The 144,179-nt window shown below is 39.6% G+C and overlaps 2 protein-coding genes and 3 pseudogenes across 3 annotated transcripts in view; 3 read left to right on the top strand and 2 right to left on the bottom strand.

The window, feature by feature from the left end:
• The window catches only part of LOC119816242 (aldo-keto reductase family 1 member C13-like), a 13,500-nt gene extending 5,676 nt beyond the window's left edge, over window positions 1–7,824 (bottom strand). The window contains exons 1-4 of one of the 2 annotated variants that reach the window (XM_038332708.2): window positions 7,589–7,820; window positions 4,428–4,595; window positions 3,925–4,041; window positions 56–133 (exon numbers count right to left, since the gene is read on the bottom strand). In XM_038332708.2, the coding sequence (XP_038188636.1) occupies window positions 56–133; window positions 3,925–4,041; window positions 4,428–4,595; window positions 7,589–7,672 (447 nt within the window). In that variant the 5' untranslated portion in view covers window positions 7,673–7,820. Of the gene's footprint in view, window positions 1–55; window positions 134–3,924; window positions 4,042–4,427; window positions 4,596–7,588 lie in introns of both variants that reach the window. The other variant, XM_038332709.2, reaches the window with a different exon arrangement.
• A 15,338-nt stretch (window positions 7,825–23,162) lies between these two features.
• Window positions 23,163–25,113, top strand: LOC119816244 (annotated as a pseudogene).
• Window positions 25,114–33,898: 8,785 nt separating this feature from the next.
• Window positions 33,899–62,329, top strand: LOC119816245 (annotated as a pseudogene).
• Window positions 62,330–85,055: 22,726 nt separating this feature from the next.
• Window positions 85,056–100,118, top strand: LOC119816243 (aldo-keto reductase family 1 member C15). Its single transcript, XM_038332710.1, has 8 exons — window positions 85,056–85,192; window positions 88,699–88,866; window positions 90,390–90,506; window positions 91,294–91,371; window positions 92,395–92,517; window positions 95,231–95,340; window positions 97,880–98,045; window positions 100,020–100,118. The coding sequence occupies exons 1-8, from the start codon at window positions 85,106–85,108 to the stop codon at window positions 100,104–100,106; spliced, it is 936 nt and encodes a 311-aa protein (XP_038188638.1). The 5' UTR covers window positions 85,056–85,105; the 3' UTR covers window positions 100,107–100,118.
• A 3,015-nt stretch (window positions 100,119–103,133) lies between these two features.
• On the bottom strand, window positions 103,134–133,941 carry LOC119816239 (annotated as a pseudogene).
• Between the last annotated feature and the right edge of the window lie 10,238 nt (window positions 133,942–144,179).

The raw sequence follows: 144,179 nt of genomic DNA, 5'->3' as shown, positions 1-144,179 counted from the left end.
TGAGCTGATTTTCCCTCCCTCTGATTGATTTATTTTTCTTTTGAAAAGTACTCACCGCCCACGTGGCACAGAAATCCACTGTGTCCAATAATAATTTCCCGTGTTCATCTACTGGAAAATCATTATCCCCTGGCTGGAAGAGAAGTGTTTTTAGATAAATCTCACAAAACATGTGTCTCACCTATAGTAATGCTTTTAAGAATATCTTGAAGGACCTACAGAGATAGATCAGTAATTAAGCAATGGCTTCTTGTTGTAGAATGTTATTTTAAAGTGTGTTACATTTGCATGTCCTGTGGAAATTTTTTTGCTGATGTAAAGATGTGTTACTTTTTTATGCTACATCTCTTTAACTCTGTGAAGCTATAATTCTTTGCCTATCTAAAACACCTGGTGGTCTAATAAATAGCTGAATGACCAATAGTGAAGCAGGAGAAAGGATAGGCAGGTCTGTCAGGCAGAGTATTAATAGAAGGAGCAAGGGTGAAGGGAGCAAGACAGAACAAGGATAGGAGGACGGTAGGGGTCTGGCACATAGCCACCCAGCCAGTCACGGTGGAGGATTGAAAGTAAGATTATAGAAATAAGAATGGGAAAAAACCAGGGGGAAAAGGTGGGGTGGGGAGAAAAGGCAGTTAAAAGCTGGCTAGAAACAAGCCACAGTAAGGCCGGGAATTCATATGTAATAATAAGGCTCCATGTGTGTGATTTACTTGGGAGCTAGGTGGCAGGTCCCCCAAAAGAGCCCCAAGAGTCAAAGAGTAAAAAAAAACCACCACCACAATAACAATAACAGCTTCTCTTTCAAAGGACCTGGGTTCAATTCCCAGCACCTACATGATGGTCACAATTATTTGTAACTAAGTCTCATGTGGCCCAATGCCCTATTCTGCCCTCCACAAACACTAGTACACAGACATACAAGCAAAATAGCAATACACATTAAATAAATATTTTTTTAAAAATGTAAAGAACAACTTGGAAATAAGAGAGTAAGCAGCCATAAAGTGAGGCATGATCCTATACAGTGTGCTTACAAAGTGATACACATGTAGAGTTGTAAAAATTATCTTTACGAGCCTAGTTTTGCATTGTTCTCTTATGTCAATTATATGAATAAGTAAATATTTTCTTATAATAATTTTACTTTTGAAATCAAAATATAATCACGTCAATTCCCTCCTTCTCTTTCCTCACTCCAGTGCCTCCCATGTATGCCCTTGTTGTCTTTCAAATTCATGACCTCTTTTGCTTTAATTGTTGCCACACACATATACATGTATACAGACACATGCACACACACACATGTACATATAATTCCTGCACCTAGATAATATTTCCAGACACCAAACTGAGCTCTCCTAGCCGACTTGTATTCTTTTATCTACTCCTTTTTTTGTAAAAGAGGAAAATGTTTCATATTCACTGGGAAGTCTGGTCATTGCATGACCTTGAACACCAGCAAGAATTTTTATAAATCCTTTCTCAGGATAAATAATAAATGTGAATGCATGAGGATTCAAGGGCAGGCATATGAGCCAAGAATGGCCAATCAGGACTTTGTGCAAGATTGACTGTGATAAGAAAAGATGCGGCAGGACAGAACTAATGGGAGACCACCAAGTCCACTTGGAATGGGACTGATGGAACATGCGACCAATTCGGACTCTCTGAGGGTGGCTGATGGTGGAGGCTGACCGAGGAGCCAAGGACAATGGCGATGGGCTTGGTCTCTACGACATGGACGGGCTCTGTGTGAGCCTTGTCAGTTCGGTTGCTCACCTTCCTGGACCTGGGGGGAGTTGGGAGGACCTTGGACTCAACATAGTGTAGAGAACCCTGATGGCTGTTTGGCCTCAAGAGGGAGGGAGTGGGGGTGTGGGTGAAGGGGAGGGGAGGGAAGGGGGAGGAGGAGGGGAGGAGATGGCAATTTTTAATAAAAAAATAATAAACTGGAAAAAGAAAAGAAAAGAAAAGAAAAGAAAAGAAAAGATGCGGAACCACTTTGGAAAGCAGTGTGGAGGTTTCTCGGGAAATTCGGGATCAACCTACCCCAGGACCCAGCAATACCACTCTTGGGAATATACCCAAGAGATGCCCTATCATATTACAAAAGCATTTGTTCAACTATGTTCATAGCAGCATTATTTGTAATAGCCAGAACCTGGAAACAACCTAGATGCCCTTCAGTGGAAGAATGGATAAAGAAAGTGTGGAATATATACATATTAGAGTACTATTTAGCGGTAAAAAACAATGACATCTTGAATTTTGCATGCAAATGGATGGAAATAGAAAACACTATCCTGAGTGAGATAACCCAGACCCAAAAAGATGAACATGGGATGTACTCACTCATAACTGGTTTCTAGCCATAAATAAAGGACATTGAGCCTATAATTTGTGATCCTAGAAACGCTAAATAAGAAGGTGAACACAAAGAAAAACATATAGTTATCCTCCTGGATATTAGAAGTAGACAAGATTGCCGGGCAAAAATTGGGAACTTGGGGGTGGGGTGGAATGGGGGTAAGGTGAGATGGGGAGAGAAAAGTGAGAAGGGGATGATGGGGAGAGATTGGGGGAATGGGATGGTTGAAATGGAGGAAGGGTAAATATGGGAGCAGGGAAGTATATATCTTAATTAAGGGAGCCATTTTAGGTTTGACAAGAGACTTGACTCTAGAGGGATTCCCAGGTGTCCCGGGGAGATGTCCCCAGCTAGTTCCTTGGACAGCTGAGGAGAGGGAGCCTGAAATGGCCCAATCCTATAGCCATACTGATGAATATCTTGCATATCACCATAGAACTTTCATCTGGCGAAGGATGGAGATAGAGACAGAGACCCACATTGGAGTGCTGGACTGAGCTCCCAAGGTCCAAATGAGGAGCAAAAGGAGGAGAACATGAGCAAGGAAGTCAGGACCGCAAAGGGTGCACCCACCCACTGAGACGGTGGGGCTAATCTAATGAGAGCTCACCAAGGCCAGCTGGATTGGAACTGGAAAAGCATGGGATAAAACCGGACTCTCTGAACATGGCGGACAATGAGGGCTGCTGAAAAGCCAAGAACAATGGCACTGGGTTTTGATCCTACTGCATGTACTGGCTTTGTGGGAGCCTAGCCTGTTTGGATGCTCACCTTCCTAGACCTGGATGGAGGGGGGAGGACCTTGGACTTTCCACAGGGCAGGGAACCCTGACTGCTCTTGGGACTAGAGAGGGAGGGAAAGGGAAGTGTGGGGAGGGGGAAGGAAATGGGAAGCGGGGAGAAGGTGGAAATTTTTTAATAATAATAAAAAATAAAATTAAAAAAAGAATATATTCTATGATTTGAAATCTGCATATTTTGCAATCTATACTTTCACTATTGTTCTGAAAGGAAGCAGGATATTAATTCAGTTTCTTCTTTAAATTAACTAACTATACTTTTAATTTGCTTTGGCTGTAGAAAAATTGTATTTTGCTTTCAGTGAGTAGTGGCACTGGAAATGAACTCAGTGTTTTCAGCAAGCAATTATGTTTTATCATTGAGTCACACTTCTAATAAAGACATAAAAATTAACTTTAAAAGAAAAGATGCGGAGAAGCCATGAAATGCCAATGACCCTGAAGCTGAAACTCTCTTGGGGCAATCCTTACCACCACGGGAGAAATAGGGACAAAACTTGGGCAAACATCCAGTAATAAAATTAAATTTAATGATGTGTAAATACAAGATTTTCTGGAAGTTGTTTCTAATCTCTGACTCTGAAAATTTCTTTGACACCTCATTTCATAATCTTATAAACCCTTTGTGGAACCTTTTCAGAAGTTTAATAAAATAAATTTGTATGAAATTGTAATAGAAACATCTCAACCATCCATAAAAATGATATCAATGTCTCCATAAAAATGTGTATATTTGACAATATAATCACCTACCTGCAATGGTACTGGGTAATGTATAAGGTAAAGGTCAACATAGTCCAGTCGAAGTCTTTTTAGTGACTTTTCCAAACTAGGCTGGACCAGCTCTGGCCGAAAGCAAGTACACCAAAGCTAGAGAAGTTGAAGATTAGAAGTTGTGAACAATTAATAGATTGCCCAAATATGCATACTTATTTATCCTAATACTACAATATTTTTTGTACTTTATAATCATTCCGTTTAATCCAGGATTTACTTAACTCATACTTAACAATGTGAACTCCCGTATATATTCTTTGTAATTGTTAACTCATTGAACAATGAAAGAAAATTACTCAAGAAATAAAACACATACCACTAACAACATTCAAAAACTAAATTATAGAGATTATAATCTAACTAATTTCTCTCACCCATTTATACAGCTGACACCTTTGGCCAACTTCTGATCAAGTAATATAATTTTCACTTCCTTAAATTTCACTAATTTGCACACTTGGATGCTATAAAAACGCTACCTTTGTAGTGATGAACAAGTCTTCTCTCTTTACAACGCCAGCTTTAATCTTGCTTTGAATGGCCTGCCCTACCTCCTCTTCCACGTGATATACAAAAGCAGTATCAATATGGCGGAACCCAGCACCTATAGCTAGGTTGGCAGCCTCCAGTGACTTGCTTATGGGAACCTAGAAGAACAACCCAAAGAGGTATTTAGAGATGCACATTCTGAGATGTCGCTCAGAGTGAGCCTAGATGGGAGTTTACTAGACCAGAAAGAGTTTGGTATTTCAAAGTCACCCTCGGACCACTAGGCAAGGGCCTAGTCCCCTGATCCTTGAATTCTCACTTTTATTCTATAAAGCATAAGGGATTCTACAGAAATATTGTAGATGTCACAGAAAACTAAGACTCTCCACAGACTCATTGTCTGCCTATATTTGTCCCACATTTGAGACAATGAGCCAAAATCTACTTTCTTGGGGTCTTTCCTGATTAATAGCAGGACTTTCACATCCAAAAAAAAAAAAAACCTTTTTATATCCATGTAGTCCTAGTTATGTACTGGCTCTCATAAATGCCAAGCTCACACTGGGTTCAAATGTTTGCTTGGAAGTCACACTCAATTTACATAGTGGGGTTACTAAGCAAAATAAACAAAATTACATAGACACTCTTCTTTGACCCCAGCTAGGACACAAAAGCCTGTGACAGCAAAGATCTCAGATACCACACAACACCAAGTTAGTAATTAGGGATTTGAACAGGTTAGGGATTTGAACAGAGAACAGTATCTTATGTTAGTCTTTGTGCATATCCATTTACTTTGTCTGCTTGGACAAAGCACAATTACACAGACAATGTTTCTTGTCCTCAGCTAAGACACTGTCACAAAAACATGAGACAGCAAAGGTCTCAAATACCACAAAACACCAAGTTAGTAATAGGGATTTGAACAAAGAACAGTATCTTATGTTAGTCTTTGTGCATATCCATTTTCTATGAGAGAACTAAATACAGGCAGAGAAAAATAACCTTACCCTAGGAATATATCCTCCTTAAAACAAATTGCGAACATCCTATTGGAGATTATTCATTTGGGGTCTCAGCCCTTTCAACCAAAGATGACTTGCTGAACAAAGATATGATTGAAATTAAATCTAAAAGTACTGCATTGACTGTGAGATTTGGATAAAGATATGACAGTTCTTTATTAAAGAATTTAAGGTGTGGACTGGGAAGATGTCTCAACCAATAAAGTGTTTGCTAATAAGACTCAGGATCTTAGTTCAGACCCCAGCCCTCACATAAAAGCAGAGTATGGCATGGTGGCACACACGTGTAAACCCAGTGCTTGAAGAAACAAAGTCAGGGTGATCCGTGGAGTTTACTGGACTGCAAGTCAAGCTGAATCCCTGAGTTCCAGATACAGTAGGACACCCTACCTCACAAAAAATAAACAGTTTAGTCAGACTTTTACCTCTGGCATAAACACACATGTGCACAAAAGCGCAAACACATATACAGTCATACAATACATACAAAAAGGTTAAGAAGAAAAAACCCTACTTTTTTATTATTTAGCAATTATCTTTCACAATAAACCACAGTGACTGAAATTCTGCCTGGTACCGCCTTCTCTGGATACCAGCTCTGACATAGTTAAAAGTAAAGTCACTCTGGCAGGCTCTTCCTGTCCTTTCTTGGAGTGTGCATACGTGTCTCTCTGTCTCTCTGTCTCTCTCTGTCTCTCTCTCTCTCTCTCTCTCTCTCTCTCTCTCTCTCTCTCTCTCTCTCTCTCTCTCTCTCTCTCTCTGTAATAAATGTCCAGTTCTGTCTATGCCTGCAAAAAAAAGTCACTCTGGCAGTTACCAACACTAAAGTTTTTAGCAGGACCCTTGACCTGTTGCTGCCTTTCTTTTTTATCGCCACCTTGATAAGTAACTAATACTGTATTTATCTCCAGATTTCTCTATGCAGATATGCATAAATCTAATAGGAAGGAAATGTGCACATTTGAAGTTAAGGGAAGTGGTTCTTTGTCACAGAATTTAAAAGATTCAGAAAGTTTATAAACAAGAAAGTCCCTTCAGATTAAGAAACAGTAGAGCTTGAAGTTTTCCATTCTAGAAAACTTCATGCTCTAAACCCAACATTCATTAATGAAGACCAGTATGGTACCAGGTCCTCCTTCCCCCAATCATAAGGATATATTATAAATTCCAGTAAGTTTCCTACAGTCCAGAGTTTGTTATGGGGGAATTTATTTAGCTCTAGTGCAGCATTTGCTGTGTGGTGTAGAAGGCTACCTTAAAACAAAACTGAAGTAGTCCTCAAACACTTGTATCATGCATTACTGCGGCGAGACACCTTGAGTGACCACACTGATTTCCATGGATCTTGCCTTCTTGAAAGGAAATATGCTGTGGATTGTAGACATACACAGAGAAGTCCCTCTCACTGCAACTAAGAGTGCTGATAGGAAATATGGTGACTTTCTTCTCTTCTATTAAGTTGAGAGACATAGACATAGGAGAACCATAGTGCCCAGAATTGTTAAGTCATGGATTTGTCCCTTTAAACTTGGAGCTCACAGCCAGAAGATTCATTTCAAGTTCACTCTTGGAGCTGGCAGACCCCAAACCAGAACAGTGAACTCACAAGCAAGTCTTGGCCAGAAGAGAAAATCCAAGAAAAAAGATTTGGCCACATTCTGCTAAGACCAGAGAGACTAGTCTCCAGCAAGAATAACCAGGGAACATTAACAATCTCCCTATCCCTGAAGTCCAAGACTGAGTTATAGTAAATGTCCCCATGCCTCTGAGGCATGTGCCTGTAGCTCCATTATACACAACACTAACACCCATGCTCAGAGAAAATGTTTGAAGAGTTAAACATTCCCTTTGTTCTACATAAAGCCAGCATCACTGCTGGCTTACCAGAAGCAGTGCAAGCATGAATAAGACCCTATTCTGACAATTCTGACTCAGCCTATCTAGGGAAACAGATTAGTCTCCTACCCACAGCCACCAATTCCAGCCACTGCTGTAACCTCTACTTAACAGAAATAATAAACAAGTGTGGTCTCAATAAAACCCTGATGTAGGCCAAGCCTAACTATCTGCCTTCTTGTACATGGACTCGCTCTGGCCTGGAAATACGTGGAATCTTATATCCTTACCTCTTGAGGTTTATAAGTGCCAAAACCCAGGGCAGGAATGAAGTGGCCATCATTTAGTTTGACAAACTGCTGTTTGGAACTCATGGCCTGTCACTCCTCTGCCTAAGAATGTCTTGAATCTTCTTATGCCTTGAAGGGGAAGTTGGCAATCTTCATTATATCAGATTCCTATCTATAGGCTAACAAGTGGCACTCCCATTCTTCTGGTTAACCATTCTTACTTGGGGGCTAGTGTTTAACTCTTTCTATACCCTAGTTAATGATTAATTAGTGCTACTGTCTGGCTAATGGTTAAACAATATTGCTCAATGCCTATTGTGTAATACAAGTATTGCCTGTCTAATGTTCAGTCAACAGAAAGGATGCAGTAAAGTTAAATCATTATATCACATGTAAGAAGGGAAGCTACTCATCTTCATATAAGGATGAATTTTAAACAAATTACTATATACTGATAAAGTATTTGTTTCTTATAATGTTCTCTTTATTATTGCATGTATTATATATGATATATTATTGCATATATTATATATTTGAGGAGAAGAGATTGATTAAATAACTATAATACTTCAGACATTTATTGTCATTTGATCATTATGAAGCCTCTACTTGGCCTTTTATCCTTGGAAATAACGAGCTAGCACTTAACATAGAAACATATTCAAAGAACAAAGAAGCCACAATTGGACATTTCAAAAATTTTGATACTCCATAATTAAATTTATTCAATAATTAAAATTAAAGGGTTAGTCTTTTTAAATTTTTTCCTGTATTTTTCCATTGTCATTGTCCCAAGTACAATCCTGAAATACATAAAGGGGACAACACAGAACAGTGCTTAGTGACTGATAAATCATTGACAACTACTGGGTGTTATTTTATAACAAGCAAAGGGACTTAGCTATTACTACAGAACTCATTTATTAGATAATTTTGAAATATTTGTGTATATGTGCTAGGAATGTGTTGTCAGATACTGTTTGTTAATGCTCATCTGCTCTGACCCAAAATAATCTCACAGAAATCCTATTATTTGCATTAGAAATATTTCTTAAGACCAGTCTCTGTTCTGAAACAAATAATTTCAATCAGACCAAATCAAACTGAATAAAAGATGCCCATGTTTAATTACTGCAATGATCCCAGGTGGCCCAGGAAAGCATGGTTAGGGGAAGAGAGAGACAGGGGAGACCATGAGAAACCTGGAGACCACCTGCTCCTTTTCTGGGCAGAAGCCTAATAGTCTGTGAGAGTGGTCCTGACCCTCCCCAGGAGAGATCAGCACTTGGCAGACTTTCCCAGAGTTGAAGTCTGGAACAAGGCAACTCCCAGGAGAGGGGGCTTGAAATGGAGTTTCCTGCTCCATTCCTGCTCCATTGGCACTCCAAGGATGGGCATATACTCACAGGGTAGTCCATCCTATCACAAAGACCCTTCTTCAAATATATTCATTGTGACTTTAATCATAATAACCGATAATGTGGAAACAACCTAGATTTCGCTGAAGTAAAGAATGGATTAACACAAATGTACTACATTTTCACAGTGGAGCATTACTCAGCTGTTTAAAAAAAAGACATGAAATTTGCAGGTAATGGATGGGAACTAGAGAAAAGAACCTTCCTGATTAGGTAACCCAGACCCAGAAAGATAATTATTGCATGTATACACTTATAAGTAGACAATAGCTGTTAAGTAAATAATAACCAAGCTACAACTTGGAGACCCAGAGAGGTTAGGTAAAGAGGAGGGCTTTGGGGGGGGGGGGGGGACACATGGATCTCACTGGAAAGTGGAAATAGAATAGATTTTTCAGGTGGACTGGGTGCCGATGGGAACTGGAGCAGAAGCAATCATGTGTGCGGAGGAGATGGGATGGAGGAAGGGAATGTGGGGAGAGAAGGCTGGATATTCTTCTCTGTGTATTATGGTAGAATCATTCAATCAAACTAATGAACATATCCAACACTTCACCGTTTTTGTTTTCCTCAAAGGAAGAAGAAAAACTCTGATTCTGGGCCTACTTAGGAATTTAAGAGGGAGAAGAAAAAGGTAGTTGTGGAGGTGGGATCTAGTGTTAGGGTGGGATCTTTGGTAGTGAACTCTAAAATCAAATTACATCTTTGGTCCACAGCTTTCTTTAGATTTTCATCTGGTGATGGAATCTCTGCATATGATTCTCCCATGCTGAGCCATCAGGCGTGTGGTTCTAATCAGATCTCTGTCCTGTTATTATCATGTCCTTCAGCCTCCCCAAACTCTAAACTAAATAAAATTAGAGAAAGTGTTTTACACTGTTCTACAGAAAGTACTTCTAGAACAATTTGTTAAATGGAATATGAGAAAGTTCTTATGCTCTCTTACAAAATAAATACATAGCAATTCAAAAAGTAGTCGGCATCTTCTGAACAATCATTGTCACAGGAAGAACTTTGGAGGGAGATAGAAATATTGTGTGCCTTGATTGTGTTGTATCGCAGGTAATCTGTGGGAAAGTGGTGCATGTTGGGATCTGTAGTCTGTGCCTACCTTGGCACAGTTTGAGGCTGGTGAGAAACTCTTCCCAGGGCCTAAGAGTGAGCTGTTGTTGCCAGATCCAAAAGACCCATTAAGGAATTGTAGTGATGATGTCCTGCTCTGCTCACTGTACTTAGCTACTTGCATTTTTCAGACATTTGGCTCCCTGTCCCCTGTGGGCTGTGAAATTCCCCAGAATCCCCTCCTTGAGCTGCTGCCCCACTAGGTAGCTGAATTGACACCTGCTCAGGCTTCTATTCTACTGTGTTGCAACCCTCACATACTCTCAGCTCAAGGCTACATGCTCACAGCTGCAGCTATCCTCAGCCAGGTTGTGCACCACCTGTGTTCTTCAGTTAGACATGCTATGCAGCCTTATGCTCTGTGGTCATCATCAGAAGATTTGGTGGGACAATTGGAAACTCTTAAAGGGAGAAATTAGTTTAAAAAGACAAAAGAGAAGTTATTTCCCACATTAAAAAAAATGGGAACCACTATTACAAAGGAGAGAATTACATCTCTGTGTGATTATACAATAGATGGCTTAAAATTGAAACAATTAAATGAAAGGATAATCAATCTAACTGGCATTGACGTAATGTTAATTATCACTTTGATAATCTTTATTGTTGGTTTGATAATTCTTGGCTTATCCTTTAAAAAGTTGGTGGCCGGGCGGTGGTGGCGCACGCCTTTAATCCCAGCACTCGGGAGGCAGAGGCAGGCGGATCTCTGAGTTCAAGGCCAGCCTGGTCTACAAGAGCTAGTTCCAGGACAGGCTCTAGAAACTACAGGGAAACCCTGTCTCAAAAAAACAAAAAAAAACAAAAAAAAAAAAAAAAAAAGTCGTTGGTATGAGTGTCAAGATACAGCACTTAGAAAAAATTATTAAAACAGATCATGGAAATATTCAGATCTAGACAGAGGAATCTGAAAGGGAACCCATCTCAGCATTGTACTCTAAGGTTAGAGGAGAATAACCTAAAGTTGTCAAAAAGCAAACTTTAATTTATTCAGTCACTTTACAGAAACAACTGCCAGATGATAGATATTCTCAAAGCTGTGAAAGAGATGAATGGATTTCTGTGGACATTATAGATTTAAGGAGATCCAAGGAAGCAATAGTCTCATATAGAAGCATTCACTTTTTGTGAAGCAGGTGTTAAATTCATGATCAACTTGTAATCGAATTATCCCTCAAGACTTGAGAGACTTGATTACAGCAATCTTGGAGTCTGGTCCTCAGTTACAATGGAGGACCTGATGGAAATATGAGGCTATGACCATAGAACAATGAAGTAGGGCTAGAGATATGGAAATTTCCCAATATCAACTTCTTGTAGAGGGAGATTATGCTAATATACAAAGGCAATCTGTTTATGATGACCACACCATGGCCTTATGCCATTCAGCAGTTTTGAATGTTTGTGACAGAATTGTAGAAAGATTTACTACAGCAGTAATAGAATGATACCAAAATCAGAAGCTAGACAATAATTAAAACTCTGAATTTTAAAAATGCTAATGTACAATGCAAATGAATAATTACATCATGAAAGGCAACATCAGCAACCATGGAGGAATGGATCTGAGATACAATCAATATTGAATTTCATGACCATGATGATGCTTGGATAGGAGAGGTGATTTCCTGAGGTTTGAAGAAAATTTGAAATATAAAGTGTTTTAATCTCTGTAAGAAAGGTGTGTGGGTTTCCTTTGTGCCATGTATAACTTTAATAAATCACTCAATTCTACAAATTTCTTTATTTCTGTGTTGACCCATTTTTTATTCATAAAGAGATGTTTATTGTTTAAACTCTTTCCATGAGTTTGTAAGCTTTCTGTTGCTTCTGTTGTTGATATCCATCTTTAATCTGTGCTGATCTGATAGGATGCAGGAAGTTATTTCAATGAAACTTGCTGTGTGAGTGTGTGTGACAGACTTTGGAGAAAGTTCCATAAAGTGTACAGAAGAATGCCTATACTTTTGTGTTTGGGTGAAATGTTCTATAGATATCTGTTAAGTACACTTGGTTTATTACATTTGATAGCTCCAGTATTTCCCTATTTAGGTTTTGTTTAGATAACCTGTCTCCCACCATCAGTGTGTGAAGTTCAATATTTTGATTTAACTTTTAAACTGTGGTATTTTTTTTAACTGACTTGGGTGCCCTTGCATATGGGGCCTAAATGTTAAGAATTGACATGTCATCTTGGTGAATTTTTCCTTGCAGTATATACTGTCTTTCTGATTACTTTTGGCTTGGTCTATTTAGTTAGATACTAAAATGAATATACCACGAGCTTGTTTCCTGAGTTCACTTGTTTAAAATATCATTTTTTCCAATCCTTTATGCTGACAGAATGTCTATTTTGATGTTGAGATGTGTTTCTTTGATGCAGCAAAAAGATGCATCATGGGTTTTGTTTTGTTTTTGTATCTATTCGGTTATTCTGTTTTATTTAATTGGGGAATGAAGACAATGATACTTACAGATAGAGATATCAATGACCAGTGGTTATTAATTCCTGTTATTTTTTATGTTGTTGAATGTGATTTGTATGTATGTATATGCATGCACATGTATTTGCATGTGGTATGTGTTTCTCTTCCTTTAACTGTGATTATTTATCCCCTGTGTTTTCATGGGTGTAGTTAACCTCCATAGGTTGGAGATTCTCTCCTAGCGCCATCTGTAGATCTGCATTTGTAGATAAATAATGCTTAAATTTGGTTTTATCATGGAATATCATCTCCATCTATGGTGATTAAGGGTTTTGCTAGGAATAGTCATCTGGGCTGGCATCTGTGGTCTCTTAGGATCTCTAGTACATCTGTCCAGGACTTTATGAGTTTTAGGGTCTCCATTGAGAATCCAGATGTAATTCTGATATGTCTGCATTTATGTATTACTTGGTCTTTTTCCCTTGTAATTTTTAATATTTTTTGTTCTGTATGATTAGTGTTTTGATCACTGTGTGGCAAGAGGGACTTCCTTTTTTGGTGCAATCTATTCAGTGTTCTGTATGCTTCCTGTACATTTTTAGGCATCTCCTTCTTTAGGTTAGGAATATTTTATTCAATGATTTTGTTGAAGAGATTTTCTGGGCCTTTGATCTGTGTTTCTTCTTTCTCTATTCCTATTATTCCTAGATTTGGTCTATTCATAGTTTCCTTGATTTTCTGGATATTTTGTGTCAGAAAATTTTTGAATTTAACATTTTCTGTAAACAATATATCTATTTTTTTCTATCGTATCTTCAACACCCAAGATTCTGTCTTCCATCTCTTGTATTTTGTTGGTTAAAGTTGCTTCTGTAGTTCTTATTCAAATTCCCAAATTTTTGGTTTCCAGCATTTCATCAGGTTGGGTTTCTTCATTGATCCTATCTCCATCTTTAAGTCAGGAACAGTTTTATTTCATTGAAGGTGCGTGGTTGATCGGCAGTTATGATTCACCAGACAAGCTTTAATATATATATAAGTCAGTTTTAATAAAGGAAAGGAAAAGGAACTTACAAATCCAAGGTTCCAGCGAGGAGGGCAGGAAAACAAAGAGCAGGCAGGCCGCAGGCCCGCAAGATTTTATAAGTCAATATTAGCCTAAGGGGGACACGCCTAAGAGGGACACGCCTAAGAGGGACACGCCTTTAGACCAAGGGGGACACGCCTTTAAACCAAGGGGGACACGCCTTACAAAACAAGGTTTTGGGCTAGGCTTCCCCTTCATCTCCCCCTTTTGTCTAAATAAGACAGAACCAAACCAAATACAACTATATTCAATAGGAACAAATAATAAATATAAAATTACAAACAATATTAAGAAGAAACATATAACAAAAGTTTTACTAAGCATTCTATTTCAAGGAGTCTAAATAATGTAGAGGGTAACTACAATTATCTAATCTTCAACCCCATCAAAGATCTGAGAAGGGAAGTAATATTACTTAAGCAACCAGGAAGTACAAACAAGAAACTTCCAAAATGTGCAACAAATGACAGAGACAACTAACTACCTGGGCAGTCACCCAAAGTTTCGTTTTGCAATGTTGAGGCAACCAACTTTGGCTAAGGCCTAACACAACTGACATAACATTTTTCAAAGGCAAGGAACTTTTTGTAGAACTGTCCAACCCTGTCTTGGCAAGATAAGACAATCCTGTTTTTATCCATTTACGGATACTCTGAAACTCTGTCAGTGGTCGAGGTATGGGCTTTTTCTTTGCCTAAAAGCCACTTCTGCCAAGAAGAAGACAAGCTCCCAGTGGAGTGTCTTTGGTGCTCAACATTCTCTCGGGAGTAGAGTGGTGTTGCCAGGAGTGATTGTGTCTCATAAGTACCAAACTCTAGGTTATATTAAAGGCCAGGTTCTACAGCTCTTCAAAGAGGTCGAAGATTATACTATCTATACTAAATATAATTTCTATGTATCTAAAAAACCTGAAAAACAACTGTGCAATAAATGAGGACAATATCCCCAAACGTAAACAATGTCATTATACAAATAATATCAGAGGTAGAAATGTAGATTGCAATATGATAAATATCTCAATATAACAATTGTTTTAAACAGAGGTAGAAGCATACTCTCATACAATAGAGGTAGAAGCATACTCACATACAATGTTCAATATACAAGAATCAACACCAATGCAATTTTCTAATAACAATAATTCACAAATACTAATCATCCCATCAAACCAGGTAATCCCCCTCCCCTTTTTTTTTCATAAACACCCCTGAGTCCATATAATACCTCCCCCATCCCCTCAACCCTATACCATCTACTAAATGATGTCCCTAAACCAGAGGGCAAACTCTGTTGGGAGAGGGGGCGTCGTCCTCTAAGATTGCTTCTAGCTGACATGGGGGCGACGTTCTTCTCAGGGGGTTCCATGAAAGCAAATGATGGTAAAATTCCCAGAATAACATTTGGTCGAGGAAATTGTAACTAGCCTCTGAGTGTTTTGAGGAGGTCCGGCCAGAGTGTTGTCAAAATTGTACACCATTTGAAACTGTCTTGTGTAGTTGGTACCAAAAAAAAAAAAACCAAAAAAAGGTCTAATTTTAGCGCTATTAAAAACATGACGTCATAGTAACCAGGTGAAATTGATGTTGTGGGGCCCCATCTTCATCCTGGAAACTTCAAAGATTACTGAAGGAAAATTTGTTGTTTGTTACAGGAAAGGTAAACATTATCTACAAAGACATATACAGACATATATATTCGATGAAAGGTATAATAAAGACAGACAGATATGAGGAAAGGCAAAGAAAGTTTATCAAGTATCATCATCATCATCATCATCATCATTATCATTATTATTATTATTATTATTATTATTATTATTACTATTATTATTCTGTCCCATTTCATGGCTCCTGACCTGAGACAGAAACTCTGAGATATCCCTTATAAACAGGCTTGGAATTGAAGAAGGACTGAGCCATAGTCCAACTCCAAAACCAGCTCTATATACATATAAATAAAGGCACAGTATATATGTAAAAAAAATGTTTTATACTTACTAAACATATTCGGGTTCTGTGTTGATCCATATTAGGTTGTAACTAGTGTCCATGCATCAGTATTTAAATATCCAGGGTCCCTTAAGTTCTTTGAAGATGAGTGGTTTCCTGTGGAGATAAGAAAAGAACCCTGCCCCCAACCTATATGCTTTTCTTACCATCAGTATGATCATCATCCTTGTGAATGAATTATTTTTCTTTTCCAAGGGGCTTCTTCTCTTCAAACCGAACCTTTATTAATTTTGACGGTATCCACAATTTTTCCTCTCCTGTGGAGACAAGAGCAAAACCCCTTCCCCAACGCAGCACATCTCCTGGCTTCCACTGCGAGGTCAGCACATCCTTGAAATAAACTGGTTGATTTAATTCAGCAGACTTTTCCATTATCCAATGTCTTTCTGCAGCCGTTGTCCCCTTCTCATTAGCGTTGAGAAAATTCAAGGTTAATAAAGCACTATGTAACCTATTTCTAGGGGTATTTTCCACCCCTTTCTGTTTGTTTAACATATCCTTTATAGTTCTATTTGATCTTTCTATGACTGCTTGACCTGTAGGATTGTATGGTATACCTGTAACATGCTTAATATTGTAATAAGCAAAAAACTGTTTCATTTTCCTAGAGACATAAGCTGGACCATTATCTGTCTTTATTTGTGTAGGTATACCCATGATGGCCATAACTTCTAATAAATGAGTGATTACTGAATCAGCTTTTTCTGAGCTTAAAGCAGTTGCCCATTGAAAACCTGAATAAGTGTCAATGGTGTGGTGTACATATTTTAATTTGCCAAATTCTGCAAAGTGAAACACATCCATCTGCCAGATTTCATTCCTTTGAGTGCCCTTTGGATTAGCCCCTGCAGGCAGTGGTGTTTGGTTATAAAAAGAGCAAGTAGGGCATTTCTTTACAATTTCCTTAGCTTGTTGCCATGTAATAGAAAATTCTTTCTTCAAGCCTTTGCTATTGACATGATGTTTTTTATGAAATTCAGAGGCCTGCAGCACACTACCAATCAGCAATTGATCAATTTCTGCATTACCTTTTGCTAGAGGACCTGGCAGACCCGTATGAGATCGGATGTGTGTTATATACATAGGGCAAAGCCTGTTCCTGATCATGTCTTGTACCTGGATAAACAATGAGGTTAGTTCTGTATCATCAGGTATAAATTCAGCAGTTTCAATATGTAAGATTACTCTTTCTGCATATTGTGAATCAGTAACTATATTAAGCGGTTCTTTAAAATCCCTTACCACCATAAGAATGGCATATAATTCTGCCTTCTGGACAGAATCATAAGGGCTTTGTTCCACCTTACTCAAATCTTCTGATTTGTAACCTGCTTTCCCTGATTTATTAGCATCAGTATAAAATGTACGTGCTCCAGTTATCGGAGCATCACGGATGATTCGAGGGAGAATCCAAGAAGTTCTCTTTATAAAGTTAAGCCTCTTGCTTTTCGGATAGTTGTTATTGATTTCTCCCAAAAAATTAGCGCAAGCTCTTTGCCATGGTTCGTTATCTTCCCACAACTTTTTTAGTTCATCAGCAGTGAAAGGCACTATAATTTCTGCTGGGTCTATGCCTGCTAGTTGACGAAGTCTCAATTTGCCTTTTATAATTAATTCAGAGACTTTTTCCACATAAGTTTTTATTTTCTTACTTGGTTTATGTGGTAAAAAGATCCATTCTAAGATAATATCATCTCTCTGCATTAAAATTCCTGTAGGAGAAATTTTGGAAGGCAATATGACGAGAATACAACTGAGCTCTGGATTCACCCTGTCCACATGTGTCTCTTGTAATTTCTCTTCAATCATTCTCAGCTCCTTTTCTGCTTCAGCTGTTAATTCTCTGGGACTGTTTAAGTCTTTTTCACCATCCAAGGTTTTATTTAAATGAATTATCATATCAGGTGTTATGCCAACAGCTGGTCGTAAGCTGGAAATGTCTCCTAACAACCTTTGAAAGTCATTGAGAGTCCGTAACCGATCTCTCCTAATTTGTGCTTTTTGTGTCTTAATTTTTTGTAAACCTATTTTATAACCTAGATAATTAACAGAATCTCCTCTCTGAATTTTTTCAGGAGCAATCTGCAATCCCCATTTAGGTAAAAGTATTTTTACTTCTTCAAACAGTCTTTCTAAAGTAGCCATGTTTGAATCAGATAACAGAATATCATCCATGTAATGATAAATTATAGAGTTGGGAAATTGCTTGCGTATTATTTGCAATGGTTGATTTACAAAATATTGGCACAGGGTGGGAGAGTTCAACATGCCCTGTGGGAGGACGGTCCACTGGTATCTCCTTGTAGGTTGAGAGTTATTATAAGTAGGCACTGTGAAGGCAAACTTTTCTCTGTCTTTTTCTTGTAAAGGTATAGTGAAGAAACAATCCTTTAAATCAATTACTATGAGAGGCCATCCTTTTGGTAATAAAGATGGCAGAGGAATTCCAGATTGCAGAGAGCCCATAGGTTGAATAACCTTATTGATAGCCCTGAGATCTGTCACCATTCTCCACTTACCAGATTTTTTCTTAACAACAAATACAGGAGAATTCCAAGGGCTGGTAGATTCTTCTATATGTCGAGCATCTAATTGCTCTTGTACCAGCTGTTCTAAAGCCTGCAACTTTTCCTCAGCTAATGGCCATTGCTTTGTCCATATTGGTTTCTCAGTCAACCATTTTAGAGGCAGTGCTGTTCGTATCTCTGAAGGGCCATCAATTGCTTTGCATTCTTGTACAGCCCGAACAGCCGGTTTCCGCCTTCTGTAATATCTTTTAATATTTCCCTCGGTGATAGAGGCTCTAGAAGCAGCAGGAATGTTAATTTGGGTATTCCATTGCTGCAACAGGTCACGGCCCCATAAATTCACTGCAATATTGGCTACATATGGCCTTAATTTTCCTATTTGTCCTTCTGGCCCTATGCATTCAACCCATCTCGTGCTCTGCCTTACTTGAGATAGGGTTCCAATTCCCAGGAACTGAACATTTACATCCTGAAGAGGCCAATACGGATGCCAAGATTCTGGAGTAATGATACTTACATCCGCACCTGTGTCCAGTAGGCCAGTAATAAAAATGCCATTTACACATACTCTTAACTTTGGTCTTTGTTCATTTATAAAAGTCTGCCAAAATACACGTAACTCATCTTTCAGGCCATTTTTGCTTTTAACAGCAGGCATTGGGCTTTCTAATTTTCTTGACGAGGCATGTTCTCGGCAGTAACTGGAAATGACTGGACCACATTCGCCATGGGGGCCTGCGAGAGGCCCCCCATTGAGTTTCCCAGTGGCAACAGGTTGCCTTGTCTATCTCTTGTTGACCTGCACTCATTTGTCCAGTGTCTGCCTTTTCCACATCTCCTACATATACCTGAAGGCTGAGTCCTCCTACGTCTGTTATTTCTAGAAGAGGCATTATTATTATTATTGTTATTATTATTATTATTATTATTGTTGTTGTTGTTATTATTATTATTATTATTTCTGAAAATCCGTTGTCTGCAATTCCTTTTAATATGTCCCATCTTGCCACAATTAAAACATTTGGTAACTTGATGCCTCCTTTTTGCATTAGAAATTGCTTCTTCGACCCATGCTTCAGTGCCATAGTCAAATGATTCAACATTCATTGTATGTAAGACCCATTCGTCCAAGGGCGCTGATCTCATCTTTAAAGGCCCCAGGATCCTTTTACACTCCACATTGGCATTCTCATAAGCCAAAGATTCAATTATTATACGTCTTGCTTCTGGGTCAGATATCCCTATCTGTACAGCTTTAGTTAGCCTTTGTAAAAAATCACTAAAGGGTTCTCTCTGACCCTGTTTAACTCTGATATATGATTCCAGTCTCTGTCCTGGGTCTTGAACCCTGTCCCAAGCCTTTAAAGCTGCTGTAGTACATATGGATAGGGTGTGTTCATCATAATTCGCTTGTTCCAGAGGATCGGAGAAAAGTCCTTCACCTAGAATTTGATCTAGGGAGATCTCAATTCCCTTTGCTCTTTCCTGCTGTTCTAAAAGTTTAGCCTCTTGTCTGAACATGCATTTCCAATTTAATTGTGACCCACTCTCTAGAACAGCTGATACTAATTGTACCCAATCATGGGGCGTTGCCTTATTGCTTATAGACCAAGTTTTGAGCATCTCTCTAACAAAGGACGAATGTAGCCCAAAGTTCATAATAGCTTGTTTAATTTCTTTGAGATCATTCATACGGACGGGTTCCCATGTATATTCCTTGATGACTTTAGGGTTTTTGGAACCAGTCACCTTTTCTGACGTTACTATTGGAAAGGCAGGTAGAACTTTATGGAAATTATCCCGGAGAGTTTTACTCATTGACGGAGTTAAATTTCGCCTTTGTACCGTTTGCTCCTGTTCTATAATTTCCTCAATCTTTTCTAATCTGCTTACTATTGCCTTCTGTAAGGCCTGGATCTCCTGTCCAGAATTATGCTCCAAGGCCTTCATGGAGGATTCCAAAACATGAAGTTTGTCCAGTAGAGTTAGTATCTCATCCTTGGATAGAATTTTCATGGCATGAATTGTGCCTTCTTGTATTGACAATCTGTCAGCCAATCTGTCATATCCTTTAGACAAAATCCGATTTTCACATTCAGCAGTTTTAATTCTCTCTGATAATGTTTCAGACAGGGACTGAAGTTTACGATCCAAATCAGCTGTTCTCTCCTCCACAGCAATGAGTCTCTCCTTAATATCAGACTGTAGTTTTTCTAAATTTTGCTCATTTGACCGAGTCATATCAGACAAAGCCCTATTCCCTTCCTTGAGACCTTCAAACTCTTTCTTGGTGTCAGTCTGAATTGTTTTTGCAAATACCTCGACCGACTTAAAGTTGTCACTCAAAACAGTTGTGCCCTTTCTTAAGCATTCAACCTCTGTCCTAAGAATCCTGGTTTCATTCTGTAAGGACTTTATCATTTTTCTATTTTCAAACCATGTAAGGGAGAAACCAAATACGAGAAAAATTGCAAGCCCTATAAACATCCAAGTTATGGGAATATCATATGTATCCTGTAATATTTCTACCATAGTATAATTAAATAGATTGCAGAAGCTTTCAACGGTGATATGGTCAGACATTTTTTTTTTTTTTTAATCAAAAGAAATTTTACCTGAAATGACCGTTCCCTGCCAGTAGGTCGCTAGGGCAATAACCGCTCGGCCAAACCGAGTCTGCAGTACCAGCGGAGCTCGATGTTGGGACTCCGGCAGTAACCGCTAGTCTCCGGCAGGTCAGGGCCCAGGCCGAACTCAGCCGGGACTGGTGCTGCCTGAGGGGTTAGCGAGCTCGGACTGAGTCACCCGCGCACACACACACACGTCCTTTGCTCCGTACAAGCGGGGCTGGGACAGGCTAGTCTGGGAAACTGCTCTGAAGCAATCAAGAGCCCAAGGCCGAATCCCTGCCACGCAGTGTGGGAACTGGAGCTGAAGGCTCCCAAATGCCCTAGTTGGACGCCAAATGAAGGTGTGTGGTTGATCGGCAGTTATGATTCACCAGACAAGCTTTAATATATATATAAGTCAGTTTTAATAAAGGAAAGGAAAAGGAACTTACAAATCCAAGGTTCCAGCGAGGAGGGCAGGAAAACAAAGAGCAGGCAGGCCGCAGGCCCGCAAGATTTTATAAGTCAATATTAGCCTAAGGGGGACACGCCTAAGAGGGACACGCCTAAGAGGGACACGCCTTTAGACCAAGGGGGACACGCCTTTAAACCAAGGGGGACACGCCTTACAAAACAAGGTTTTGGGCTAGGCTTCCCCTTCATTTCATCTCCTTGCACAATTCATGTCTTCCTGGAATTCTTTACGGAGTTTATTTGATTTCATCACACTGTTTGCTTCTATTTTCCTAGAGACTCATTTATTTCCTCCTTAAGGGCCTCTTTCGTTTCACACAGGCTATTTTCAGGTCCTTTTCATGGGTTCCGCTATGTTGGAATATTCAGTGCCTGCTGTGGTAAGGTTGCTGGGCTCCAGGGTAGACATTGTCCTGGTCGTTATTAAGTGTGTTTTTATACTGATGGGATTGGAGGCCTGCGTGATGGTATCTGGCTTTGTCTTTGTTGGGTGAATGTTTTGTATCTTGGCTTCTGCTTTCTGCCTGGGACTTATGAGAGTGTGTTGACTATGTTCTGCCTGGTAGGAAATTTCTGTGGACCTGTTTCCCTGCTGCGGTGTTTCCTGAGAATGTCTGCTGGTGTTGGGATGCTGGGATCATGGAATAAGTTGGAAGGAGGAAAATTAGAGAACATCTTTGCTGCTGAGGATGGGTTCAGAGGAGAAAAGGAGAACATGGTAGATTTTCTGCTACAGAGCTGGAAATGAGATTGGGAGACTGGATCTGCAGTAGCTGCAGGAAAGCTGTGGTTCTGCAGTCAGCCTAATTATTACCCTGCCAGGAATGGTCCTTGTCTTAGCAGGAAGTGCCTGCTGGAATTGGGGACTAGAAGGAAGCAAGGAGTAGGCTGAGGGACATTAGAAGAGGAAGATCTTTGGAATCCACAGGAGATGGGAACAGTGGGCCAGGGAAGGTTACCACAGGTGTTCTTTCTGCTGAAACGCTGAGCATGATACTAGGGGATTGCTTCTGTGGAAGAGAGGGAGAAGAGGACATCTGCAGGCAGCCTACCTGGTTTTCTGGCTGACACTGGCTGTGGGTTATTAGGGGGTGACTGCTGCAGTTGGGGGGTTGGATGAAATGACAAGTCGGGGGAGGAAGGTCAGGAGGGAATGGTCTGTGGGATCCACAGATGTGGGCAGGCAAGGGTGGAGAAGGAAGACTGCTCTGTTACAGATCTAGGAATGAGATTGTTGGGGCTGGCAGTGGAAAAGTTTTATGGACGGGAGGAGAGAGTAGTGAACATCTTCATTTAGCTTGTTACCCTGGCCTGCTAGGCAGCTGTGTTCCCAGGGAATGCCTGCTGGTGTTGGAGGCTGGGGTCAGGGGATGAGTTGGGGAAAGGAAGACTGGAGAAGAAAATCTTTGCGATCTGTTGGGGATAGGATCAGAGAGGAAATGGAGACAGCACAGGTGTTCTGCTACAGAGCAGGATATGAGACGGGGAGGGATTGGATCTGGAGGAGCAGAAGGAGAAGTGTGGACCTACTGTCAGCCAACCTGCCCTGCTCTGTCACTCTTTGGTAGTTTCCCACTTGAATACAAAATATTCAGATAGTATCCATCTCATAATCTCTTCTCCAACTCCTCTGAGAACCCCACACCCTATTATTTTATGAACGCTATGTCTTTTTCCATCTATCATGTGGGTTTCTGGGCTCAAACTCAGATCATCAGAGTGGATGGCAAGTTTCTTTCCCTGCTGAGCCATCTACTGGCTGGTTCTCTAGCTCTAATAAACTGGCAAGGTGAACAGTCTTCAGTATTCCTGTTACAACTGCCATCTGAAAAGCAAATACCTCCTTATCTGCTGTTGAGTAAGCCCAGCAGTTGGACCTTGGGATGGAGTTCAGTTGGTAGAATGCTTACCCAGCATGCGTGAAGCCCTGAATTCAGTCTCCAGAACCATATAAACCTGGCGTGGTGGTGCTGGCCATCTGCACTCCCAGCACTTGGGTGGTGAATGCAGGATGATCGGGAGCTCATGGTTATTCTCGGCTACAGAGGGATTTTGAGGACAGCTTGGAGTGTATGTGAGTCTCTCTGAAGACCAACCAACAAACCCATCCTCATAAAACCCCACAAGACAAACACTGAGTAGTTATCTTCCCATGTAAGGGCCCTGGCTTATGTGAAAGGTGTTGCCGTTGAGCTGAGTCACAGCAGGTTCCTCTCTTCTGTGTTAGATGACAGGTCCTGGAGGGCAGTCAGCACACAGCACTTTACAGTTTTAGAGAGCCCCAGAGAGAAACAAGATCAATGAAGCTCTGCTTCGCCCACAGCCTTCCCTGTCAACCTGAGAAGCAACAAGGCAGTTAGAGGTGGAAGATGTTCTGGTTATCTCCACAGTCACTGACTGGGCGACCTTGGACAAAACACCTGACTTTGGGTGCTTTGGCCTTCCTGTCTGTGAACCAGGCTGGTGGGAGTAAGGGTTCTCTAAATTTTGAAACCATCAAAATTTTGTACTGCTGTAATATTGAATCAAACCACAGGAAGGGAGTATTTACTCAGATACACTGAGAGGCAGTAAAAAATACAAGTACTTCAACTCCTTAGTCAGCACCATTTTGTGTTGAAATCAAAAGTTCAATCCGTGGAAACCATGTAAGGTGGTAGGAAAGGACAGATGCCATAGAATTGTCTTTTGATTTCCACATTGTATACACACACACACACACACACACACACACACTCAATTAGAAGTCAAAATTTAAATAAGACGAGCCATTTCAATTAAATGTTTTCCTTTATAAGAGTTGTGGTCATGATGTCTTTTCACGGCAACAGAAATCCTAACTAAGATAGAAGTTGGTTTCAGGGACCAGAGTACTATTGTGATAGGTTGGACCATGTATTTGTTTGGAGGAATTTGAATTTTGATCCTTTGTGTTATGAAAGCAGTAGAATATTTTAAGCACTGCTTAGTGGACCATACCCATAGGTACATGAAAGCGAGGTGTGATAAGGGTTATTTAACTCTTGGGGGCTCAGTCAAGCAGTTTCAGAGGAGAAGAACTTTAGCATGTTGCCTAGAGATCTTCGTGTGACATTTTGGTGAGAAAGTGGCTGGCTGCCTTTTGTTCTTGTCCAAAGAGTTTGCTTGAGACTAAAGTGAAGTGTTTTGCATTAATTCCCTTGGCAGAAGAAATCTCAAAACAGCCTTGAATAGGTTCTATAGTATGGTTGTTAGTGGTAACTCTAATGATGATTTATTAGCAGAGGTCGCTGAGCAGAGTAATTTACAACAAAACAAAGAGCATGTGGAACTGAAATGGAGGATGTCCTGTTCTAGGAGATAAGAAATGGAATAAAGGGCCCTCTTTCCTTTCTGCCACCGCCATGCCATCCAGACTGAGGAAAACCCGGAAACTCCGGGGCCACGTGAGCCAAGGCCATGGCCGCATCGGTAAACGTCGCAAGCATCCAGGAGGACGCAGGAACGCTGGAGGCATGCATCATCACAGGATCAACTGCGACAAATATCATCCAGGTTATTTCGGGAAAGTTGGTATGAAGCATTACCACTTAAAGAGAAACCAGAGCTTCTGCCTGACTGTCAACCTGGATAAACTGTGGACGCTGGTCAGTAAGCAGACACGGGTTAAGACGAGTTGCTCCCATCACTGATGTCGTGCGATCGAGCGACTCCAAAGTTCTGGGGAAGGGAAAGCTCCCTAAGCAGCCTGTCATCGTGAAAGCCAAATTTTTCAGCAGAAGAGCTGAAGAGAAGATAAAGGGTGTTGGAGGAGCCTGTGTTCTGGTGGCTTGAAGCCACTCAGGGAGGCCAATTAAAAGCTAACATTTTCAAAAAAAAGAAAGAAAGAAGGGAGGGAGGGAGGGAGGGAGGGAGGGAGGGAGGGAGGGAGGGAGGGAAGGAAGAAAGAGAAAGAAAGAAAGAAAGAGAGAGAGAGAGAGAGAGAAGGAAGGAAGGAAGGAAGGAAGGAAGGAAGGAAGGAAGGAAGAAATGGAATAAATGGAGAGGTGATTTCAATCAGTTTCCCATTGCTGAAAGATTTAGGACTCTCAGCTCCTACTCTAGCACCATGTCTGCCTCATTGATGCCACGATATTGGACTGAGTTTATTATTTTCCTTTATAAGAGTTGCCATGGTCATGGAAACCCTAAGTAAGGATACCCCCATCCCTAACCCAAAAGCTATCTTCAATTGATAGCTACTTGAAAATGAAAAACTAGTTTTCTCCAAGGGAGTCTCATTAAGGGGAACAAATCACTCATAATAGTAGGCAGCAGATAGCCAACAATCACAACAAAACTCAGTGGCATCTTTGGAGGTTCTTTGACTCAGGATGCCGAGTCAAGGAATGTTTTTCCCCAAATTCCAAGCCCTTTGCATTTGTATTATGGCTTCCACTCTTGGGTTTTTATAGGATTGTTGTATGTGTGAATGTGTGTGTCTCTTCAACTATGTGTTTCTTGTGTTTTTTCTTTGGCTCTTTTTCTTGTTTGGTTGTTTTGTCATGATTCACTTTGGTTGTCTTTATTATATTTTGTTATTATTCCATAGATTACTGTGGTTTTTTTAATGAGAGACAGGAAGTGTCGATGCAGTTGTGATAGGAAATGGGGATGGCCTGGAAGGAGTAGGAGGAGTGGAAACTAATCAAAATATATCGTGTGAAAAATATCAACTTTCAGTAAAAGAAAAAAGAGAATAACATATTGGGAAATAGTAAATATTCATTATGACCCCAATCTAGAGTGTAATAAAGAAAGAGTTATCGCCAAAATAGATCACAGTGAGCTGCAAAGTGATTTCTCGGCAGTTTGCATTAGAGTGAAAAAGGTGATATAGTTTTCTCCCAAGGCATTAAGTACATAGAAGAACTAAATAGGAACTGGCTTGTTTGGAAGGATAGCTTTAATTTTCTAAGGTAGTGCAGAGGTAAGATCAAGCATACATGTGGAAGCATTTTCTTCAAATGATGAGAGGACAGGGGAAAAGGATAAGACAATTTTATTATGTTATCAATATTTGCCAGTGTCACTTTACCTCTTTACCAATGGTAGAGGAAGTATGAGTATTCTGATTTTCTCTAAATTATATAGAAGACAGCCATTGCTATATTATTAAAAACATTGTTCTTCTGGAAAATCAAAGAAGGAAAATATGGTGCCAAATATACAAATTTATCATGATCATAGCTTAGAAGACTATGAAGCGTAAGTGGTAAGTGAGCATACTGGGGCTCCAGATTTCTGTTTTGAAGATTGAGACTATAAACCATGAACACACGGGACATACTATATGCCGGAGCTAAAGACATATTAGATGAACCCAGTTGTATATGCAGCTAACACCAGCTGCTCTGAAATCTCTCAGTCTAAAGGAAACACTTAATTTGCCATCACAAAAGTATGGTGTGGGGGGGATGTCAATGGAGTCCAGAAAAGGGCTTTGGGACCTCTGGAGTTGCAACTATGAGCAATTGTGATCCACCCAATTAGGCTGCTCGGAACCAAACTCAGATCTGAAGAATAAAAAATGCTCTTAGCCCTAACTATCCTGGCAAGTTTCTAAAGAGGACACATAACCCACTTCAGCACACAGGTCGAGAAGGCTCCCGCAGATTCAGTTTGGACTATTACTAGTTAAATTTATTCACATTGCTAACAGGACAGCAGTCTCTGAGCCTAGGCAGAGACTGTAATGCAAATAGGGCATGGCATTTAAAGGGGAAACCACAAAGAGTTCTTGAGTAGCTACATATGCAAACCAAGAGCTGTTTTGTGCTGGCAGGATTAGGTAGTTAGGCAGACCTGAACATAGTCCTGGAATTTCTGCTTAAGCAAGTTACAGAACCCAAAAAAGAAACAGTTATAACGTTACAAAGTAGATGGTGCAGATGTCTATTTCTGGATGAAGTCCGAGTCAGGGTTACTGAGAACTTGTCTTCCATAGACTAGAGTCAGAGACAAACTGCTAATGGGTACAATGAAAGATTTCTAAGATAATACGGAGGGATTATATGTGTGTGTGTGTGTGTGTGTGTGTGTGTGTACATATATACATATATGACCTGCAACATAGGAGTGTTTGTTGGATAAGAATACTGAATGGTGTTCCAGATGATCCAGATTCAAATCCAAATCCAAGCACCCATGATGTAGCTCACAACCATCTGACCTTTAGTTCTAGGGATCCAAGGTCCTTTTCTGGTTTCTGTAGGCACTAGGCAAGAAATTGTTTCACAGACATACATACAGACTAATTACCTACACATGAAAGGATGCGTTTCCTGCATTTGCACAAACAGTAATGTGTTCCTACCAACACAGTTATAACAATGCAGATCATGGGGGCTGTAATAGTCTGTCCTGTCCCTTTAAGAGACAAGCCCACTCACTCCCTCCTCCATCTGCTGAGGCAGGCAGATCTTCCTTCCTGCTCACAGCAGGAGTCTCTTCCTTTCCTTCTCTCTCCCAAAGAGTCAGCTTCTGTCTCACTCCCTTCTCCCCACTCTTCCCCCATTTCTCTCTATGCTCTTCCCCCTTCTCCTCTTACCCTTTCTCTTCCCCTCCATAACCCACGAAATAAATATCCAACCTCACTCTGCATGGCATGCCTATCTGTCTGTCTCTCACCCACCAGGGCTATGACTCCTCATGGTGCTGGCTGTTCTGTGTCGGCCTCTCATCTGCCACAGGGCTCTCTGCCTGGGACTAGCTGCCCTTTGTGGCCCACAGTGGTCTCAGGATCTGCTGTCCACTGCAGCCACTCAGGGAACAGTGTCATTTTATTTTTACCATTACAGGAGCAGCTCCTGCAGGCTTTTCTGCTTTTATACATACAGCTCCTTCTATTTGGAATCCATTCTTTCAATAGTTAATTTTTATTTTTCTCTTAACTCCAGTTACCCTGTACATCCTCAATTCTTCATGTCAGACTTCAATATGTCTCTCTTGGTACTCTTGTAGCCAGGATTCAACGAATACTGTAGGCAGAGGTTTTTGTCAGGATCACTGGTTCCTCAATACCCACACAGATAATTGTTATTCATTATAAATGATCAGCTGGTAGTTTAGGCTTATTAATAACTAGCTCTTACAACATAAATTAATTCATATTCCTTGTCTACACTCTATTATGTGATGGTACCTTTCTTCAGGCAGGCATGTTTATCCTTCTTCCCTGTGCATTTCCTGGCAACTTCCCTCCTTCTTTGCTGTTCTCTCTTTTTGTTTGCAAGTTCTGCCCAACTTCTACTTCCTAGATATTGATCATTAAGTTCTTTATTAGACCAATGAAGCAACAGATATTCACAGTGAATGAAGACCGTTCCACAGCAGAAAACCTTAGCTGTTTATATATCCATGTATGTTTTTGTGTGTATATACATGTATACTTACACATGTGTACACATTTATGGGTATACACATGCATATATGCATCTAGCCCTTAGAAAAGTTGTTATAATATTATTAGTGTTAATGAATTGGTGGTAATATTGTTAATTGAGATCTTTTGGAAAGTAAATGATGTAGAATGATGGTGATTACGCATTTAGACAAGGAGGTAGGTAGCAAAGAAGGATGTCTCTCAGGATCACTCTAGTGATGGAGAGAGAAGGTAGAGACATTTCAGAACAAGATGGTATGTTCTGTATTTCCAGTTTTAGAAATACTTTGTTATATAGGAAAATGTGCTGCATTGAGAATTCAGAAATTCGGAGAGTTAGTTCTGGTTGTTTTACCTTTTAGATTGTGTTGAGAAAGTCATTTTAACATCCTAGCCTGATACCAATTATGCTAATCAATACCAACAAGATAGCATTTAAACAATCTCAAGATTACTGAAGTGCATAAAGAATGCTGGACATAATTTTATTCTTTTCCATTCCCATAATGACTATAACAAGGCCAATTTTATTATTGCATATAATCCTAATGAACTACCTATAGCATGGAATTTAATAGTATTTTATCTATGTTTCATCTGTAAACTGTGGATTTTATAATAAATGCCTTTCTCTAGCTTCTTTTCAACACTTGGGATTTACAACATGGTCCATCTGGAATTTTTATAATTCATTTGTCTTTTCCTGTAGAACAACAGAGGAAAATTATCATGAGTTTATCTTGGACTTCCTGTTATTTCATTGTTTACAATTGGCTAAGTCATTATCTTGAAAAATATTCAGACCTGATGCCCAGAACCTATGGTAGTAACTTAGGGAGTTTAAAGATGTGATTTCAATTAAGGGTCATAAGATGGGGAAAACATTGTGTTTTATCTCGGTATTTCCTGAGTGTAACCACAGTGTCCTTTAAAGCAGGCTGAAGATTTGTCAAAGCAAATAAAGACTCAGGAAGAAATCTGAGGGTTTCAGTTACAATTGAAAGAAAGCATAGAGCTACCAGGAACCAGAACAAATGAAGAAATGTTCTCTGCTTGAACCTGAGGGAGGGTAGCCCTGGTAATACCCATGTCAGGATGTAAAATTTCTGGCCACAGAATTTCTATGAGCCATTAATCTTATAAATGTGATAACAACAAAATCAACCTAAGCATCTTATGTCAATTATTCAATAATTGCATATGAATTATGAAATAAAAGCACAGGAGAAGCTGCACAACACAAAGATGGAAGCTGATAATGTTGTAAAATATCCTCCTTTTATCATGCAAATCTGAAGGAACTAGGGACCACAGGAAGAAAAACCAAAGTTGTTGCTAAAGTTATCAATTTCAGGATGTTACAGCTGGAATGTGAGACTGGGAGCTGGGGCGTCAGGACCTAAATGTACTTCTGCTCTGTTCTGGCTGACAGACTCTGGGAAAGTGTGGATGGAGCTCTGCACCTCCTTTCCACTTCCTCCCTCCTGAAAAACTGGGCTGAGGATGATGATTATCCTTCCCTAGGGATCTCTGAGGTCATGGGTGGTTTTCAGGCTGAGAGACACGTAACTCTACTCTAGGGTGTGTGTGCGTGCATGTGCGCACGTGTTTGTGCTTGTAACCTCTATCTTGATTTCTTTTTTTAAATTTATTTATTTATTAAAAATTTCCACCTCCTCCCCTCCTCCTATTTTCCTCTTACTATACCCTCCCCCTCCCCCCTCCAGTCCTAAGAGAAGTCAGGATGCCCTGCCCTGTGGGAAGTCCAAGGCCCTCCCCCTTCCATCCAGGTCTAGGAAGGTGAGCATCCAAGCAAACTAGCCTCCCAAAAAGCCAGTACATGCAACATGCATGCAGTAGAATCAAAACCCACTGCCATTATCATTGACTTCTCAGTCAGCCCTCACTGTCAGCCACATTCAGACAGTCCAGTTTGATCATGTGCTCGTTCAGTCCCAGTCCAGCTAGCCTTGGTGAGCTCCCATTAGATCAGTCCCACTGTCTCCATGGGTGGACACACCCTTCGCGGTCCTGACTTCCTTGCTCATGTTCTTCCTCTTTCTGTTCTTCACCTGGACCTTGGGAGCTCAGTCCAGTGCTCCAATGTGGGTCTCTGTCTCTATCTCCATCCATCACCAGATGAAAGTTCTATGGTGATATGCAAGATATTCATCAGTGTGGCTATGGGAAAAGGCCAGTTCATGCACCCTCCCCTCTGCTGCTCAAGGACCTAGCTGGGGACATCTCCTTGGACACCTGGGAACCCCTCTAGAGCCAAGTCTCTTGCCAACCCTAAAATGGCTCCCTTAATTAAGATATCTTCTTCCCTGCTTCCATATTGACCCTTCCTCCATCTCAACCATCCCATTCTCCCAAGCTCTCCCTTATCCTCCCCTTCTCCCTTGTCTTTCCCCATCTTCCGTTCCCCCCACTTAAGGTCATGCTCAACTTCCTTAGAGATCAGAGAAATGCAAATCAAAACAACCTTGAGATACTATCTTACACTTGTCAGAATGGCTAAAATCAAAAACACCAATGATAGCCTCTGCTGGAGAGGATGTGGAATAGGGGGAAGACTCATTCATTTTTGGTGGGAATGCAAACTTGTGCAACCACTTTGGAAATCAGTGTGGCAGTTTCTCAGGAAACTGGGAGTCAACCCACCTCAGGATCCAACAATTCCACTCTTCGGAATATACCCAAGAGATGCCCAATCATACGACAAGAGCATTTGTTCAACTATGTTCACAGCAGCCCTATTTGTAATAGCCAGAACCTGGAAACAACCTAGGAGCCCCTCAATAGAAGAATGGATAAAGAAGGTGTGGCACATATACACTTTAGAGTTCTACTCAGTGGTAAAAAAAACAATGACATCTTGAATTTTGCATGCAAATGGATAGAAATAGAAAACACTTTACTGAGTGAGATAACCCAGACCCAAAAAGAGGAATATGGTATGTACTCACTCATAAGTGGATTCTAGCCATAAAAAAGGACATTGGGCCTATAGTTAGTGATCCTAGAGAAGCTGAATAAGAAGGTGAACCCAAAGAAAAACATATAGTTATCCTCCTGGATATTGGAAGTAGACAAGATCGCCGGGCAAAAGTTGGGTGCACAGGGGTTGGAGGTGGGGAGGAAGGAGAAATGGGGAGAGAGAAGGGAGAAGGGGAGGACTGGGGAGAGCTTGAGGGAATGGGATGGTTGAGATGGAGGAAGGTTGGATATGGGAGCAGGAAAGAAGATATCTTAATTAAGGGAGCCATTTTAAGGTTGCCAAGAGACTTGGTTCTAGAGGAGTTCCCAGGTGTCCAAGGGGATTTCCCCAACTAGATCCTTGGGCAGCAAAGGAAAGAGTGCATGAACTGGACTTCTCCCATAGCCACACTGATGAATATCTTGCATATCACCATAGAACCTTCATCTGGCAATAGATGGAGATAGAGACAAAGAACCATATTGGAGGACTGGACTGTGCTCCCAAGGCCCAGATGAAGAGCAGAATGAGGGAGAACATGAGCAAGGAAGTCAGGTCCATGAGGGGTGTGTCCACCCACGTAGACGGTGGGACTGATCTAATGGGAGCTCACCAAGGCCAGCTGGACTGGGTCTGAACGAACATGTGATCAAACTGGACTGTCTGAATGTGGCTGACAATGAGGGCAGACTACGAAGCCAATGATAATGACACCGGGTTTTGATTCTACTGCATGTACTGGCTTTTTGGGAGCCAGTCACACCTTCCTAGACCTGGATGGAAGGGGGAAGGCGTTGGACTTCCACAGGGCAGGGCAACCTGATGTCTCTTAGGACTGAAGAGGGAGGGGAAGGGAGAGTGGGGGTAGTGGGAGGAAAATGGGGGGATGGGAGGAGGTGGAAATGTTTAATAAATAAAAAAAGAAAAAGAAAAAAAGGGTGGAACACAGGGTCATTGAATAAACCTTTCTCTTAATAGTTCCAAAAAAAAAAAACAAGTTTTATCTGTTTTTTTTTTTTTTTTTTTTTTTTTGGTTTTTCGAGACAGGGTTTCCCTGTAGTTTCTAGATCCTGTCCTGGAACTAGCTCTTGTAGACCAGGCTGGCCTCGAACTCAGAGATCCGCCTGCCTCTGCCTCCCTAGTGCTGGGATTAAAGGCGTGCGCCACCACTGCCCGGCAAGTTTTATCTGTTATGTATACAGTGTTCTGCCTGTATGTCTGCCTGATGGCCAGAAGAGGGCAGCAGGCCTCCATATTGATGATTGTGAGCCACCATTTGATTGGTGGGTATTGAACTCAGAACCTCTGGAAAAGCCACCAGTGCTGTTAACCACTGTGCCATCTCTCCAGCCCAGGGCACAACCGTAACCCACACGAGGTAAAATCAAACTTTGATAGTGTAGATTATTCAATATTCAATATCTGGGATTTATTTCTGGACCTTGTTTTTAGGACAAGACAGGAACTATCACACAAAAATCTATCCTCATATAAATATCTTGGAGACCTGTTGTTTTCTTTTTTGTAGGCTCACCTCATGTGGTGATCACTTTAAATTATATGATGGTGAAGTCATATGGTATCCATCTTCTCCAACCCTAGCAAAGATGGTGACCAGCCATGTGGCTACCTAGAGATGGCAGCAAGCCATGTGCTGCTTATATGTCAGAGTGGGATTGTGGCACATGGTCTCTTTGAGATTACCTATGTATAGATTTTTAACTACCAACTATGTGTTACTAGTTTTAAGTTAAACTTTTTGAAGAAATAGTTTACCAGATTTTAAACCAAATCCTATAAAATGAACTTAAAATCTTGAGGTGTAGAATGTTTATACAAATCAAGTTTAATTTCTTGGCTGTTCTACTTTGCTTTCTGTGCCAGGAGACATAACCTGGCACAGGGCATAGAAGGAACTTTTAAACATGGTTGAATCTAGAGAATGGGAGATGTAGACCCCAATTCTAGAAAACAGCTTTTAAATAAAATAAAACACCAAAAAGAAATCTAAATTTTTGCTGAACACGCCAGAACAAAAAACCCTACAAACTTTCTAATGATTTATCTGAAATGGTCTATCCTGTCCCTTTAAGAGAAAAGCCCAACCACTCCTCCCCTTCTGCCAGGGCAAGGGGATCTTCCTTTGGCTTCCAGCCTGTGCTCTCCCTCTGCTCCATCTCTCTTTGGAAGAGGTGGCTACAACCTCTCCTCTTCCCCATTTCTCCCTCCCTCCCTCCCCCCCTCTCTCCTTTCCCTTTCCTTCCCTTTTACTAAATAAATTATATCCAAGCTCTCTCTGCATGGTGTGCCTATCTGTCTCTGTCTTTCACCTACTTGTCATGGGACTGGCTGCACAGGTGACCCACCAAGGTCTCTTATCTGCCTCTGACCCACCTGGGATCCCACAGAGGCCTTGGGTGGTGAGACCTGCTGCTCCTCGTTGGACCACCACCCCTCATTGGACCAGTCTCCCACCCTTATATCTTTCAAAAACAATAACATTGATATGTGACTCTGCCAGGCTCTCTCTACATTCCCTCCCACCTGGGGGCAGGCCAGCTGAAGACAGGTGAAACCCTGGGCTCGGGAACAAAGTATCTACCTGCTTCTGAACACCAACCTCTACGGACACCAGTGGCTTCAGTGGTGAGTTTTCCCCTTCAAGTCAGCTTAACCATTTCTCACACTCCCGGAAATCCTCTGGTATTCTTAGAAATGGGGTGATCGCCTCCATGGCTATGGTTGACATTCATCTCTGGTTGTTTCCCATAGCTAAAATTGTGATGGACCACCCAGAGTAGTTGTCCCACGCTAGCACTGCACAGGCTAAGGGGTGCATTTGCTTTGGGACCAGGGTCCCTTGATTTTTTTTTTCTTTTTCTTTTTGTTGTTGTTGTTTTGTTTTTCTTTCTGTTTTCTTTTGAACCACTTGTAAGTGGACCCCCACTGTGAGAGACCATCAGGGTGGCCACCAGCATCTGACTTTCAGTCGCCTGGACCTGGACCAGTCGACTTCATTAGCACCCGGCCTATAGAGAGAAGACATTCTTCTACAGGCCTTGCAGTGTTTGTTCGCTGTTTTTGTGTTTTCAGCTATGGGATAGAAACCCTCAAACTATCAGCCCCTGACCTGTAAACGCTCTGCCGGTGTCCTGTCGACTCTTCTTTTCCTTTTGCTGGGCAGCCCCTTCCCCACCCATGTGAAAATGCTCTCTTCCTCTTTCTCCCATTCCTTCTATTCTATCCCTGCCACCACTAATGCTGGTCCTGCAGAAACTGACAATTAATTAAAGATTAATCAGATCCATGAAACAGCTGTTTTCAGTTCCGGCCTTTGCTTCCTGCTGTGGCTTGTGGCATGGCAGTGTGGCAACAGGGTGGATCATGCCTCTAGGTCTCTCTTGTTATTATACTTAAAACCCCCGCAGCTCAAAAGCATGGCTTCTCCATACAGCACATGACTGCCACCATTTTGACTGAGGTCAGGTGACCTTGTGACCTTACTGCCATGTTGACTGAGGGCCAGGTCAGGTGACCAAGTTCTGCCATCTTTACTGAGGTGGTCCCTTCCTGGTTCCCCAGTGCTGATTCTGTTATATGTGTGTTTTGTACTGTGGCATGTCTTTGGTGGAGCCCATCAAAAGCATCTCCTTTGTTCAATTCCTGTTCATATTGCGTGTGTGTGTCTGTGTGTGTGTATGTGTGTGTATATACATGTAACTTAAATGCATCGATGTTTACTGTTAAATGTTATAATTGTCTATCCATTATATCTCATTCTAGACTAACAAAGCAATAATTCTCATATTTTAAATTTGTCTAAGAGACAACAGATATTTCCATACTACAAACACTGGACAAGAACAAAGAGACCAGGTACCCCAGAATGTGAACAGCACCCAGCTTTCTCAGGTTTTCCCCTCACAAGATGATGCCCACAAATAAGCAGGAAGCAGTCTTGAGAATCCAGCATCCCAATTCCTTTAACCTGTTGTGCCTAACTTCCCTCCTTTTTATTATAAGAAAGAGATGGGAATGTTATGGCCTGCTACTGACTTGTACAGTCCCTTAAGAGATAAACCCCGCCTACTCCCCCTTCTGCTGAGGCAAGCAGATCTTCCTTCTCTCTCTGCCCAGTCTCTCTTGTCTCTCTATGGAAGAGTTGGCTGTAGGTTCCTCTCCTCTAGTTTTTCTCTCCCTCTCTCTCTCCCCTCCTCCTCCCACCTCTCTCTCTCCATCTCTCTCCTTCTCTACCCTTCTCTCTCCCTCTCTCCCTATTCCCTTTTCTTCCACAACCCGGTAAATATACTATACCCACTTTCTCTGCATGGCTTCTATCTGTCCTTCACCCACTGCAGCTCCAGCTCCTCGTGGTACCAGCTGCCCCAATGACGCTCCGCGGTTTCTCACTCATCACCTCCCACCCACCTGGGACCCAAAGAGGTGATGGGACCTGGCTCTCCCTCTGGGAACTGCACCATTTTATGTAAACCATTACAACATCTTTCTTGAGAAGTAGACAAACAGAAGTTTCCCATGGGAAAGACATGTTGTTAAGAATCATATAGCTTTTAAACCATGCCTGATAGTCAATTTATAATTCCTGAGATAGGAGTTAACAGTATAATTGTTAGATATAGAAAAAAATTTTAAGTAGGTCCTTTAGACTTTCACAGACAAAATTGTAGCTCCTGGGGAAGGGGAGGGCAATGACAGCATTGGGAAAAGCATAGAACCTGAGTTCAATCTGTGACTGAGTGTGAACAACTGAGATAACTCATTACCTCTGGACCTATCTGGCCTCCTTAGCCCCTGGATCCAGCAGGCACTGCTGCCAGGAAATGTTTGTGTGCATGCTGCAAGGGCAGCAGCTGTAGATATTGCAGGGAGGGCCAGGCACCTCTCCATTCCTGACTCCCATGTTGTAACAAATGAAGGGAGAGATTTATATAGTTTAGGAAGAGAGAGTAGAGAGAAATAAGCAGGTTTTGAAGCAAAATAAAAGCGTCAAAAGCAGAGAATTCCTTTTCATTTTTTGATTGCTCAGACCCGTGCCTCAGCAGTAGCCACCAGTGACCCTATAACTTAGGCCACAGCAGCTGCTATGTGGTCCCACCCCTTGTACTGTTTGTTGGCAGCAACACAGCCTTTGCAGCACATGGCAGGGAGACAGGCTCTTCCCTAGCCCACACGATAGACAAAGGCTTTGCCCTGCATGCATCCAAGCAAGCACAGCTGGGACAGGCTGTATCTACAACATTGTGAACATCATGCTTTAGCTGGAGAGAGACAGAATTCACCATGAGAGAATCAAAAGCAAATCAGAGGGAGGACAAAAAGAAACTTGCAGGACCTTTGAGGGATGGCCAGGCAAAAAATACCATTACCCCCACTGGTGATGTCAGGGAGAATACCCACAAGCCCCAAGAATCCTGGAGAGTCCTGTTCACAGGTAACAGCTACGGGTCTCCTTCTTCAGGGATCATTGGCCATAGGTCCCCAAGGTGGAAGGAGCAGAAGTTGGCAACAGTACCTGGGGAATTACTGATTAAACAGCAGACTCCTGTAGTAGCTGGGTTAGTGGCAGCACCAGCCTATGAAAATAGCTAGAGCATGTTACTTAATTACCATATGATCAGCAGAGGAAGGACATTTACAGGGAACTACATCAAGGGTTGTGGAGGCCCAAAAATGTGAACCTAGTCCACTTTGTCTGAAGGTCAGAGAGTTTCAGCTTGCTCAAAGTTGTTGAAAGCAGCTGCGGCTATACACCTGACCTAGGGTGTGGTTACTTGGTGTTTTCCACATGAAGATGGTCGATGGAGGTAGATCCACTCCTCCCTCACCAAAGGTCAAAGAATTCAAGCATAGTTCTGCTCATTCTTCTGAATTACGAGGTTTAACTGAGGGAGTGGCTGCCTTCAAGATACTTGGACTAGGCTGGGTTCACTGCCTAAACAGAATGCATTTCTCATGAATTAATGGTTTGATGTCTCAAAGTACTGAAACAAATAACTGTTCTAGTTGTTCTTTGTGTCATGTTAAAGCAGTGTGTTGCCTTCTTCTCCCCTTTTGCATTGGGGTATAAAAGTGTATGGAAAATTAAACATGGCAAACTCAGTATCCAGAACTCAGTATGTAGGAGAGACTGAGCAGCCCTCAGATGCTATCCTATGTCTCTGAGTCTTTCTTATCTTTGTTCCTCCTACTTAACATTCTAATCCTCATGCCCCCTACCCTTCAATGTGTCACCTGCAGCAGCTGGGATTGTGGCAGAAGTCACCACAAAAAGGTGCCTCTGACAAAGGGTCATCCTTGAAATGAGTCAGGCATGGAGTCTAGAGACATCCTCCAAATAAGGGCATGTAAAGAGCAAGAATCCTCTCTAGGTAGGGCGTCCTTCCTGTTGCTGAGTTGAGAGAAAACTGCAAGACCATGGTAGACTGTAACCTCTGACCAGCAGGGCCTCCCAACAGCTCCCTGCTTCTGCTGCCATCAGGGACTCTAACCCTCTTTAACTGTAAGCTAAAAAAAAAAAAAAAAAAAAAAAAACCTCTTTCTTATATTTGTTTCCTTTATTAGGGTGTTTTTATCACAATAATAGAAAAGTAAGTAACTCATATACCAAGGAGCAAAAAACAAGACAGGGCATAGCAAAACAAAACAAAACAAGCCCTGTGCAGCAAGCAAGTAAAAGTGGACTTCAGAATTTTACCTTCCTTTCTTTATAGTCTTTCTGGATGAAAACTTGTGTTTGTGCGTCCTTCCTCAGCCAATTGTATATGTATGTAGATCTTCTCACACAAAGAATTAGAAGACTGGAAGTAGAGTTTAGTAACTGATCCCTCCCTGGCCTACCATGTTGGGTTCAATTCCCTGCACTTCCTAATACAACAAAATAGAAACTAATACAACAACAGATAATAATAATAAAAAAAGCTAGCCCCAATGGCAGAATAATTACAACCCAGGGTTATTTTCTTTAGGGTGTGAGAGCTGCTAAGCCTTTCATAAGGGTTTCTAGTTCCCTGCCTGTCTTGCCCTGAGCTGTAACTGCTTCTATCCTGTATTTGCTGCTTTCCCAGAGCTGTTGGTTTTCTTTCAGATGAAGGTAATTAAAGAGCAAATGACCAGAAAATTGAGATGTAACCTCTGAAATACTGTATCAGAAACAGATTTGGTGGAGTCTCGTGTGCAGAGCAGTTGTCATTTATCCTGACAATACCCGTGTGGACTGTAACTGAAGGAATAAAGGGGTCGGTGTCTTTCTTGTCTTGTGATTTTGGAATCACTTTTGTCATTTACTTATGTGTGCATCAGTGCATGAATGTGGTCCTGACACGAGGAGCTTTCAGATTTAGCTGTCCTCTTCCACTATGTAAATCCCAGCGACAGAATTCAGGACCCTGGAGTGCCTACAAGCACCTATAAGTGCAGAACCAACATGCCAGGCCCTGTAATTTTTTCTTTTTAATGAAAATAGATGTTTTCCATACAAAATATCCTGGTTGTGATTTTCCTTCCCTCTATTCCTTCCAGTTCCTCTCCGCATCCCCTTCTGCTAAGCTGGAAGACAGTGAGCTCTAGCAAGTCTGTCTCTGCCCCCTACGGACATTGATTTACAGGACACATGACTAGTTTTATGAGTGCTGGGATCTAATCTCTGGTCCACACGATTGTGCAACAATGCTCCTAATTGATGAGGTCTATTTAGTCTGACTTTCTTTTCCTCCCTCCTTCCCTCCCTCCCTCCCTCCCTCCCTCCCTCCATCCCTCCCTCCTTCCCTCCCTCCGTCCCTCTCTCTCTCTCTCTCCCTTTCTTCCTTCCTTTCTGTTTCTTTTGTTGTTTTGAGACAAGAGAGACCAAGCTTGAAGCTTGGGGTGATGATCCTCCTTCAATCCTTGACTTCTGGGATTATAGGCTTGTGTCACCACACCTGACAAAGGACTTTTTGCTTGACCTATGAATCTGATTTTTCTGAACAACCCTCAAAGTAAGGTGAAACCAACTATAATTGAAACAGAGAAAAAGTTACTAGTACAGTACTTATTTGTGAGTTTGGATTCTATTCTATTGTAGCCATTTTCTCACTCCTTTTTAGATAACATATTCAAGGGTCCATCTTTAAAAATGTCATCTTTGCTTCATAGACAGCATATGAGTTTAAAAATACTTATCATCATTGTACAAAACCATCCCTTTTTCTTTCTGAAGATTTTCTAGAAAGAAAGGATAAAGCAGATTAAATAGAAAATACATTGTTATAATGGTTATGGTATTGTTATACCTACAATTCCAGCACTCAGGCTGATGAGGCAATAGGATCATGAATTCAAGAACAGACTGGCTACTGTGTCAAGACTCTGTATACAACCAAACAAAATGAGAAGAAAGCACCTGTGCAAACACTCCTAGCTCAGCAGTTAAGAGACCTGGCTGCTCTTACAGAGGACATTGGTTCAATTCCCAGCACCCTCATATTTCATCTGTAACTCCAGGACAATGTGTCTAATACCCTCTTCTGGACTTCTCAGGTACCAGCATGCATGTGGTACTCAGACATACAATATTGACAAAACACCCATATACAGAAAATAAAAATAGTACTAATTAAAAATAACCAACAATTTTCAGCAACAACTGTGTGATAAACAGCACCTTGAGCATCTGTGATCAGCAGGAAGTTCTATTCAATAGCTTCTAGGGTTCAGAAGGTCAGTTCTAGGGTCCTGACACCCAGGAATGACATGAACCTTCTCAGAGACACAGGGGAATTAAAAATGTTTTCTTCTATGCATCTTAAATTTGCTGTGGGCCTGGAAATTTGGCAGAATAAAAGAGAGCTTACCAGGAGACAAATGAAGAACAAGCAGTTCCTTAACACGTGTTTCAGTGAGGACACAAATCCAGCCTCTTGGCCAAGGTTTGTCTGTTGACCCCAGAGGCAGTAGCCTACAACTGGCAATAGGACAATTGTAGAAAATAGGACAAAATGAATAGACTTAGAATATGAAGATTATTTGTAGGGTCAAGTACCTGTGGAATCTTGATTTCTGTGAGGCAATTAAGAGTCCATACAGAACCTGAAAGAAGGTTTTAACACATTCAGGAATGTGTGTGAGAGTCTGTTCTCTTCTTATCTCTAGTTAGTTAACTGATTATCCCACTCCGAATTCCATCCTCCATCATCACTCTCTCCCATCCGTTAGGATAATGGTTTACTCACAGCATTATTCTTACCCATAACCCAAGACAAGGGCAAACCCCGGCTGTGGGATATCCAAAGCCTACCACAATTCATCAGTGAAAGATTAATTATAGCACAAAGCAAAGGATGTAGATTTACTAACTATAGTCACACTGGGGAGAGCAATAGATAAAGCAGTCTAGTGACCCCAAATCTGGCTTCTGGGTACTGACATAAGTTTTAGTTTTAACCAGAGGAAGAGCTGGGGCTGTTGGTCAGAGGTAGATGTTTTAAGCAGTCTTGATCAAAGTGTGGTTGTTTGATTATTACATTAGTTTGGGTTCAGCAAGGCTTTTGAAGGAATCATCATTGCTATCACCTGTTGAATGCTGTTCATTGTGGCTATTCCTGATCTACAGTGAGATACCAGCACAGATTACTGCCCTCATTTGTAGGAAGACAATTCAGGGAGGCTTGCTATTACTTGTTGTTGGGTTTACCTCTTTGTCATAAAGGTGTTTACTCACAGATTACAAGGTGACTACAGGTTTAGGTCAATGACCAGAGACCTTTAGGTGGTTTGGGGAATCTGATGAGATTTTAAGAGCTGACAATAACATAGCTTTGTCACTGGTATCCTTAGCACTATGGAAACGGAGCACATTTTTGTAGGCTCTTGATTTATTGATGAAAGAATCTATGCGGCCTCAAGAAGGAGAATCTGAAGATGGTTTTATTAAGGTTAGATTAAACAACAGGGTTAGTGGACTGGATAATTAGGCACCTGTTAGGAGAATGGAGAAGGAAAGAGGAAAGAGAAGGGGGACAGCAAAGAATACTTTCAATAGAATCTATAGGTAAAAGACACCCCTTACAGTACAAGGTAGACAGATTGAGCAAAGAAAGAACTGGATACTCAGGGTTTTTCTTATGTAAGGGAAAGCTGTTTCTCTTAGTCTATTTGGTTTTAAACTATTTTTCACTACGTTGAGCTCTTCAGCAAGCGTGTATTTTATATTGAGACTCTTTCCACAAACTCCCTTTCTCCTTGTTTCCATTGCTCTTTCTCTCATAAGTCTCCTTAGGCTTCCTGAATGTTTTACTTCAAGATCATTCCACAGATAGATATAGACACATATGGAAATGGTTTAATATAGAATGTAATCATCAATGAAAGAAAGCATTCAGTATTTGTCTCTGAGATTATTAAGTGTAGCAATGGAATATTATGAAACTATTTCTTACAGTCTAAGAGAGTGGAAATTTTTCTGGACCTCATTTGGTTAATTTGTTATTTAACTTTGGTTAATAACAAATCTTGAGGTCTCATAAGACTTAATGACTGTTAGCCCTGTACACTTACACTGCTTGCTTATCCTTCTTCCTCTTTGGTGTCCATGTTGGCTTTCTGTTTTCCCACTCGGGGCCACCCTAGAGTGCAGATGTCCAATTAAACCTGGACATGTTTTAATTTGGTTTGATTTGGTCTGATTGGGATTATTTGCATCAGTGGAGAGGCATGTCTTTAAGGAATACTCCTAAGAGGGATAATATACAATAAAAGGATTAATAAAATCAGGCAAAATTCTGATCCTGTGAAGAGATAAGGATGGACTGTAAATTACAATATAAATTATAGTGCTATTGGAATACCAGTTGTAGTACTCAAATGAGGAAATGTGACAGATCTGTGATAGTGAGAAACGTGCTACTTGGGGTTTTCTGATTCTAACTGACTTTCTGAATTAATTTAGAGTATAATTTGCCAACACATTTATTGAGCTGCATTAATAGAAATTAGAACAATGTAAGGTGACACAGGAGAGCACGATGAATTTTATCTAATGAGACTGTAGGAGTCATGAAGAACCCGAGACTCAAACACATAAGCAGATTTCCTAAGGTTGGTAGTGACTGAGCTGGAGGAGAACAGGCTTTTGTAGAAGTAAACAGCTGTTTAAACAAAGGCAACATTCCAGAGATTAATTTGTGATGTAAATCTAGGTTTTCTTGAATAGAACTTATTAAAGAAGCAAAATAGAGAGAATCTGAATTTTGAGTGAAACCTAAACATATGGAAGAAGGAAATTAGATAACTAAATTGAAGGTAATATTCCAAAGGAATTTTGCAGTCTGTGTGCTTGGGCACAGATATCAAGCGTTGTTTCAGAAAATTTATAAAGTATTTTTGTTAAGTTTTATAAAACAAATACAGGGTGAGGAAATTAACTAAGTTTCTATATCAGAATTCATGTTTAGAAATGAACACCCTGACGATAGTTTTGCATCATATAAAGTAAGTTTGATGTAATTATCAGGGGCAGAATGTCACAACTAGCTTTTCTGTTTAGGAGCTGAAAATCCAATGTCTTTTAATATATAAGGTTTCTGGGTGTGTTTGCTGTAGAGACATGAAGGGATTATAAGAAAGCCCATGGACTCAGTCCAACCTTGGAGCTTTTACAATCTTGGCCCCTCCTTTCTTGACAGAATTAAATAGTGCTGGAGCCTTGCCTTTCGTTTGGCTCGGGTTACCGAGGAAGAAGAGACAAGAGTCAGACTTGTTGGGCTGTGGACACCATGGATCTCAAACATAGTCGTTCAGTGAAGCTGAATGATGGAAACTTGATGCCAGTGCTTGGATTTGGCACGTTTGCTCCAGGATGGTAAGTAAGTGGGCCTCTCGGGAACCAAAGCATTAGCTATCAGCTATCCTGGAAGTGCGTTCAGAAGGCAGGAGACCTGCACCTGGTGGATGATTCACCTGGACTTCCCTTTCCCTGTCTACAACTCACTTCTGATCATGCTTGGGGATGTGTATTGGTACTTAGTGAGATGCCAAGATATTAGGTCTGGAGATTTGAAGGTTAAAGATTTTGTAGGCAAATTATGTGTCATTATTGTTATTAACATTGTTTCCTGATAAATCTCAATGCTTGCTATATATTTAAGTACTTATGTCTGTAAGTATATTGAATTCTTAATGTAAGTATTCTTACTAATTTTTAAATTTTTATCTTCTAAAGCTCAGGCTTCTGAATTTTACTCTTGGTTAGACATCCCTATGTGCAATGGATACATGAGAAAATAACTAACAGTAGGGACATCGGACTGCAGCATTGCTGTGAGTTTTTTGGAAGAAGATGTATTAATTAAAGAATTTCAACTATTTGAACAGGTTTTAAAATTTCATACAGGTACACAACGTATTTCGATCTTATGCACTACTCATTCCACAATTCCAAATCCTCTCAGACTCTTAATTCTTGTTCTCAACTTCATTTCTTCTTCCCAATTTCTCCTCCTCCTCCTCCTCCTCCTCCTCCTCCTCCTCCTCCTCCTCCTCCTCCCCCTCCCCCTCTTCTCCTCCTCCTCCTCCCTCTTCCCTCTTTAAATAACCCACTAAAATCATTAATACTGACTCTATGGACTTGAATATGAGGCTGTCCTCTAGAACATGACCAACCTACTTGTGGCCGCATCCTTGAATAAGTGGATTTTCTATTTCCCAGAAGTCATTAACTGTCAGTAGCAGCTTTTCTGGTAGTATGGGGACAAGGTCTTGTCAGCCCATCCTCTGTGTGTGCTGCAGTGTTGCCTGGATTGATATTGTGAAGGGTTTCTGCAGACAACCACAGCTGCTGTCGGCTCATGAATGCAAGCCATTCCATCCCATCCAGAAGACACTGTTGTACAGCAGTTTTCTGTTTCATGATCCCTGGTTCTTACATTCTTTCTTCCTCCTCTCACATGATGTTCCCTGAGCCTCTTGAAGAAAGGGTGAGCTATAGAAGACCCAATTATGGGCGAGTCCTCTATGCACACCTGTTCTCTGGACATAAACAGTTATGGGCCCTGGTATTAGTCATTGTCTATGGCAAAAAGAAACTACTTTGATGAAGACTGAGAGATTCACTATTCTATGAGCATAAAGAAAAACGTTTAGAATATAAGTTCAACTTTTAAAAATGACTCTGAGAATCCACATTCTATTCATAAGTTAGTGTTGAAAATTTGCAAAATATAAAGTAGCAACGGGGATGGCATCACACTTCTTACTGAACACATTATGTTCCCATCCAATAAGTCATTGTTGTGAACTGAAAGTGTCTAACGCTAGTCACAGGTAATAGAAGCACTGGGTGGTTTTGGAAGGATTGTCTCCAAATGACAGTGATCAATATATTCAATGTTGATGGAAGAATGACAAAGTATTAGTATTGAACAGAACCAGTTTGTTTTAACTGACATTTATTACTGTTGTTAAAGACAGAATCGTATCTTAGGGAACAAAACAAAATCATTCTTACATAATGATTTCACCTATAAAAGTAAATGTAATACATACCATTGAGAAATAGAAAGAAAAAACAGAAGCTTCTTTTACAATTAGTGAAAGTTTTTATTCTGAATGTGATTCTTACTCAATAAATGACCTCCCTATGGGGTCACTTCTGAGACAAAAGCCTGTTCCATTGTATGCTTTGTGATTTTGTTTGTCGAGCTAAGTGTTCTGGGGGCAACACAAACACAGGATATCTGATTAAATCATTAAATTATACACTATTTGAAATTTGAGGAAATTTTGTAAATATTATTATCCTGACTTTGTCCCCCAGCAGCAGCTTATTAAGGTGTGCTCCTTGTCCTGGTAACAATAACTGATCAGAACAGTAGTTATCAGCTCTCTGGGCATCTGCTACATCTAGATACTCTCACTGTGGTTTTTATGGATATGAGTTTAGCATCCTGCCCTTCAGTCTTCCCAGTTGTGATGCATACCAAGAGATAGACTCATGTAGATTTCCTGCATGTAAAATTAGTGGATCAATTTTTGTCAGTACGAATAAGTACTAAAATCAATAAACTACTATTTAAACTAGAATGGACAAATACACATTTTACTGTTCTATCTATGATGGCTATACTTTTGGTTTTGAATTAGTTATTTATTAAATATAGGCAAGAAAATAAAAGAATAAATTATGAAGGGCAAACAGAAAGAGGCAGAAGATATAAAGCAAAACATTAAATCAGGGGCTGAAAAGCTTCTAATAGAAATAGCTGTGAGAACCCCACTGAGGTAACCAGATGGAATTTTCCAGTAAAAAGTACATCCTGGGCAGAGTGAAGTATCTTCTTGGGTGAGGGTTCCAAGTAACTGAACAAACAGCAGCAGAAAGAGTTGACATCATCAAATTGGATGCTCACTGCATCCAGCAAGAACTAACTCGGGAAACTGAGGCAGTAAATTTGAGTTCCTTATTTAGCTCTCTCTCCCTTTGGATGAGCTTCCTGTGGGACAACTTTTTTCTTCTCCTTCTCCTTTTCCTCATCCTCCTTCTCCTGAGTGCCTTAGAATTTTTCTCCCAGTATGCTGCTTTCCTGCTAGCTAGTTCCTTCTAACTAATCATTTATGAAACCTGCATTGACATGCTTCATAAGTAACCCACCTCACTAATTCACTCAGTCAAGATTTAGAAGTTAATCTTTTATAGTCTGTGTCTCCAGATAGATTGCAAATCTATTATCAAGGTTGTATCATCAAACAAGATTAGCCATAGGGCTGGCTGCAACTTGGAAAAAAAATATGATGGAGATATAAATGGCTTTTTTTTCCTGAGTTGGTCACATTTCCAGCTTTTCCTACTCTTGTCTTATAGATTCCAAAGAGCAAGGCTAATGAGGCCACCAAAATAGCCATTGATGTAGGTTTCCGTCACATAGATGCTGCATACTTATACCAAAATGAGGAAGAAGTTGGACAGGCTCTCAGAGACAAGGTGGCTGATGGAACTGTGAAGAGAGAGGATTTATTCTACACCACCAAGGTGAGCACCTGTGGCCAGAATGGCTGAAAGCCACTGTCAACTCAGATATGTTAATAAGGAAGATGACAACACCCCCTTGGTCTCAGATTGAATCTTAGCTTTATTGCAAAAACACATTATAGGAAAATAGTGAACAGGACAAACAGAATGACTCAGTAGAAAAGATGCAGGCTGTCATGCCAGGTAAACTTTTATCCCTGGCAAGTACATGATAGAAGAGAAATGATTCTTGATATCTTACCTTTATGTGTCTGAACTTATGCATATACATTAGTGTTCTCTCTCTCTCTCTCTCTCTCTCTCTCTCTCACACACACACACACACACACACACACACACACACACACTCGCACACACCAAAATAATAATAAAAGATTTAAAAAGAAAAATCTTGTTTTGCTTCAAAGTGTATTCAATGTGGCAGCTACTCATTATCTCTGAATATCAGACATTGTCAGATATAAAGTAAGGACGCAGTTCTGTTGGATAATCTGGCCTCTCTGGGCCCTGAGTAATTAATTCTTCAGTAGATTCCAAAGTGAGGTTGAGTTTATTGTTCATGAAAGGGAAAATCCTTTTCTGAAATCTGCACTGAATGGACTGATATTTGTAACATTTCCTCAGGTGGTAAGGCAGCCTGCCAGTGTGATTCCACCTGAGCTGAGGTCTCTACAGATGTCTCCTACCTATGTTTACACTGGTGACAGCTTGTTTTTAGATAGGCTCTCCTAGAATTGGTTCTGGATTTGCAAAGAACAGTAAATCCTTTGTCTACTTTACTGATGTTTGTTCAGTTTCTTGGCAGCCTCACTCAAGAGGATACATCACTCTGCCCTGGATGGACTTTTAACTGGAAAATTCCATCTGGCTACCTCACTGGGGTGGGGTTTTCTACAAGATGTTGCTCAGCCCCCTTATTTAATGTTATATATATATATATATATATATATATATATATATATATATATATATCTTCTCTCTATTTGTCCCACACATCCAGCTCATCATTTCTTGACTCTTTCGAGACCAAAACTCCTAGTTCTTGGAACACTGAATTTGGTTTTTTCTAAATTCTGCTCATTCTCCTGACATTGTCATCACTCAAGTAAATCTCAGTATTCTATGGGGGATGTGATCTCTGATGAACAGTACAAAATTAGGTAGGGTTGTGGGTAGGATCTGGGAAAAGTTGGATGAGGGGGAAACCATGATACAAATTATATAAAAATTTTAATAAAAATACATAAAACCTTAGCCCCAGATGTTCTTAGCTTAGCTGAGACCACTATAGCACATCTCAGTCATTTCAACACAGTGTGTGATTCTGTTTGAAAACTGTAGATTTGGGCGACTTTCCTTAGACCAGATTTGGTTCGTCAGTGCCTGGAGAGATCACTGAAGAAACTTGGGCTGGATTATGTAGATCTCTGCCTTATTCATGTACCAATTGCTATGAAGGTCAGTTTTGGATTTTTATTCCCTAGTTGTGTTATCTCAGGCCAATGAGATTTTTTTCTGGGTTTTTACTGAGCGTGATACATTGATCTGAGATGAACAGAATAGAAAAATGATTATGATTCTGCATGACCACTGAGAGACCACAGGGGCAAGACTTCTAAAAATGCTCATTCTCATTCTTTAGAGGTGTTGAAGTTCAAGGACTTCACTGCCTTCTATAGACCAGAGTGCCCCAGGTTTTGGAGACTTCTGAGACTCCAGGGCGAGTCTCTATCTTCTCAGGACATGTTCTCACCTATGTCTGTCTCCCACTCTAGGACACAAGGATCTGAATTTGGGTAATGGACAATTGGGCTTGGGTTCCTTTGGGCCTCATGGTTTCATTTTCTTATCATGGTACATGTTTGCTGATCACATCTGAAAGACTCATTAACTCAGAATTGAGTAATCATAAAGTGTGAAGCAAAAGCTCATAATTAATAGTGAAAGTCCCATTCTTTACACTATTCTGTCACTGGGATAGGGAGATTCCAACAAGAAGAGCCCTCATAGTTGGTGAGATTCAGTGCTTCATGAGAGTCATGGGGGGAGAAAAGCATTGGCAATCAAGAGGAAGATAGTCCAGTATAATCTATTAGATAATTTCACTTTTCTTTCTCCAGAGTCTCCCCTTAAAGACTCATGTGTATACATGTATGTGCACACACTCTCACACACAGAGTGAATGTTGGATGAGTAAGCTTATTTGCCAATAAAAATTGACTATTAGAGAAAGTTTTGTTAACTTTCCTTTTCTCTCTGCATTCTAGCCTGGAGAGGAACTTGTACCAAAGAATGCCAGTGGAAAAATTATTTTAGATGTAGTGGACATTTGTGATACATGGGAGGTATGTACTGCTGTAGACAATAAGCACTGTACGGCAAGAGAGGAACCAATTAATACAGAATTAGAAGAGATGGATTTTGTTTCATTAACTGACAAGTCTAAGGCATATCATAATGCCTAGTCTTACAGCACTTTACTATCCGGTGTTCAGCTATATCTCTGGGAGGCCTGCTCATTCCTGTGAGGGAATGGGTGAAGAGTGGATAAGGGGAAGAGAGGAGACAAGGAGGAGGAATGGGAGGAGTGGTGGTGGTGGGGGGGATAACTGTGGTTGGAATATAACACATGAGAGAAGAAAAAACCACAACAGCAACAACCACCACCATCCCTTCTCTGTTTTTCTGTAATCTCATCTGTAGAAGAAGAGTTGAGAGGGGCTGAATTTTAATTTTTAATCTTAACTATGATTTGACATAGACATTTCTTTGCGTCCTAGATCTCATTAACAATATAAGCCATATGAAGGGGATCAACTGAAAGAAACTCAAGAAGGGTTACAATACTATTCCAGGACAGATAAACACTCCTTTGGAGAACTGTAGTCTGCCTTAGTGCAGAGCAGGCTGTGATAGAGCATGAAACCTGACACTATATACCCTTTCCTGTACACAATTTGTCAACATTAAAGAGAAAAATTAACAATACATTTTAACTAGCACAAGATTCTAGAATTTTTTGTCTTTTTATATGATGGCATTTATTGAAGAACCATTGTAATCTTGGCATCACAACAGATGCCACTGAAGAGGGTGGGGAAGATAAGGGGAGACTTATATGTACTTGCTGTTCTCAATGTGCATGTAAATAAATGAGCAGACAAATATGTATTCCCTGCAGGTGAATACCTTAGGCAAGGCTGTATTCAAGTGTCAAAATTGTTTTGAAATTGTAACCAAAATTATGTAAGTAACTGAAGTTATTATGTAAGCAACTGAAATTATTATGTAAGTGTTCAAATAAGCCCAAGGAGAATCTCCAAAGGGCAGAGTACAAATAGGACTAACTGCATACTTTCTTCCTCCCAGGCACTGGAGAAGTGTAAAGACTTAGGTTTAACCAAGTCCATTGGGGTGTCCAATTTCAACCGCAAACAGCTGGAATTGATTCTGAACAAACCAGGACTAAAATACAAGCCCACTTGCAATCAGGTGAGCTCTAGTTCACCTGGGCTGTGCCTTACCTTCTGTTCTTCACAAACTTCTTTCTTACTTGATACTCCCCAAATCTCTGTTTCAAACCATCTAGTTAGGTTAAAGCTATTTTCACTGAGACAGGAAACATCAGGTATGGCTCAGGTTGACTAGAGTGGGAAGAAGAAGACAGGGGAGGGCAGTTTGATTGACTGAAATCACAACTCTTAGAAGGAATACCACTGCTCAGTAACACTCACAATGTGTGCCGTACTAAAAATCATTTAAAATCTTTAAAAAAAAACTTGATTGAAATAAAACACAGCAAAATTGTCTTGCTGCTGTATTGTTCTTGTGGCACCATAGATATTTGTGGTGGTTTATTTCCTAAATTTAGAATAAAAATATTTATTAATAACATCTACAGACTTTTAACCTTGCAGAATTTAGAGCCACAAATGCCCTGAGAATTGCGTGACTACAACTTTCTTCATCAATGCACTCAAGCAATAATTTCTCTTCTCTACAAATTTGTCATATACATACTATTTGAAGTTTTGAGGCAGGTATTATATAGTTTTATCCCATATTTTAAAATACATAGTTTAAAATAATTAACAATTCTAGTGTAATGGATTATTAAAAATGCTGCAGGATACCTGGTAATGGCAGGCAGCAGAAACGCTGCAGGTCCCCAAGTGATGGCAGCAGGCCATGTGGCAGCAGGCAGTAGGATCTGAGAGCAGCCAGTCCCAGGCAGGGATAGCTGCAGGTCTTGGAGTGGTGGCTGGTTCAGGGCAGGGAGACATGCAGTGGCAGGCAAGAGACAGAGACATGGATAGGCATGCCATGCTGAGTGAGGTTGGATATTTATTTGGTGGGTTCTGGAGGGAGAAGGGGAGAAGAGGAGGGGGAAGAATCGAGAGACAGAAGATGCCTCTCCATAAGGGAAGCAGAAAAGAGAGAGAACCCAGGCTGGAAGCTGAAGATCAGCCTGTCTCAGTGAACAGGGAAGGGAGTGGGCATGGCTTGTGTCTTAAAGAGACAGGACAGACCATTACATTCCCATCTCTTTTTATAATAAAAAGGTGGGAGGTTAGGCACCACAGGTTAAAAGAATTGGGGCAGTGGATTCTTAAAAATACAAATACAAGACCTGTAAGTTATAAAAGTATGAGGACAAATACAAGTTATCAAACTTCTCTCTCATGCTGCCTTCCATAGTCTTAAAAATACTTTTCACTGTGCAAAAATATCTGTCACAGTCATTCTGACATAAATATGCTACTATTTATACAATGTATATGCCTAAAACTTCTGTTTTCACAATCTTGAATTCTTGTGAGTTCCAGGGAGCCAAATTGAAGGATCCACCTTAAACAGGTCAGATACATCCCCCTCAATTCCCTGGTCCTAATTTTTTTCCCTTAAACTCTGTCCTCTGTTCTACCAATACCTTAAACAGGTGTAAGAGACACCAGACATTTCCATACAACAAACACCAGACAGGAGCAAAGAGACCAGCTATGCCAGGATGTGGCCAGCACCCAGCCTTCTCAGTTTCCCCCAAAAATGATGCCCACAAATAAACAGGAAGGAGTCTTAAGAATCCACTGCCCCAATTCTTTTAACCTGTGGTACCTAACCTCCCACCTTTTTATTATAAAAAAGAGATGTGAATGTAATGATTGTTCTATCTCTTTAAAAGACAACTCACGCCCACTCATGCCTCCATCTCCTGAGACAGGCTGATTTTCAGCTTCTAGCCTGGGTTCTCTCTCTTTTCCGTGTCCTTCACCGAGAGGCAGCTTCAATCTCTCCACCTCTCCTCTCCCTCCTCCCTCTCCCTCTCCCTCTCCCTCTCCCTCCCTCTCCTCCCTCTCCCTCTCCTCTCCTCTCCTCTCCCTCTCCTCCCTCTCCCTCTCCTCTCTCTTCTCTCTCTCGTCTCTCTCTCTGTCTCTCTGTCTCTCGTCTCTCTCTCGATCTCTCTCTCTACTCAGTTCTCTCTCTCTCTCTCTCTCTCTCTCTCTCTGGTCTTCTCCCCTTCTCCTCTTCCTTCCATAAATACTAAATAAGTATCCAACCTCACTAGGTATGGTGTGCCTATCCATGTCTCTGTCTCTTGCCTGCCGCTGCATGTCTCCATGCCCTGGACCAGCCACTGCTCAGGGACTGGCTGATCTCAGGGCCTGCTGCCTGCTGCAACATGGCCTGCTACCATCACTTGGGGACCTGCAGCATTTCTGCTGCCTGCCACCACCGGAGATCCTGCAGCATTTTTAATTTTTCCATTACAGTTAGAACACTGTTAAAACACCTACAATTTCAGCAATGATTGGTATCACTAAATATCTTGAGCGTCAAAGTATGATAACATATTTTTATTTTTACGGTACCTGGGATTGAACCAGAGGCCTCACATACCGTAGGCAAATGCTCTAATACTGAGTTTTAGCTTGTGGTATTTAGTAAATTATTTTGAGGTAGGCTCTCTCTGAATGATCTGATTGGCCTTGAAATTTTAATCTTTCTGACTTAGTCTCCCAAGTAGCAAAGTGTTTGTCACTATACCCAGTAACACATTGTTTTATTTTTTTATTAATTTATTTATTGTTTAAGACAGGTTTTTTAAATTGTTTTTATTGAGCAATATATTTTTCTCTGCTCCCCTCCCATCTTCCCCACTCCCCTTTCTGCCCTGTCCCATAATCCCCACACTCCCAATTTACTCAGGAGATCTTGTCTTTTTCTACTTCCAATATAGATTAGATCTATGTATGTTTTTCTTATAGTCCTCATTGTTGTTTAGGTTCTCTGAGGTTGTGGATTGTAGGTTTTCTTTGCTTTATGTCTAAAAGCCACTTATGAGTGAGTATATATTATTCTTGTCTTTCTAGGTCTGGATTTACCTCAATCAGTATGATGTTTTCTAGATCCATTCTTTTGCCTGCAAATTTCAAGATGTCATTTTTTTTTACTGTGTAATATTCCACTGTAAACATACCACATTTTCTTTATTCATTCTTTGATTGCATGACATTTAGATTGCTTTCAGTCTCTGGGTATGACAAATAATGTCCTTGTGTTATAATTGAGCATCCTTTGGGTATATACCTAAAAGGGATATTGCTGGGTCTTGAGGTAGGTTATTTCCTAATTTTCTGAGAAATCACCATACTGATTTCCAAAGAGGCTGTACAAGTTTGAATTCCCACCAGCAATGCAGAAGTGTTCCCTCTACTCCACAACCTCGTCAGCATGAACTGCCATCAACGTTGTTGGTCTTAGCCATTATTATGGGTATAAGATGGAATCTCAGGGTAATTTGGATTTGTGTTTTTCGAATGGCTAAGAATGTTGAGCATTTCCTTAAGTGCCTTTCAGCCATTTTAGATTCCTTTGTTCAGAGTTCTTTGCTTACTTAAGACAGGGTTTCTTTCTCTCTCTCTCTCTCTCTCTCTCTCTCTCTCTCTCTCTCTCTCTCTCTCTCTCTCTGTGTGTGTGTGTGTGTGTGTGTGTGTGTGTGTGTGTAGCTTTGGAGCCTCTCTTGGAACTTGCTCTATAGTGCAGAATGGCCTTGAACTCACAGAGATCTGCTTGCTTCTCTCTCCTTGGTGCTGGGAATAAAGGCATGCACCCCACTACTCTGCTATCCCCCAACCCCCACACCTAGCTTTTTTTATTTTTAGAGCAAATTAATTCAAAGTAGGGAGGTAAAATGGCCAAATATCTCCACTGAGTGGTATATATATAGATATATAAGATATATCTTGTAGATATCTAAAACCTTATAGATATATAAGGTTTTCTTGAAATCAGGGGTTTGCTCCCTTGCGTTCATATCCCGTTTCCATCCTTACTCCTCCATTTCCCTCCCCTGTCCTTTGTTCTCACTCTCTTTCTCCTTTCATCTGTTTATGAAAGAAATCAAGCAATTTATCCTGTTAAAGTGCCCCACATGATAGGGAAATTAGTCACTGATCACTGTGATAATTGGGTAGGTTACTTTTGAATTTCTTATACATTGAGGATCAGAGCAAAAGGCTTGATAACAGAAGACCAAAGTTATGTGAGTCCCTGAAGGTTAAAAGGCATGACATTTCCCCATCCAGTGCAGCCACTCTTCTTTATCATTCTCCCCTCCTTTGTTCCCCTGAACACTGGGTCCTTCTACAAGGCTGTCACTTCTTCCCTCTCTAGAGGAAAAGGTTTTATCTTCAGTTTGTAGTCTTCTCACCTATGGCTATACCCAGCCCTTGCTCTAACAGGCTATAGCTTCATTCTGTAGAAACTGACAGAGACTGCAAGTTGGAAATGGGAGATTTTAATCTTAAGATACTAATAAAAGGACAGAAGGAAGTATTTCAGGGAAAATTTGAAACATATTGTACTTAAGTCAGTATAGAAGTAGATCTGCCCTTAAGGCACTTTTAAAATCTGCATGACCTTGTTGGCTCATACATTCTAATACCGTTTTGTTTTGGAAATTTACAGGTAGAATGTCACCCGTATCTCAACCAGAGCAAACTCCTGGAGTTCTGCAAGTCCAGAGATATTGTTCTAGTTGCCTACAGTGCCCTGGGATCCAGCAGAGACCCAACCTGGTAATGAGACCTTTGGACTTTATTTCCTTATGTCAATAATTCCATGTTGACAAACATTAACTTTTAACCTTGTGGGAAAATTCAACTATGAAGAAACAATTTCAACAGTGCAGGAGTTCCTATGCACCAGGGTTGAACTACAGGCTCCCTAGTGGTCTTTTATTCTTGCTTTATCTGTCTACCTGTTTGCAGCACTAATAAGCGTAGTTCTTAAAGAGATTTTTAAGGCCCAATTTACTAGCCGTGCCATTTTGAAACAGAGGGGAAATGTAAAATCCACATTCATATCATTTCTAGAAACTTCCTTATTTATACAATATTTAATGTTTGATTGAGGAGAGGCTTAGAACCATCTTCCCTCATAAAATCAGTTAAAGTTATACAGAAACCCAAAAGAGAATTCCCAGAAGAAAATATGACTGTCTTTCCAAGTGGTGATATTGACTTGCAGAGTATCTAATATGTTATGAGATTTTTCAAAGGATATATGCACCTGAATTTATGAACTTATAGTTGTATTACATTGATATGTTAAAATTTCATAGACTTATGAAACTAATACTGTTATTACATTTAACAGTGAATTCTCAGTTCTGTTTGTAGATTCAGAGACAGTAGATTTGCATATGCCCACACTGTTTGATTTTTTCTTTTTCTTTTCCTTTTTTTTGGGGGGGGGTTAACTTGACATTTGATACATGCCTAGACTTATCTGCCAAGAGAAGGAAATCATAACCAAAAAAAATGTCTCCATAAGATTGGCCAATTGGTAAGTCTGTGTGGTATTGTCTTTATTAATAATTGATGTATGAGGACCCAGCCCACTGTGAGTGCGGCCACCATTGTGGTCCCGAGTTGTATAAGAGAGCAAGTTGAGTAAGGCAGTAGACTACCTTCCTCCATGGCCTCTGCTTCAGTTCCTTATGTGAACCCCTTTGAGGATGGACTGTGATGGGGAAGTGTAAGATGAGATAAGCCCTCTCCTTCCCAGGCTGTGTTTGTCATGATGCTTTATCATAGCAATAGAAACCATAACTAAGACAGAACATGAGAAAGAAGACATTTTGATAACTGTCAAAGACATTGTCTCTTGTCCCGAGCTTTTAATAGAGTGTAGCCTTTAATGTAAAAACTTGATTTTCTTAAGTAAAACAAAATTAAACAGAAGTTAATCAATAATAATAATAAATAGCATTTTGTATGCCTTTTAACTTCTTATTACTTCTGACACTTTTTCACCACTTCTCAGACTATTAGTTTTTGCACTGTTCTTTGGCTCTAGAGAAGTTTTGTCTGTTCTGTAGGAATGCTGTGCTTATAAGGGAGGAAAATGGATTGAATTAGGATCATGTTACGTAGAATGGGATGTCTTCAAACTCATGGATGAGAACCTTTTTATGTAGTCTCCCAAGTGCTAGGATTGCAAACTTATGCTCCCATGGCTATCTAGAATTCACATGTCTATATTTGAGTGGCCTATGTCATCACAATTACCTGAGCTCATTAAATTTTCCAGCAATTATCCTGAAATCTTTCCTTCCTTCCTTTCCCTCCCTCTCAGTCTTTCTATCTTTCTGTCTGTCTCTTTTTATCCTTCGTTTCCTTCCTTTCTTTCTTTTCCTTTCCTTCCCATACTTTTAGTTAGCAATTAGTGGTAGCTTGAAATTGTCAATGGAAAAATTCTAGAAATATGCAATTCTTAATTTGAAATTGCATATTATTCTAAGTAACTTGATGAAATCACATGCTGTCTGGGACAAAGATTACCATTTTTCAGTGTATCCTCACCAAATCTACTCCATGTTAGCTAGTCACTTGTTCATTGTTTGGTTTATCAGTACAACCACCACAGCATGGCAGGGCTTGTATTTAACAAACCCTTATTTTACTTAATAAAAGCTAAAAAGCATGAGAATAGGAGTGCTTGAAACTTGGATAGGGCAAAAAGAGGCATTTACTTCATTTAAAAATGGGCAGGTTCTCAGCTTAATGAAAGAGAAAATTTATACACTGAGATTTCTAAGATCCATGGTCAGAGTGAATCTTCTATCCTGAAACTGTCAAGAAGGAAAAGGAAATTCATGCTAGCTTTGTATACCATCAAATATAAGATTCACTTATTCATCAAACATAAGTTGGAAAAAGTATCATTATATATATATATATATATATATATATATATATATATATACATATATATATTACACATTGGGATCAGTGCTATTCCCAGACCCTCTGAGGATAAAAGGGAGTATCTGTATTTCTATAATATTCTATTATATGACTACTGTCCTACACAGTATTTATTTTCCCATCTATTTATGGGTAACTTAGTTATTGACAATTGCTACAATAAAAAAATAAATCTCTGTGAATAATCACAAAATTCTGCTTTAATTATACTACATTGTACTTCTCAGAGGTCTGGGAATATAGGTAAGGGAGCAACATAGTCCAGATTTGTTATCTCTGTGAGTGTATGTCTGCATTTTTTTTCAGGGTAAGCAGTGATAGCCCATACCTCCTGGAGGAACCCATCTTAAAGACCATTGCCAAGAAACACAACCGAACTCCAGGACAGGTTGCCCTGCGCTACCAGCTACAGAGGGGTGTGGTGGTTTTGGCCAAGAGCTTCAATGAGAAGAGAATCAAAGAGAACTTCGAGGTAAAAGTCCAGGGACTTTTCTCCAGAATGAGACCTGGGGAAGGGGCAGTTTCCCTCACATGGGAACACTTGCTATTTATTTGCTCCCATGCATTGCCGCTGTGTGCTACAGACAGCAGCTTGAAAGGGCAGCAGAGAAAGCCTTGGGCAAAAACCTGGTTTTCCTCCATACTAGTTTTGCCTTTTGCAATTGGTTGTGGGAGTTCTTTCAGATGGCAAAGAACTTTAAATAACTTCATTTTATTTTTTTGTATTCTATTCTTTTTGAATCCCTGTTTGTACTAAGGACTACAATTTGGATTAATATTAAATCCAAATACGACTACTTGTTTGTTAACTTACTGCACTCTTCCAATATATTTTTGCTTTTTTTTAACTTCCATAGTTCTGGCCATGGGTCTGTGGGTGTTTTCCATTAACTTACAATTATTTAGTTGTATACTGGCATGCTTTCTGAAGTATGGGATGTTATACATGGCCATTTTCTCTTTAATCATTGGTGTTTTTCTATGAAGAATAAGAGCTAGATGAATTTATAGATTGACCATATGAAGAGATCAATGATTAAAGTTATTCCTTAAATGCTTTCTCACGTGCACTAGCTAGTCTCTCCTATCCCTCAGCGGTTTTTCGTTTGTTTTGTTTAGAATCCCATAAGGTTAAAATTTAACTCTATATTTAGTTTCTCTATGTATGTGTGTTTGAGGGCACACTCACCAGCACACAGTGGGTGGCCAGAGGATAACCTGTGGGAATTTTTTCTCTCCTTCTACCCCTGGACCTCAGGGGTGGAACAAAGTGTAAGCAAGTATTATCACTGCAATATGGGAGCCATATTACTTAAAGAATGAATTTCAGAAGGACTTCAGGTGGAAAGATGAAAGGACAGTGTTGTGGTTTTTCTTCCTGTTGTTGTGATAAAATATCCTGGCAAAAGCAACTCTAGAAAGAAAGGGTTTATTCTGAATCACACTTCAAGGTTACAGTCAACCATCGCGGAAGAAATTATAATAGCAGGAGCTGGAGAGAGCTGGTCACATTGCATCCACATTCAAATGTAGGAAAAGTTGAATGCATGCTGAACTCTTCTCTGCTTTTCGCAGTCCAAGATCCCCTACTCAGGGAATGATCTTACCCACAATCAGAATGGGTCTTCTCACATCAATTAGCATAAACAAGGTGATCCTATACAGGCATGCCCTATGACTCATCTCACTGATGGTTCTAGATTCTGTTAAGTTGACTATTAAATTTAACCATCACAGATAACTTTAATAGATATAGTAATTAGAGTGATATATTTAAATTTACTTAATGTAAATAAATGTAACATATATATACATATATATGTACACACACATATATATTGATAAAAATTATATTTTGAAGGTTATTTTGATAAAAAGAATGTCTGATAATGTTTGAGAACAAGAAATGATCAAGTGTTATGGTTCAACAATACTTCAGGGGAGATTTTCTTCAATTTAATGAAGTCTTGGAGAGAATTTAGATTATGCTCTGTGACTTAGGGACTCTATTTAAAGCTGAATCAAACTCTAGGGTAGCAAATAAAGAGAAGTTCAACAAATTTTGTTGAGGCTAATTCTAGTATTTCATTTATATTTGAAAATTAATTCGGGAGCTCTTTTTTTCCTGCCTTTCTTAAGATTAGGGGTTGATTAGTCTTTCTTTTGTGAAGTGGATCAAAATAGGAAAGAAATGGGAAAAGGGGGTCCTGCCATATTCAGCCAAAACTTCTGAGTCCCGCCATATGGAGCCCAATGGTGAATAAAATTCTTCTCTTAAAGCCACTTTTGTTGCTATCACCCTTATATTTCAATGTAGAGGGACACTTCAATGGCTTATTTATTTATTTATTTATGAATCTGTCTTTCTTTCTAGGTGTTTGATTTTGAATTGACCACAGAGGACATGAAAGTTATTGATGGCCTCAACAGAAATTTTCGATATGATAGTATGCCATTGTAAGTAATGCCGCTAGATTGTTTTAAGGTTTATTTGCTTTATGTAGCATGGAGGTGAAGCATGAAGATGTTCTAGAGGATCCAGGGAATGATCAGTTTAGCTAGGCCTTTGCTTTTGAATGAGAGAGTTTAATACACACACACACACACACACACACACACACACACACATATATATTTCAAAGTAAAATAATAAGTAGTGATAGATAGGTTGCAAACATAATAAAATTGTGCACTCAAAATATCTAGAAGTTGACTGAGACAGCAACTTTAAAACAACCAGCCTGAGTTCTCAATAAAGAGGGTCTCAAACAGAAAACAGGGTTTACTCAGGTAAGGCTTCTAGGTAAAAAGGCATATGACAGCAGAAAGGTTGTTACTAAACTGGATGCTTACAAACATCCAGCAAAATCCAGCTGGGGAATTTTGAGGTACTTCCTAATAGACAGTCTTGAGCAGAGAAGAGTGAGCCCCTAGGGTGAGGATTCCAAGTAGAACAAACCCTAGAAGAGAAAGATAACATTATCCAAATGGCTGCTGATAACATCCAGCAGAGACCCGGGATTATGGAGATCTACCAGTGAAGTCAAATTCAAGATTCAACAGAGCCAGGGACTCTAGGATCTGCTGCTCAGGAATGCCTTTCCTGGCATTCTGTGAAGTTTTCTTTGTTATGGAAAGCTCAGAGTTCAAAGAAGGAGGAGAAAAATGATGGAAAACATTCAGACTATTTCTTATCACTAAAAGTGCTCAAGAGACAGGAGATCTCTTGACTGTAGGGGGTTGTTTGAATAATGCCTTTGAACACAAAGCCGCACAGCTAATAAGAGGAGGGGACACATCTTACCCTTGACATTCCTTGGCAGGTGGGAGGCATTCTCCTCTTGGGAGTAAACAAAGTGCTATGGGAACAGAGTTCACACAGCAGGCCAGTATATTATTATATGTAGGTCACAGGGGAAGATGAGGTAGTTCCCATGGCTGAACTTCCAGCTTCTTTTTCCCATGGCAGGCAATTTATATTATGGTGTTCTAAAAGCATGATGTTTTCACTCTTGTTCTGTTTTACTGCTTTCTTCATTCCCTGTCAGCCCTTTTTCACGGGTGGAACCCAACCCTAGACAAGGGGCCTCAGAAGATACATGGAGACAGACTACTTTGGGTCTTTACTGCAGGACGCAGCTACTCTGCTTCCAGAGTCAGCTCCTCAGTGAGCTGAAACTGTAATGGATTTGTGAGTCCCCAGAAGCTTGCTGAAGGATCCCAGCGGTGGCAGACACTGGGTCCCAGCAGTGGCCAGTGGGAGCAGCCAGTCCTAGGCAGGGACTGCGCATGAGACACACGGCAGATCTCCATGTAACTGGTCCCCACCCATGTGGCTGCAGCTGGCAAGACTTGCTGCAGGATCCTGACAGCGACAGACAGACAGATAGGCACACCATACAGAGTGGGGTTTGATATTTATTTAATGGTTATGGAAGGGAAGAGAGAAGGGCAGATAGGGGGATAAGGGGTGAGAGAGAGAGAGACACAGAGACAGAGACACAGAGACAGAGACAGAGACAGAGAAGGGAGGAGGGGAGAAGAGGGGAGAGGCAGAGGCTGCTTCTTCCTAAGATAGAGACTGGAAGAGAGAACAAGGCTGCAAGCAGGGAATGGGCACGCTTGTCCCTTAAAGATACAGAACATTACAGAAACAACACATGAAAGTATTTTAATACAGTGTCATTGCAGAAGACCCACCTGATTTTCAGAATAGGATTTCAACAAAGGCATCTCTATGAACCTCAGAAGAGAAATTCCTTCTGAAGTTCATGATATGCAGTGAGACTCAGGACAACTCCATTTCAAAACTGGCCAATCTGGGGCTGCAGATTGGTTGGTTCAGCACTTCCTAAGCACCACATAAAAACAGACATGATAGCTTAAACCATTATTCTCAGCCCCTGGGAGACAGAAACAGGAGGATGAGAAGTTTAAGGTTACTCTTGATATACAATGAGTTCAACTGAAACACAGGATACATGTGACCTTGTCCCCCAAAATGGTCAAAGTTACATCGCTGTGAACTGATATTAAAGAATACGCTGTGACCTTCGGCCAAAATAAATGTTTTCAGGGTTCACCTGCCCGTTAGACTCAGAGAACAGACTATCTATGGCTCACGATATAGTAAGAGGCCCATGAAAATACTTTCTCATTAATGTTTATTATAATCCAAAGAAATAAAAGAGAATTCAATAATAATGAATGTACAGTTATACATCCAGAATATTTTAACTTTTTTTACACTAAAATCTATTCTAACCCTGTTCATACTATAGCAGTGTAACAAGTACATCAAATAATCTTTGTGGAAGATGAACTCTCAAACGTGATATGATTAAGTCCTAGGGAAAACATCATTCTCTTTCAGCTTCCTCCTCTTGGTTTCCATTGAAATTTGCCCTGGGACAGTCTTTTCCAAGCTACATCAAAGGTGTCCTTTGACCTCCACAAGCATGTCTTGGCACACAGACAATTAAGAAGAAAATAATGAAATCAGTTGATCCACCACCTTAATCGCTGATGTATTCCATTGTATTTAGCAAGACAGGGTCACAGAAGTTTTTCTGGGTTCTCAAATCATGACTGTTTTCATTTTATCTAACAGAAGTGTGACTTGTGAACAACCAGTGTTCCTTCTTCTCTTTCAGTGCGGTGGATCACCCTTACTATCCATTTTTAGAAGAATATTGAGCATGAGTTGTTAAACATTACAGAGACTCTCTTCCCTCCAGACAATGTGTATCTGTATTTGATAGAGTGGTTGAGAAGCAGGATTCCTGCCTCCATGTGCTTGTCAAATGTTACAAAAATCTCAAGTGATTTTCCTGATGATTATAAAATAGCACACAAGTTACAGAGAATTTATAAAATAAAAAGAAATATTTGATGTAGCTTTCTTGAGTCTTTACATAATTTCATGACTGCATTGTTACTTACAAAATTAGAATCAATTTCAACACATGGATCATATACTTTAAATGTATTGTTTTTAAATTATCAAACTTTATTCAAGAATTTTAGAGTGCTTTTCTGGTTGTAAAGAATAGGTCTTACTAACTTATTTGATTTCTTATTTTTCAAAGCAGGTTTGAGAGTAGAATGCATCACTTTCTTTTATTCCCTACCAAAATTGTGTTGATTATCTTTTTTTCCTCCAGGCATTGCTTTATAATAAATTAGGAAAATTTATACTAAGTTTACATATAAATATTTTTCAGTGCAGAGTTTTGAGATAAATGGAGTAGAGGAAGACAAGGGAGAGAGAGAAGGAGAGAGTGATAGATAGATAGATAGATAGATAGATAGATAGATAGATAGATAGATAGATAGATATAGAGAGAGAGAAAGAACATTTTGAGTATGAAAGCCTACTGGAAAAAATAGGATAGTAACCAAATCAAACCTGAAGTATTCAATGAGAAATGGGGAGGGGTGGACTGGAGAAGGCTCAGTGGGTAAGAGTGTGTACTGTTCTTGCAATGTGGTTCCCAGCACAAATATTGGCACTGCACAATTGCATGTAACTCTGCCTCCAGGACACGTAAGTCCATCTTTTGGCCTCTTTGGGCACACGTATTCATGTGCACTTACCTTCCCCCCCCCCAAGACATACACATGGTTAAAAAGCAAAAATAAGACTTAAAAAAATCAATAAGCATCTTTTAGAAACTAATTCTTCTTCTTAATCTCTCACATTTTTTCTTTTAAAATTTTACTTTTTGATGTTTTGTTTATTTGTGGTTTTGTTTTTCTTTTTCTTTGTTGTTTTCTATTTACTTATTTATTCTTTTCTTTATTTTTTCTTAAAATCTGTTCTTTGAGAATTTTGTATATATGCATTGTGTTCATACTTGCTGTGGGACAATGGTATTGTACCATGTAAAGTTTTGTAAGTTGTACTGGTTTAATAACATGATGATTGGCCAGTAGCCAGGCAAAAACAGCAGAATTGTTGGAAGAGGAAAGGCTGGGTCTGCAGTCCTAACCCAGATGCAGAGGAAGGAACATGAGAATGCCTTGCTGATCAAAGGTACCAAGCCACGTGGCAGACACAGATAGGAAGTAGGGGTTAATGTAGGCTGTAAGAGTTAATAAGAAGCCTGAGCTAATAGGCCAACCAGTTTATGATTAATGTAGACCTCTGTGTATTTCTTTGGGATTAAACAGCTGCAGGACCAGGCGGGACAGAAATCTCAGGCAATGCATACTTACCCTCAACTCTTCCCAGATCCATTTTCCTCCCTTACCCATCCATCGTTGTGTCCTAAAAAATATCATAGCAACCAACCAACCAACTGACCACCCAAACAAACATACAAACAACTAATCAACCAATCACCAACCAACTAACCAACCAACTGACCACCCAAACAAACATACAAACAACTAATCAACGAATCAACCAACCAACCAACTGTCCACCCAAACAAACATACAAACAACTAATCAACCAATCAATCACCAACGAACCAAAAAAACAACCAAACCAACCAAACAACAAAAACCAATGCCTCTCAAGAATAGTTTGTGCTGCCAAAATAATTTTGGATGTGTGGTCTTTCACTGGAATGTAGTCAGCATATAAAGGAATACACACTTAGAAGAAACTGTCATATGCTCTTCTAGCACTAACAATTAACATGTGTTCTGTGCCTAGGGGTAGGAACATATGAGTATCTACCTGCTAGGATTTTTACATTGTTTTTACATGTGACAAGTGGAGGGACTAACTCTGCTTCATTCTACATTTATTCAACAAGTTTGTATATTGAATAGTCTTGACATGTAGAGACAGCATCTCTCTGCAAGGAAATGGGAATCATGACTAATAAAGTAAACAGCTAATCTCCTTGTCAAAGAGGCAGCCACGCTAACTGTAAATAAAATGTATTCCCATTACTCAAAGTTTTTCTCTTTTTACTCAACCTGCTGAATGTTCATGTGCCATTGAATTGTTTCACTTTATGTTCTGTAAACTAGAAATGCTGTAACTGATGCAAAAGTGACCTTACTTTGGCTACAAATATTGTCATGAGTAACAAATTCTCACTTATCCCTAACCCAAAAGTTTCAAAGTGTCTACCATCATGTACAAAACATATCTAGCTAGTTTATACATTTGTAAGTAATATTATAATCTCGACCTTTCATATTCTTGACAATTATTTGAAGTAAATTGAGAAGTGCGAAGAATGGATAATGGTAGCAGAGTGGGAATGTTAGGTGCTATTTCCTTCTTTCCTTCCTTCTTTCCTTCCTTCTTTCCTTTCTTCCTCCCTCCCTTCCTTCCTTCCTTCCTTCCTTCCTTCCTTCCTTCCTTCCTTCCTTCCTTCCTTTCCCACACTCCTGATGATATAAGTCACAAAGCAATCACACACCAGTTCAGAATTATGAAAAATAAAGGGGTTATTTATTTAAAGGGAAAACCTTACAGATTACTGTCCTACACAGTCCTATGAGTGAACAGGAACAGAGTCTAGGAACCGGAACGTGGAGCCAGAAGCAAGAGCTGGCATATGGTTACTGTTGCTTTTACAGTATAAAAGACCATGCCCAAGTGGTATGGTATCTCAAAAGCTATTGGCTGAAGGAACAGAATGTTCTTCCACAGCACCCTCCCTCCCTTCTTCCTTCCTTCCTTCCTTTCTTTTTTTCTTCCTTCTCATTTTGAAACAGGGTCTCTCTACCAAACCTTGACTGTTCTAGAACTCACTTTGTAGACCTGGCTGGCCTCAAATTCACAGAGTTCTGTTTGTTTCTACTTCCTGAGTACTGAATTAAAGGTATGAAGAACCACTATGTTCTATTTTCTTTCTTATAACGCAATACTTTTTATTAATTTTTGGGAGTGTCACAATGATTATTATATTGTTATCATATATGACTCCTCCACTTCCCCTAATTCCACCTAGATCTACCTTAACACCTCCCAACCTCATGTGTTCTTTTTATTCTTACTTTTAAAAAGGAGTTCAGTTTGTGCTGCTCATATACTCAGCATGACTCACTTACCAGGTGCCACACACTTAATGAAAACTAACCAGCCATCAGTTATCAATAGCTCCTCAGCTAAAGGTAAATATGGCTTACAATACCTTGAAAAACAGTAATGCTATTAAAGCCAGACCAGTAGCATTGATTATAGTCTCCAGACCCTAGTGAATCCTTAAGATTTTTGTCTCATGTATCAAGTTGGAAACCACCTCTGTGATATGTTAAAGGCTGCTGTAATCCTGTCTTATGTTACCCACTACTTGGATCTCTCCTTTCATTATCACAGGTTAGATTTGTACTCAGGATATTGTGTCAGGACCTATGGGAAAGTGAGCTGATTCTCCCTCCCTCTGCTTGATTTATTTTTCTTTTGAAAAGTACTCACCTCCAACATGGCACGGAAATCCACTGTGTCCAGTAATAATTTCCCCTGTTCATCTACTGGAAAATCATTATCCCCTGGCTGGAAGAGAAGTGTTTGTTAAGGAAATCTCACAAAACATATGTCTCGCCTATAGTACTGCTTTTAAGAATATCTTGAAGGAGATGGAGAGATAGATAGATCAGTGATTAAGCAATGGTTTCTTGTTGTAGAATGTTATTTTAAAGTGTGTTACATTTGTTTATGCTGTGGAGCATTTGTTTCATGGTGTAAAGATGTTTTACTTTTTTATGCTACATCTCTTTAACTCTGTGAAGCTATGATGCTTTGCCTGTCTAAAACACCTGGTGGTCTAATAAAGAGCAGAATGACCAGTAGTGAGGCAGGAGAAAGGATAGGCAGGGCTGTCAGGCAGAGAATATACATAGAATGAGCAAGGAGCAAGGGAGCAAGATAGAACAAGGAGAGGAGGACGCTAGGGTTTAAGCACATAGACACCCAGCCTATCGCGGAGGAAGAATGAAAGTAAGATTACAGAAATAAGAAAAGGGAGAAAGGTGGAGGGGAAAGAAGTGAGCAGTTAAAAAGCTAGCTAGAAACAAGCCACGGTAAAGTCGGGCATTCATAAGTAATAATAAGCCTCTGTGTGTGTGATTTATTTGGGAGCTGGATGGCAGGCCTCCCAAGAGAGTCCAAAGAGTAAAGAGTAAAAAAAAAAAAAAACCACCATAACAACAACAGCTTCTCTTTCAAAGGACCTGAGTTCAATTCCCAGCACCTTCATCATGGTCACAACCTTTTGAAATTAAGTCCCATAGGGTCCAATGCCCTCTTCTCTCCTACACAGACACTAGTACAGAGATATACACACAAGCAAAATAGTAACACACATTAAACAAATATTTTTTAAAATATGTGAATCATATCTTAGAAATAAGAGAGAAAGCATCCATAAAGTGAAGCATGATTCTATACAGTGTGTTTACAAAGTGATACACAGGTAGAGTTGTAAAAATTATCTTTAGGAGCCTAGTTTTGCATTGTTCTCTTATGTCAATTATATGAATAAATAAATATTTTCTTATAATAATTTATTTTTGAAATTAAAATGTAATTACATCCTTCCCATTCCTCACTCCAGTGTCTCCCATGTATGCCCTTGCTGTCTTTGAAATTCATTTCCACTTCTGCTTTAATTGTTGCCACACCCACACCCACATGCACACACACATATGTAGATATAATTCCCGCACCTAAATAGTATTTCCAAACAACAAATTGAGCCCTCCTAGTAGACTTGTATTCTTTTGTCTACTCCTTTTTTTGGAAAAATAGAAAATGTTTTATACTCACTGAGAAGCCCAGTCATTGCATGGCCTTGAACGCCAGCAAGAATTTATATCAATTCGGTCCCAGGATAAATAATAAATATGAATAAAAGTGGGCCCAAGGGCAGGCATGTGAACCAAGGATGGCCAATCAGGACTTTGTGAAAGACTGATTGTGATAAGAAAATATGCAGAGAAGCCATAAAGTGTCAATGACCCTGAAGATGAAACTCTTGGGACCATGCTTGCCACCAAGGGAGAAAATTGGGATAAGACCCAAGCAAACATCCAGTAATACAAATAAATGTTAAACATGTATAAATACAAGATTTTCTGGAAGTTACTTCTAATATGTGATTCTAACCATTTCTAAATCCAGTAAGCCCTTTGTGAAACCTACTCAGAAGTTTAATAACAAAAATTTATATGATAGTATAATGGAAAATTGTCTCAACCAACCATAAAAATGATATCCATGCCCCATGAAAAAATATGTACATTTGACAATACAAACACCTACCTTCAATGGTACTGGGTAATGTATAAGGTAAAGGTCAACATAGTCCAGTTGAAGTCTTTTCCTGATTATTCCAAACTAAGACTAGATGAGTTCTGGTTGAAAGCATGTGCATCAAAGTTGCAGAAGTTGAGGATTAGAAGTTATGATTAATTGATTTCCCAAACATGAATGCTTGTTTATCCTAATACTGAACTATTTTTTATGCGTGAAGGAAAGTTATAATCATTACCTTTAATCCAGAATTTACTTAACTCATGCTTAACAATGTGAACTCCCTTATATATTCTTTGTAATTGGTAGCTCATTGAACAATGAAAGGATATTACTCAAGAAATAAACACATACCACTAACAACTTTCAAAAACTGAATTATTTTTCATAGAGATTATAATCTAAAATTACTTTATCTCACCCATTGATAGAACAGATACCTTTAACCAAGTTCTGGTCAAGTAATATAATTTTTACTTCCTTATATTTTAATAATTTGCATACTTGCATGCTATAAAAACTCTACCTTTGTGGTGATGAACAAGTCTTCTCTCTTTACAATGCCAGTTTTAATCTTGCTTTGAATGGCCTGCCCTACCTCCTCTTCCATATGATATGCAAAAGCAGTATCAATATGGCAGAACCCAACATCTATAGCTAAGTTGGCGGCCTCCGGTGACTTGCTATTGGGAACCTAGAGGAACAACCCAAAGAGGTATTTAGAAATGCACATTCTGAAAGCTAACTCAGAGTGAGCCTAGATGGGAGTTTACTAAACCAGAAAGAGTTAGGTTTAGTCACCCTTAGACCACTAGGCAAGGGCTTAGCCCCCTGATCCTTGAATACCCACTTTTTATCTTATAAAACATAAGGAATTCTACAGAAATATTGTAGATGTCACAGAAAACTAAGATTCTCCACAGACTCATTGCTTGCCTATATTTTGTCCCACATTGGAGGCAATGAGCCAAAATCTACTTTTTGGGGGTCTTTTCTGATTAATAGTGTTAAGTTGGGGGCATAGCCCCCAGGCCTTTGCATTCATCTCAGTCCCCAGGCCTGGGAGTTGTATTGGTCTTGACTCCAAATCCCAGTGTGCCAGGTCCTGATGCCGCACGTGGGCAGGGGAAGCAGGAGGTCAGGACCACTCCCACAGGGTATTTAAATGAGCTCCCAGAGGAGAAACTTGTGGTCTCTCCCCTCTCCCCCAGGTGGTTGCATTAGCAGCCTCCTGGTTCCTACTCGGGGCCACCCATGAGCGCTGAAATCCCATTAAACCTGGATTTTTTTTTTTTAATTTGGCTTTTTGTAATTTGGCTTGATTGGGATCTTTGCATTATTAGCAAATAGCTCATGTTAGGAAAAATTCCAGACAAATAGCAACTTTCACATCCAAAAAAAAAAAAAAAAGAAAAAGAAAAAGAAAAACTATTTATACTGATGCAATCTTGGTTAGTTACTGGCATTGATAAATGCCAAGCTCACACTGAGTTCAAATGTTTGCTTGGAAAACACACTCAATTTACATAGTGGGGTTACTAAGCAAAATAAACAAAATTACATAGACACTCTTCTTTGACCCCAGCTAGGACACAAAAGCCTGTGACAGCAAAGATCTCAGATACCACACAACACCAAGTTAGTAATTAGGGATTTGAACAAGTTAGGGATTTGAACAGAGAACAGTATCTTATGTTAGTCTTTGTGCATATCCATTTACTTTGTCTGCAAGAACTAAACACAGGCAGAGAAAGAAAAAAGAACCAACCCTAGGAATATATTCTCCTTAAATTGTGAACATCCTATTGGAGATTATTCATTTGGGGTGTCAGCCCTTTCAACCAAAGATCATTTGCTGAACAAAGATATGATTGAAATTAAACCTAAAAGTACTGCCTTGACTGTGAGATTTGGATAAAGATAGGACCGTTCCTTTATTAAAGAATTTAAGGTGTGAACTGGGAAGATGTCTCAATCAATAAAGTGTTTGTTAATAAGTCTCAGGATCTTAGTTCAGACCCCAGCACTCATGTAAAAGGAGAGTATGGCATGGTGGCGCACACGTGTAAACCCAGTGCTTAGGGAAACAAAGTCATGGGGATCTGTGGAGCTCACTGGACTGCAAGTCAAGCTGAATCCCTGAGTTCCAGAAACAGTGGGACATCTTACCTCACAAAAATAAAGTGAGAGCAGTTTAGTCAGACTTTTACCTCTGGCATAAATACATATTTGCACACAAACCTTGTAGGTCCATATTTCTACATGGTGTGACAGCCAAGTTCTCTGGCCATGGTTGGTATCCTGAGCAATCTCGTACCCTGTAGCTACCCTAACAATAGCTCAGGATATGTTGCTCCTTTTCTTTTGTAATTATGTAGATGGCCTGAGAAGAGGTGTGATTCTAAACTAGTGACTGAGCTGTGGATGTGACTGTAGTCCTGCTACTCCCAGAAACAGAAAGTTAATGAACTTCCACCTGAGTTTACCTTGGGGGGATAAAAGGTGTTTGGATAATAAACAAGGGTGATCTTCGGGATTTTAATGAAGCCTGAGACTCTTTACAGACATTGCTGTGTGAACTGTGTCTCAATTATTCCTGTACCTCCACACCTGTCCAGAGAGGGAAAAATAGTTTATGTTAGGAATAGGACCCTAACATAGTGGCACAATAGCAAGACACAAAATTAGGGAAGTGACAGAAAATAATAATATAGGTTGTCAAGGCCCAGGAAAGCTGAAGGGCTAGTTAAAGTCTGGGCAGTGGGCATTCATCAGAAATGTCTGATTAACTGTTCCAGGTGAAGGGACAGGGGACATTCATATCACATAAACTGGTTCATGTTAGTTTTCAGCAAGTCCAGAGCCCAGCAGTTTTTAGCTTGCAGGTCCTCCCTGGATGGTGATTGTCAGCCAACTGGAAACCAGGTGAGAGAGAGACTGGACAGAAACGTCTTTAGTTCTGTATTTAGATGAGAAACACCTGTAGATCTATATTTAGAGGACAACCAAAGGAAACTTAGAATCGTGAGCTGTGACAAAATAATAAGTAGTCTGTATTTCAAGAGCTAAATTTATAGTTTTTCAGAATTCCATTGACTAATGTTAAAACTCTGAAAATTTGAAATCTTGGTGTAACAACAGCATAAAATGGACAAGAAATCTAAAACATTTTTATATACATTAAGCCATTTTTATACCTTTACAAATTGTATCCATCCATGTATTTTCTTAGATCCTTACAATTAATGTCCTGGTGTCTTCAGATTTCTATAACTTGCATTTACACCTTAATAACTTTCATTTATACACCTAAATCACTTTTTTAAATCACAATTTAAGCTTTTGCATTCTCAGACCTTTATAACTTTCATTTATACATCTTCTTAGATCTTAAAACCCTTTCTCAGACCATCTCAACTTAAGGTTTAAGCTTCACACCTTTTTAATATCTAGTTGTTCACCAGGAGACACAGGCTGTTGAGTACTGAGGGCAGTCACTGTAGAGTGAGTCCCTCTAAGAAAAGGGATAGTAAAAAGTTACATTGAAATCTGTTTTGTGAGTTTCCCTCTTTTCTGAGTCTGGTAAAAGGTAAACTGTGTCTAGACATAGTCGGAGCCCTAGGAGAGTGAGGCCTGTGGCCTGAATTTTACACAGGAAGAGAACTGAGAAGGAAGATGAAGCTTTGGGGAAAGAAATGGATGTTTGCTGTTGTGAAAGTTACTATTATCAAGATTGTATATTAACAAAACCTTTTATGAACTTAAGATGTTTTATAGCCTTAAAATACTAAATATTGTTAAAGGTTGTTTCTTAATATATATTGAGCATTTTTTGCAATTTAAATGTTTTATAAAATTTTAAATTTTTTTCCAATAAAATTTTATCATCTTTATTCATGCTAGAGACCTTTCTCCATATTCTAGTTTCCCTTGGCAGAGTTCTCTCTGGATTTTACTTTTTTGAGATGATTTAAATGTTTCTTGCAAGGATGTATCAAACTACAGCAGGCTAAGTTGTTGGAATCAAGCAAAGGTTTTAACCTTTAAATTCTTCAATTGGCAATTCAGTTTTGTTAATATGTATTTTGCTTTACAATTTATATTAGTTTCTGTTTTGAAATTATTTTATCTTTAAGTATGTGGGGGTTGGGTGGGAGGATATGTGTCCATGAAGGCACTCTGACCTGTAGAGGTCAGTAGAGGACAGAGACATGGGCTTCTCTGGGAACTAGAGTTACAGGTTGTGAGCGCCCTCCTGTGGGTCCTAGGAATTGAACATCAGTCCCCTGCAAGAGCAGTACTCACTCTTAACCACTGGGCCATCTCTCTGGCATTTGCAGTTTTTTTTTCCTACTTTCTCAGTGACCATCAGCAAATAACTGCTCAAGTTGAACTATTGTGGAATAAGATCCTGTCTACAACTGAAATCAAAACAAACACATAAAATTTTAGATGTGAACATTTTTGTACCAAGAAAAATATTATGCTCTGGACAACATCTTTTAAGGTCTATCTGTCCCTTTAAGAAGAGAAACAGCAGCATTTAGTTGCTGGTTGTCTTGGTGTTGTGGTCTTGTTTTATCTTAACAGCTGTTTCTGAAGTCAGCATTATTCAGATGGGGATTTTCAAGCTTTGTTGTGTTGTTCAGCTTGACTATGCTATCAAACATAAACCCCAAATTTAGACTCAAGTATGGGGTGGATACAATTGGAAGTTTTGGGGGAAAATATATGAGGGAAAAAACTTCTTTTTCATTTAGCAAAATAAAATGGTTAAACACGATCTTCCTAAAGCCCCGGAACAGTAGCCCTGAATGTCTAAGGTCAAAACTCTGGGTATATATGTGTGTGTGTGCTGTATATGTGTGAGTGAGTGTGTGTATCCAATATATATATATGGATATATGGGAGAACAATCATAAATGAAAATAATGGTCATTCTGTGGAAATAAATAAAATAATAATTGAAGATAAAACCCACAAAGTTTATGATCTTTCAAAAATGAGGTATGCTATTTTGCTTTTTAAAAAAAGATTTATATGTTTATTATGTATACAGTATTCTGTTGTATGTCTGCCTGAAGGCCAGAAGAGGGCACCAGACCTCCTTATGGATGATTTTGAGCCACCATTTAATTGCTGGGTATTGAACTCAGAACCAGTGCTCTTAACAACTGAGTCATCTCTCCAGCCCAGGGTATAACAATAACCCACATGAGGTAAAATCAAACTTTAATAGTATAGATTATTTAATATATAATATCTGCGATTTATTTCTGGACCTTGTTTTTAGGACAAGATGGGAAATATCATACAAAAATCTATCTTCATATACATATCTTGGAGACCTTTTGGAGAAAAGCCCTGCCCACTCCCCCACCTTCTGCCAGGGCAGGGGGATCTTCCTTCCGTTTCCAGCCTGTGTGATTTCTTTCTGCCCCCTCTGCCCTCTCTTTCTTTGGAAGAAGTAGCTACAGCCTCCTCTCCTCTCCCCCTTCTCTCCCTCCCTCCCTCCCTCTCTATCTATCTATCTATCTATCTATCTATCTATCTATCTATCTTTTCCCTTACCTTTTACTAAATAAATTATATCCAAACTCTCTCTGCATGCCAGGCCTATCTGTCTCTGTCTCTCACCTACTCCTTGTGGGACTGGCTGCCCCTTGTGGCCTGCCATGGTCTCTAATCCACCACTGCCATAAACCACCCACAGTGGCACACTGCCACCCCTCAGGGAACTGTACCATTTTATCTAAACCATTACATTTGGTGTATCTCACCTGCCACTACCCCTCATGGGACTGGCTGTCCCGCTGACCCACCAAGGTCTCTCATCTTCTGCCTCCCACCCACCTGGGACCCACAGAGGCCTTGGGTAGTGAGACCTGCTGCTCCTTGTTGGACCACCACCCCTCATTGGACCAGCCTTCCACCCTTATATCTTTAAAAAACAATAACATTGATATGTGACTTGGCCAGGCTCTCTATACATTCCCTCCCACCTGGGGGCGGGACAGCTGAGGGCACATGAAACCCTGGGCTAGGGAACCAAGTATCTGCCTGTGCCCAAGCACCAACCTCTACAGACACCAGTGGCTTTGGTGGTGGGTTTTCCCCTTCCAGTCAGCTTAACCATTTCTCACACTCCCAGCAATCCTCTGGTGTTCCTAGAAATGGGAGGAATGCCCCCAACCACAATCTTCACTGCTACAGTTGAGCCCTTCACTGACATTCATCTCTGGTTGCTTCCCATAGCTAACATTGTAATCAGACTACCCAGTGTAGTCATCCCACACTGACACTGTGTTGTGCCCAGATTATGACCCCCCCCCCGAGAGACCACCAGAAATCAGAGAAGTCCAGACTGCAACAGTAAGGTTTATTGTTATTGTTGGCATAATGCGATCTAGCTCAGAATTCGTCTCCAGCACTCGCCGCAGCAAGGCAGGGAGGAGTTCGAGTTCTTCTGTGGGGTTAGCTTTTTAAAGGCAAAAACTACAAGCTCTTCAGGGTGGTCAGGGGTTTTGGTGCAATTTTTATTCTTACTTCTTGAAGGTCTTTGCTTTTTCCTATCCTGATTTGTCAGCTTGTTTTGTCTTTAGAGTCAGGTTTCGCTGTCCCTGAGTTGGGGCATCTTGTGGTTTATCAGACACCACCAGATAGATGGTCAGGCGTCCTGACTCTTGTGCTTTAGAATTTCCTGAGAAGGAGGGGGGGCACCATCAGCTGTGGGAACATGAAGCTAGTCTGGGGGGTTTTATAAACACTCTGCCAGGAAATTCCTTTGAGAATAAAGGGTGAGGGTCTTACAACTGCACATGCTAAGTGGTGCGTTTGCTTTGGGACTGGGGTCCCTCCAATAATATTTTTTTTTTTTTTTGCTTTTTGTGTTGTTGTTATTTTTCTCTTCCTCTTTTTCTTTTCTTTTGGACCACATGAAAGTGGTCCCCACTGTGAGAGACCATCCAGATGGCCTCTATCATCTAACTTCTGATTCACCTGGACCGGTGCCAGTTGACTTTGTTAATACCCTGACTATAGAGAGAAGACGTTAGTCTACAGGCCTTGCTGTGTTTGTTCGCTGTTTTCACGTTTTTAGCTATGGAATATAAACCTTCAAATTATCAGCCACCTGCCTGTAAATGTTCTGCCTATGTCCTGCTTCTCTGGGCAGCCCCTTCCCCAACCCATCTGAAAATGCTCTTTCTGTCTCACTCCCATTCCTTCTATTCTATCCCTGCCACCACTAAGGCTGGTCCCACGGAAACCAACAAGATTAATCAGATCTGTGAGACAGCTGTTTTCATTTCCAGCCTTTGCTTCGTGCTGTGGCTTGTGGTGTGGCATGGCAGTGTGGCAACAGGGTGTATCATGCCTCTAGGTCTCTCTTGTTATTACATTTAAAACTCCCATGGCTCAAAAAATATGGCTTCTCCATACAACATGTGACTGCCACCATTTTGACTAAAGTCAGGTGACATTACCACCATCTTAACTGAGGGCCAGGTCAGGTAACCAAGTCCCACCATCTTTACTGAGATATTCCCTGCCTGGTCCCCCAGTGCTGATTCTGTTACATGTATGTTTTGTGCAGTGGCATGCCTTTGGTAGGGCCCACCAACAGCATCCACTTCGTCCAATTTCTGTTAACTCTGTTTGTTTGTGTGTGTGCATACATGTAACTTAAATGCATCTATGTTTACTGTTAAATGTTATAATTGTCTGCCCATTATATCTAACAAAGCAATAATTCTCATGTTTTCAATTGTCTAAGACACACCAGACATTTCCATACTACAAACACTGGACAGAAGCAAAGAGTTCAGCTACGCCAGGATGTGACCAAGTTTCTCAGGTTCTCGTCCCACAAGATGATGCCCACAACTAAGCAGGATGCAGTCTTGAGACTCCAACATCCAAATTCCTTTAACCTGTTGTGTGTAACTTCCCTCCTTTTTATTATTAGAAAGAAGTAGGTGAAATTACCTGGGTGTGAGTGAGAAGGAAACATGGAACATGCAATAAACCCACTTAGGAGTTTATTAGAGGGGCTGCATACAGGCCGGGAATTGGTGTGCAGAGAGAGGAAGAAAGAGGACATGTCCAGCTTTTAAAAGCTCCTTAGCACATGCACACAGGGGGTTGGTGTGACTATGTCATATTCAGATGACAAAGATGACAGGCCCATGCATGAGCACAAGGGTTTAGCTGAGTCATATGTGGATGGAACCACGCATGCACGTGCGTCATGTGGGGCCCTTTAACATTCAGGCATTTCCGCAAGAGAAGGCCCATCTGCACATGCTCGCCTTTAGAACCCGGAAGTGCAGCCTTATTTGTGGCTGAATAACTACAATGGGAATGTTATGACCTGCTACTGACTTGTACTGTCCCTTTAAGAGATAAGCCCTGCCCACCCACCCCCCTTCTGCTGAGGCAAGCAGATCTTTCTTCTCTCTGTGCCCCATCTCTCTTCAGAAGAGGGGGCTACAGCCTCCTCTCCTCTCCTCTCCTCTCTGTTTCCCCCCTCTCTCTTTTCTCCTTTCTCCTTTTCACTTTTTCTCTCTCCCTCTCTCCCCCTTCCCTTTTCTTCCACAACCCACTGAATAAACTATGTCCATTTTTTCTGCATGTCATCTATCCATCTCTTACCCACCATGGTCCTCGACGTACCACCTGCCCAGCTGACCTGTCGAGGTCTCTCACCCAGTGCCTCCCACCCACCTGGGACCCACAGTGGTCACAGGTGGTAAGACCTGGCTGCCCTTCAGGGAACTGTGCCATTTTATCTAAACTATTACAACATCTTTCTTGAGAAGTAGACAAACAAAAGTTTCTCACGGAAAGACACATTGTTATGAATCATATAGCTTTTAAACCATGACTGATAGTCAATTTATAATCCCTGAGATAGGAGTTAACAGTATAATTTTAAGATGTAGACAAAAGATTTATAGTAGGTCTTTTAGGCTTCCACAGACAGAATTGTAGTTCCTGGGAGAGGGGAGGGAGGTGACAACATTGGGAAAAGCATAGAACCTGAGTTCAATCTGTGACTGAGTGTGAACAACTGAGGTAACTCATTACCTCTGGACCTATCTGGCCTCCTTAGCCTCTGGATCCAGCAGGCACTGTTCACAGAAGTGTCTGTGTACATTCTACAGGGGCAGCAGCTATAGGCCCATATTTCTATATGGTGTGGCAGCCAGGCTCTGAAGCCATGGGTACCACCTGAGGTGGTCATGTAGACCTGCAGACAGGCTGTCACTGTCTCAACAATAGCCAGGATGTGCCACTCCTTTCTCTTTTGTTATAAATGTAGATTGTCTGGGGAGAGGTGTTTGCTGAAACTGATGACGTAGTTACAGGTGCTGGCATAGCCACGCATTCCCCAGAAAGAAACTATTAGTGAGGTATCCACCTCGGTTGAGTGGGGTGGGGGGAGGGTGGATTAAGAGATGTTTAGTATAATAAACACGGGTAGATCTTGAGGATGGAGAGAAGCCTGAGATACCCTTCCGTGATGGTGGTATAAGCTGTGTCTGGTTATTCCTTGCACCTCTGTACCAGTCCAGTTAGGAAAAATAGTTTTCAATGTCAGGGCCCACGGGCCCTGACAAGCAGCTCTAGACATGCAGGGAGGGGCAGGTGATTTTCCATTCCTGACTCCCGTGTTATAACAAACATAGGGAAAGGGGATTTTTATAGTTTTAGAAGAGAGAGCAGAGAGAAATAGCAAGTTTTGGATCAAAATAAGAGTCAAAAGCAGAGAATTCCTTTTCACTTTTTGATTGCTCAGACCCATGCCTCTGCAGTAGCAACCAGTAACCCTGCCTATGCTATAACTAAGGCCACAGCAGCTATTATATGACCCCACCCCTTGTGCCATTTGTTGGCAGAGACACAGCCTTTGCAGCACATGGCAGGGAGACAGGCTCTGCCCTTGCCCACGTGATAGAAAAAGGCTTTGCCCTGCATGCATCTAAACAAGCACAGCTGGGACAGGCTGTAGCTACAACATTGTGAACATCATGCTTTAGCTGGAGAGAGACAGAATTCCCCATGAGAGAATCAAAAGTAAACCAGAGGGAGGACAAAAGAAACTTGCACGTACTCTGACAGATGGCCAGGCAATAAATACCTGGTGATGTCAGAATACCCACAATCCCCAGGCATCCTGGAGAGTCCCTGTTCACAGGTAACAGCTATGGATCTTCTTTCTCAGGGATCATTGGCTATAGGTCCCCAAGGTGGAGGGAGCAGAAGTTGGTAACAGGGCTCTGATGGCTGTGGGTACAATGGAGATAGCCTTCAGGAAAGTGATTTCAATGAGACAACTCAGCTTTGTTCTAACGGATGTGAACTATAAAGGATTGGGGACAGTAACTGGGGAATCACTGATTAAACAGCAGACTCCTATCATAGCTGGGTTAGTGGCAGCACCAACCAATGAAAATAGCTAGAGCATGTTACTTAATTACCATATGGTCAGTAGAGGAAGAACATTTAAAGGGGACTACATTAAGGGTTGTGGAGGCCCAAAAATGTGAACCTCTTCCAACTTGTCTGAGGTTAGAAAGTTTTTCGCTTGCTCAAAGTTGTTGAAAGCAACTGTGGCTATACACCCTGACCTAGGGTGTGCTTACTTGGTGTTTTCCACATTTAGATGGTCTATGGAGGTAGATCCACTCCTCCCTGACCAAAGGTCAGAGAATTCAAGCATATTTCTGCTCTTTCTTTTGATTTAGGAGGTTTGACTGTGGGAGTGGCTTCCTTCTGGATACTTGGACTAGGGTGGGTTCACTGTCTAAACAACAGAATACTTTTTTCATGAATTAATTTCTTAATGTCTCAAAGTACTGCAACAAATAACTGTTCTAGTTGTTCATGTTAAAATAGTATGTTGCCTTCTTCTACCATTTTGTATTAGGGTATAAGATGTATGGATATTTAAACATGGGCAAACTTATTACCCAGAACTCAGTATACAGCAGAGACTGTAGTGGCCCTCAGAAACTATTCTATGTCTCTGTGATTCTTTCTTATCTTTGTTCTCCCTACTTAACATTTTCTAATCCTCATGCCCCTATTGTGCAATGTGTCACATGCAGCAGCAAGGATTGTGGCAGTAGTCACCACAAAAAGGTGGCTATGACAAAGGATCATCCTTGAGATGAGTAAGGCATGGAGGCTAGAGACATCCTCCAAATAAGGGCAGGTAGAGAGCAAGAATCCTCTCTGGGGAGGGTGTCCTTCCTGTTGCTGAGTTGAAAGAAAAATGCAAGACCATGGTAGACTGTAACCTCTGACCAGCAGGGTCTCCCAACAGCTCCCTGCTTCTGCTGCCATCAGGTACTCTAACCCTCTTTAACTGTAAGCAAAAAATAAAAAAAAAAACCTCTTCCTTCTATATGTTTACATTATTAGGGTGTTTTATCACAATAATAGAAAAGTAAGTAACTAATATACCAAGGAGCAAAAAAGAAAACAAAGCAAAGCAAAGCAAAACAAAATAAAAACAAGCCCTGTGAAGCAAGTGAAAATGGTTTTCAGAATTTTACTTTTTTTTATAGCCTTTCTGTATGAAAATTTGGGTTTGTGCATCCTTTCTCAGTTCATTGTATTCAGGACTCTGGGGTGCCTAGAAGCACATTTACCTGCAGAACCATCGTGCCAGGCCTTGTAATTTTTTTCTTCTTAATGAAAATAAATGTTTTTCTTACAAAATATCCTGGTTATAATTTTCCTTCCCTCTATTCCTTCCAGTTCCTCTCCAGAACTTTTTCTTGCTAAGCTCTAGCAAGTCTGTCTCTGTTCACTTTGAAGATTGGTTTACAGGTAGGTGTGTACAGGACACATGACTAGTTTTATGAGTGCTGGGATCTAACCTCTGGTCCTCACGATTGTGCAACAATGCTCTAATTGATGAGTTCTATTTAGTCTGAAGATGGTTTTATTAAGGTTATATTAAACAACAGGGCAAGTGGACAGGAGAATTCAAACTTGTTCGGAGAAGGGAGAAGGAAAGAGGGAGGAGAAGAAAGACAGCAAGGAATACTTTAAATAGAATCTATAGGTAAAAGACAATCCTTACAGTACAAAGTAAACATATTGAGCAAAGAAAGAACTGGATACTCAGGGTTTTTCTTATGTAAGGGAAAGCTGTTTCTCTTAGTCTATTTGGTTTTAAACTATTTTTCACTACGTTGAGCTCTTCAGCAAGCATGTATTTTATATTGAGACTCTTTCCACAAACTCCCTTTCTCCTTGTTTCTATTGCTCTTTCTCTCATAAGTTTCCTTCGTCTTCCTGAATGTTTTACTTCAAGATCATTCCACAGATATAAACACATATGGAAATGGTTTAATATAGAATGTAATCGTCAATGAAAGAAAGCATTCAGTATTTGTCTCTGAGATTATTAAGTGTAGCAATGGAATATTATGAAACTATTTCTTACAGTCTAAGAGAGTGGATTTTTTTCTGGACCTCATTTGCTTAATTTGTTTTAAATTTAACTTTGGTTAATAACAAATATTGAGGTCTCTTAAGACTTAATAACTGTTAGCCCTGTGCACTTACACTGTTTGCTTATCCTGCCTTTAAGAGACTAATGTGAGAACCAACCTTACCAGTTTTGTATTTCTCAGATAATCAACTTATACTCTATAACCTAAGCTAATGTTTAGCTGTAATCTTAAATTTTGTACTTTCCCATGCCCCTTTCACACAGTAATTCATGTGTTCTGAGAATCATTTGCTGAAAGAAAACAAAAATCGAGATTGAACGCAATCTTCTAAAATAAATACCAAACATAAACGTTGAGCAAAACATGTACATTTTGTTTGGTAAACAATGATGTTTGAGTACTGTTTATTATCTGGGTCATTTGTGGGCAACTGGAGGCAATGACTTAATTATTTTTAAAACTTCATTAAAGATTTCTGATAGTGTCTTCTTTCCTTCCCCCATGTGATGAATAGACATAGACAGACGTACAGGCACAAAGATAACATGACAGGAACAAAGTCACAAGATGTCCTTCAGACAGTCACAGGAAGCTCATGGAATGGATAGAATTCTCTTTTCAATAAAGAAAAATCTAGACCTACTTGATTACTCAAGGGAAAGATGTATTTCTTAGTCTGATTTTTAACATCCATGGTTTAGTTATTTAAGTTTCTGTATGTGTATTTATTGTCTTTTTAGAATACACATGTAGAAATACATGCACACAACTTTATATGTCTGCATAAAAAAAAATCTAAGAACCACAGTGAGAGAAAACACTTAACACTTGCTTTCTGAGCCCTTTAACCCAACTTTTATTTGTGTTTTAATATTTATTGAGTATGGTTTAAATTCTTATAATCGATTAAATGAGCTAAATACAAGAACATTTCTTGTAGTAATAAGCATCACAAGGAAAAACAGTGGCATGAAAGGAACACCTGAAATGAAGGTAGAAATGGTTGGAGACTTCTCAGCAGCGAGTAATTCTCAACCTCTACCCAAATCTATGACTGAATAAAATTATGACTGGTGTGTTGCCGGAAGCAAAGACCTATATTTGGCTATAGTCATCTTAGCTCACAAGTTAAATAAGATATTTACCTCTATATTTTCATTCATATAACGCTCCTGAGAAAAAAATAAAGTTGGCAGCTTGATCAGAAAACAGACTTCCTGTCCATTTCTTGTGTCTCTTGTCTCTTCATTCCTCTCTCTTCCGGGTTCATACTCCCATTTGTGCCCCGCTGGTTGGGACAGTGCGTCAGCATCTTCCAGGGACCGACTCTTACAGAAGCCTCTGTTCACCTGATCCTTTTTTATGAGGTGACAACATAGGACATTGCTTCAGCAGGGCAGATTTCTCCAGGTTACTGGTGCAATTTCACTGGGACCCTTCCTACCGTTTAGCCATTTATAAAGAGTTCACACAGGAAAGCATAGAGTGCCTCTGGTTCTCTGGTTTCTTGCTTCATCTGGTTAGTTTGTTTGTTCCCCCAACCTCCAAGTTGAAAGTGAAAAATAGAAGCTATGTAGGTATCAACTCTCAGTCCATCTTATGTATCTTGTTCACGCAGAAAGAACATTATAATTTTCTGTAAAGAAGACAAATCCTGTTCCTATCCTGTTTCTTCTTTGGCCACCACTTCTCTATGGTGAGAGATATATTAGGAACAAGCCTTGTTATAGAACGTCACTTTATTTCTGTTTGGTTTAACAGAATGAAACAAACAAACAAACAAAAAAGCAAATTTTATACTCATTAAATTTATAACTGATAAAATTTGGGATTGTAATGTTAAGTTGGGGGCCTTATCCTAGCCCCTGGCATTCACTTTGGAAGCCACTTCCCCTGAGAGTTGCCTCAGCCCAAACTTGTCTTTTCCCAGAGAGTGCCAAGGAAGTTCACCAAGCCTTGACCACTCCCCAGGAAGGGTCAAAACCACTCCCACAGGCTATTTAAACTGCCCACCAGAGAAAAAAAAATTGTCTCCTCTTTTCCTCTTTGGTGGTCATGTTGGCTTTCTGTTTTCCCTCTCTGAGCCACACAAAAGAGATGTCTAATTAAACCTGGATATCTTTTAATTTGGTCTGATTTGGTCTGATTGAGATTATTTGCATCAGCAGAGAAGCTCATCTTTAAGGAATATTCCTAAGAGGGATAATATATAATAAAAGGATTAATAAAATCAGGCAAAATTCTGACCCTGTGAAGAGATGAGGATGGACTGTAAATTACAAGATAAATTATAGTGCTATTGGAATACCAGTTGTAGTATTCAAATGAGGAAGTGTGACAAATCTGTGATAGTGAGCAAAGTGCTACTTAGGGTTTTCTAATGATAGCTGACTTTCTGAATTAATTTAGAGTATAATTTGCCAACACGTTTATTGAGCTGCATTAATAGATATTAGAACAATGTAAGGTGGCACAGGAGAGCACAATGAATCTTATCTAATGAGGCTGTAGGAGTCATGAAGAACCTGAGACTCAAGCACATATGCTGAGCTTAATAAGTAGAATTCCTAAGGTTGGTAGTGACTGAGCTGGAGGAGAACAGGCTATTACAGAAGTAAACAGCTGTTTAAACAAAGGCAACATTCCAGAGATTCATCTGTGATATAAATCTAGTTTTTCTTGAATAGAACTTATTAAAGAAGCAAAATAGAGAGAATCTGAATTTTGAGTGAAACCTTAACACATGGAAGAAGGAAATTAGATAACTAAATTGAAGGTGAAGATTTCAAATGAATTTTGTTGTCTGTGTGCTTAGGCACAGATGTCAAGCTTTGTTTCATAAAATTTATAAAGTATTTTTGTTAAGATTTATAAAACAAATACAGGGTGAGGAAATTAAATAAGGTTCTGTATCAGAATTCATGGTTAGAAATGAACACCCTGACGATAGTTTTGCATCTTATAAAGTAAGTCTGGTGTAATTATGAGGGGCAGAATGTCACAGCTAGCTTTTCTGTTTAGGAACTGAAAATAAGGAGATTGAGGAAAAATCTATGGTCCAGCTTTCCCCACCCCCACAGAAAGCAATGGCAAATTCGGGACGTGCTGTTCCAGTCACTGTTGCCACTCTGCACTGCAGAGTGCCATTCTGTCTCCAGAGATTCTGGACACAGTCAAAGAGGCCCTGCAGTGGTGACTAAGATCACTGCCCCTCTCAGCTGTTTAAATCCTGTGACTAAGCTTTTGACTGTTTTAGTCTCTGGGATACATAACTCAGTTTGATTAAAATATTGGACCTGAAACCCAAGACCTAAGCTTTCCCCTCAGGGAAAGAAAGACTCAAAAAAAAAAAAAAATGACTAACACCCCTCTTCAGTAAAGAAAGGGGGCAGCCTAAGGGTTTAATGGCTGCTGAGAGACTGGAATTGGTATTTGATAATAGCAATGTCATTGTTGTCTTACCGGTAATGACCTGATGATATTTGTAACAACATATAAGGTGTTGAGAAAAGTTGATATTGACCAATAACGCTGAAAATTATGGTATTGGCCTGATGATATTTGCAACTGCATATAAGATGTTGAGAAAAGTTGGTGTTGACCAATAACGCTAAAAATCACGGTACTAACCTGATAATATTTGTAGTTGCATATAAGATGTTGAGAAAAGTTGGTATTGATCAATAATGCTGAATTATGGTACTGTCCTGTTGATATTTGTAACTGCTTATAAGACGTTGATAAAACTCTGACACACCCTGTAAATGCTGGGATTTAGTGCATATGTTAAAAAATTTTAGGTTTTGATAAAATGTAAAAGATTTAAGAGGTGCTCTAAACTAGCTGAAAAAACATTTTCAACTCAGTGAATCTCTTCTCCTTTAAATAGGAGACTATAGCCTTTGTGAGCATGATTATTCATAAAGCATTTTAATTTATCCCAACAAAAAAGCATGGGTCCAAGACACAGAGCCCCAAAGTATCTGTTCCCATAATCTCTTTCCACCACAGAGGACAGCAGTCAATGATGGGTTTAAAGTCTCTCCTTTCCAAAAACCTAAGACAGGAAGTTATAAATATGCCTGACTTCCCATGACAGGTAATTTTGGGTAAAAGGAGAGGGATTTGCCAAAGGCAGGCATGACCTTCTGCCCTGTTGCAGAAGCACAGGTCCCTGGTGAGCGATGAGGGCGGGTGGCAGGTGGGAGACACAGATGCTGTGAATCTCTGGGTCTGCTGGATACCCCAAAGCAGCCAGTCCCAGAGACCACATGGCAGGGAAGGTGGCTGGTTTCTGGCAGCAACAAACAGATAGGTGGTGGGTAGGAGACACAGAGATAGACACACCATACAGAATGAAATTGGACATTTATTTGGTGTTATGGAGGGGAAGGAAAAGGAGAGAGGAGGAATGGAGAGAGAGAAGAGAGAAAGGGGGAAGGGGAGATGTAGGGGAGAGAGGCAGAAGCTGCCTCTTGGAGAGAGGGACAGGAAGAGACAGAGTGGGGCTGAGACTGCAAGCAGAAAGGGAGTAGGCATGGCTTGTCTCTTAAAGAGACAGAACATTACATTGGGTACAGATTTATAAAGTAATTTTGTTAAGATCGATAAAACAAATACAGGGTGAGGAAATTAACTAAGGTTCTGTATCAGAATTCATGGTTAGAAATGAACACCCTGATGATAGTTTTGCATCTTATAAAGTAAGTCTGATGTAATTATCAGGGGCAGATTGTTAAAGCTAGATTTTTTTGTTTAGGGGCTGAAAAATCAAACATCTTTTAATACATAAGCTTTCTGGGTGTGTTTGTTGTAGAGACATGAAGGGATTATAAGAAAGCCCATGGACTCACTCCAAGCCTTTGCTTGGCCCCGCCTATCTTGACAGAAATAAATAGTGTTAGAGGTTTGTTTGCATTTTATTTAGCTCAGGTTACTGAGGAAGAAGAGACAAGAGTCAGACTTGTTGGGCTGTGGACACCATGGATCTCAAACATAGTCGTTCAGTGAAGCTGAATGATGGAAACTTGATGCCAGTGCTTGGATTTGGCACGTTTGCTCCAGATGGTGTAAGTGGGCCTCTCGGGAACCAAAGCATTAGCTATCAGCTATCCTGGAAGTGTGTTCAGAAGGCAGGAGATCTGCACCTGGTGGATGATTCACCTGGGCTTCCCTTTCCCTGTCTACAATTTACTTCTGTTAATGCTTGGGGATGTGTATTGGTACTTGGTGAGATGCCAAGATGTTAGGTCTGGAGATGTGGAGGTTAAGGATTTTGTAGGCAGATTATGTCATTATTGTTATTAACATTGTTTCCTGACAAATCTCAATGCTTGCTATATATTTAAGTACTTACATCTGTAAGTATAATGAATCCTTGATGTAAGTATTATTATTAATTTTTAAAATTTATCATCTAAAGCTCAGGTTTCTTCTGCATTCTAGTCTTGGTTAGAAATCCCTTTGGGCAATGAATAAAAGAGAAAATGGCTAACAGTAGGGACATTGGACTACAGTTTTGCTATGAGTTTATTGGAAGAAGATGTATTTGTTAAAGAACATGAAGTATTTGAACAAGATTTAAAATTTCATACAGGTATACAACAACGTGTTTCAATCTTATACATCACTCGTTCCATATCTCCAACTACTCTTATACTCTCACTTCTCTTTCCCAACTTCATTTCTTTTCCCAACTTCTTCTTCCTCCTCCTTCTCTTCTTCTTCTTCTTCTTCTTCTTCTTCTTCTTTCTTCTTCTTCTTCTTCTTCTTCTTCTTCTTCTTCTTCTTCTTCTTCTTCTTCCTTCTCCTTCTCCTTCTCCTTCTCCTTCTCCTTCTTCTTCTTTCTTCTCCTCCTTGTTCTCTTCCTTCTCTCTCTCTCTTTAAATAACAATGGGAATGGGATCATACTTCTTACCAAACTCATTATGTACCCATCCAATAAGTTATAGTAGTGAACTGAAAGTGTCTAACACTAGTCACAAGTAATAGAAGCATTGGATGGCTTGGGAAGGATTGTCTCCAAATGATAAAGATCAATATATTCAATGTTGATGGAAGAATGACAAAGTATTAGTATTGAACTAGAGCCAGTTTGTTTTAACTGACATTTGTTACTGTAGTTAAAGACACGATTGTATCTTAGGAAACAAAACAAAATCATTCTTACATAATGCTTTCACTTGTAAAAGTAAATGTAATACATGCCATTGAGAAATAGAAAGGAACAAACAGAAGCTTCTTTTACGATCTTGTAGAAGTTTTTTTTCTGAATGTGATTCTTACTCAATAAATAACCTCCCTATGGGGTCATTTCTGGAACAAAAGCCTGTTCCATTGTATGCTTTGTGATTTTGTTTGTCTAGCTAAGTGTTCTGGGGGCAACACAAACACAGGATATCTGAATAAATCATTAAACTATACACTGATTGAAATTTGAGGAAATTTTATAAATATTATTATCCTGACTTTGGTGCCCAGCAATAGCTTACTAAGCTGTGGTACTTGTTCTGGTAACAATAACTGGTCAGAAGAGTAGTTATCAGCTCTGTGGGCATCTGCTACAGCTAGATACTCTCACTGTGGATTTCTGGATATGAACTTAGCATCCTACCCTTCAATCTTCCTAGTTGTGATGCAGACCAAAAGACAGATGCATGTAAACTTCCTACATGCAACATTAGTGGATCAATATTTGTCAGTAAGGATAAGCATTAAAATCAATAAACTAGTTTTTTTAACATTTTACTGGTCTGGAGTATCATCTATGATGGCTGTACTTTTGGTTTTGAATGAGTGATTCATTAAATATATGCAAGAAAAGTAAAAGTCGAAATTATGAGGGGCAAACAGAGAAATGCAGAAGATATATAGAAAAACAATAAATAAGGGGCTGGAAAACATCTAATAGAAACTAACTGTGAGAACCCCATTGAGGTAACCAGATGGAATTTTCCAGTTAAATGTACATCCTGAGCAGAGTGAAGTATCTCCAGGGGTGAGGGTTCCAAGTAACTAAACAAATAACAGCAGAAAGAGTTGATATCATCAAATTGGACGCTCACTGCATCCAGCAAGATCTAACTGGGGAAACTGAGGCAGTAAATTGGAGTTCCCTTATTTAGCTCTCTCTCCCTATGAATGAGACAACTTTCTTCTTCTTCTCCTCATCCTCCTCCTCTTTCCCCTCCTCCTCCTCTTCCTTTCCCTCTCATCCTCATCTTCCTTCTTCTCCTCCTTCACCTTCTCCTTCTGCTGTTTCTGTTGCCTCTCCTCGTCTTCTCCTTCCTTATACTGTAGCCTTTTCATATCATGACATAAATAACATTCACCTCTGTTGGGAATGATTAATATTCTGTTTTTAAGGCATGTTTTCAATACTGTTAGCTGATTGAGAATTTCTTTTCCCTGGTACAAAGCCAGAGGGTCAACCTAACCCTGAGCAGAGAGTTTTCAAGGAAAACTGACATAAACATGTTTGGGTCTGAAGTTGGTGGAGAGGAAAATCTGCTTCCAGGGTCAGCTTCTCAATGAGCTTTAGCAGCCTATGACCATTTGCCAACATTGTGTACAATATACATTTATGCATATGCATATTAAAGCAATCCTGGTAAATTCTGTCACTCTTACTTGATAAGTAACCAGTTTAGTGTTCATGATCAAGCTTCTAATTGTCATTAAAATTTATCCTGGGAATTATAGGAATCTGCAAATGCTATATATCCATTTTGTGTGGCTTTCACAACAAAATAGAGGTATTTGAAGCATAGTTGAAAAGCTGTTAAGATGAGAGTAATGAAGAGGAGGATGATAATGATGTTGATTAAAACAAGGTCTCATAGTCCTATGCTTACCATGAACTCACTATGTAGATAAGGATGAACTTGACCTTCTGATATTCCTGCCTCTATCTCCCAAGCGCTAGGATTGTAGGTGTGAGCTATCCCATCCACTTCTCATACCTTCTTGTGTAAAAACTGTCTCCTCCACTTCTTCCAGAAACCTCATGAAAGAAGGGAAGCCAGTTTGTTGATGGAAAAATGCCTAGTACTTACGAGCCTAACATAGTGTTGGGCTAGAAGGCAGCCCTCAGTAAATGCTGACTGCATAAATGCTGAATGCAGAGACCTGCAAAATGAAGAGAATAAAAGAATATTGAGTAAACTGAAGAAGTATTTGGGCAAAATTGAGAGCAATGGGAAATAGGAACTAATTTCATTCATCACTTCACAAATACCTATGTATATGTACACCTGTCTAATATACTGAGTGCTTTAGAATTTTTCTCCCAATATGCTGCTTTCCTGCTAGCTAGTTCCTTCCAACTAATCTTTATTGAATGAAACTTGCATTGACACGCTTCATAAGAATTCCACCTCACTAATTTATTCAGTCAAGATTTAGAAGTTAATCCTTCTGTAGTCTGTGTCTCCAGATAAATCTATTATCAAGTTTGTGTCATCAAACAAGATCAGCCATAGGGCTGGATGCAACTCGCAAAAAAATGTGATGAATATAAAGAACTTTTTTTCCTGAGTTTGTAACATTTCCAACTTTTCCTACTCTTGTCTTATAGATTCCAAAGAGCAAGGCTAATGAGGCCACCAAAATAGCCATTGACGTAGGTTTCCGTCACATAGATGCTGCGTACTTCTACCAAAATGAGGAAGAAGTTGGACAGGCTCTCCGAGACAAGATGGCTGATGGAACTGTGAAGAGGGAGGATTTATTCTACACCACCAAGGTGAGCACCTGTGGCCAGAATGGCTGAAAGCCACTGTCAACTCAGATATGTTAACAAGAAAGATGACAACACCCCCTTGGTCTCAGATTAAATCATAGCTTTATTGCAAAGACACATTATAGGAACATAGAGAAGAGGACCAACAAGATGACTCAGTGGAAAAAGATACAGGCTGTCATGGCTCTTAACCTCTTATCCCTGGCAAGTACATGGTAGGAAAGTAATGATTCCTGATGTCCTATTATCCTATTTCTACATGTGTGGTATCCATGTATATGCACTGATGGTCTCTCTCTCTCTCTCTCTCTCTCTCTCTCTCTCTCTCTCTCTCTCTCTCTCTCTCTCTCACACACACACACACACACACACACACACACAAACTATAAATAAAAAAGTTAAAAAAAGGCCGGGCGGTGGTGGCGCACGCCTTTAATCCTAGCACTCGGGAGGCAGAGGCAGGCGGATCTCTGTGAGTTCGAGACCAGCCTGGTCTACAAGAGCTAGTTCTAGGACAGGCTCCAAAGCCACAGAGAAACCCTGTCTCGAAAAACCAAATAAATAAATAAATAAATAAATAAATAAATAAATAAATAAATAAAATAAAGTCTTGTTTTGTCCCTAAAGTATTGTAAATGTGGGATACAGATACTCAGTATCTCTGAATATCAGACATTGTCTAGATATGAAGTAAGGACACAGTTCTTTTGGATCCTCTGACCTCTCTGGACCACAAGAAAATAATTCTTCAGTAGATTCTCAAGTGAGGTTGAGAATATTGTTTATGAAAGGGAAAATCCTCTTCTGAAATCTGCACTGAATGGACTGGCATTTATATCGTTTCCTCAGGTGGAAAGGCAGCCTTCCAGTATGATTCCATCTGAGCTGAGGTCTCTACAGATGTCTCCTACCTATGTTTACACTGGTGACAGATTGTTTTTAGATAGGCTTTCCTAGAATTGGTTCTGGATTTGCTAAGAACAGTAAACCCTTTGTCACCATTACTGCTGTTTGTTCAATTACTTGGCAGCCTCACTCAAGAGGATACATCACTCTGCCCTAGATGGACTTTTAACTGGGAAATTCCATCTAGCTACCTAAATAGGGCTTTCTACTAGGTGTTTCTCAGCCCCCTGATTTATTGTTTTGCTATATATCTTCTCTCTATTTGTCCCACATCCAGCTCATCACTTCTTGACTCTTTTGAGACCAAAACTCCTAGTTCTTGGAACACTGAATTTGGTTTTTTCTAAATTCTGCTCATTCTCCTGACATTGTCATCACTCAAGTAAATCTCAGTATTCTATGGAGGATGTGATCTCTGATGAATAACATAAATTTTAATAGTGTTCTGCAGAATTTCTGGGAAATGTTGGGTGAGGGAAAAATCATGATACAAATTGTATGAAAAAATTTTAATAAAAATACATAAAAACTTAGCTCCAGATGCTCTTAGTTTAGCTGAGACCACTATAGCACATCTCAGTCATTTCACCACAGTGTGTAATTTTCTTCGGAAACTATAGATTTGGACGACTTTCCTTAGACCAGAATTGGTTCGTCAGTGCCTGGAGAGATCACTGAAGAAACTTGGGCTGGATTATGTAGATCTCTGTATTATTCATATACCGATTGCTATGAAGGTAAGTTTTAGATTTTTATTCCCTAGATATGTTATGTCAGGCCAATGAGATTTTTTTCTGGGTTTTTACTGTGCATGATACATCAACCTGAGATGAACAGAATGGATAAATGATTATGATACTGCATGACAGCTGAGAGACGCCACAGGCAAGACTTCTTAAAATGTTCATCCTCCAGTCTTCAGAAAGGTTGAAGTTCAAGGACTTCACTCCTTCTATCATCAGCATGCCCCCTGTTGTGGAGACTTCTGAGACTCCAGGGGGAGTCTCCATTTCCTTATGGCATGTTCTTGCCTATGTCTATCTCTCACTCTAGGACACAAGGATCTATATTTGGTTAACCAACATCTGGGCATCTTTGGGTCTCATGGCTTCATTTTTTATGGTACATGTTTGCTGATCAGATCTGATAGACTCATTAACTCAGAACTGAGTCATCATAAAGTACAACAGAAGCTCATCATTAATAGCAAAAGTCCTATCTTTTATATTATTCCAATGGGAAGAGTCCTCATAGTTGGTGAGTTTCAGTGCTTCATGAAGGTCCCGAGGAAGAAAAGTATTGGCAATCAAGGGGAAAATATCCCAGTATAATCTATTAGATAATTTCACTTTTTTTCTCCTTAGTCTCGCCTTTAAGACACGTGCTTACATGTATGTGCACACACTCTCAAACACAGAGTGATTAATACAATGTCCTGAGTGTTGAATGGGTAAATTCATTTGCCACTAGAAATTGACTATTAGAGAAAGTTTTGTTAACTTTCCTTTTCTCTCTGCATTCTAGCCTGGAGAGGAAGTTGTGCCAAAGGATGCCAGTGGAAAAATTATTTTAGACATAGTGGACATTCGTGATACATGGGAGGTATGTACTGCTGTAGACAATAAGCATGGTGTGACAAGAGAGGAAGCAATTAGTAAAGAATTAGAAGACATGGATTTGGTTTTATTAACTGACAAGTCATAATGTCAAGTATCATAATGCCTAGTCTTATAGTATCTTACTATTCTGTGTTCAGTTGATATATCTGGGAGGCCTGCTCATTCCTGTAGGGGAATGGATGAGGAGTGGATATGGGGGAGAGAGGAGATGAGGAGGAGGAATGGGAGGAGCGGTGGGAGGGGGAGCTGTGGTTGGGATATAACACATGAAAGAGAAACAAACCACAACAGCAACAGCCACCACCATCCCTTCCCTGTCTTTCTGTAATATCATCTGTAGAGGAAGAGTTGAGAGGGGCTGAATTTTAATTTTTAATCCCAACCATGATTTGAGGTAGACATTTCTTTGCCTTCTAGATTCCATTAATAATATAAGCCATATAAAGGGTACTAACTGAAAGAGACTCAAGAAAGGTTACAATACTATTCCAGGACAGATAAACAAGCCTTTGGAGAAGTGTAATCTGCCTTAGTGCAGAGCAGGCTGTAATAGAGAATGAATCTTGCCACTATATACCCTATCCTGTATACAGTTTTTCAACATTAAAGGGAAAAAGTAACAATATATTTTACTTAACACAAGATCCTAGAATTCTTTGTCTTTGACTATGATGGCATTTATTGAAGAACCATTATAATGCTGGCATCACAACAGATGCCACTGAAGAGGGTGGGGAAGATAAGGGGAGACTTATATGTACTTGCTGTTCTCAATGTGCATATAAATGAATGAGCAGACAAATATGTATTCCCTACAGGTGAGTACGTTAGGCAAGGCTTATTCAAGTGTCAAAATTGTTTTGAAATTGTAACCAAAACTATTTAAGTAACTGAAGCTATTATGTAAGCAACTGAAATTATTATGTAAGTGTTCAAATAAGCCCAAGGAGAATCTCCAAAGGGCAGAGTACAAATAGGATTAACTGCATACTTTCTTCCTCCCCAGGCACTGGAGAAGTGTAAAGACTTAGGTTTAACCAAGTCCATTGGGGTGTCCAATTTCAACCACAATCAGCTGGAATTGATTCTGAACAAACCAGGGCTAAAATACAAGCCCACTTGCAATCAGGTGAGCTCTAGTTCACCTGGGCTGTGCCTTACCTTCTGTTCTTCACAAACTTCTTTTTTACTCGATACTCCCCAAATCTCTGTCTCAAACCATCTAGTTAGGTTATAGCTATTTTCACTGAGACAGAAAACATCAAGTATGGCTCAGGTTGACAAGAGTGGAGAGAAGAAGGCAGGGGAAGGCAGTTTGACTGAAATCACAACTCTTCGATGGAATACCACTGCTCAGTAACACTCACAATGTGTGCTGTGCTGAAAATCATATAAATTAAAAAAGAATGACTGAAATGAAGCACAGCAAAATTGTCTTGCTCCTGTCTTGTTCTCATGGCACCCTAGATAATTTGTGTTCGTTTCTTTCCTAAATTTATAATGAAAAATTTATTTAATAGCATTCAAAGACTTTTAACCTTTGCAGAATTTAGAGCTACAAATGCCCTGAGAATTGTGTGAGTACAACTTCCTTCACCTGTGCCCATCAACACGCTCAAGCAATAATTTCTGTTCTCTACAAATTTGTCATATACATACTATTTGAAGTTTTAAGGAACTCATCATATAGTTTTAGCCCATATTTTAAAAATACATATTTTAAAATAATTAACAATGCTTGAACACTGTTAAAACACCTACACTTTCAGCAAAGATTGGTATCACTAAATATCTTGAATGTCAAAGCATGATCATGTCTTTTTATTTTCATGGTACCTGGGATTGAACCAGAGGCTCACACACAGTAGGCAAATGCTCTAACACTAAGTTTTAGCTTGTGGTCTTTAATAAATTATTGTGAGGTGGGCTCTCTCAGAATGATCTGGTTGATCTTGAAATTTTAATCTTCTTTCCTTACTCTCCCTAGTAGCTAAGTGTTTGTCACTATACCCTGTTACACATTGTTTTATTATTTATTTATTTATTTATTTATTTATTTATTGTTTTAAGGCAGGTTTTTTATTGTTTTTATTGAGCTATATATTTTTCTCTGATCCCCTCCCTTCTTTCCCACTCCCTCTTGTGACCTCTCCCATGATTCCCACACTCCCAATTTACTCAGGAGATAATGTCTTTTTCTACTTCCTATGTAGATTAGATCCATGTATGTTTTTCTTACAGTCCTCATTGTTGTTTAGGTTCTCTGGGGTTGTGAATTGTAGCCTGCTTTTCTTTGCTTTATGTCTAAAATCCACTTATGAGTGAGTACATGTTATATTTGTCTCTCTGGGTCTGGGTTTACTTCAATCAGTATGATATTTTCTACTGATTTGCCTGCAAATTTCAAGATGTCATTTTTTCTGCTGTGTAGTATTCCATTGTGTAAATGTACCATATTTTCTTTATCCATTCTTGATTGAGGGATATTTAGATTGTTTTCAGTCTCTGGGTATGACAAATAATGCTTCTATAAACATAGTTGAGCACATGCCCATGTCGTATAATTGAACATCCCTGGGTATATACCTAAAAGTGATATTGCTGGGTCTTGAAGTAGATTGTTTCCTAATTTTCTGAGAAATCATCATACTGACTTCCATAGAGGCTGTACCAGTTTGCACTCCCATCACCAATGGAGGAGCGTTCCGCTTACCCCGCAACTTCTTTAGCATAAGCTGTCATCAATGTTTTTGGTCTTGGTTATTCTAATGGGTCATTGCACATTCATAAGATGGACTCTCAGAGTTGTTTGGATTTGTGTTTCTTTGATAGCTAAGAATGTTGAGCATTTCCTTATGTGCCTTTCAGCAACTTTAAATTCCTTTTTTGAGAGTTCTCTGTTTACTTAAGACAGGCTATTCTTGTTTAGCTTTGTAGCCTGTCTTTGAACTTGCTCTGTGGTCCAGAATAGCCTTGAACTCACAGAGATCTGCTCGCCTCTCTCTCTCCTGGGTACTGGGATAAAAGGCATGCACTGCACTGCTCTGCTACCCCCCATACCGCACCTAGCTTTTTTTTATTTTTAGAGAAAATTGATTCCAAGTAGGGAGGTAATATGGCCAAACATTGCCACTGGGTGGTGTATATGAAGGTTTTCTTGAAATCAGTGGATTTGCTCCCTTGCGTTCATATTCCCTTTCCATCCTTACTCCTCCATTTCCCTTCCCCGTCCTTTGTTCTCACCCTCCCTCTTTCTCCTTTCATCTGTTTATGAAAGAAATCAAGCAATTTATCCTGTTAAAGTTCCCCACATGATAGGGAAATTAGTCACTGATCACTGTGATAATTGGGTAGGTTGGTTTTGAATTTCTTATACATTGAGGATCAGAGCAAAAGGCTGGATAACAGAAGACGAAAGTCATGTAAGTTCCTAAAGCTTAAAAGACATGACATTTCCCCATCCAGTGCAGCCACTCTTCTCTATCTTTCTTCCCTCCTTTGTTCCCCTTACACATCTGGTCCTTCTACAAGGCTGTCACTTCTTCCCTCTTGAGAGGCAAAAGCTTGTAGTATTCTCACCTATGGCTATACCCAGTCCTTGCCCTAACAGGCTATAGCTTCATTCTATAGAAACTGACAGAGACTGCAAGTTGGAAATGGGAGATTTTAATCTTAAAATACTAATAAAAGGACAGAAGAAAGTATTTCAGGGAAAATTTGAAACATATTGTACTTAAGTCAGTATAGAAGTAGATCTGCCCTTAAGGCACTTTTAAAATCTGCATGACCTTGTTGGCTCATACATTCTAATACCGTTTTTGTTAATACTGTTAAATTTACAGGTAGAATGTCACCCATATCTCAACCAGAGCAAACTCCTGGAGTTCTGCAAGTCCAAAGACATTGTTCTAGTTGCCTACAGTGCCCTGGGATCCCACAGAGATCCAAACTGGTAATGAGACCATTAAACTTTATTTCCTTATGTCAATAATTCCGTCTTGACAAACATTAAGTTTTAACCTTGTGATAAATTCAACTATAAAGAAACAAATTCAACAGTGCAGAAGTTCCTATGCACCAGGGTTAAACTTCAGGCTCCCTAGTGATCTTTTATTCTTGCTTCATCTGTCTACCTGTTTGCAGCATAGTTCTAAAAGTTTTAAGGCCCAGTTTATAGAGATAATACTACATATATTGTAGCCATGCCATTTTGACAAGTGGGTGGAATGTAAAACCCACATTTATATCATTTCTAGAAACTTCCTTATTTCTGCAATATTTAATGTTTAATTTAGGATGGACTTAGAACCATCCTCCCTCATAATATCCGCTAATGTTATACAGAAACCCAAAAGAGAATTCCCAGAAAAAAAAAAAAGACGTCTTTCCAAGTGGTGATATTGACTTGCAGAGTATCTAACATGTTATAAGAGATTTTTCCAAGGATATATGCAGCTGAACTCATAAATTTATAGTTTATGTGCATTGATATGTTAAAATTCCATAGGCTTATGAAAATAATACTGCTATTACATTTATCAGTGAATTCTGAGTTCTGTTTGTAGATTCCGAGACAGTAAACTCAGAGACAGTAGATTTTCATATGCCCACACTGGTTGATTTTTTTCTTTCTTCCTTCCTTCCTTCCTTCCTTCCTTCCTTTCTTTCTTTCTTTCTTTTTTTCTTTCTTTCTTTCTGTTAACTTGACACTTGACACATGCCTAGACTTATCTGGTAGGAGGAGGAAATTATAACTAAAAAAAAATTTGTCTCTATAAGATTGGCCAATTGGCAAGTCTGTGTGATATTGTCTTTATTAATAATTGGATGTGTGAGGGCCCAGCCCACTTGTGGGTGGGGCCACCATTGTGGTCCTGAGCTGTATAAGAGAGCAAGTTGAGCAAGGCAGTGGCCACCTTCCTCCATGGCCTCTGCTTCGGCTCCTGCTGTGAACCCCTTTGAGGATGGACTGTGATGGGGAAGTGTAAGATGAGATAAGCCCTCTCCTTCCCAGGCTGTGTTTGTCATGATGCTTTATCATAGCAATAGAAACCATAACTAAGACAGAGCATGAGAAAGAAGACATCTTGAAGACTGTCAAAGACATTGTCTCTTGTCCCGAGCTTTTAATAGAGTGTAGCCTTATTTGTAAAAACTTGATTTTCTTAAGTAAAACAAAATTAAACAGAAGTTAATCAATAATAATAGTAAATAGCTTTTTATATGCTTTTAAAGTTCTTATTACTTCTGAGACAGTTTCGCCACTTCTCAGACTATTAGATTTTGCACTGTTCATTTGCTCTAGAGAAGTTTTGCCTTTTCTACAGGAGTGCTGTATTTTTGGTTTAAGGGGAATGGATTGAATAAGGATCATGCTATGTAGAACAGGCTGTCTTCAAACTCATGAATGGGGACCTCCTGCTTCAGTCTCCCAAGTGCTAGGATTGCAGACTTATGCTCCCATGCCTATCTGGAATTCACATGTCTATGCTTTTTTTAGGCGTGTGTCATCACAATTACCTGAGCTCATTAAATTTTATAGCAGATCTCCTGAATTCTTTCCTTCCTTCCTCTCCCTCCTTCTCCATCTTTCTGTCTTTTTTCTCTTTCTTTTCCTTCCTTCCTTTCTTTTCTGTTCCTTTCCTTCCCATACTTTTAGTTATCAATTAATGGTAGCTTGAAATTGTCAATGGAAAAATTCTAGAAATATGCAATTCTTAATTTGAAATTGCATATTATTCTAAGTAACTTGTTGAAATCACATGCTGTCTGGGACAAACAATACCCTTTTTCAGTGTATCCTCACCAAATCTACTCCATGTTTGCTAGTCACTTCTTTGTTGTTTGGTTTACCAGTACAACCATCATAGCATGGCAGGGCTTGCATTTAAGGAACTTTTATTTTACTTAATAAAGTGTCAAAAGCATAAGAATAGGAGTGCATGAAATGTGGATAGGGCAAAAGGAGGCATTTACTTCATTTAAAAATGGGCAAGTTCTCAGCTTAATGAAAGAGAAAATTTATACACTGGGATTTCTAAGATCCACGATAAGAGTGAATCTTCTATCCTGAAACTATCAAAAAAAAAAAAAAGGAAATTCATGCTAGCTTTGTATACCATCAAATATAAGATTCACTTATTCATCGAACATAAGTTGGAAAAAGTATCATTTCATATATATACATATTTATAGTACACATTGGGATCAGTGCTATTCCCAGACCCTCTGCGGATAAAAGGGAGTTTCTGTATTTCTGCTATATTTTACTATATGGATACCTGTCATACACAGTATTTATCTTCTCATCTACTGATGGATTACTTAGTTGTTGACAATTGCTACAATAAAAAATAAATCTCTGTGAATACTCACAAAATTCTGCCTTAATTATACTACATTGTACTTCTCAGAGGTCTGGGAATATAGGTAAGGAAGCAACATAGTCCAGATTTGTTATCTCTGTGAGTGTATGTCTGCATTTTTTTCAGGGTAAGCCGTGATAGCCCATACCTCCTGGAGGAACCCATCTTAAAGACCATTGCCAAGAAACACAACCGAACTCCAGGCCAGGTTGCCCTGCGCTACCAGCTACAGAGGGGTGTGGTGGTTTTGGCCAAGAGCTTCAATGAGAAGAGAATCAAAGAGAACTTCGAGGTAAAGGTCCAGGGACTTTTCTCCAGAATGAGACCTGGGTGGGGGCAATTTCCCTCACATGGGAACACTTGCTACTTATTTGTTCCCATGCATTGCTACCCCTCCCCCCCCACTACCACTGTGTGCTACAGACAGCAGCTTGAAAGGGCAGCAGCAAAAGCCTTCAGTAAAAACCTGGTTTTCCTTCATACTAGTTTTGCCTTTTACAATTTCATTAACAAGTTGTATTGTATCTCCGTTACTTCAGTTGGTTGTGGGAGTCTTTTCAGATGGCAAAGAACTTTAAATAACTTCATTTCTATTTTTTTGTATTCTATGCTTTTTGAATCCCTGTTTGTACTAAGGACTACAATTTGGATTAAGATTAAATCCAAATACGACTACTTGTTTGTTAACTTACTGCACTATTCCAATACATTTTTGCTTTTTTTTAACTTCCATAGTTCTGGCCATGGGTCTGTGTGTGTTTTCCATTAACTTACAATTTAGTTATATACTGGCATGCTTTCTGAGGTATGGGATCTTATATATGGTTATTTGCTCTTTAATCATTGGTGTTTTTCTATGAAGAATAAGAGCTAGATAAATTTATAGATTGACCATATGAAGAAATCAATGATTAAAGTTATTTCTTAAATGCTTTCTCATATATGCACTAGCTTCTATCTCCTATCAGTCAGTGGTTTTTTCGTTTGTTTTGTTTAGAATCCCATATGGTTAAAATTTTACCTTATATTTGTTTCTGTATGTATGTGTGTTTGAGGGCACACTCACCAGCACACAGTGGGTGGCCAGAGGATAACTTGTGGGGATTGTTTCCCTCCTTCTACCACTGCACCTCAGGAGTGGAACAAAGTGTAAGCAGGTGTTATCACTGCAATATGGGAGCCATATTACTTAAAGAATGAATTTCAGAAGGAGTCCTGGTGGATAGATGTATGGACAGTATCTTGGTTTCTTTTCCTATTACTGTGATAAAATATCTAGGCAAAAGCAACTCTAGGTAGAGAGTGTTTATTCTCAATCATGCTTCAAGGATACAGCCTACTATCGCAGGGAAATTATAGTAGCAGGAGCCTGAAGGAGCTGGTCACATTGCATCCACAGTCAAATGTAGAGAAGGTTGAATGCATGCTCACCTCTTCTCTGCTTTTTGCAGTGCAAGATCCCCTGCTCAGGGAATGATCCTACCCACAATCAGGATGGATCTTTTCATATCAATTAGCATAACCAAGGTGATCCTATACAGGCATGCCCTAAGACTCATCTCACTGATGGTTCTAGATTCTGTCAAGTTGACTATTAACTTTAACCATCACAGATACCTTTAATAGATATAGATGATTAGACAGATATATTTAAATTTATTTAATATAAATAAATGTAAATTATGTATATATAAAATATCAGAAAGGTTTTTTTGATAAAAAAGAATAATGTTTGATAATGTTTAGAAAATGAGATGATCAAGTGGTATGGTTAAACAATTGACTAGGGGAAGATTTTCTTCAACTCAATCAAGTCTTGGAAAGAAATTAAATTATGATCTGTGCTCTGGAGGGGTGAGGGTCTATTCAAACCTGGATCAAACTCCAGGATGGCAAAGGAAGAAAAGCTCAAAATTTTGTTGAGACTAAATCTAGTATTTCATCTAGATTTGAAAATTAATTTGGGAGTTCTTTTTCCATGCCTTTCTTAAGATTAGGGGTTGATGAGTCTTTCTTTTGTGAAATGGATCAATGTAGGAAAGAAATGGGAAAGGAGGAACCTGCCATATTCAGCCAAAAGTTCTGAGACCCAGGCCATCTGGAGGCCAATTGTGAATAAAATTCTTCTCTTAAAGCCACCCTTGGTGCTATAACCCTTATATTTCCAGGTAGAGGGATGCTTCAATGGCTTGTTTATTTATTTATTTATTTATTTATTTATTTATTTATTATTTTAATTTTTTTCTGAATTTGTCTTTCTTTCTAGGTGTTTGATTTTGAATTGACCCCAGAGGACATGAAAGCGATTGACAGCCTCAACAGAAATTTTCGATATGTTAAATTGTCATTGTAAGTAATGCTGCTAGACTCTTTTATAGGTTATTTTTTTTTTGAAACATGGAGGTGAATAATGAAGATGTTCTAGAGAATCCAGGAAATGATCAGTTTAGCTAAGCATTTGCTTTTGAATGAGTGAATTTAACATGTGTGTGTGTATGTGTGTGTGTGTATGTAAAATAATAAGTAGTGACAGATAAAAAGGTTGCAAACATAATTAAATTGTGCACTCAAAATACCCAGAAGTTGACTGAGACAGCAACTTTAAAACTACCAGCCTTAGTTCTCAATAAGGAGGGTCTCAAGCAGAGGACAGGGTCTACTCAGGTGAGGCTTCTAAATAAAAGGGAACATGACAGCAGAAAGGTTGGGTTAATAAACTGGATGCTTATAAACATTCAGCAAAATCCAACTGGGGAAGTTGAGGCACTTCCTAATAGACAGTCTTGAGCAGAGAAGAGTGAGCCCCTAGGGTGGAGATACCAAGTAGAACAAACCTCAGAAGAGAGAGATAACATTATCCAAATGGCTACTTATAACATCCAGCAGAGACCCGGGAATATGGAGATCTACCAGTGACTGGTGGTGAAGAATTGAAGTCAAATTCAAGATTCAACAGAGCCAGGGACTCTAGGATCTGCTGCTCAGGAATGCCTTTCCTGGCATTCTGTGAAGTTTTCTTTGTTATGGCTAGCTTATTGTTCAAAGTAGGGAGAAAGGAATGATGAAAATCATTCAGACTATTTCTTATCAATAGAAGTGCTCATGGGACAGGAGATATCTTGACTGGAGGGGGTTGTTTGAATAATGTCTTTGAACACAAAGCTGCACAGCTAATAAGGGGAGGGGACACATCTTACCCTAGACATTCCTTGGCAGGTGGGAGGCATTCTCCTCTTGGGAGTAAGCAAAGTGCTATGGGAACAGAATTCACACAGCAGAGGACAGTATATTATTATATGCAGGTCACAGGGGAAGATGAGGCAGTTCCCATGGCTGAACTTCCAGCTTCTTTTTCCCATGACAGGCAATTTACATTATGGAAACCTCTCACTGTTCTAAAAGCATGATGTTTTCATTCTTGGGATGTTTTACCACTTTCTTCATTCCCTGTCAGAGTTTTTTGGGGGTAGGGGATTCCAACCCCAGACAAGGGGCCTTGGAGGATACATAGAGACAAAAATACTTTGGGTCTTAAATGCAGGAAGTGGCAACTCTGCTTCCAGAGCCAACTTTTCAGTGATCTGAAACAACACATGAAAGTATTTTAATACAGTGTCATTGCACAAGACCTACCTGATTTTCAGAATAGGTTTGTAACAAAGGAAGGCATCCCTATGGACCTCAGAAGAGAGAAATTCCTTCTGAAGTTCATGATATGCAGTGAGACTCAGGACAACCCCATTTCAAAACTGGCCAATCTGGGGCTGCAGATTGGTTGGTTCAGCACTTCCTAAGCACCACATAAAAACAGACATGATAGCTTAAACCATTATTCTCAGCCCCTGGGAGACAGAAACAGGAGGATGAGAAGTTTAAGGTCATCCTTGAAACACAGTGAGTTCAACTAAAACACAGAATACATGTGACCTTGTCCCCCAAAATGGTCAAAGTTACATCACTGTGAACTGATATTAAAGAATACACTATGACATTTGGTCACACAAATGTCTTCAGGGTTCACCTGCCCGTTAGACTCAGAGAACAGACTATCTATGACTCATGATATAGTAAGAGGCCCATGAAAATACTTTCTCATTAATGTTTATTATAATCCAAAGAAATAAAAGAGAATTCAATAATAATGAATATACAGCTATGCATCAAGACTATTTTAACTTTGTTTATACTAAAATCTATTCTAACTCTGTTCATACTATAGCAGTGTAACAAGTACTTCAAATAATCTTTGTGGAAGATGAACTCTCAAACGTGATATGATTAAGTCCTAGGGAAAACATCATTCTCTTTCAGCTTCCTCCTCTTGGTGTCCATTGATATTTGCCCTGGGACAGTCTTTTCCAAGCTACATCAAAGGTGTCCTTTGACCTCCACAAGCATGTCTTGGCACACAGACAATCATAATAAAATTCTGAGAAGAAAATAATTAAATCACTTGATCCACAAACTTAATCGCTGATGTATTCCCTTGCATTTAGCAAGACAGGGTCCACTGCAGATTTTGTGGGTTTTCAAATCATGACTGTCCTCATTTTGTCAATCAAAAGTGTGACTCGTGAACAAACATGTGTTTCTTCTTCTTTTTCAGTGCGGTGGATCACCCTTACTATCCATTTTTAGAAGAATACTGAGCATGAGCTGTTAAACATTACAGAGACTCTCCTCCCTCCAGACAATGTATATCTGTATTTGGTGGAGTGGTTGAGAAGCAGGATTCCTGCCTCCATGTGCTTGTCAAATGTTACAAAAATCGCAAGTGTTTTTCTGATGATTATAAAATAACACACAAGTTACAGAGAATTTATAAAATAAAAAGAAATATTTGATGTATCTTTCTTGATTTGTATGTAATTTTATGACTGAATTGTTATTTACAAAATTAGAATCAATTTCAATACATGGATCATATACTTGTAAATGTATTGTTTTCAAATTATCAGTTTTAGAGTGCTTTTCTGGTTGTAAAGAATAGGTTTTACTAACTTATTTGATTTCTTATTTATCAAAGCAGGTTTGTCAGTGGCATGCATTCCTTTATTTATTCCCTATCAGAATTTTGTTGAATCTCTTTTTTTTCCTCCAGGCATTGCTTTATAATAAATTAGGAAAATTTATACTAAGTTTACATATAAATATTTTTAAGTGGGGAGTTTTTTTGTTTTTTGTTTGTTTTTTGAACATCTGAATTTTTTAATCCTTCTTAACAGGTTACCTAGACCACGTTTGATTAAGAAAACTGTAGAAAGTTAGTAACTGTCACAAACGGACCCCAGGTGGTGGCATGTGTCAATTTCCCACAGAGTCCTCCTTTGCAGGGTATCTGAATGCACTGCTCGGGGAATCTGCTCAAACTTGCTGGAATCACTTATGGCAGATTTTAGTCCACAGGTTGCTTTTCCCCATATTTCTTTGTAAACTCTTCAGCATTCTTACAGAATTTTTTACGGTCCTTAGAGTATTCTTTAGCTAGGTCAGCCCGGAGTGGGTGCTCAGGCTGGGGGTCATTCACCAGTGCTATTAGGGACTGGATTACTTGATCGATTTTGGTGGCTGGCTTCAGCACTAATTTTCAGCACTAATTACCGACAGACAGACCTGCCCCTTCTCATCAATGTTAGGGTGGTAGATCTTGGGTGGTTTGAATGGATACTCTGCTGGAAAGTTGATTTCAATTCTGAAGGCCCCCTTGTCGTATGGAGAGTTGGCAGGAACAATATGCCCTTGCCAAGTCAATAAATTAGCTTCATCAGCCTGGATGTTACGGAAGTTTTTCATTCCACATTTGCGGATCTCTTCAAGCTCCTTCATCAGCCTCCTGCTGGCCGCCATCTTGGATCTGGTGCTGCTGCTTTCCCCAAGTGGGGAGTTTTGAGTAAGGGAAGACAACAGAGAGAGAGAGAGAGAGAGAGAGAGAGAGAGAGAGAGAGAGAGAGAGAGAGAGAGAGAGAGAGAGACAGAGACAGAGACAGAGACAGAGACAGAAAGAACATTTTGAGCATGAAAGCCTACTGGAAAAAATAGGCTAGTAACCAAATCAAACCTGAGGTATTCAATGAGAAATGGGGAGGGGGTGGACTAGAGAAGGCTCAGCGGGTAAGAGTGTGTACTGTTCTTGCAATGTGTTTCCGAGCACACATGTTGGCACTGCACAATTGCATGTAACTCTGCCTCCAGGACATGTAAGTCCATCTTTTGGCCTCTTTGGGCACACGTATTCGTGTGCACTTACCTTCCCCCCCCCCAAGACATACACATGGTTAAAAATCAAAATAAGACTTAAAAAAAGTATATATTTGAAATTAATTCTTTTTGATCTCTTACATTTTTCTTTTAAATTTTACTTTTTGATGTTTTGTTTATTTTTGTTTTTCTGTTTTCTTCATTGTCTTCTATTTAGTTATTTATTCTGCTCTTTATATTTATTTTTTCTTAAAATCAGTTCTTTAAGAATTTTGTATACATTGTGTTCATACTTGCTGTAGGACAATGGTCTTGTACCCTGTAGCATTTTGTAAGCTGTACTGGTTTAATAAGATGTTGACTGGCCAGTAGCTAGGCAGGAACATCAGAATTCTTGGAAAAGGAAAGACTGAGTCTGCAGTTGTAAACAAGATGCAGAGAAAACAACATGAGAGTGCCTTGCTGATCAAAGGTGCCAAGCCACATGGCTGACTCAGACAAGAATTATGGGTTAATATAGGCTGTAATAGTTAAAAGCAGGCCTGGTTGTCAAATTGAAGGAACAGCCTACAGAACGCAAGTGGACCTTTAGCAGCTACTCATATTCAAAGTGTGAGCGTCCAGAACATTTAAAGAACTGAACAATTCAAATAATAAACAATTCAACCATAAATGAAGAAAGTAAAGAGCTCTAGGATGACCAATAAGAGTATAAAAATGTTCACTGTTTATGGCAATCAAGAATATGCAAAGCCAAGCTAGAGATCCTGTCACTGATCAGATGACTGAATAAAGAAAATAGAGACCATTGAATGCTGTTGAGGAAGGTGGTGGTGGGGTCCTTCTGTAATGCTGTTAAGAATGTCAGTTGCTTCAGCCAGTATGGAAATCAGTATGAGTAGCTTCAGCAAACTAAAACATCAACTTCATTTTGGTCTAGATATGCTGCTCCTGAAGTGTATGCAAATGAATCAAGGTGAGTATAATAGCAATATCTACATACCCGTGTTTTTAAAGGTACTTTGCAGTGACCAATATATTGAATCAGTCTAGGTGCCAATCAGAGGATGAATAGACAAAATGTGGCTTACATATAAAGTGGACTTTTATTAAGATATAAGGAGGAAAATATCATCTTATTTGCACCAAAGTGGATGAAGCCAGGTGAAAAGGATCTCGATAAACATAAAAATCACAACTTAGGAAGGCAAATAGCTCATGTGTTCTCCATAGATGGTGTCTGGTTTTTCAGAAAGACATAGAGTAGAAGGGGGGCTGTTTCGGGAGTCAGGGAGAGAACAAAAGACATTGTGGACAAGGCAGTATGATCAAGATATCGTGTCAGTGTGGAAAAGTCACAATGAGAATCTTACTGTTTACAAAGTAAAGAAGAGATAGCCTTTTCAAGAGAAACTGAGCTCCCACCAGCAGTTATAGGTAACATGATTGATCAGTTACTACCCACCAGTTTCCTGGTTTCACTTTAAAGAAGTCAATGTGGATTATCAACAGACTCTTTTCTTCTACAAGAAATTCATGCTTTCATTTTCACTCACCAGTAATTTATTATAGTTCACTTTCTTCACTTTCATACAAATGCAAGCAGCCTTTAGCCCTCTTTTCTGTGGACTATTGCTTTAAGCAACTCTGCCCCACATGCTACTGTTTCCACTAGATATTTAAGGACCTGTCACATTTGGCTGGCCAGTACCCTGTGCAAGCTGAAGACTCAAGACCTGTTTAATTGCATGATTGACAAGTTATGAGTTCTCTGTGTGGCTCTGAATGATGGTCACTTAGTCCCTGTACTGGGATTTGGAACCACTGTGCCTAATAAGATAACATTTGTGTCTTGGGTATAAGGGTATATAAAAAAAAAAACAAGGATGTGTGAAAACTGAAGTGTACTTTCAGATCTGCTCCAGTTTGAAGCAGACTCCCAGAGTCTCCAGATTATGTTATCCATGAGTATTACAGAAATCAGTCTTGCTACTGTTTTTAGAGACTTATCATGCAAACACATGTATGTATGTATGTATTTATGTATGCATGTATTATGTATGTATGGGGGGAGTACAGATATGAGACCTCAAGGCCAGAAGAAGGTGTGGAATCCCATGGAACTGGAATTATAGGCAGTTGTGAGTCATTTGACATGGGTGAAGGGAAACCAGACTCAGGTGTTAATGAGATACAGCATCATTTCTGTGAATTGCACAAATACATGTACAGGTCAAATTAATAAATGACATACTATTAATCTGTATCTAGCTATTCCTGTTTTGCTAAGCTGTGTGAATTTTATGAGTAAAAGAATTGTGGTCAAGTTCTAACCTATCTCATTTTTTCAGATTAATGATCTACTACCAAAGGTAAATTGGACATGACTGCTTACCCCACTTCATCATGAAACCTTAGATGAAAATATATCTTGATTCATCTTTAAGCAAAACAAAATGGTTCTTTTACATTCTTGTTTGTGTAAGTCATTCATGAGATAATTTTTCAACAGGCTGTTACAGCAAAATATTGGAAGAATGCTGTTTTCTCTCATTTATTTTATTTTTTTCTAGCTCTGAATCAACAGACTGAGAACTTTGACCATGTCTCAAAGGTGTGGGCTTTCTCAGTAAAGGGACATTTTATTAATCATCAATATCAAGTTGATTTCAATGTGTGATGATTTTCTGAGCAGTTCATTATTTTGTGCTTGTTCAACTATGGTTATTTCATTGTCTTCTTAAATTTTATTCTACATGAAAAAGTCTTGGGTTAGAATGCAATGCACTACCATTTGTTGGGGGTGTAGCCTAGATGAGTTTATATATTCCACAGTAGGGGTATGTGGATTAGAAATGTTAGGCAGAATAGACAGAGATACAAAAGAAATACAGAGACATAGGATAGTACCAGAGTGCAACCCAGTGAAAAATGAATACTGTATCCACTCACATTTGTTTGCTCTATGATTATATAACCCTATAAAGAAGTGGAACAGTTACTTGTTTCAATACTTGAGACATCAGGTCACTATTTCCCAAGTTAAGCATTCTGATGTTTTGGACAGGATATGTAGCAAACATTCCTTAGACCAAGTATTCTGTAGGCATTATCTTCTTATGTCAAACCTCCTGTTTTAAAAATAAAAAAACAAGATAGGCTTTAATTCTCCTACCGTTGGTCAGGGTGGGGAAGATCCACCTCTATGGGCCATCTTAATGTTCAAAACAACAAGCAACCACACCCTAGATTAGGATACCTTGTTTGTAACCACTTGTCAACAACTTTACAAGAGTGAAAATAAGCTCAAACTCTCTGACATTTAGTCAAAGTGGAGCAAGAATCACATTTGTGGTGCCCCACATATTCTTCCATTTTTATATTATTTAATAAAGCCTGTGTTTCTGTTACAGCATAGACAACTGTCTCTCCCTTCGGGTTCTTTTCCCATTTTCCAGACTTACCCATCATGGGTACATACATTCTGTCATGTATGTCCTGTCTTAGATTGCCTGGGGTGTACAGGATCTTATCCATCTCTGGCTACCAGCCTATGTACAAAGGTGTTCAGGGAGAAAGCATTTCTAGGAGTTGTATACCTTTGAGCCAACTTTTTTGAGAGCGTTCATTAACAACTAGATAATCATATGCAAGCAAATAATGCTTAGCAATATACATGCTCCTATAGCCTCAATATCTCCTAATAAAGAAATGAAGGATGACTAGACTTGAGATTGCCTTTTTAAACTGGTCTAGGATATCTTTAAAATTTTTCAACTACAATTAAAATCTGAATATGTCCTTTTAAACATATCAACTCTAAGGACTCATTGGCAATCTCAAAATTTCCTCAGACAACTTTTGAGGGTGTTCATGGCGACCTTTGAGGGACCTTGCTCCATCAAACCATACCAGTGCTGGAAGCAATCCACAGGTTCTAAACCTCTGTGGAAACAGGAGATGGACCCCTTCTCCAAATCAACATATCCTTACACCCAAATTTGAAAGTCATGATACCTTTATAATATACATGCTGGTTTAGCTTAGCAGACCATACAATGAAATGTGTCTCTGTACTTAGCTCATTCACAGTCAAGAAAATTTAATGATAATATAATAATATACATAATCCAGACTCTGTGAATGTTCCATTTTTATGTGGCTTATTTTTTTATTTCTTTAAATCTATGACTATTTGTACTCTATCTCTTTAAAGACTATACCCTTTTTAAGCATTAACTTTATTTTATGACTCCCTATATTCTTTTTAGTCTCTCTTCCAAGCCTACATATACTTATCCAACACTGTGACTCATCTGGATTTCCTTTATTGCAAACCTGTAATTATTTACTGTTGAGGAGCACTTTTTAAAATGTTAAGTGCTTTTAAAACTTAAGCTGTGCCATTACTAAGGTGCATATGGTTCTTCCTGCCTACCCTGCCCAGTCCACCATGACAGAGTCACTCATGCCATACTTCCAGGCAAATAGCCAGTCCATGTTGCCACAAAGCAAACTGCAGCATGCTGTTCATAAACCCCATCCAAATGCTCGGTCTCCCAAAAGAGTAAGAGTTCAGGCTAGCAAAATGTTCCACAGACAAGAAAGCTGTCATTTTGAAACCATGCAGCCGCTACCACTGAATCACTAAGGAACTGCAGCATGCCTCCCCAAGTAAAGCCCATTCAGAATAAAAAAATATAGGTAAACTTGTTTTTTTAGTGTCTAGAATTCCTTTGCAAGCCTTTTCAGTGGATTTTAGTTGGCCACGTGGTGTCAATATGTTGGAGGAGGGTGCTGCTTGTCAGTTCCTGGCACCCATCTAACTTAGAGCCAAAATAGTCACAGAGAAACTTTATTAGTTAAATTCACTGTTTGGCCCATTAGCTTTAGCTTCTTATTGGCTAACTCATACATATTAATTTAACCCATTTCTATTAATCTGTGTATCGCCATGTGGCTGTGGCTTACTGGCAAAAGTTCCTGCATCTGTCTCTGGCAGGGCTACATGGTGTCTCCCCTATTCCACTCTTCTTTCTCCCAGCATTCAGCCTAGTTTTCCCCACCTAGTTCTGTTCTTCCCTGCCAGAGGCTCAAAGCAGTTCTTTATTTATTAACCAATAAAAACAACACAGAGACAGAAGGACATCCCATACCAGGGCTTAAGGCTTGACTACTGGGTTTCAGAAATAGGAAACTGGGATCTGGAAGGAAAGGATGAAGGGTCTTTAAAGTAAACTAGTACTGGCTGCTGGTGAGTAGCAATCAAAGGAGTGGAAGTGTCCCATACTCACATACTCACAGGGAAAATAGGGACAGAACAGTCTGGGGTAGGAACCTGAGAGGCTATTAAAGTAAGAAGAAAGTGTGACTCAAGAGTGTGTGTAGAGGCCAAAGTGAGCATGGTCCTGAAGCAGCTGAAAATATCTCAACCAAGTAGGTGCAAGGCAAGCAGGTATAACTAGAAAAGAAAGAGAAAAATTGCCCTGAAAGAATGCAGGGCAGTGGCAGAGTTTTAAGTGGGGAGGAGTGGGTCCCATCTACCCCCATGACTGAATGAAATGTTAAAACAGGGTAGGCAACTCCCATGTTCAAAAGAAGAGCAATGGACTTACCTGCTACCTGCAGCATTACCCTGGGCTCGGAGAGGGCTATGGGAGTCACCAAGTCTGGGCTGCATCAATTGTCTGCAAAGCCAAGAAGTTTGAAGGCTGGCACAGTCTCGCCTGCCAATGCTGTTGAGGCTGGACCTCCATGCTGTGGCATAGAGGATGAGCCCATCATGGGAAAATTGTGATTTTCAGTGTCCCGTTTGCTGGCACATAGGGCATGGCTTCATAGGCAAGGGTCCAAGGCAATATCGTGCCAAATAGCCATTTAGACCACATTTGAAGCAGGCTGTCATCAAGGATGACTTAGGCTAAGCTCCAGCAGGATATAACCTTGTGGTTGACTTCCTTTGTCCCTCTTCTGGGGGTCCCAGTGGCCTTAGGGCAGCTGCTAGGGCTTGGGCTTGAAGCATTCCTGTCTGTTGTAGCCTCATCTGTCGGGAGGACTCAGCTATTTCTTCTTGGGCATTAAAAACTTTAAAGGCCATTTTTTATCAATTTTTAATGGGGGCTTGGGAACCTTTTTCATCCTTTTTAACTTTTTTTCTAATATTTGGTGCTGACTCAGAAATAAAATGGTTAGCCAGGACTGTGGCTCTTGCTGGGGAGGCTGGGTCCAGTCTAGTATATTGGACCATGGTCTCATGTAATCAGTTTAAAAAAAATATGGCTGGGTTTTCATCAGCTAGCTGTGTGATCTCTCAAAATTAGTCAAAATTAACTGCTTTCTGAAAGACCAACTCCATACCCTGAAGGAGGCACCAGACAATGATGTCCTGCCTCTGTCAGCCATTTTGGCCAGGTTGATAATGCCAGTATGGTTTTGTGGCTAGCACAGCCACTTCCTCCACAGGGACTGTACTGTCTAGTAGGTGAGTCTGGTCTGCATACTGTCTAGCTGCTGTCTGAATTCTACTTCACTCCTCAGGATGAGAGTAGAAGTCTGGATGACATAAAAGTCATGCCAGTTTAGATCGTAGGCCCGGGAGAGATAGCAAAACTCCATAATTTAAACAGAAGGATTAACAGAGAAGAAACCCAACCACTTTTCTATCTGAGAGAGTTCTGGAAGAGAGAAGGGAACATGGACTTTAATAATGTTATCAACTCCCCCTACCTCCCAGAGAGGGCAGAGAAGGGCGGGATTATGGTAAGATGTGGTATGAGAGGAGACAGGATTGGGAGGGGTTAGTCCAGTGTGTAGAGGAGGTCCAAGAAGTAGGTTGAGGCATGAGGAGTGTAGGAAGAAGAGGCAGGAGTGAGATGAAGGGAGGAAGGTGGTTAAGGAGAAAGTTGACCTTGAACTTCCTGTTTGGCTGGTGGAGGGGAAGGAGTAGGTGGGCTTGGGTAATGGGAAGAATGTAGAGGATGTTGTTCCACGGGGGGGGGGAGGGGTTGGGTAGTAAGGGTTTGAGTGAGTGGGGAATGGGCCAGTGCCTCTGGACGCATGGTCATGGTGGAGTTATCAGGGTCCCAATTTCAAGATGGCTGGGAATCTGGAGGCACCATGACCCTGGTGACCAAAACCGGTGCTGCAAGACATTGGCTACTGAGGGAGGGGCCAGAGCAAAGTGCCCAAGAACTGTGGACATATGCGAGTTCTGTCCATTTATCCCCATGGTGGCAAATATTTTTTAGGTCATGGAGGATGGAAAACTCAAGAGTTCCCTCTGGTGGCCATCGTGTTCCATTGTCAAGGAATTATTGAGGCCAAATCTTAGTGCAGAGAGAAATTAGCCATTCAGGACAGATTGTATCCGAGAGTCCCAATTTATAAAGATTTTGTAGGAGGCAGCCCAGGGGCAGTAACGGATCTGGCTTCGAATTGCAAGATCCCATTTTAAAAAGTCTATGCCCAATTGCTGGCTCAAGTCTATCACAGTGCATCCACTGGGATAACTCTTGAGCCAAAATGGGATTGGGATTGTGAAAATTGAATGTTAGGCATCCCTGACCATGCAATTTTCACATCAGCTAAGCCCACCTTAGCCAGTTGGATCAGATTTTCACTGAGCAATCATGACTTCAATGGAAAGTCCGAAAATCGACAAATAAAGACACAAATGAACCCCCTACCTTACCAGCACAGAGCATAAAATGAGAGCTCACCAAGATGAAGCTTATCCAGCCTGTAAGGCAATCTGAGCCTGGCAGAGAGCACAGGCAATAAGGGCCTTTTCAAGCGCATGGCCTTGAGCCTGTGTTAAAAAACAGCACCCCTGGCAGAATCTCCAAAATGTTAGGAATATTCCTAAAAATGAACCTCTCTACCAACATAAATAATTTAAATCAGACCAAATTAGGACAAATTAAAAGATATCCTGGTTTAATTGGACATCTGTGTCCTCAGGTGGCCCAAGTGGGGAACAGAAAGCAGACGCGACCACTAAAGAGGAAGATCAAAGACCCCATGTTTGTTCTCTGGGAGAAAGTTTAAATAATCTGTAGGAGTGGTCTTGAACTTTCCTGGGGGAGGGGTCAAGTTTTGGTGGGCTTCCAAAGATTCATGCCAGGGGCTGAAATTACAACCATATTTTGCAAGACCAAATGGCCAGCATTTGGAACCTGTTGGCCAATAGAGGGAACCTTTGGCCCATATATCATTTTTAGGACAAAAGACCTGATATTTTGTGAACTTGGACACCCGGACCTTACATAATTGCTTGGGAGGACTTTGTAGCACACCCTTGCCCTTGGTTAAAGCCTTGTATCTCCATAGAGCCAATAAACAAGACTGTCTTCACCTCACAGGAGAACAAAAGGCAAGAGGATCCTAAGCCCTCTGCCCTGTGCTGCAAAGGGGTATAGAAAATGAACTCCTTTTTTTTATTCCCCTTTACTGACCAACTCCCCAAACTGATTAGGTGGCCAGGGACAGGGCCCAGGGAGGCTCAGGAAATTTGGAAAGCCCACCCTTCACCAGAAGAGAATTGCCCCACCTGACCAACTCTGTTGCTCTTTCACTGAGGGTGGCTGAGGGTGGCTGGCCCCCAGGACTCTAAAAGCAATGAGCAGATGCAGCGTTGGCCCTTTAACACTAGTCATTGCTATACCTGGAAAAAGCAAAACCCCAGTTTCTCAGACAATCTGAGAGCCCTTATTAACCTTTTAGATTCTGTTAAATTCACCAATCAACCCACCTGAGAAAATTATAACCAGTTGTTATAGGTGCTACTTACCACGGAAGAAAGAGAAAGAATTCTGACAAAGGCCCAAAAGTTGTTCCCAGGACCTGATGGAAACCCAACTCTCAACCCTGCCCTGATAGAACAAAGCTTCCCACTGACCTGTCCTAACTGGAATTTCAACTTGGCAGAAGGTAAGGAGGGCTCCAGATCTACCAGCAGGTTCTGATGAGAGGTCTTCATGCAGCCGCTCATCAGCCAACAATTTGGCCAAAGTCAGTAATGTACTACAAGAAAAGACAAAGTTTCAATCGGCCATCTTAGAATGAATTACGCAAGGCCTTTAAGGCATTCTCTCCTCAAGATCCTGAGGCAGAGGAGAATAAATTAATCAGGCCACTCCTGATTTTAGGCACAAGTTGAAGAAGATAGATGGGCTTGCAGATCAGAGCATCTGAGAGCTGTTAGCAGTAGCTCAGAGAGTGCACAACAGCCACTAAATAACCCCTGAAGATAAAGAGAGAAGAGCCATTGCTGAAGAGAATGCAAAGCAGACTTGAAATATGGCAAGAATTCCCCCTAGCAGTCACTGCAGGAGAACCAATGAAAACAAGTGCCAGCTGTGACACCTAGCCAGAAGCCAAGGTAAGGACTCCCATGAAAGGGAGCACCCCAGACTGCAGAAAGATCAATGTGCTTATTGCAAGGAAATGGGACACTAGGCTAAGAATTTCCCCCAAAACATAAGGACTATGACTGAGGAAATGACCACATGGCTATTCCATCATATCCAGAGGCATTTGCAGAGACAGGGGAATGGCCTTGATGAAACACGGAGCCCCAGTGCTTGTTGAGATCAAGCCTGATGCCATCCTCATCTAGGTGTGGCAATACCGCATGTCCTGGGAGGCAAAGGAGGAAATCACCCTTCACATCAGGCACCTCGTAAAACTAGGAATTCTGTTCTCTTGATGCTCAGACTGGAATACTCCTTTGCTCCCTGTTAAAAAGCCAAACTTGAATGATTATCAGACCTTACAGGACCTTAGGGAAGTCAATCACAGGGTTATGGATGAGTGACCGTGCCAAATGCATACACCCCTTTGAGCTCACTTCCTCCCACCTGGGTCTGGTACACAGTATTAGATCTCAAAAATACTTTCTTCAGCCTGCCTTTAGCACCAAAGAGCCAGTCCTTGTTCACCTTTGAATGGCATGACCCCGTAAAGGGATACAATGGACTATTGACTTGGAATAGGCTCCCCCCAAGGGTTCAAAAACTTCCCAACCACATTTGATTAAGCCCTCCATGAGGACCTCAGGGAATACCAGAGGAAACACCCACAGGTCACTATCCTGCAGTATGTGGATGACTTCCTGATAGCAGCTGACAGTGAAGAAGATTGCAAGGTAAACAAGCATTGGTGATTTGCTTACTGTCTTGGGAATCCTGGTATACTGGGCATCACCTAAAAAAGCCCAAATCTGCCAAACTAAAGTGACTTATTTTGGATATATACTCAAGGGACAGCGTTGACTTTCTGAAGCCTGCAAAGAGACTGTGCCTAAAATACCCCCCCCCAACTTCCAGGAGGGATGTTAGAGAATTCCTTGGGTCAGCTAGCTTCTGTCATCTCTGGATTCCAAGCTTTACTCAGCTGATTAAGCCACTGTATGAGGCAAGAAAAGGAAGTCAGCCCTTTCAATAGACAGAGGCTAAAGTCAAGGTCTTCAATAAAATTTCGAAAAGTCCCTACTCTCAGTGCCCACCGTGGGATGGTCAGGTATCACCAAAACCTTTCACCTATAGGTAGATTTTTTAAAAAAAGACATAACTCAAGGGGTCCTCACTCAAATTCTAGGACCCTGGAATAGGCCAGTGGCCTACCCGGCCCAAAAAAAAAAAAAAACTTGATCCAGTGGCTTCTGGGTGACCCTGGTGCTTAAGGACCATTGCAGCCACCACCCTATTGGTTAAAGATGCTGACAAGTTGACTTTGGGTCAAAAGTTCCTCATCACCACCCCTCATACCATTGAGGGAGCACTCAAACAACTGCCTGATTAATGGTTGAGTAATGCTCACAGGACTCACTATCAAAGTCTCCTCCTTAATCCACCTCGCATAAGGTTTCTTCCAATTGCGTTCTTAAATCCTGCATCCCTGCTCCCTGATTTGGATCTGGATGCCCCACTACATGATTGTGCAGGAATCCTGAGCCAGGTACATGGACTGAGAGAAGACCTACAAGAACAGTCCTTGCGGGATGCTGAGCTCACCTGGTACATGGATGGGAGCAGCTTTACACGTGATGGCAAAAGGTATGGGGGGCGGCTATGGTAACGCAAGAGGACACTGCATGGGCAATAGCCCTCCCATCTGGGACATCTGCTCAGAAAGCCAAACGGATAGCCTTGACTAAGGCACTAGAGATGGCAAAAGGAAAGAGACTGAATGTTTATATGGACAGCCGCAATGCCTTTGCCAGAGCCCATTGTACATGGGGCCATTTACCAGGAACATGGGCTTCTTACTGCAGATGGCAAGACTATCAAAAACAAACAGGAGACTTTAGACTTACTGGCAGCATTATGGTTGTCAACCAAATTGGCCATTATCCACTGTCCTGGGCATCAAAGAGCTGATACCCCAATGGCTTAGAGGGAACCAGAGGGCAAGTGGCAAAAGAAGCCACAGAGCAGATGACTACCCCAGCCCTAATGCTACTGGACTCAGGACTGCTTAACCTAGAGAATCCAGCCTATACTCCTGCCGACTTATGCATGACACAGCGCTTACCAAGAGCATGGAGACCACAACAGCCAGCGAATTGCTGGATGACCAGAAATGGAAGACTCATCTTGCCAGGGAAGTTGGCAGAAACCCTCCTTTGTCACATTCACCGTTCTACCCACCCGGCACCCGAAAAACAGAAGACCTGATCAGACAGGCTCTTTGAAAAATCTTTGACCTTCAGCACAAGATTGAACAAACAGTTGATAAATATCTGGCCTGAAGACTCACCAATGCAAACAGTCAAACTAAAATTTCTGGAACCAGACTTAGAGGTACGAAACCAGATTCCCACTAGGAGATAGACTTCACTGAGGTAAAACCTTGAAAATATGGTTACAAATATCTTTTAGTATTTATAGATTCGTTCTCTGCATGGTCAGAGGCCTTTCCAACCAGATATGAAACTGCTCAGATGGTCACCAAAAAGCAGAATAATGAAGACATTATTCCGAAGAATGGTATTCCTATCCTCTTAAGTTCAGACAATGAACCAGCCTTTATCTCTCAGGTAATGCAGTTCACAGTAAGGTCACTGGGGGCAAATTGAAAATTACATTGTGCTTATAGGCCCCAGAGTTCAGGTGAGGTTGAGCTCATGAGCAGGACCCTGAAAAAGACCCTTACCAAATTAACAATGGAAACTTGCTGTGACTGGGTGGCTTTCTTACCCTTAGCCCTTTATAGGGTTTGAAATTTGCCCCATACCTTGAGATTAACCCCCTTTGAAATCATGTTTGGAAGACCCCCTCCTATTTCGTCCAACTTCAAATCCAAGCTTATTGCTGAGTCTGATGTCGTTAACCTGGCTATTTTCTTTGAGGCTGTGGCTTTTGTGCATAAGGACATATGGTCTCATCTGAGGGCCATTTATGAGACAGCTCCACCACCCACGCCTCACAATTTTCAGCCAGGAGATTGGGTCTTCATAAAGAGACATCAGAGGGAGCTCCTTGAAGCCATGCTGGAAAGGGCCATATACTGTGATCCTGACATCTCCAACGGCCCTAAAGGTAGATGGCATTGCCACCTGGATTCATCACACCCATGCCAGGCTGGAAGATACAGAGATAGAGGAACCCACAGAGTCATCTCAGAAAAAAAAGGCCCCCTCATGTTGGAGAGTCAAATGTCAAGATAACCCACTCAAGCTCAAACTTAGCTGTCAACCTCCATCATGAAGATCTTATGCTGGCACTGTTCATCCTTTGCCACCCTGTTTCCTGTTAATCTACACCAACCTCCAGAACTCATTTGGACTGTCATATGCACATCCTCTGTAGAAATCCTCAAGCAAGAATCAGCTGAGACTCCTCCTGGGATCTGGTACCCTCCTCTAGAATTTGAGGTGCAGGATTTATTTCTGGCCAACCGAGACATTTGCCAGCTGAGAAAAGGCAGTTTTTATTTCTGCCGGAGAAACAAGACTGAGAAGTCCTAGTCCCGGCAATGTGGGGGATGTGAGTCTTACTGCTGTGCATTTTGGAAATGTGTGAGTACTGGTGTCTGGTGGACACCACCAATAAGAGATGATATGATCACTGTCTGACAGGATATATATGATATGGATTGTGAATCGTATGGAAGAAAAAAATGTAAACCTCTCAGGATAGAATTTGCTGATCAAGGAAAATGGACTCTGACTGAGAAATGGACTACTGGTAAAACCTGGGGTATTCAAATCTATGATGGCCCTGAACCTTATCTTCACTATTAGATTAAAGGTTCAGACAAACCCCACAGTGGCAATAGGATATAATTCAGTCTTGGTACCTCAGGAGACTCTTGTCACCAGACCCCCATCAGGGGGCCAGACACCAGTGGTCCACTTGGGAACCAACCCTCAGAGCCAAGATTCTTCATATGGTCAACACCCTTTATGGGAGTTGGTTTCAAAATACTTTCAGGTGATAAATGCCTTGAAACCAAATCTGACTAAAGAATGCTGGCTTTATCTCAAGACACAACCCCCTTTCTATGTCGGAGTTGCAATAGCTGGTGTTTATACCTCAGTCTCCCCAAAATCCTGCCCTTGGGAAAACCAAGAAAAAATTTCACTACAACATCTGACAGGTACGGGACTTGTGTAGTGCCCTCTGGAAGGCAACCCCCAACGGGTCTATGTAACCAAACCATCAGCATAAAAAATAAAACCTTCTATTTGGCATCTGCTGGATGGTGGACTTGCACGTTGGGGCTCAGTCCCTGCATCCATGGGACAGTCCTTTCACACAGGACGAGGTTTTTGTGTGGTCTAATTATTTGCCAACATAAAATATTATACAGAGGCCCAAATGGAACTGACCTTATGTCCTGTTCCTGTCAGGGGAAAATGGGTTATAGGAGCAACAGCTATATTGCTCTCTTCCCTGATAGGACTGGCCATATCTGGAGCTATGGGAGTGGGCATCTCAGGTTTAATCCTCCAAGATTACCAGGCCCTACAGTTGGCCATCAATTCAGATCTCAAAAACATAGAAGAGTCTATACTCAAGTTAGAGACCTCTTTAGATTCCCTGGTTGAGATTGGCTCACAGAACCGAAGAGGTTTGGACCTCCTCTTCATGTGCTACCTTGGGGAAAGAATGTTGTTTCTATATCGATCACTCTGGGGTAATTAGAGATTCAATGGCTTTGTTAAGAAAATGGATTAATGACTGGCTCACTTAAAAACTGGATGGTATGAAAACTTGTTCAACTGGTATCCTTGGTTAATCATTTTACTCTCAGCTCCAACAGTGCTCCTGCTACTTACTCTCCATCCCTGTCTCATCAATAGACTTTTGCAGGCTTTCCTTTGAGAACAGGTCAGTGCTGTTCAACTGATGGCACTGAGGTCCCAGTAGCAACCCCTTGAGCCCCTGGACAGATAGGACCCATAATTGAGTCCTGTCATTGCTACTTGTGAAGGGTGAAAAATGTAGAGCCCAGGGCAGCTTTCTCCAGGGAAACTTGGTACAAACCTGCCAAGATGGGTTCTATAGATCAGCAGGAAGGTAAACCTGAGTCTCAGTTTGCCCTAGGGCAATGTTAACCCTTAGACTCCCTCCTGTTCCCATTTTACCCTAGGACCTTTTCCTTGCCTTAGCAGGAGACAACATTAACAGCTAGATACAAATTTGTACTGTTTTTACTTTCAAAATGACTAATTCAGTTTATTAGCTCTAATTGAAAAATTATTACAGAGTGTTGAGTTCTAGTCTTGAAAACATGCTAACTTATTATAGACTGTTAGGAAATACAAGTTAGTCAGTCATCCTTAAAGTACTGATATGATTAGTTACAGGAATAGCCTTATTTAGTTCCCTATATATGTTTTCAAAGTCAAACTTGAAACAAGTAACTAGAAACAAAGTTTGTCTAATCGGACACACCTAGGCAGCCCTCATACTTCAGAGATCTATAGAATATGGCATTTAAAATAATGATAAAAAGCTTATTATACTAGACAGAGACTCCGAGATCCTAGCAATAACCCAAGGTCTCCAAAGAAGTTTATAGGACACCATGATGTCTCCACCTGGATTACAATGATGCTGACCACTAGACAAGGTGCCTCAGTGCAACACCTGTTGCCAGGACCCAGCCCAGACTGCACAAACAGCAGGACATTGGAGAATTAGTTGCACCACTTTTGCCTAGACAAATTAAGGTCAGTTTTTTCCATGTCCCTCTTCCACAGGAAAAAAAAAAATGCATCTTATGGGCCTGGCTAAGACTGTAAGATGGCTATTCTGGATATTTCTGCCTCCAATGCTATGGAGACCTGGGTATGACTAACTGTATAAGGACTCTGGTCCCTGTCATTTTTTAACAGATTCAGAAACTACTTGCTCTGTACTCAGATGAACTTTATTTATCCTTCTGAGATCTCTGATAGTATTGACGGCTAGGGCAGTTATAATGTCAGTTTAGCAACAAAAGGTATCCAGATCCTTCCAGAAAGCTATAACCAGCTTGTTAGTACATTCTAAAGCTACTAGGTCTCTTAAAAGTGTTTTAATGTCTGAGGATATAAAGGTTCATAAGCTTTGAGGATCTAAAAAATGACTTAAGATTTAAATACAGGTTAAGATATTGAAAATATTTCTGATTTCCTCCCCCCTTTATAGTATAGTTCTATTAAGCTGGTAGAACAATGACCAGTTACTGTGTGGGTCACAGATTTAAGATTTTAGATTTATTCTCATTGCCATTTAAAAATAAACTAAAAGGTATTTCTCATCAGGCCAAAGGTATCTCTGCCCAAACCATACATGGACCTATGGACAGCAGAAAAATATACATGCTTCTAACCAAAATCTGTAGTTTTTGCTAGAACTCAAAGGTATGAGTCTATTCTTTCTGTTTACAGATAACTGTTATCTATTCTTTTTCTACAATATGGATTTCAATAATGTATTATTTTTCTTTAAGTACATAAATTCTAGTTTCTGTTCCTAGTTTAAACTTATCTCCAATAGGCTTCCACTTGGCTGGAAGATGCATCTAAGCATCAGTTGCTGACAACAACCTGCTCTGAATGGTGGTGAGCCCTGGACTTCCTGAAAGCTGGTGTGGTCCAGTCAAGCTGATATGAACATTCCCTGTCCCTTTCAACAGAGTCAGATGAGTAGCACATTGCCTGAATTCCCTCCCTAGCTTTGGCTAGCCTTTCAACCTGCTTGGGCCCTGATAACCATGCCCCATGTCAGTCTGAAGTAGTTGCAGAAGGGAACCTATCATCCCATGCTCCCTGATCAAAAAAGGTTGAAGGCTGAGACAAGGGGGGACTCCCTGGCATGGGGAACAAAACAACTACCTATAGTGCCCATTGATATGCCGGAAAAGTAGGCCCAAGTTGTCAATTAATGGATTTATTAACATAAGTAGTTCTTAGATCCCAATAATTCTTCCTTAAAAGCATGGGCAAGCAGGACCCAAGATTGGGTCCTGTCATTGGTGCTTGTGTTGGGGGAAAAGTAGGAACCAACCATGATAAGCTACATAGAAACAGATCACCCAAAGGAAGCTCTTTGCTTCTAACCATTATCTCCTGCCAGTGTCAGACTCAGCCATCAATAAGTTTAATGGAGGCCTGAGTTTCAGTAGTTTACTTTGAAGCAATACCCAGTTGCCAGAAGAACCACAAACCGAGATTACCTGAGCACCCCTCAACAACAGACCATCCAATGGAAATGCCTAATGTTCCAACCATTGTAGAGAGGATCACCTGCCAGCACACGTTCACCAGGACACACCTAGACAAATGTCAGCCAGTGAGGCATCATGAACCTTAGAAATCCCTCACCGCCACCTTTACTGCTATAAAAAATCCAACTCTAGCTGAGCTCAGGGCTCTACATTTATTCCTAAACGTTGGATGCACAGAAGGACCAACTTTGCAAACATGCAGAAAATGAAGGCTCTTTGATTTTACATACAGGACTCTGTCTCCTTGTTGTTTTTGGGGGGACTCCATGGATCTGGGCATAACGCCAAGCAGTGTTGTAATAATACAGTTTCTGTGTGGTTATTTGGGCAGCCAGGAAACAAGCAAGCAGCCTTTGACTACAGCAGATGTCCCTCTTTTTAGAGCCTTGAGAATAAGGGGAAAATTTGGAAGCAAATTTAAACAAAATGTAAACGAGATTTCAACATGAGAACTGTTATGCATAAAAGCAAAGATCTTTATTATATAAAGTTTAAATAAATTGTCAAATTCTCATAATCTTATATGATAAACTCTTAGGTCTTATTTTGTGCCTAAAACTGTGTCACATCCAAATTGAATTTATAAGTGGAGTTTTATGTATACAATATAGTTTTTAAAGAAACAGAGTACAGACAATCATTGATTAAAGGATTAAAGATAATAAAATAAGTATTAAACTTATAGAAAAAGTAATAGAGTAAAAATAATAAGCCATGTAAGGATGAAAAATTCACAGAGAGTCTGGATTATTTATATTATTGTGTTTTTTTCTAATATTTTTTTGCCTGTGAAGAAGGTAAGTACAGAGAGACATTTCATTGTATTGGCTGCTAAATTAAGCCAGCATATATGTCCTAAAGGTATCATGACTTTAAAATTTGGGTCTAAGGATTTGTTGCTTTGGAAAAGAGGTTCTGCTTTTCTTTCCACAGAAGACGAGACCCTGTGAAATACTAATATACTAATGTGGTTTGATAGACCAAAACCCCGTGAAAGGTCCCTGTAAACATCGTAGAAAATTACTTTGCCCAACAAAAAGCAGAAAACTATACCAAATTCTCTAAATGATTGTTTATAAATGTTTGTTTACATTTAAATGGGGATATTGTATATATATATATATATATATATATATGTGTGTGTGTGTGTGTGTGTGTGTGTGTGTTATATATATGGATTATTTGCATTTGTATGGATATTTGTTTATTGGGACAAATTTAAGGTCTATTTTCTCTATTATGTATTTCTGCTCTTGATTAAGGTATTGTGTTTGTATAGCTCATTAGAAAATGTAATGTATAATTAAGAAATATAGGTTAATAGAGAGTCATCTGTAATAGTCAAGTTTGTAGTCATGTTAGTTAGGTTTTATAGATATATAGAGATGTATTTCAGGTGGGTAGGCATTTGTCAAACCTTTCAAATACTACAGAGTATGACATTTAAAATGTTTAAGAATTTAAGACTTTTCATGACAGTGAGAAACATATGCTTCTGGCAACTCAAATTACTCCAAGTAATAGAAAAGGGGAAGTGATGTGGGATTCTGCTCTGTATGCTGTAAATACCATTGGTTAATAAAGAACTGTCTTTGGGCCTGTGCAGAGCAGAATAGAGGTAGGTGGAGAAAACTAAACTGAATGCTGGAAGAAAGAAGGCAGAGTCAGTGAGAAGCCATGAAGCTGCTGGAGACAGACGTGCTAAAACTTTGTTAGTAGGCCACAACTGCATGGTGATGCAGAGACTAATGGAGATGGGTTAAATTATGATATAAGAGCTAGCAAATAAGAAGATAGAACTAATGGGTGAAGCAGTGATTTAATCAATACAGTTTCTGTGTGGTTATTTTGGGAGTCTGGTGGCTGGGAACCAACAAGTAGCCTTCTTACAACAGTTTCTGTACACAGTCGACTGCTTACTAAGAGACTATATGTTAGTTAGCCTGGGTTACAAAATTTTTCTGATGTATACATAAGGAAAACTTGAAGCTTCCTAGTCCAACATTTTTTTGACACTGTAACACTCTAAATTTTCTAAATTTCATCAATTCAACAAAATATTTACAAGTATTTTATATTTATTAAAATCAAAGTTCATTCTGTTTTTTGTTTCCTTTAAAACATAATGCTAGAGATAACTCTCTGATGTGTCATTGAACTAAATATGTGAAAATTTTCTTTTTGTCTGTAAGATGTAATTATCTTTAAAGAAAAAAAGAGAAAAATAAAACTAGTAAAAAAAATCCAAACTTGGCATCATTTCTAGGTAGAGTTATGATCAGTTCCCTCCTCCTGAAGTCTCCCATCCTAACTTTTAATGATTCTACTAGACTGATTCTCGTGTCACCTCTTTAGGCTAACCTACCTCAGGAATGCCCCACTCAGCAGTTCCAAGAGTCTAATGCTAAGCAGGTAGAGAAATCAATACCCAATGGTCCCATGTGTGTCTCATATTCCTGGTTGAGAATCACAGCAAGTGTGTAGTGTTTTCTTGTTAACTCAGGGCTAGAGGACTGCTGACTCATAGAAAACTGCTAAGAGTCATTCTCTGGTCTGGAAAAACCACCTACCCCAAGTCTGAAATGTTTATAAAATGGAAATCATCATCTCCAAACACCAAACACAGACTTCCAATAAAACAGTTTTCTATCAAATTATCTTATTTAAAAAAAATAAAGTATCTTTTGAGGAGAAAATGTTATATTTATTTCAATTCACAATGAAAATTAGATCCCTTTTCTTCAAGACCATTAGCTGGAGCTTCAGCTGAACATGATTGTTACTAAGCACCCTTGGTTGACTGCAAATAAGGCATCCACCAAACCGCATCCAAATCAAATCACCAACATCACTGTCCACAAACAGTAACTTCAGGCAGTCATGACTAGGGCCCCATGTTAATATTCTTCAAAATATGGATATTCAGGGTGGTCAGCAAAACTAAAAGAGGAAATAAAAGAAAACACACACTGTTTGATCTGCAATGTAAAGGAAGGCACCATCAGGTGAAAGTTCATCATTTTGTTCCCCGATCTGTTGCTAAAAGTGATATTCTTACAATCATTTGCAAACATGTATAAGAAATGTTTTTTTAAAAATATAAATGCATGCACTTTTCTTAATGTATGTTCAGTTGCCTAGAACCGAACATACAAAGACCCGTGGTCATAAATATTCATCTCCCTTAGCTTCATCTATGTATCAAATCAATGAAGAGTCAAAAATCCTTTGCAACTTCAGTCCCCAAAGAAAGAGAAAAGTATAAGTCATCTTTAGTTCAAGGTAACTCTACACACTGATGAACGCAAAAATATCTTAATGTACCTTAAAATATGACTTATGCCTACTACTTTCACTTCCATTTGATTAATAGTAATGCATTAATTATTTACTCATTGCCTGTAAAAAGTAATGTATTAAACTCAGTTAGGGAAAAAATGTCCTCCATAAAATGGGCATTCATGTCCAAGGAGATAACTGTATAATTTGTAGAACTCTGCATAAAAATAACAATCCAAAATATTCATTGATAAAAACCATTAATTGCTAAAGTATGGCAAGAATTATTCATTACTTACAACAATGACTCATCACCGAGTTATCTCTCCTTTGCCTTCATTCTGCTCTTTACTATATGATAATACATATATATATGCCAATTTTACATAGTATTATAGGTTTTCTGATCCTTCAAACATTATCATATTTATTTCTATTGAGAGTTAAAATTATAACAAGCAGAAGATATAGATGACAGACATATTGAAAAATGATAGATGATAGATAGATGATAGATAGATAGATAGATAGATAGATGATAGATAGATGATAGATAGATAGATGATAGATAGATAGATAGATGATAGATAGATAGATAGGTAGATAGATAGATAGATAGATAGATAGATAGACAGATAGATGATAGATAGATGAATATGTACATTTATGTATACATTCAGGTTTCATTTATAATATAGCCTATATCCAGTATCAAATTTTGTAGCCATAGATCATAAAGGGAAACTAAAGGTCTTTTGGTGGCTATTAATTCTCAAATACAATAGTGTTTTTTCCTGAAGGTTCTTTTCTGACTTTAGAATATGACTTTCAAAACTTTCTCTATGTTTTAGAATGACACATCCACATTTTCAAAAACTCAGAAACAAGTATTGTACTAACTATCTCCATGGAAAACTTGCTACAGATGAATGGGACATTAGGTTTCTGAACCATCATGAATGGAAAAGCAGGAAAGAGACTTGGACCTGAAACAAACTGAGGTGAGGTGTTTATTAACATTACTTACCACTTAGTTGGAAGGTATCGAACATTTCTGTTCAGGCCATCTAGGGTTTTCATATCCTCAGGAGACAACTGGAATTCAAAAACCTTTCAGAAAAACACAAAGGTTTTAATATTTGAATGAATCATATTTTTGTCTGAAAAGCAATGTCAGTAGAACACATCTCTGAAAACAATGGACATTGGTTACTAAAACATTCATGATTAATAAAAACCAAGTAAAAATGAAAGAAAATTGCTTTGAGATATATTAAAATTACCTAATGCCTCAAACAAGAGGAATCACAAAGGCAGTTTGAGGGGGGAAAACAGTTGACATACATAGTTTTCAAGAAATCTAGAGCAAAATTTCAAAATATAAAACATTGCTCTTTTCAACATTCTGTAAGTCAAAACTTCCCCAAATTCTAACTATAACATGTTCATGTAAGGACAAAAGAGTTGACTTAAAAAAGAATCTTATTTTAATTTGAGACATTTTAATTTCAAAACAACTTTTCACTAACAGTTCACATCTTAAACACATGCAGGGCTTAAGTCCTTCAGTGCCTTAAAAATATGGAGACAGAAAAAGGTGGAGGGAAAGACAAGAAAATTTGTCAGCAGTTTAATAACTGCTAAAACTAGCAAGACACAAAATTAGGGTAGTGAGAGAAAATAATAAGACAGAGAAAAGAACTCATAAATGCAATTACTCTGAATAAGTCACTTAAAACTACATGTATCTTTCGGGATCCATATTTTACAACTTATAAAAATTACATTTTGAGAACAATTTAGGGGGGAATAAGACAAAGCCTTGGTAAAATAATAAGGGAAACTCTTGCCTGATGAGTGAAAAGATCTGATGGTCAACCACATAGTAAAATACAAGACTGTAAAAGGTGCCCCCTTTTCATGAAGTAATAAGAAGAGAATGAAAACAAGCAAAATTTGGGAGAAGGCAATTCAGCAAATCTGCCTAACAATCACTATTGACACTATTTGTTCTGTATTGTGCAAATGCAGCAAACATATAACCCATATTTATTGAGAAATATACCATCTTTTTACCCATTACCTAGATTTACAAATTATTGCATTTTTATAATTCTACACTTGAACCACCAGTGTTCATTTATGTGTGTGTGTGTGTGTGTGTAAATATGTATACTGTTTTTAAATACTCCATATATATATATATATATCATTTTCAAATTATCACATAGATCATATTATCGCATATATTTATATATGATAAATACTACATATATTCAATATATGATTTATCATATGTATTTATGAAATATCTATGGTACATATAAATATATATAAATTTAACACATCATTAACCGCTCACCGCTGCTCACTTCTGCAGGCATTTATTACAATAACTGGGCTCATTCTCCTTCTCCGGGACCGTTTCTAAGAACAGCAGCAATGTTTGCCTACAGCAGTGAGGCAGCTGTAGTTGCCTGCCAGGCTTTGGTTCAATTGCTGCTCTGGTTTTAATACCATTTCTTTGAAATTAAATTTATTCGTTTACTTTACATCTCTACTACAGTTTCCCCTCCCCATGTCCCCTGAATCTCCTCTGTTTCTGTTCAGAAAGAGGCAGGCCTCTGATGGGTATCAAGAAAGCATGGCATATCAAGTTTAGGAAGGACTAATCTCCCCTTGTGTTGGGGCTGGACAAGGCAATGTACTCAATTATATGTGGATATGAACTGTAAAGTAAAGGACAACCATGCTACTACACTTCACAGACCCACAGAGGCTACATTAACAAGGAGGCATCCAAGGAGGGATGAATGAATCCCCCGGGAAAGGGGAATATGAAGCGATCTCACTGGAGGGGGGTGGAGATGGGCACATGAAGGATCTAGTTTGGGGTGGATAGAGGGGAAGAGTGTTGAAAGAGACGACTTGAAAGGGCACCAGGCAGAAATCTGGTGTGAGGGAAACTCACAGGAATCTAGAATTAGAATACCTGAGCATACAATGAATTAAAAATTAAGCCATAGAAAAGTTTAATATCAAATTTAATCCCTCATTTCAGAACATAAAGAAGAGGTCTGTGTGAAAGGGGTTTGTAGTCCTTGGCTGACAAGGCAAAGCAAATTTTACATCATCTCCAACACTAAATCTACCAAGTTCATATTGCTGTTTATGTCATAGACAAAACATGTTTCAATGTACCTGAAAGTTCACATGCATAGAAAATGCTGTAAATATAGGCTTGATCTCAAAAAGGTACACAGAGATTTGAAGGAAACAAGCATAAAGAAGATACTAAGTAACAACCCTAAGGAGCAGTGCTCATCACCTGCAAATTCTCTTTCATCTCATTTTCTTTGAAACTCTGGACCACAGGCACAACCGCACGCTGAATCAGGTATCGCAGAGCAATCAGGGCAGGGCTTTGCTTGTTCTTTTTGGCCACATCACAAAGAACTGGATCATTCAAGAGAACTGGAGAGTTCTGATCCACCCTAGTAGGAAAGTAGAAATGAGCCCCTGAGGCCAAAGTTTTGGTTTTGTTATGGTGCTTCAACACACAGTAGAGGACTCATTCTAGAATGAAGATGATGGTTACAGATAAATGTCACCTGGACAAAGTCCAGAATCACCTGAAACATGGGCTGCTAGAATGCCGGTGAGAGATTCTTTTGAAAATTGATGTGGGGAAAACCCATTTTAAATATTGGAGTGACCATTTTCCTGGATCCTGAACTGTATAAATGGAGAAAATGATCAGATCATTAGTGTTCATTTGTCAATCTCTGCTTCTTGAATGCAATGTGAAGGAACCATGTGCTTCCATCTCCTGACACCGTGACTTCCTGCTATTATACTCTGCACCCTAAAATTGTGATCCATAATCAGCCCTTTCTACCTGAGGTTGTTCTTGTTTGAAATAAAGAATAAAGAAGGACATTAAGATGCCAGAGATTTCTAGAAGTCCCTGAGCCACAAACTTCTGCTTCACATGGTTCTTCTAATGTTCCCTCTCTCCCTGAGAACTGAGTGTCATGATTCTAATTGACAGTTGTGCTTCAGGTAAACTCTTCATCTTCTTACCAATCTTTATATCGTTGGGTTCCCAGGGCACCATAAGCAACCAGAACAATGTCTTTTGATTTGCAATAATCCAGCAGTTTACTCTGGTTTAAATAAAGATGACATTCAACCTATGGAAGAATATGAGAGAAAGACATCAGATTATATCAAATGCTAATATTATGACAAACGAAAACTTAAAGCCAATAAAGTAGACAAAGAAAATCATATGCAATATCACATTTGAATTTAAAAGATCAAACTGTTGCATTTATTCTAGAAAGACAAAAGAATTAATTTTGAGGGATTCTGTTAATATCATTTTCTTGGTAAGTTTTTTCTTCAAAATCATACTTAGTGGTCAGCAAGGCAGTTAAGTAAGTAAAGATACCAGCTGCTAAACTTAATAAAAGTTTAAACTGACCACTGCCTGTTTTTTCAAATTTCAACTCAGTCTTTCAAGAAAGTATCCCAAGCTCGCTCATTATTCTTAGTTGGTATAGAAGATTAATTTTCCCTGAGCTTAACTTCTGCCTGTTAGACCAATTCAGAACTTATACATTCTCAAAATACTTTAATAGTCACAGGTTAAAATTAGAATCCCCCATGTCTTTTGAAAAATTGGTACTGTTCTCAGAATCTTCTTTTCCACAATATAAAAATCACTTGGGCAGAGGACAAATGAACAGGTGTTAGTAGTACAAGTGAGCAAAAGCATGAGAGATGGGGAGAGAACAAGAATCCTTACCTGATTGCAGACAGGCTTGTACTTAAGTCCTGGCTTATTCAGGATTCTCTCTAACTGCTTGTGGTTAAAGTTGGACACCCCAATAGACTTGACCAATCCTGCATCCTTACACTTCTCCAATGCCTGGTGATGAGAAAGGGGTTATGAAATGTTATACTTGTAAACTAACTACATCAAAATAAAGAGAAGTTATAGCAGTTACAAAGAAAACTGTCTAGAGCTAGACATATAGTTCAATATTGGAGCACTTGCCAGTGTACACAAGGTGCTAATTTTGATAACAGACACTAAGAAGAGGTGTGGAGGGGTACATTGACAGATGATCACAGAACTTAAATATGAAGAAGTAAAGATAAAGGTGATAATGAAGAATAAGTTATCAGCCAAATAGAAGTTTATAGGATTTCTCTTGAAAAGTGAGTATGATATACTACATATGATAAGTATGCATGTAAATAAATTTCTATACCTGTAGGAAAATAAGCTGATTCCTCCCTCCCTCTGCTTGATTTATTTTCCTTTTGAAAAGTACTCACCTCCCACGTGGCACAGAAATCCACTGTGTCCAGTAATAATTTCCCTTGTTTATCTACTGGAAAATCATTATCCCCTGGCTGGAAGAGAAGTGTTAAGAAAATATCACAAAACAGGTGTCTCAGCAATAGTAATGCTTTTAAGAATATCTTGAAGGAGATGGAGAGATTGTTCAGTAATTAAGCAATGGTTTCTTGTTGTAGAATGTTATTTTAAAGTGTATTACATTTGTTTATGCTGTGGAGCATTTGTTTAATGATGTATTGTATTCTTTTGTCTTGTATTCTTTTGTCTAGTCCTTTTTTCGGAAAAAGGAAAATGTTTCATACTCACTGAGAAGTCCAGTCATTGCATGGCCTTGAATGCCAGCAAGAATTTATATCAATCCTGTCCCAGGATAAATAATAAATATGAATGTATGTGGGCCCAAGGTCAGGCATGAGAGTCAAAGATGGCCAATCAGGACTCTATGCAAGATTGATTTTGATAAGAAAAAATGCAGGTAAGCCCACTGAGACAGTGTGCCTGAGCTAATGGGAGCTCACCAAATCCAGCTGAACTTGGACTAAATGAGCATGAGCTCAAACTGGCCCCTCTGTATGTGGTTGACAATTGGGGCAGACTGAGATGCCAATGATACTGGCACTGGGATTTGTCTCTACTGCATGTACTGGCTTTTTAGGATCCTATTCTATTTGGATGCAGACCTTCTTAAGCCTGGATGGAGGGTTGATGGCCTTGGACTTCCCACAGGGCAGGATACCCTGCCCTCTCTCTGAGAAGTCATAAAGTGTCAATGACCCTGAAGCTGAAACTCTCTTGGGACCATGCTTGCCACCAAGGGAGAAAATTGGGATAAGACCAAAGCAAACATCCAGTAATACAAATAAATGTTAAACATGTGTAAATACAGGATTTTCTGGAAGATACTTCTAATCTGTGATTCTGACCATTTCTTTGACACCTCATTTCATAATCTAGTAAGCCCTTTGTGGAACCTACTCAGAAGTTTAATAACAAAAATTTATATGAAATTATAATGGAAAATTGTCTCAACCATCCATAAAAATGATATCCATGCCCCATGAAAAAATATGTACACTTGACAATACAATCACCTACCTTCAATGGTACTGGGTAATGTATAAGGTAAAGGTCAACATAGTCCAGTTGAAGTCTTTTCAATGAGTTTTCCAAACTAGGTTGGACAAGTTCTGGTCGAAGGCAAGTACCCCAAAGCTGCAGAAGTTGAGGATTAGAAGTTGTGATTAATTAATACATTGCTCAAACATGAATAATGTTTATCCTAATACTGAACTATTTTTATACTTAAAGAAAAGTTACAATCATTACCTTTAATCCAGAATTTACTTAACTCAGGCTTAACAATGTGAACTTGGTTATATATTCTTTGTAATTGTTAACTCATTGAACAATGAAAGGATATTACTCAAGAAATAAAAGACATACCACCAATAACATTCAAAAACTGAATTATTTTTCATAGAGATTATAATCAAAAATTACTTCCTCTCACCCATTTATACAACAGACACCTTTAACCAAGTTCTGATCAAGAAATATAATTTTCCCTTCCTTATATTTTAATAATTTGCACACTTGGATGCTATAAAAACTTACCTTTGTAGTGATGAACAAGTCTTCTCTCTTTACAACGCCAGCTTTAATCTTGCTTTGAATGGCCTGCCCTACCTCCTCTTCCACGTGATATGCAAAAGCAGTATCGATATGGCGGTACCCAACATCTATAGCTACTTTGGTGGCCTCCAGTGACTTGCTATTGGGAACCTAGAAGGACAACCAAAAGAAGTATTTAGAGATGCACATTCTGAAAACTCACTCAGAGTGAGCCTAGAAGGGAGTTTACTAGACCAGAAAGAATTAGGTCTTTCAAAGTCACCCTCAGACCACTAGGCAAGAGCCTAGTCCCCTGATCCTTGAATTCCTACTTTTTATTCTATAAAACATAAGGGATTCTACAGAAATATTATAGATGTCACAGAAAACAAAGACTCTCCACAAACTCATTGTCTATATTTGTCCTACATTGGAGACAATGAGCCAAAATCTACTTTCCTGGAGTCTTTCCAGATTAACAGCAGGACTTTCACATTCATAAAACCTCTTTATACCCATGCAATCCTGGTTCTTATTGGCATTGATAAATGCCAAGCTTCAAATGTTTGCTTGGAAGTCATACTCAATTTACATAGTGGGGGTTATTAAGCAAAATAAACAAAAAGAAGTCTGCTTGGGAGAAGCAAAATTACATAGACAGTCTTCCTTGACTCCAGCTAAGACACTGTCACATAATCATGAGACAGCAAGGATCTCAGATACCACACAACACCAAGTTAGTAGTAGGGATTTGAACAAAGAACAGTATCTTATGTATGCTAGTCTCTGTGCATATCCATATTCTTTGTCTGAGAGAACTAAATACAGGCAGAGAAAAAACCCTACTCTAGGAATATATTCTCCTTAAAACAAATTGTGAACATCATATTGGAGATTATTCATTTGGGTTGTCAGCCCTTTCAACCAAAGATGACTTGCTTAACAAAGATATGATTGAAATTAAGTCTAAAAGTACTGCCTTGACTGTGAGATTTGGATAAAGATAATGACAGTTTTTATTAAAGAATTTAAGGTGTGGACTGGGAAGATGTCTTAACAAATAAAGTGTTTGCTAATAAGTCTCAGGATCTTAGTTTAGACCCCCAGCCCTCATGTAAAAGCAGAGTATGGCATGGTGGCACACATGTGTGGACCCAGTGCTTGGGGAAACAAAGTCAGGGTGATCCATGGAGCTCACTGGACTGCAAGTCAAGCTGAATCCCTGAGTTCCAGAAACAGTGGGACACCCTACCTCACAAAAATAAAGTGAGAGCAGTTTAGTCAGACTTTTACCTCTGGCATAAACATACATGTGCACAAAAACACAAACACACACACACACACACACACACACACACATATATATATATATGTATATATATATATATGCAACACATACAAAGGGGTTGAGAAGAAAAACAGACTACATTTTTGATTATTTTAATAATTTCTACAGTTATCTTTCATAATAAACCGCAGTGACAGAAATTCTGCCTGGTACCACCTTCTCTGGATACCAGCTTTGACATAGTTAAAAATAAAGTCACTCTGGGAGTTACCAGCACTGAAGTTTTAGCAGGACCCTTGACTTGATGCTGCCTTTCTTTCTTTCTTTTTTTTTTTGCCACCTTGAAAAGTAACTAATCCTGTATATATCCAGGTTCATCTATGTAAATATAAATAAATCTAATAGGAAGGAAGTGGGTGAATATGAAGTTAAGGGAAGTGGTCCATTGTCACAGAATTTAAAAGTTACAGGAAGTTTACAAGCAAGAAAGTCCCTCCAGGTTAAGAAACAGTAGACCTTGATAGTTTCTGTTCTGGAGACCACCATGTTCTAAACCCAACATGCATTAATGAAGACCAATAATTCACACTTATGGTTACCAGGTCCTCTTTCCCCCAATCATAAAGATATTTTATAAATTCCAGTAAGTTTCCTAGAGTTCAGAATTTGTACATGGGGGACCTTACTTAGCTCTAGTGCAGCATTCGCTGTGCAGAAGGCTACCCCAAAACAAAACTGAAGTAGTCCTCAAACACTTGCATCATGCATTACTGCAGGGAGACACCTTGAGTTACCACTGATTTCCAAGGATCTTGCATTCTTGAAAGGAAATATCATGCTGTGGATTGTAGACATAAACAGAGAGGTTCTTCTTATTGCACTAATTGGCAATCTGGTGACTTTCTTCTCTTCTACCCAGTCGAAAAACATAGACACAGAAAAAGCATAGTGCCCAGAATTGTTAGGTCATGGATTTGTCCCTTTAAGCTTGGAGCTTACAGCCTGAAGATTCATTTCAAGTTCACTCTTAGAGCTGGCAGGCCCCAAACCAGAACAGTGAACTCACAGGCAGGTCTGGGCCTGAAGAGCAAAGAGAAAAAAGACTTTGCCACATTCTGCTAAGACCAGAGAGTCTAGTCTCCAGCAAGAATAACCATAGAACAGAAACAATCTTTCTCTCTATCCCTGAAGTCCAAGACTGAGTTATAGTAAATGTCCAAATGCCTCTGAGGCATGTGCCCTGTAGCTCCATCATACACAACACTAACACCCATGCTCAAAGAAAATGTTTGAAGAGTTAAACTTTCCCCTTTTTCTCTTGCATTGCTCCTGGTAAGCAGTGAATAAAGGGCAAGCATGAATAAAGACACTATTCTAACAGAATCATAACTCAGCCTATCTAGGGAAACAGATTAGTCTCCTACCCACAGCCACCAATTCCAGCCACTGCTGTAACCTCTATTTAACAGGAATAATAAACAAGTGTGTTCTCAATAAAACCCTGATTTATGTCTAGACTAACTATCTGCCTTCTAGTCCATAGAATAGCTCTGGCCTGGAAATACTTAGAATCTTATATCCTTACCTCTTGGGATTTACAGGTTCCAAAACCCAGGGCATGAATGAAGTGGCCATCGTTAAGTTTGACAAACTCCTGTTTGGAACTCATGGCCTGTCACTCCTCTGCCTAAGCACGTCCTGAATCTTCTGATGCCCTGAAGGGGAAGTTGGTAATCATCATCTGCCAGCTTCCTATATAATGGCTAACAAGTGGCACTCCCATTCTGGTGGTTAACCATTCCTACTTAGTGGCTAATGTTTAAATCTTTCTACACCCTAGCTAATGGTGATCAATAGGTGGTACTGTTAGGCTAATGGTTAAACAATATTGCTCTGTGCCTACTTTGTAATATTTGTATTACCTGTCTAATGGTCAGTCAACAGAAAGGAGTCAGTAAAGTTAAAGCATTATATCACATGTAAGAAAGGAAGCCACTCATTTTATATGAAGGATGAACTTTAAACAAATTATTATATACTGATAAAGTATTTGTTTCCTGTAATGTTTTCTTTATTGTTGCATATATTATATTTGAGGAGAAGAGATTAAATAATTATAATACTTCAGGTATTTATTGTCATTTGGTCATTATGAAGCCTCTACTTGTCCATGTATTATTGGAAATGTTATCATACTTTATTTCTGACTGTCTGGAGAATGCGTGTGTGTGTACATATGTATTAGTGTGGAAGTCGATATGGACAGCCCTCATGTCCTAAAGAACCCAATCTTAAATGTCATTACCAAAACCTACAAACTCCAGACCAAGTAATTCTGTACCACCATCCAATGTAGTGTGCAGGAAGAAGAAGAGCATAATTACGACTTATATAATTAATAGAATAATTGCTATGTGAGAGGTGTATTTTCACACTTAACCACATCATGTCATACTATTATGGATTTTATATTACTCCTCTCTCTTACTATAGATCAGAGATATTATAAATCATGTACAACTCACCTACAAGACAGTTAAACTAGTTCTCAGCTTGCCATCAATATGGACCATTGATTTTTATTCATTTCTAAATTATTATAAGCCTTCCAGTCATCTTCAGACATTTAATTACCCACATTATTTGCTGTCCTAGAGAAATTCACATGTTTTTTTCTTAAACAAAAAAGGGGCAGATGTCAGGGACTAAGTGAAGCAGGCTGCATGGTTATCTGATGAAGGATTTAATCCTCTTCAGACAAGGTCTTCAGGTCCTTCAAAGACAAGGGAATGTCCAAGCTCCAGAATTGCCATTGTTTTGTGTGTGTATATAAAGAGTGGGAGAACAGCAGAGAAAAATAAACTGACACAGAAAAGTTTGTAGTGGAGAGCTCATTTCTGCCTCATATACTTCTAAGTTCCATGCTTGCTTGTTTCCCAACCCTGAGGGGACACTGAGGCTAACACTCAGAGGCCCCCAATATTTTAGCGCTATGAAATACAGGGGACCAGAAAGATAATTTTCATGACCACCTAGGGAAGAAGGTGGCTCTTGTTGGAAATTCTCCCAGCTGAGACAGCTTTCCTGGGAGAACATACTGGAGGTCTCCCTAACTAGTCAGCTCCCACAAGATCTCATCAAGAACTGGAGGAGCCGGAGCCTTGCAGGTGAGTATAGAATTCCCTACCTTTCCCAAACTCGCTCTCTCCATAAATTTTTCTCTATGGAACAAACTGAATCCAAAGACAAAAATAAAATAAAATAAAAAATAAAAAAAATAAAAATAAAATAAAATAAAATAAAAGGTCCTGGATTTGGCTCTAACCAAATCACTAAATGCCTTAAAATCATTCAAAAACAGCTAATTGTTCCGATTAATAGCTCAAAAGGGGATACTGATAAACCAGACATAAAAGAATTATTCTAAAAATAAAACTGACTTGAATGATGAAACAACAGACTATCATAATTCGAAACGACCTTCAGACAAACGTAAAGATAGACAAAGGAGATCTCTGTATCAAAGACAAATAACTAACGACAGACAAGGAAGTAAAACACTACAATCCTTTAATTCAAGAACTGGGGAGGCAGAGGCAAACCTCTGTGAGCCAGCCTGGTCTACAAGAGCTAGTTCCAAGACAGGCTCCAAAACCACAGAGAAACCCTGTCTTGAAAAAGCCAAACCAAAACAACAACAACAGCAACAAAACACTACAATCCTAATTTGTGCTCTTTGTTACCTTTAACTAAGCAAACAGCAAGACCATCTGATAATACAAACAAGGGTCAATGAATTGCCAAGCTCTCTCCCACCTTTAAGGGACTGACATCTTGGACCCTTGCCAACTTCAAGCACCTTTCTTTGCTTTATTTGCCCAGAGAACATAAATAAAAATTAATGAGATTTACTATGCTCTGCAGCCACTTGCAACTAGGATAGTTCTGTAACCAGAACTTTCATGAAAATGATTCATTGGAAACGAAAGAGTTAACTTCCTAACTGCTTCAGCCCAGAACCCAAAACTGTTGTTCATTTACCTAAAAGAGGAAGCAGGCTTCTTCACTGGCAGGCCTATAGCAGCTACTGCTGCTCTGCCAGGACCTTCTCCCTGACTCAGAATTTCAAGACTGCCCCACTTTCACGTTTATCCCAGCACCTGGGAGCTATTTCTTTAACTGGTCTTTGCTTATTGCTACTTTAAAAATCTGCCTCTCCCTCTCTCTTTCTGCATAAAATGTACCATACCGGAGCTTTTTGCTTATTTACAAAATTGTGGCCACATCAAAAAGTTCCAATTAATGGTCTTTTGGTTTATTTGGACATGTCCTTCAGGCTCAAAGACTTAAATAAATAAACATTTACCCCCTCTTTGGATCTAAGTATCCACTCTCTGCTTTCACTTGGGCCTGGGTCTTAACCCCTCCTCCTCGGCCCTCCCATTCCACTGACAGCCCAATTCAAACACAAACACCACGGCTGTTTGCTTCTGAAGGGTACAGGAATAAAAATATAAAAATGTTGACTCCAGAAATAGAAATGTAAAAATAAAGAAATATAAAGATGTAAGCCTAGGAGAATGGAAACAGACTGTCAGCAGCTTGCTCATAGCTTAAGGATTAACTGTTAACAGTGGTTACTCTGCTTTACAACCCATAGCTCTATTTTCAAGGACAACGCATCTCTCTGCAAACTAAGAGCTAGCCTACGGATATGAGCTGAGTCAACTTTCACAAAACAGATATATGACCTCTGGGTTACGCGTTATCCCTGCTATGTAAAACTGGCAGCATCAAAGGGGCTTCAGTTAACACTGAAAGTACCAAGAAAGATAATAGGTTAAGTACAAACACTAGTTTAACTAAAAAGATCTGTTAATGGAGATTGTAAAGTAAGACAATGTGTATCTGAGTTTTACCTTGAGATTGTAAAAATTCCTTTGTTCAGACCTAATGCTTGGCGTGCCTACTATAAAAAGTTGGGTTCAGAAACCAGCCTTGCCACAGCCTGACAGAATCCATCTCTGGCTGTGATCTCAGCTAGCTGATTAGCTTTTTGTGCCCCGTGGAGATTTTTAATATTATTTTTTTATCCTTTTAAATTAATTACTTATTTATTTTCATGTGTTTGGATTCTTTGCCTGCATGTGTGGCCATACACCACGTGGATACATAGTATCTGTAGAGGCAATAGAAGACATCCAATTTAATATTATTTTTTTCCTGGATTCTGGTTTCTGGAATAAAGTTTGCCTCTGGTTTATCAGACTTTGGTGGTCTGTTCCCATCTTTGTGCAACCGCCCTGGACCCAACACTTCCTGCCTTGTTTCCTACAGACCTCATCTAACTCTAAAAATCTCTTATCCTAACAGAAGGGACCTATTTCTTCAGCTATCTATTTGTCTACTTCTTTTGTACTGGTTTTAAACATCTGATTTTAGAGGTCCTCTCTGTTTTTCTTCCAGCTCTTAAAATACTTTCCCCCATTTTTTACCCATAAAACATCTGTTTTGGTCTTTTTAGCCTAATTTATCTCATAATACTTTATAATGATTCATAAAATTACCAATCTCATATATATATTCTGGTTAAGAGCTTTGCTTCCATAGTTAAATGACTTCAATTCAAACTTTTTACCTTTAAAATCAAATTTAGGACAGATAAAACATAACATTCTAATTTTATCAGACAACTACTACCATGACAGATCAAATGGCCAGCATTTGGAATCAGTTGGCCCATATATCATTTCTAGGACAAAAGACGTAATTTTTGGTGAACCTGGACACCCGGACCAGATTCCTTATATAATCTCTTGGGAGGACCTTGTAGCACACTCTTTCCCTTGGTTAAAATCCTATATCTCCACAGAGCCGAAAAACAAGACTGTCTTCACCTTACTGGGGACAAAAGGTGAGACCATCCTAAACACTCTGCCCCTGTGCTGCAAAGGGGTACAGAGGATGAACTCCTTTTCTCAACACCCACCCCCCATTACTGACCACCTCCTCGAACTGATCAGGTGACCGGGGGGAGGCCCACGAAGGCTTGGGAAACTTGGGAAGCCCACCCTTCACCACAGGATGAGTACAATGAGAATTGCCCCAGGTGGCCAACTCTGTTGCACTTCCCCTGAGAGTAGTTGGCCCACTGGACAAGGAGGGCAATGAACAGATGCAGTATTGGCCTTTCACCACTAGTGGTCTCTGTAACTGGAAAAACCAAAACCCCAGTTTCTCAGACAATCTAAGAGCCCTTATTAACCTTTTAGATTCTGTTAAATTCACCAATCAACCCACCTGAGAAAATTATAATCAGGTGTTACAGGTGCTGTTTACCACAGAAGAAAGAGAGAGAATTCTGACAAAGGCCCAAAAGTTGTTCCCAGGACCTGATAGAAACCCAACTATCAACCCTGCCCTGATAGACCAAGCCTTTCCCCAGACCCATCAACTTGGCAGAAGGTAAGAAGGGCTCCGGGTCTACTACCAGGTTCTGATGAGAGGTCCTTATGCAGCTGCTCATCAGCCCAAAAATTTGGCCAAATTCAGTAATGTTTGTTCTGATACCTGTAAGACATATGTATGTGCTGTTTGTCTAAAGGTGATATATGTTAATTTTAAATTTTTCGGCTGATAGATTATAATTTGCAGGCTTTCACTGGGACATATGTGTCCAGACAGTGATCCTGGAGGGAAAGAGAGAGAGACGTCTCAATTCCCTTTGAGACAGAGGTTACAAGCCTCGAGTCTTTTGGACAGACCATGTACGTGATCATTTTGTATCAGCAGCCTCTGATAGTGAGTGATCAAGAACCTCTTGTGGAGGTCCAGTTCCTGGTTAGGAGTGTCTTTGTGTTTTCCCCCTACCAAGGGAAGAGAAACCACTTTCTTATTGGTCCTGGGATATTGTCCGAGTCTGGATTTGTTTCTTGTTTGTCTTATTGGCTTCTGTGTCCTTGTTGCTTTGTTATAAGTCATTCTACCTCTCCCTCTGTCATCATGGGAAATGCTCCTTTTACTCCCCGCCCCTGGATCTAACCCTTGCTCACTGGCAGGCTGTTCAAGACACGGCCAACAACAACAGCATGACTGTCAAGAAGCACAAGTGGGTCACTTTCTGTTCAGCCAAATGGCCAACTTTCAATGTTGGATGGCCAGCAGGAACTATGGACAGAGTGGAGCAGATTGTCTACCACCCCCATGTTGGCCATCCTGATCAGGTTCCTTACATTGTCACTTGGAGGGGATTAATAGACAGGGACCATACACTTGGGTTAAAATATTCTTGTCTCCACAGGACCTTAGTGCATATGTTCTGGCTACCAGGACAGAAGACCCCTCCAGAGTCAAAGAGGCCAAGGCAAAGCCTCAAGTCTTCCAGGGAGGGACTCCCAAAGAGGAACTTTTTCCTCTCCTTACTTGGCCCAACCAGCCTCTTCAGCACCAGTAGAGCAAAACAGAAGAGGAGGGGCAAGAGAGAAAGAGAAAGAAAGGCAGGAAAGGGAGGACAAGAGAGAAAAAAGGTGTGACAAAAATTTAGCCAAAATCCTAGAGAGACAACAGGCACAGATGGAACGAGTTCTCCTACCTATGGGAAGAGAAAATAAAAGGGCTAATGAACAGGAGAGAAGACCTTTACATAAGGTGGGGGGAAAACCAATGTGAATACTGCAAGGAAGGAGGGCACTGGGGTCGAGAATGCCCTAAAAACAAGGGCTAAAGGAAGACATCTGCCAGGACAAGGAAGAAACCCACCCCCATTCTGGCCACCACGGAGGAAAACAGTGACCTTTTCCAAGCCTAGGGTAACCTTAAAGGTGGAGAGGAAACCAATTCAATTCATGGTAGACACCAGAGTGGAAAGTTCAGTACACTTGACTCCAGGAGGCTCCCTATCCAAAAGACAGACCTGGGTCCAGGGGGCCATACGAACCAAAACTTACTCATGGACTACCTGAAGAACAGTGGACTTAGTATTAACATTAATCAAAATGAGCCTGTATTGGCATAAAACAGAAAGGAGGACCAATGGAACCAAATCGAAGACCCAGATATTAATCCACAAACCTTCGAACACTTGATTATTGACAAAGAAGCAAAAAATATCAAATGGAAAAAAGAAAACATATTTAACAAATGGTGCTGACATAACTGGATAACTGTGGTGATTTCTCAGAAAATTAGGAAACAACCTTCCTCAAGACCCAGCAACACCACTTTTGGGTATATATCCAAAGGATGCTCAATTGTGCAACAAAGACATGTGCTCAATTATGCTCATAGCAACACTGTTTGTCATAGCCAGAACCTGGAAATAACCTAAATGCCCCTTGACTGAAGGATTGATAAAGAAATGTGGTTAATTTACACCATGGAATACTACACAGCAGAAAAAATAATGACATCTTGATTTTTGCAGGAAAATGGATGGAGATAGAAAACATCATTTTGAATGAGGTAACCTAGATACAGAAAGACAAGTATCACATGTACTCACTCATAAGTGATTTCTGAACATAAAGCAAAGAAGACCAGCCCACAAATCACAATCCCAGAGAACTTAAACAACAATGAGGACCCTAAGAGAGACATACATAGATCTATCTAGATGTCTAGATAAAGACAAGATCTCTTGTGAAAATTGGGAGCATGGGGACCTCAGGGGGAGGGGAGGGTTGAAGGGAAGGTGAGAGGCAGGGAAGGGAGCAAAGAAAAATGTAGAGCTCAATAAAAATCAATAAAAAATCTTCGCCCCCCCCCAAAAATGCAAGAATAATAAATAGATAAATACCATGCATAAAAAAATCTTCCCCATGGGGAAAAAATGTAGCCTTGGCAGTGGTGATAAACGCCTTTAATTTCAGCCCTTGGGAGGCAGGGGCAGGTGGATCTCTGTGAGTTTAAGACCAGCCTGGCCTACAAAGTGAGTTCCAGGACTGCCAAGACCTGTATTAGAAAAAAAGGGAAGAAATGTGTTCTCAGTTGGAAAATGTGACATGTATGTGTTGGGTACACATGACATATTATTTTCAAATATAAATGTTAAAGAAATAAAACAGAAGTAATATTTTCATATCATTCATATAATGAAACACATTCAAACTTTTAGAACATTTAGAATAATCATACAAAATATCAGTGTGTCTAAGACAATGGTTCTCAACCTTCTTAATGCTGCATCCCTTTAATATAGTTGCTCAAGTTGCGCTGACTCCCAACCATAAAATTATTTTCATTGCTACTTCATAACTGTAGTTTGCTACTGTAATTTGCTAGGAATTGTAATGAAATATCTGATAAGCAGAATATCTGGTATATGACCCATGTGAAAGGTCATTTGATCCAAAGGGTTCATGATGCACAGTTTAGAACCACTGGTCTATAATGATTGATTTATATCATATTCTATAATACAGGCAAATGCAAGGGTCTACATCTGCACACATGCTTAAGAACCCAATTGAAATTTTCAGTCTTTAAATAGTTGTATTTTATTATTTCTCTAAAAGACTATTAGAATAATACCCATCAGTTATGGACCCATGTGTTAATACTGTAATTGCTAATGATATCTTTTTTCATGATAAAACTGGTTGGAATTATATCTAATGAGTCATCTTACAGCCAGTTTCTGAGTCCTTTGACCAGGACTCATTAATAATTGGGCACTTCCTACTTTAAGTAATATTGAAAATGACCTTTTCCACTCATCCTAAGTTTTCGTGGCTAAGATATAAAAACACAATTTATCCACGATAATTACTGAAGTATATTTTCAAAACTGTCTCTTCACTTCGCTAACACTTTCATATATATTCTTTTGAATCCCGTCAGCTCTCTTTCTTCTCCCACTTCCTTTGAAATCTTGGTTTGTAGTATTACATATTATATGTACTGATATACTTCCATTTAATTTTTCAATCTGGAGTTTAATATTTTGCTTGATGACTTTAAGAATTGGGGGAAATATCTCAGTGGTTTTAAGTATTGTCTATTGTCTCAGATTGACAAATATTCTCCATAAATATATACTTAAAATAACATTTCTTCTTCTTTAGCAGGTTTTTGATTTCTAGTTGGCTTCAGATCACATGAAAATCCTAGATGGCCTGGACAGAAATTTACGGTATTTTCCTGCTGATATTTAAGTAACTTTCATAACTATTATATAATTTTGATGGTTCTCTCCTTAAGGAGAGTATATTAATAGCATTTCTGTCAGAAGTTACTGCAGCATGAGGATATCAAAGATCACTTAGAGTTAGAAAAGCACCGATTTTTAGAATTCCCTTTCTAGACTCAAAGTTTTACTCTTCGAGAGAGCAAAAGAGCAGTGGATGCAAGGTCACCTGATGGGTTGCACCTGTCCCTCTTGTATCAGTTGCACGGGATGTGCTGGGGGAGCCCACATCATTGCTGAGTCTACATACTTCCTGCAGATCTTTTGATTCTATGTGATTCCTATGGATATACATTCTAGGTGTTTCAATGTCACATATTTAAATATTGTAATGATTAATTTTACAGTATCGTCTCTGAAATCTGCTCAATTTCTTATCAGACCAAAGGCACTTCCATCATCTCTGTGCTACATGTCAGCCGCTCTTACCCTCTCCATGTGGAATTGATTATTGAATCCTACTAATTTAATGGCTATAGGAATATCAAACCTCTTATGTCCTTTGCACTGTATGCAAACATTTTCTTAACTTATCTGATAATTCATATGTGTTCTTTCTTTTACAAATCTTATTTCTTAATAGAACTGAGGAAGAACAAATGAACTGTTCAAATACATTATTTTTGGAACTTAACACATAGAGAGAACAGAGTCATGCATTCAAATATATACACCTTTCTATAAAACAAAAAGACGACCATGTCTTTCTACTGCAAATTCTCAAAGAAACAGAAACTGATTTTGTCTTGTTTTGAATTGGGCAAGTCCAGTTATGTGTTTGACAATAATGAATACTTTGTGGGGATAGAGATGGCTCAGCAGCTAAAAGTGTTTGCTGCCATCCCAAGTAACTTGAATTAGATCCTTGGACCCACATGGTAGAAGGACAGGATTTAATGGCTGCAAGTTGTCCTCTGACCTTCATATGCAGGGTATGTGTGAGAACATATATACACCAAATTAAAAATTAATAAAAATTAAAAACTATTCTGAAGTGATAAAGCAGATGATAGGATCTCAGTGTCAGTTTTATTCAACCATTAATTATTTACTAGCTGATAATCATACAGGCCATGCTTTGTTAGATTCAGAACTAGAAAAAATATTATTTATGAGACTTATGTTCTGTGTCCAAGGAAGTTACTCATAGCAGCATGAAAGTGATAAAATGATTCATCATTTTAGTAAGAAAAACCACTGATTGCTTGCCAGTATTTCTATCTCTTTGTAGTAAAAGTTATGTAATAGAATGATAATGTAATCGAATATAATTTTAATAATATAATAAAAAGAGGTTAAGACGTTACTTGATTAACCTCTTTTCTATTGTACATTTTTTGTTAATGATATAGAGTTATAGCTAGCTTGAAGGAGAGTAATGGTTTTCCATTGAGTTATAAATGGTGTTCCTTTTACAACAACAATGCATCATATGTGGTCTTGAAGGTAATATACACATTAGTATAGCAGTAAACAGCCTAAGAAACTCAAAGATTAGAATGCCAAGAAGCTGGAGAATGGAATCTATGTAGAAGGCTTTGAGGGAGCCAAGAGGGGAGTTTCTCTTCAAGGGTCTTGAGTTCCATAGTTTATAAACAGATCCATTGTATCAGAAGATGGAATTTGTAGATGAGAGATGGAATTCCAACTAAACTCTGCTGTGTCCTGATTCCAGTCCATACAAAGACAGAATACAGGGGTTCCGTTCTGTAGAAACAAGCAGCTCCTTTGTTTTTTCCAAGATCCTTTAGGAGACCCATATTTTAAAATTGCTTAT

Source organism: Arvicola amphibius, chromosome 6 (genome assembly GCF_903992535.2).
Source record: "Arvicola amphibius chromosome 6, mArvAmp1.2, whole genome shotgun sequence".
Classification (NCBI taxonomy): domain Eukaryota; kingdom Metazoa; phylum Chordata; class Mammalia; order Rodentia; family Cricetidae; genus Arvicola; species Arvicola amphibius.
This window is presented reverse-complemented; position numbering and strand designations above follow the sequence as displayed.

Excerpts from the sequence above, each read along its gene's own strand:
- LOC119816243 (XM_038332710.1), top strand. The coding sequence starts at position 85,106 with ATGGATCTCAAACATAGTCGTTCAGTGAAGCTGAATGATGGAAACTTG. Across the intron at positions 88,867-90,389 it reads ATTTATTCTACACCACCAAG|ATTTGGACGACTTTCCTTAG; the intron begins GTGAGCACCTGT and ends CGGAAACTATAG. Across the intron at positions 90,507-91,293 it reads ATATACCGATTGCTATGAAG|CCTGGAGAGGAAGTTGTGCC; the intron begins GTAAGTTTTAGA and ends TCTGCATTCTAG.